Source organism: Biomphalaria glabrata, chromosome 13 (genome assembly GCF_947242115.1).
Source record: "Biomphalaria glabrata chromosome 13, xgBioGlab47.1, whole genome shotgun sequence".
NCBI lineage: Eukaryota > Metazoa > Mollusca > Gastropoda > Planorbidae > Biomphalaria > Biomphalaria glabrata.
Genome location: NC_074723.1, coordinates 35260458 through 35404636, shown reverse-complemented (window position 1 = coordinate 35404636; position 144179 = coordinate 35260458). Strand labels below are relative to the sequence as shown.

The window sequence follows — 144179 nt, the reverse complement described above, 5'->3', positions numbered from 1 at the left end:
TTACTTTAGGATACATAAAACAAAATGAAACTTTATTTACATACACAAATAAATCAATAATAAAATATAACATATAGAGCTACACTAACACTACAACTGAACTCAGCAACTAACTAAAACCCTCTAAATCTACAAACACTAACAGACTAACCAAACCAACTATCTAACTACATCACGACAATTACCACCCTAGACCTAAGCTTAAAATTAATAAAATATAACAAAAAAAGGTACAAGGAGGCGATGGCAGACTAATGGCAGTAGACTAACAACAGCCTACAGGCAGTAGACTAACAACAGCAGACTTAACGACAGCAGGAATTATAGCCTGCAATTACAAATACAAACAATATTCAGATAAGAAAAATAAAATAATAATGAACTACTTGAATTAGACTGGTCTAGACCTAGTCTAGCGCATACTCCCAATACAAGCATGAGGTAATTTCAATTACCTACATGTAGCTAATAAAAGCAATACATGAGTTTCTAAGCCACAACCAACACAGGTCAGGCTAGACTACCATAAATAAGCTAGATTTGGCTCTACAAAAGCCGCCATGACAGCGATGCTTAGGGCGCAGCCATCTTCTACATTTAAAAAGTAGGACAAATTGCCAACTTAATAGAGCGGCTATCCTAACAATAAAATATTAATAAAAATACATAAGAAACATAAGATAATAAAATAATTACAAATAGACATAGTATAGAAAAACAATAAGGGGATTATTAGGGATAGCTGGGGGGGGGGGGAGGAAGGGGTGACGCTATCCAGCTTAATGGACCTTCCGGTTCCATCATAGACAATGGCTAACTAAGTAATTAGCCTGAGATGCACGGCACTAATCCGTTTACATCTAAACAATCTACAACAATCTAATAAAAGTCTACCAACAATCAATCCTAATCAAGTAAAAATAAAACAATTTCACAACTTACAGGCGGTCCCAGCTGAATACAAGCGCAACAATTAAATACTTATTTCTTCTACATGGTTGCACTGACCGACGGTCAACACCGGAAAAAAAGAAAGAACTGACCGCACCTGTTCTATTTATAGAGCCAGGTCATGACTCGTACAAACTAACTTCTAAAGTAAAAGAGCTGGCGGGAACCATGCACGCACTCAGCACTAGCCTAGATAGTTAAACTTAAAATACAGATAAAAATAGATAAAAATTAAATCTAGGATCGCCAGCTCACAATATCATAATTATCTATAAAAGAATACAGAACGCATTGGTACATTTGATAAGTATTAATAGATACATGGCTGGGTACATTTAACTAAAGAAAGTTGCTGACTTGTTTGGTCTTAAAGATGAAGAAAAGAAAGATGTTTTGACATAAATGGAAAGGAAAGAAAAGAAAGCTGAAATTGGCGAGAGCATAAAGAGAAGAGAGAAGTGCAACTAGAAATGCTGAAAGAAATAAAAAGGAAGCAAAACCAGACAAAGAATATGAAGTTAAAAAAAAAAGAAACTGAAAAAAAAAAACTGAGTCAAAACAAGGGAGACAAAACAGAAACTACCAAGCGTGAACATAAAAAGAATATTTATAGGCAAAAAATGAGGAACCTTAAAGAAACTGATGACAAACATAGTTATTTTCAGACTATCTGTAAAACTTGCAATTACAATGAAGATACTTGTTCTAATATATTCATCTGTAAACTAAGTGGCAAGACTTTGAGTGTTATTAACTCATTAATAGAAGAACAAAGAAAGAAATGCATCCTGTTAAAAGCAGTATTATTGGAATCTAGATCACCAAAGAGAAGTTTATTATCAACATCAAAGACAAGAATCTAATTCATGTACCAAGAAATAGATAAGGAATTGGAAATCAGAATAGGTAACAAAGTAATAATGTTAATACAAATGAAGTTCAAGCTACAGTATAGAATATTGAAGTAGAACTGGAATTTTTTCAAGCATATGTTAATGGTGTACTAGTAAAATATACCAGTGATTACAAATGATAAACATGTTTAACAAGATACTATGACAGGTAAAACTAAGAAAATATGAAAGGCTTAACTAAGATAATATGACAGGTAAAACTAAGAAAATATGACAGGTAAAACTAAGAACTTATGACAGGTAAAACTAAGAAAATATGACAAGTAAAACTAAGAACTTATGACAGGTAAAACTAAGAAAATATGACAGGTAAAAAACTAAGAAAATATGACAGGTAAAAAACTAAGAAAATATGACAGGCAAAACTAAGAAAATATGACAGGTAAAACTAAGAAAATATGACAGGTAAAACTAAGAAAATATGACAAGTAAAACTAAGAACTTATGACAGGTAAAACTAAGAAAATATGACAGGTAAAAAACTAAGAAAATATGACAGGCATAACTAAGAAAATATGACAAGGTAAAACTAAGAAAATATGACAGGTAAAACTAAGAACTTATGACAGGTAAAACTAAGAAAATATGACATGTAAAACTAAGAACTTATGACAGGTAAAACTAAGAAAATATGACATGTAAAACTAAGAAAATATGACATGTAAAACTAAGAAAATATGACATGTAAAACTAAGAAAATATGACAGGCATAACTAAGAAAATATGACAGGCTTAACTAAGAAAATATGACAGGCTTAACTAAGAAAATATGACAGGTAAAACTAAGAACTTTTGACAGGTAAAACTAAGAAAATATGACATGTAAAACTAAGAAAATATGACATGTAAAACTAAGAAAATATGACAGGCTTAACTAAGAAAATATGACAGGTAAAACTAAGAACTTATGATGGGTAAAAGTAAAAAAATTATGCTGGCAAAACAACAAGATATCATGTCCAATAGCATTTATTGACTGCCCATGGATAACAGAAAGAATCACAGCTATGGTGATGAAAAATGTTTGTCCCCTGATTATTGGAAATATTCACTGTTACCATGTTCATCTTTCAGCTCACCAAAAAAGACTGCTTTGGGCATACGTTCATCACCCATATGAAAATACGTGCCCTGCCCAGAATAACTGTCAGACAAAAAGAAGTCTCTCTATTTATAAGAAACAGAAGAGAGCACATGGTTGCATGCACCTTCAGAGTGAGAACACCAGAAATCACTTACAAAGGCAATGATTACTACTTAATTGATGATAGAACTACTCCTGGCTATTCTCCATTTGAATTGATAATTGGATGCAATCCAAAGAGTCCTTTAACAATATTTTTTTAAAAGTTAATTGGAGGCTATATGTTATTAAAGAATGAATTTGAATTTGTAAATAAAGTAAGAGAAAACAGTTATTTTACTTCTAAAGTAGAAAGAGCTAATTCAGATCAGCAATGAAGAAGACAAAGGAACATAAAAAGTTAACACTGAAACATGAGAAGGCTGAAAGAAGATTAAGTTTTTGTGTGGTTGGATTACTGAAAAAATTAAAAGATCTGAAATGGAACTTTATAAAAAAAAATATGAAATGGAACTTTATAATTATAAAAAAAAAAAGTCAATTATATGATCAATATTCATGTCGATGGAAATGTGGTTCAGTTTTAGGTTTAGTACTATTTTTAATGTACATAAATAATTTACCAAATTGCAAAAGTTCAGGAACAAAAGTCAGATTGTTTCCAGACAATTGAATAATATATAAAACAATAAAAACAACTCAAGATAAAGAAATTTTACAAAGAAAATTAGATGAATTACAAAAAAGGGAATCACATTGGAGCATGTCTTTACATCCAGAAAAATGTCAGTTATTTATAGTAACAAAAAAAACTAAAACATATTAATTTCACTTATCTCATTTATGGCAATAACTCAAGCTCAGATAGGAAAAACCTGCCAAGTGTGCAGCCAAACATTAAGGACTCACCACCCACAAAGGAAAAGTCCTAAGCTAATGACAGTAAATTTATCAATTAAATGTGTTTCTCCACAACTACTTAATTGCAAGTGCAAATGTTGATTAGTGTGCGTTGCATCACGAGCGGCGATATTTCCTTTGATGGACAGGTTCTTATGTTCCTTGAGTGTGACTTAATTATTATTACAAACCTTCCATCGGAATATAAATGAAGACGTCTAACACAGTTATACATCCTTATGAATTTCTTTTTTAAGCACTCAAAGAATGATTTCACTGGGAATCGCAAATACATTTTGATCACCACATTAAGTGCAGAGATGAAAAATCTGCGAATTATCACATATTTGTACACAAACGTTTGTAGATATCCTCATCACAATTAAATAGAGATGTTTCGAAACATCACTGGTTACATCGCTTCACAATGTCTCAGTGGATGAGAGATGAGCGTGATACAAACGACACAAATCCCAACTGTTCCTGCACAATCATATACATCTGATGGCTTCTATTTTCATCCTTTTTTTTTTAACATTTGTTTTGCAAACGTGCATCAGTTGAATAGCTGGAGCCCAATAAAAAGTTTCAGGCTTGCATTTTCGGCTGACTCCTGTTTTGAGCTTGTCGACCGACAACTTCATTTTGATGAACTGACTGTAACAATATTTGTGATGACGTCGTGTTCAAGCTATTGAAGGTGGTCTACAAGCATCCGGTTTGAGGGCTGAAGCAGCCTCACAAACTTCGCACTCAACTAATGTCGAGTGAGTTGAATCAGCCTCAAAGCTTGCACTCAACTAATTATGTCCCAACTATTATTCAACTGAACTGAAATAACCGGTTATTTCACAAACTCATTCTTCTATGATATTTTTATAATGCCTTTAAACATTCCAAGTTATGATGATGCTTTGTCCAAGGCATTGTAGCACGTGAAAAAAGCAAAACAAGAAAAAGGATGTGCACTGCTGGGTTGTCTACAAATGCACACAGACATAACCAACTATTTTGTCTTGGATCAACAACTCAATTGATGACTATTAATACATCTAGTCCTCAGCTAAAAATCCTCATGTTTAAAACATAATACAATATCCTTTCCTATAAGTACAAAGATGGCCACCGAGACCGATCTTCTTTGAAAAAGTCCTCAACTACATCCTTTTAACATGAAGATGGCTAAAGAGCCCAGTCTTCACTTTTAAAATTCCTACGTTAATCATTCCTATGAACACGAAGATGGCTAAGGAGTCCAGTCTTCGCTTTTAAAATTCCTCCATTAATCATTCCTATAAACACGAAGATGGCTAAGGAGTCCAGTCTTCGATTTTAAAAGTCCTCCATTAATCATTCCTATGAACACGAAGATGGCTAAAGAGTCCAGTCTTCGCTTTTGAAAAGTCCTAAGCTAAACATAGTAAAGTCATCAATTAAATGTGTTTTCTCCACAACTATTTAGTTGGTCTGCAAGTACAAATGTTGATTAGTGTGCGTTGCATCACGAGCGGCGATATTTCCTTTGATGGACAGGTTCTTATGTTCCTTGAGTGTGACTTAATTATTATTACAAACCTTCCATCGGAATATAAATGAAGACGTCTAACACAGTTATACATCCTTATGAATTTCTTTTTTAAGCACTCAAAGAATGATTTCACTGGGAATCGCAAATACATTTTGATCACCACATTAAGTGCAGAGATGAAAAATCTGCGAATTATCACATATTTGTACACAAACGTTTGTAGATATCCTCATCACAATTAAATAGAGATGTTTCGAAACATCACTGGTTACATCGCTTCACAATGTCTCAGTGGATGAGAGATGAGCGTGATACAAACGACACAAATCCCAACTGTTCCTGAACAATCATATACATCTGATGGCTTCTATTTTCATCCTTTTTTTTTTAACATTTGTTTTGCAAACGTGCATCAGTTGAATAGCTGGAGCCCAATAAAAAGTTTCAGGCTTGCATTTTCGGCTGACTCCTGTTTTGAGCTTGTCGACCGACAACTTCATTTTGATGAACTGACTGTAACAATATTTGTGATGACGTCGTGTTCAAGCTATTGAAGGTGGTCTACAAGCATCCGGTTTGAGGGCTGAAGCAGCCTCACAAACTTCGCACTCAACTAATGTCGAGTGAGTTGAATCAGCCTCAAAGCTTGCACTCAACTAATTATGTCCCAACTATTATTCAACTGAACTGAAATAACCGGTTATTTCACAAACTCATTCTTCTATGATATTTTTATAATGCCTTTAAACATTCCAAGTTATGATGATGCTTTGTCCAAGGCATTGTAGCACGTGAAAAAAGCAAAACAAGAAAAAGGATGTGCACTGCTGGGTTGTCTACAAATGCACACAGACATAACCAACTATTTTGTCTTGGATCAACAATTCAATTGATGACTATTAATACATCTAGTCCTCAGCTAAAAATCCTCATGTTTAAAACATAATACAATATCCTTTCCTATAAGTACAAAGATGGCCACCGAGACCGATCTTCTTTGAAAAAGTCCTCAACTACATCCTTTTAACATGAAGATGGCTAAAGAGCCCAGTCTTCACTTTTAAAATTCCTACGTTAATCATTCCTATGAACACGAAGATGGCTAAGGAGTCCAGTCTTCGCTTTTAAAATTCCTCCATTAATCATTCCTATAAACACGAAGATGGCTAAGGAGTCCAGTCTTCGATTTTAAAAGTCCTCCATTAATCATTCCTATGAACACGAAGATGGCTAAAGAGTCCAGTCTTCGCTTTTGAAAAGTCCTAAGCTAAACATAGTAAAGTCATCAATTAAATGTGTTTTCTCCACAACTATTTAGTTGGTCTGCAAGTACAAATGTTGATTAGTGTGCGTTGCATCACGAGCGGCGATATTTCCTTTGATGGACAGGTTCTTATGTTCCTTGAGTGTGACTTAATTATTATTACAAACCTTCCATCGGAATATAAATGAAGACGTCTAACACAGTTATACATCCTTATGAATTTCTTTTTTAAGCACTCAAAGAATGATTTCACTGGGAATCGCAAATACATTTTGATCACCACATTAAGTGCAGAGATGAAAAATCTGCGAATTATCACATATTTGTACACAAACGTTTGTAGATATCCTCATCACAATTAAATAGAGATGTTTCGAAACATCACTGGTTACATCGCTTCACAATGTCTCAGTGGATGAGAGATGAGCGTGATACAAACGACACAAATCCCAACTGTTCCTGCACAATCATATACATCTGATGGCTTCTATTTTCATCCTTTTTTTTTTAACATTTGTTTTGCAAACGTGCATCAGTTGAATAGCTGGAGCCCAATAAAAAGTTTCAGGCTTGCATTTTCGGCTGACTCCTGTTTTGAGCTTGTCGACCGACAACTTCATTTTGATGAACTGACTGTAACAATATTTGTGATGACGTCGTGTTCAAGCTATTGAAGGTGGTCTACAAGCATCCGGTTTGAGGGCTGAAGCAGCCTCACAAACTTCGCACTCAACTAATGTCGAGTGAGTTGAATCAGCCTCAAAGCTTGCACTCAACTAATTATGTCCCAACTATTATTCAACTGAACTGAAATAACCGGTTATTTCACAAACTCATTCTTCTATGATATTTTTATAATGCCTTTAAACATTCCAAGTTATGATGATGCTTTGTCCAAGGCATTGTAGCACGTGAAAAAAGCAAAACAAGAAAAAGGATGTGCACTGCTGGGTTGTCTACAAATGCACACAGACATAACCAACTATTTTGTCTTGGATCAACAATTCAATTGATGACTATTAATACATCTAGTCCTCAGCTAAAAATCCTCATGTTTAAAACATAATACAATATCCTTTCCTATAAGTACAAAGATGGCCACCGAGACCGATCTTCTTTGAAAAAGTCCTCAACTACATCCTTTTAACATGAAGATGGCTAAAGAGCCCAGTCTTCACTTTTAAAATTCCTACGTTAATCATTCCTATGAACACGAAGATGGCTAAGGAGTCCAGTCTTCGCTTTTAAAATTCCTCCATTAATCATTCCTATAAACACGAAGATGGCTAAGGAGTCCAGTCTTCGATTTTAAAAGTCCTCCATTAATCATTCCTATGAACACGAAGATGGCTAAAGAGTCCAGTCTTCGCTTTTGAAAAGTCCTAAGCTAAACATAGTAAAGTCATCAATTAAATGTGTTTTCTCCACAACTATTTAGTTGGTCTGCAAGTACAAATGTTGATTAGTGTGCGTTGCATCACGAGCGGCGATATTTCCTTTGATGGACAGGTTCTTATGTTCCTTGAGTGTGACTTAATTATTATTACAAACCTTCCATCGGAATATAAATGAAGACGTCTAACACAGTTATACATCCTTATGAATTTCTTTTTTAAGCACTCAAAGAATGATTTCACTGGGAATCGCAAATACATTTTGATCACCACATTAAGTGCAGAGATGAAAAATCTGCGAATTATCACATATTTGTACACAAACGTTTGTAGATATCCTCATCACAATTAAATAGAGATGTTTCGAAACATCACTGGTTACATCGCTTCACAATGTCTCAGTGGATGAGAGATGAGCGTGATACAAACGACACAAATCCCAACTGTTCCTGCACAATCATATACATCTGATGGCTTCTATTTTCATCCTTTTTTTTTTAACATTTGTTTTGCAAACGTGCATCAGTTGAATAGCTGGAGCCCAATAAAAAGTTTCAGGCTTGCATTTTCGGCTGACTCCTGTTTTGAGCTTGTCGACCGACAACTTCATTTTGATGAACTGACTGTAACAATATTTGTGATGACGTCGTGTTCAAGCTATTGAAGGTGGTCTACAAGCATCCGGTTTGAGGGCTGAAGCAGCCTCACAAACTTCGCACTCAACTAATGTCGAGTGAGTTGAATCAGCCTCAAAGCTTGCACTCAACTAATTATGTCCCAACTATTATTCAACTGAACTGAAATAACCGGTTATTTCACAAACTCATTCTTCTATGATATTTTTATAATGCCTTTAAACATTCCAAGTTATGATGATGCTTTGTCCAAGGCATTGTAGCACGTGAAAAAAGCAAAACAAGAAAAAGGATGTGCACTGCTGGGTTGTCTACAAATGCACACAGACATAACCAACTATTTTGTCTTGGATCAACAATTCAATTGATGACTATTAATACATCTAGTCCTCAGCTAAAAATCCTCATGTTTAAAACATAATACAATATCCTTTCCTATAAGTACAAAGATGGCCACCGAGACCGATCTTCTTTGAAAAAGTCCTCAACTACATCCTTTTAACATGAAGATGGCTAAAGAGCCCAGTCTTCACTTTTAAAATTCCTACGTTAATCATTCCTATGAACACGAAGATGGCTAAGGAGTCCAGTCTTCGCTTTTAAAATTCCTCCATTAATCATTCCTATAAACACGAAGATGGCTAAGGAGTCCAGTCTTCGATTTTAAAAGTCCTCCATTAATCATTCCTATGAACACGAAGATGGCTAAAGAGTCCAGTCTTCGCTTTTGAAAAGTCCTAAGCTAAACATAGTAAAGTCATCAATTAAATGTGTTTTCTCCACAACTATTTAGTTGGTCTGCAAGTACAAATGTTGATTAGTGTGCGTTGCATCACGAGCGGCGATATTTCCTTTGATGGACAGGTTCTTATGTTCCTTGAGTGTGACTTAATTATTATTACAAACCTTCCATCGGAATATAAATGAAGACGTCTAACACAGTTATACATCCTTATGAATTTCTTTTTTAAGCACTCAAAGAATGATTTCACTGGGAATCGCAAATACATTTTGATCACCACATTAAGTGCAGAGATGAAAAATCTGCGAATTATCACATATTTGTACACAAACGTTTGTAGATATCCTCATCACAATTAAATAGAGATGTTTCGAAACATCACTGGTTACATCGCTTCACAATGTCTCAGTGGATGAGAGATGAGCGTGATACAAACGACACAAATCCCAACTGTTCCTGCACAATCATATACATCTGATGGCTTCTATTTTCATCCTTTTTTTTTTAACATTTGTTTTGCAAACGTGCATCAGTTGAATAGCTGGAGCCCAATAAAAAGTTTCAGGCTTGCATTTTCGGCTGACTCCTGTTTTGAGCTTGTCGACCGACAACTTCATTTTGATGAACTGACTGTAACAATATTTGTGATGACGTCGTGTTCAAGCTATTGAAGGTGGTCTACAAGCATCCGGTTTGAGGGCTGAAGCAGCCTCACAAACTTCGCACTCAACTAATGTCGAGTGAGTTGAATCAGCCTCAAAGCTTGCACTCAACTAATTATGTCCCAACTATTATTCAACTGAACTGAAATAACCGGTTATTTCACAAACTCATTCTTCTATGATATTTTTATAATGCCTTTAAACATTCCAAGTTATGATGATGCTTTGTCCAAGGCATTGTAGCACGTGAAAAAAGCAAAACAAGAAAAAGGATGTGCACTGCTGGGTTGTCTACAAATGCACACAGACATAACCAACTATTTTGTCTTGGATCAACAATTCAATTGATGACTATTAATACATCTAGTCCTCAGCTAAAAATCCTCATGTTTAAAACATAATACAATATCCTTTCCTATAAGTACAAAGATGGCCACCGAGACCGATCTTCTTTGAAAAAGTCCTCAACTACATCCTTTTAACATGAAGATGGCTAAAGAGCCCAGTCTTCACTTTTAAAATTCCTACGTTAATCATTCCTATGAACACGAAGATGGCTAAGGAGTCCAGTCTTCGCTTTTAAAATTCCTCCATTAATCATTCCTATAAACACGAAGATGGCTAAGGAGTCCAGTCTTCGATTTTAAAAGTCCTCCATTAATCATTCCTATGAACACGAAGATGGCTAAAGAGTCCAGTCTTCGCTTTTGAAAAGTCCTAAGCTAAACATAGTAAAGTCATCAATTAAATGTGTTTTCTCCACAACTATTTAGTTGGTCTGCAAGTACAAATGTTGATTAGTGTGCGTTGCATCACGAGCGGCGATATTTCCTTTGATGGACAGGTTCTTATGTTCCTTGAGTGTGACTTAATTATTATTACAAACCTTCCATCGGAATATAAATGAAGACGTCTAACACAGTTATACATCCTTATGAATTTCTTTTTTAAGCACTCAAAGAATGATTTCACTGGGAATCGCAAATACATTTTGATCACCACATTAAGTGCAGAGATGAAAAATCTGCGAATTATCACATATTTGTACACAAACGTTTGTAGATATCCTCATCACAATTAAATAGAGATGTTTCGAAACATCACTGGTTACATCGCTTCACAATGTCTCAGTGGATGAGAGATGAGCGTGATACAAACGACACAAATCCCAACTGTTCCTGCACAATCATATACATCTGATGGCTTCTATTTTCATCCTTTTTTTTTTAACATTTGTTTTGCAAACGTGCATCAGTTGAATAGCTGGAGCCCAATAAAAAGTTTCAGGCTTGCATTTTCGGCTGACTCCTGTTTTGAGCTTGTCGACCGACAACTTCATTTTGATGAACTGACTGTAACAATATTTGTGATGACGTCGTGTTCAAGCTATTGAAGGTGGTCTACAAGCATCCGGTTTGAGGGCTGAAGCAGCCTCACAAACTTCGCACTCAACTAATGTCGAGTGAGTTGAATCAGCCTCAAAGCTTGCACTCAACTAATTATGTCCCAACTATTATTCAACTGAACTGAAATAACCGGTTATTTCACAAACTCATTCTTCTATGATATTTTTATAATGCCTTTAAACATTCCAAGTTATGATGATGCTTTGTCCAAGGCATTGTAGCACGTGAAAAAAGCAAAACAAGAAAAAGGATGTGCACTGCTGGGTTGTCTACAAATGCACACAGACATAACCAACTATTTTGTCTTGGATCAACAATTCAATTGATGACTATTAATACATCTAGTCCTCAGCTAAAAATCCTCATGTTTAAAACATAATACAATATCCTTTCCTATAAGTACAAAGATGGCCACCGAGACCGATCTTCTTTGAAAAAGTCCTCAACTACATCCTTTTAACATGAAGATGGCTAAAGAGCCCAGTCTTCACTTTTAAAATTCCTACGTTAATCATTCCTATGAACACGAAGATGGCTAAGGAGTCCAGTCTTCGCTTTTAAAATTCCTCCATTAATCATTCCTATAAACACGAAGATGGCTAAGGAGTCCAGTCTTCGATTTTAAAAGTCCTCCATTAATCATTCCTATGAACACGAAGATGGCTAAAGAGTCCAGTCTTCGCTTTTGAAAAGTCCTAAGCTAAACATAGTAAAGTCATCAATTAAATGTGTTTTCTCCACAACTATTTAGTTGGTCTGCAAGTACAAATGTTGATTAGTGTGCGTTGCATCACGAGCGGCGATATTTCCTTTGATGGACAGGTTCTTATGTTCCTTGAGTGTGACTTAATTATTATTACAAACCTTCCATCGGAATATAAATGAAGACGTCTAACACAGTTATACATCCTTATGAATTTCTTTTTTAAGCACTCAAAGAATGATTTCACTGGGAATCGCAAATACATTTTGATCACCACATTAAGTGCAGAGATGAAAAATCTGCGAATTATCACATATTTGTACACAAACGTTTGTAGATATCCTCATCACAATTAAATAGAGATGTTTCGAAACATCACTGGTTACATCGCTTCACAATGTCTCAGTGGATGAGAGATGAGCGTGATACAAACGACACAAATCCCAACTGTTCCTGCACAATCATATACATCTGATGGCTTCTATTTTCATCCTTTTTTTTTTAACATTTGTTTTGCAAACGTGCATCAGTTGAATAGCTGGAGCCCAATAAAAAGTTTCAGGCTTGCATTTTCGGCTGACTCCTGTTTTGAGCTTGTCGACCGACAACTTCATTTTGATGAACTGACTGTAACAATATTTGTGATGACGTCGTGTTCAAGCTATTGAAGGTGGTCTACAAGCATCCGGTTTGAGGGCTGAAGCAGCCTCACAAACTTCGCACTCAACTAATGTCGAGTGAGTTGAATCAGCCTCAAAGCTTGCACTCAACTAATTATGTCCCAACTATTATTCAACTGAACTGAAATAACCGGTTATTTCACAAACTCATTCTTCTATGATATTTTTATAATGCCTTTAAACATTCCAAGTTATGATGATGCTTTGTCCAAGGCATTGTAGCACGTGAAAAAAGCAAAACAAGAAAAAGGATGTGCACTGCTGGGTTGTCTACAAATGCACACAGACATAACCAACTATTTTGTCTTGGATCAACAATTCAATTGATGACTATTAATACATCTAGTCCTCAGCTAAAAATCCTCATGTTTAAAACATAATACAATATCCTTTCCTATAAGTACAAAGATGGCCACCGAGACCGATCTTCTTTGAAAAAGTCCTCAACTACATCCTTTTAACATGAAGATGGCTAAAGAGCCCAGTCTTCACTTTTAAAATTCCTACGTTAATCATTCCTATGAACACGAAGATGGCTAAGGAGTCCAGTCTTCGCTTTTAAAATTCCTCCATTAATCATTCCTATAAACACGAAGATGGCTAAGGAGTCCAGTCTTCGATTTTAAAAGTCCTCCATTAATCATTCCTATGAACACGAAGATGGCTAAAGAGTCCAGTCTTCGCTTTTGAAAAGTCCTAAGCTAAACATAGTAAAGTCATCAATTAAATGTGTTTTCTCCACAACTATTTAGTTGGTCTGCAAGTACAAATGTTGATTAGTGTGCGTTGCATCACGAGCGGCGATATTTCCTTTGATGGACAGGTTCTTATGTTCCTTGAGTGTGACTTAATTATTATTACAAACCTTCCATCGGAATATAAATGAAGACGTCTAACACAGTTATACATCCTTATGAATTTCTTTTTTAAGCACTCAAAGAATGATTTCACTGGGAATCGCAAATACATTTTGATCACCACATTAAGTGCAGAGATGAAAAATCTGCGAATTATCACATATTTGTACACAAACGTTTGTAGATATCCTCATCACAATTAAATAGAGATGTTTCGAAACATCACTGGTTACATCGCTTCACAATGTCTCAGTGGATGAGAGATGAGCGTGATACAAACGACACAAATCCCAACTGTTCCTGCACAATCATATACATCTGATGGCTTCTATTTTCATCCTTTTTTTTTTAACATTTGTTTTGCAAACGTGCATCAGTTGAATAGCTGGAGCCCAATAAAAAGTTTCAGGCTTGCATTTTCGGCTGACTCCTGTTTTGAGCTTGTCGACCGACAACTTCATTTTGATGAACTGACTGTAACAATATTTGTGATGACGTCGTGTTCAAGCTATTGAAGGTGGTCTACAAGCATCCGGTTTGAGGGCTGAAGCAGCCTCACAAACTTCGCACTCAACTGATGTTAAGTGAGTTGAATCAGCCTCAAAGCTTGCACTCAACTAATTATGTCCCAACTATTATTCAACTGAACTGAAATAACCGGTTATTTCACAAACTCATCCTTCTATGATAATTTTATAATGCCTGTAAACATTCCAAGTTATGATGATGCTTTGTCCAAGGCATTGTAGCACGTGAAAAAAGCAAAACAAGAAAAAGGATGTGCACTGCTGGGTTGTCTACAAATGCACACAGACATAACCAACTATTTTGTCTTGGATCAACAATTCAATTGATGACTATTAATACATCTAGTCCTCAGCTAAAAATCCTCATGTTTAAAACATAATACAATATCCTTTCCTATAAGTACAAAGATGGCCACCGAGACCGATCTTCTTTGAAAAAGTCCTCAACTACATCCTTTTAACATGAAGATGGCTAAAGAGCCCAGTCTTCACTTTTGAAATTCCTACGTTAATCATTCCTATGAACACGAAGATGGCTAAGGAGTCCAGTCTTCGCTTTTAAAATTCCTCCGTTAATCATTCCTATCAACACGAAGATGGCTAAGGAGTCCAGTCTTCGCTTTTAAAATTCCTCCATTAATCATTCCTATAAACACGAAGATGGCTAAGGAGTCCAGTCTTCGATTTTGAAAAGTCCTAAGCTAAACATAGTAAAGTCATCAATTAAATGTGTTTTCTCCGCAACTATTTAGTTGGTCTGCAAGTGCAAATGTTGATTAGTGTGCGTTGCATCACGAGTGGCGATATTTCCTTTGATGGACAGGTTCTTATGTTCCTTGAGTGTGACTTAATTATTGTTACAAACCTTCCATCGGAATATAAATGAAGACGTCTAACACAGTTATATATCCTTATGAATTTCTTTTTTAAGCACTCAAAGAATGATTTCACTGGGAATTGCAAATACATTTTGATCACCACATTAAGTGCAGAGGTCAAAGACCTGCTAATTATCACACATTTGTTGTTATATTTATTGTTACAAAGGTTCAATCGGAATATAAATGAAGACGTCTAACACAGTTATACATCCGTATGAATTTCTTTTTTAAGCACTCAAAGAATGATTTCACTGTGAATTGCAAATACATTTAGATCACCAGATTAAGCGTAGAGTCTCAATGAATGAGAGATGAGTGTGATACAAATGACAATCCCAAATGTTCCTGCACAATTATATACATGTAATGGATTAAATCTTTTTTTTATTACATTTGTTTTGCCAATGTGCATCAGTTGAATATCTGGAGCCAAATAAATATATGCATCATGAGCGGCAACATTTCATTTGGTGGAAACGTTCATACTGATTGTTCATTGAATGTGTTAGGGTTAGGATTTTTTGCATGCAATTGTATATCATATCACATGGAATAGTAGATTTTTTTTTTCACATTAACTCCCAACATGAAAATATAATGCACATTTTTCCACACCTTAGAAATGAAACAGTTTAAGAGTATTCAAGTCAACTTAATATGTCATTATATTGCACATAATCACAAGAAACCATGAATGTTTTTGTCACACTATCACACACTGAAGAATTGAAACAGTTTATTTAGTTAAAGATCTACATGAAGTCAAGTCTTTATGCAATAGTACATCATATCACTGTGAATTGTAGATCCTTTTTTTTTTTTTTGTCCAATTAAGTACTGGGGTGTAAAGACCATGCACATTAACACATAGTTGCTACAATAGTAACTTGAATCATCCCAATCTCCAGTAACTTGAATCATCCCAATCTCCAAGTGGCAAAGTGAAAGTTGATGGTGATTCACAACTTTTCATTTTTGTGTTTGAATTTCATATTTAGAATACATTACTATTGAATTAATCCAAATGACAAAGAATCCAATTCCATTATTTGTTGAAATATATTTACATTTATACAGTTGGAATTATTTCAGAGCAATTCAGTTTTTCTGAAAAATTTAATAGGAACATCCACATATTTTAACTGAAATTAAAATGGTATATCACTAAGTTTAACAAATGAAAATTCAGTTTACTTTCATAACTAGACACTACTAAAACAAATACAATACAAATTTCTTTAACTAGACAGGTGAACTTACACAAGTTGTGTGTGAAGTTGTTATGTGTTTGTGAAGTAATTACTGACATAATATACAAAACAAATACAAGAACCATGCAAACATATACAACATACAACTAATGCAGGATATTTAAAGTATCATGCACATACAACATACAACTAATGCAGGATATTTAAAGTAACATTCACAAACAACATACAACTAATGCAGGATCATCACTTTACAAAAAATAAATGCTGTGAAGTATAAGAATATTTCTTACCTTATTCTGACTATGGCTCCATTTGAAGAAATGGCAGATGAACTTTAGATAAAACATGTTGATCATTTGTAGATCGGTAGAATCTTTTCACAGTGAGAGAGATGTTTAATGTTCCTCCTGCAGCCTTGAAATGTTCATCCTTTTTCCTTGACCTCATGTTTAATAGACCATTTAGTCCCTAGTTGATTTGAGAAAAACTCACTGTTTAACAGATATATATCACATCTAAATGCATTACCATATAATGCAGTATTGATAAAATAGTGCAACTAAATATTTTTTTCAAATAATTAATTTAAAAAATTTAAATCTAATGCAAACAAATAAATAAAAAACTTGAAAAACATAGCTAGTTTAAAAATACTTCAAATATCTTTAGTATAAGTACAAGTTTTAAAAATACCTAATTTCCCAAGTTGGCTTTATAAGCTGCTATATCTGGACTTTTCTTTAAAAACATTTTCAGAAAAAAAAAAACACTATACAGATCTGGCTTTTGTTTTGTGCTTTCATTCTAAATGTCGCTACCTGGTTTTGGCTGTAGGCGTAGCGGCGTGGGTGTGTCCGTGTGTTGTAGGTACCTCTTCTGGTACGACTATAATGCTCCTCTTAACGATGTACTTTACTAGACGCACTAGATTTGCAAGTGCGCAACATTACTGATATACTCAAGTCTCCAATGACAACATTTATAATCACTAATGAACACACTGGTAGCAGACTTAACGTTTATTATATATAGGATAAATTACAGAAAATACTGGCGACTTCAGCCGTCACAAAATATACACCAATAAATACTGGCTGTCCATGCCATGTGGAATAAGTAATCACATCAATGAAGTGTTCAAAATATAAATCCAAAGAAAACTCTCAAGTTAACATTAAATCAAATTCATTAAGGTACATATTACAGACAGAGAAAATCGTACATCCACTCTCTGCTGGAGTTCTTCACTAACTAACTTTGACCCTTATTTTAGAGTCCTTTAACATATACACATAACCTCGTGCTTGCCCGCACGGAATGTTACAATAGGTGACTGAGTGTCACTTCATGTCACAGAGGTTCTAAAACTGGACTGTGACATACGCCCCACACTCCAAAAAGATTTTTGACCAAAAATCTTTGACAAATATATTTTACATTAATATCACTGTACAACTATATATGAGCTTAGTCCATTATTCTATCAAGTGCTGTAAGTTCACTCCAATTGCTCATATCATCTTATATAATCTTAGTAATTATGTATAACATCATATAAATTACTGAGTCCAAAAAAAATCATTAGTATACTTAATTCACTGAGAGCAAGATCACTGAAATATCATTAATTGTGATGAAAAGTACCTCCATCAAGTGTTAACAAACTTTATGCATACATTTGTACTGAAAAAATTTTGTACAAACAATCACATGCTACTCAATATAAAAAAGGAAAAAATATACAAGTTATTCCACATCCAATGTTTTACTATAATTGTAGATGCACAACATTATCAATGTGTATCATTTGACACACTGAGTAAATTTACTCAAGATTATTACAGAAAAAAAATTTCATATTTATTTACAACTGTGATGTGCTGTGTCAAAATATTATTCTAAGTTTTGCCATCATCAAGAAAAATAAAATAAAAAAAAATTTTCAGATACATGTCAATCCAGTTCAAGGTTGACCTTGCATAAGACTACTATAAATAGTCTGAGTGTAGTATTGAAGTACAATAGTAAACAGATTTCCATGTTTATAAACATTCATTGTAGTATTCAGGTGTGTAAAAAAATTTTAGACAATATTTACATCTGTGAGTTGTTATGAAAAAAAAATTCAGGTCAACAGTTCAAGTAGTTCACTGTTGTTTACATCTCATTGTTTACATTGCTGTGCACAATCAGTAATGAAATATAATATATACACACAAAATAAACACATCTGGCATTTGTCATATTACAAGTTGACAATGAAATACAATGAGCAAATGGATTATCTGTTATTGATCATAAGCATAAATGTCATCATGACCCAAAAGAAAAGTGTAACAATAAAGTGTCATGACCTATTTGCAAAATGGCAAGAAAAATGTCAGGTTGACCTGATTGAAAATGGTTGTTTCTAATTACATTGTGAAGTTAAACATTTTCATATTTCACATTAATATATCTTCCTCTGAATAACTTATTATTGAATGCTTTAATAATTCTGTAACAATCTTCTATTGTGTTTAAGTGTACAAATGCAATTTTATTTGATCTATCTTGAGTTCTTATATCTACCCATTTAACATGTGCTACATTGCTGAATTCTCCCATAATTGTTTGCCATCTAGTGTATCCTGATAAATTCTCTACTCTAATAATGTTATCATTGGTTAAGTGGTTTGTAGTAGGACTTGTATCTAGTTCACAAATTTCACCCTTTTTTGCTGCCCATTCTATGATTTCTTCTTTACTTAAATCATTTACACCATTAACATTACCAATTATTAAATCTTGTGCTGGTGTATCTAAAATAATAACATCTACTTCTCCAGTTATCCAAGGGGTATCTAGGTGTATTCTGGCTGTATTACAAATATCAAATTTCTTTTGATTGGCATATGTAAGTTTGATCTTTTCTGGCAGTTTTTGATCTGGTTTTACTAGTTTTGAATTTATTAATATGGCACTGCTTCCTGTATCTCTGAGGGCTTCTACTTTAATTCCATTTACGTATGAGGGGTATAGGTTCAATTTTGGCTTATTGTAATGCATGTAGGCTGTTAATTCTTCTCTATTGTCATGACTATTATTATTTCTGTGTAGATGGTTATTAGACTGATTGTTGTATGTGTCCCTCCTAGATTGTCTGTTTCTGTTATAGCTATTGTGTTGGTAACTGTCTGCAAAACTTTTTCTTTCATTGGGACTTGCACTCTGGTGTAGTCTATGTGGTCTATTATTGTAATTATTGTTGTTTTGTTTGTAGCTGTTTGGGTTGTAGAAACTAGTGTAACTTCTGTATCTGTAATTGTTATTGTAGTTTATAGGAGCTTTGCATTGGTTTTTTACATGACCTTTTCTCCCACAATTGAAACAAGTCTTGGTGTTGGACCATTTGAATTTGTCATTGTTGTTATTGTTGAATGTTGTTGCTGTGGCTACTAGTTGGTGTAGGTCTCTTTTGTCAATCGTGTGTCCAGGGTGACTGTCTTTAAATAGATTTAGATTCGTTATCAGTTCAGTCTCTGTCTTGATCTTCTTTTCCTTAAGGAAAGTAAATACTAAGTCTGTCACGTTGTTGAGGACATTGTCAATGAGTAGCATGTCTAGGATTTGTGTCGGGTCTTTGATGTCGCATTTTGCTAGCTCTAACCATTTTATCATGTTAGTCCTCATGTCGAATATTATCCTGTTGAAATCCCCATCTTTTTTCAATTTAGTGTCCCTGAACAGCTTACGATAAAAGTCTGAATTTTTTCCAAAGTGTTCTAATAATCTAGTCTTTACTGCTGCATAGTCTTTCTTTTGGTCTACAATTAGAGTGGAAATGATGTTGAGGGGTTCTCCGGACAAATTTGCTAGTAGGTGTTTGGCCATGTCCTCATTGTTAAGACTATAGGTTGAGGCTATATGCTCAAATTGGACTAAATAGTTTTCAAGTGTTTCATCTTTAGAATTGTATTTGTGGAATTTGGAGATGAATGGCTTTGTTGTAGACTGTTGGGTATTAATGTTGGAATTTGTTTTGGCAGCTTCTAGTTCTAGTTCTTTTTGTCTAGTTTCTAGTTCTTTTAATGTTTTCTGGTGAGCTCTTTCAGCAGCTCTTTCTTCCCTATCTCTAATTTGTTTCTTTTCTTCCCTTTCTTCCCTTTCTTTCCTTTCAGCCTTTTCTAATTCTTTTTTTATAAATTCCTTTTTCTCATCCCCTTCTAGTTCCATGACTTTCACTAGCTCTAAAATTTTGTCATAGGAAGACATGATTAATGCTTTGTGTAGTTAATTAAGTGAGAAAAGAAAAAATGTACTGTGTTATACTTGTCAATACAGTGTGTGTCAGTTATTTAACATGTGTATATTACACAATAATATAAAAAATTCACTCAATGGTTACAATGTAATGAAAGAATATAGTGATAATTGTAAAACAAATGTATAGATCTAGATCAAAATTTACTCAGTTGCTCAATTATAAACTATTCAAATTCAATATTCACAAATATCAATATATGTTATACATGTGTGCTGTTGTGCCAGAGTAAAATAGTAAAAAATGTAAATTAGTAGAAGAAACAAGAAAAATATATATACAGTATAAGTAAAAAGGACAAACACAGAAACAATATAGAGAACAAAACAGCCTGCTTTTAAAGAAATTAATAAAAAGTAGAAATGTGACAAGAGAGATACAGATATGTGTATACAGGACTTTTAAACAAACAACAATATAGATACAGATTAAGTACACTGACAGAAATACAAACAAGACTCAACAGCTAAATAAATATTTTCCCACTATATTCTATGACCTCCGTACCAACAAGGAGAGCCTCAAACGCATTGGGCCTTATAGAGGTTAGAGAACAAATAGGATAGACCCTAATAGATCCTATTGTTATGATAGTTCATACAATAGTCCCTCTCCAGCCACCCTTAAAAGAACACTTAGAAAAAATGAAATCAAAATATGGCTCCAAAAATGCCAAGAGTTATCAATTACTAACTCTACTAACAATCAAGTTTAATTACTGCTACATCAAGGCAAAATCCATGTACTTTATAATCATATGCATGTATTTAATTTGTTAATAGTGACTTACAGACTTTTTTCTTGTCGACTAGTGTAGTTTAATCCTCTTATAGCTTGGGTGGTTCGCTAGTAATCCATGTATAGGTAATCCAATTTAAGAATGATAATCCATGTCCATGTATACTATAATAAGTAATCCAATTTAAGAATACACGTTACTATGAGCATTAAAGTGGTAGAAGAAAAATAATCCAGTTCAATGCCATAAGATGGCTCAAATGCTCAAATGCTCTGTCAAGTAATCCAAAATAATAATCCACGATGATTGGCAAGATCACAAGTAGGTACGACCATATCAAGGTGCGAGTGTGCCAATGATGAATAGTGGCGAGCACTAGTGATGAAGCGGTGTATCTGTCATTAGTGTCATCAAGCGATGTCTTGAATGGTATGGCTCTTTCTTTCAGACGACATCTGTAGCTCTGGATAGGAATCGAGTCGTCTTCTGTTTCACACCGGACAGGTGTCAGAGGTAGATCTAGGAACAGGGTTGGCGTTGAATGGATCTCAGGATGCAGGTGTTACTTGAATGGATCTTGTGGGCAGGCTGGATTTCGTACTTGTTTAGTTAGCCGCCATCTTGAGAAAAAAAAGTACCGGTCTAACGTGTAGTCTTGCGCTGTTTACTATAGAGGCGATTGAGATCCTTTTAAGACTCCTTTACTGGTCACCAAAGGCCAAATGTTGTAGGTCCATACTGTTAGTTAACAGCCATACTGGCCGCCAAATGTCGCTACCTGGTTTTGGCTGTAGGCGTAGCGGCGTGGGTGTGTCCGTGTGTTGTAGGTACCTCTTCTGGTACGACTATAATGCTCCTCTTAACGATGTACTTTACTAGACGCACTAGATTTGCAAGTGCGCAACATTACTGATATACTCAAGTCTCCAATGACAACATTTATAATCACTAATGAACACACTGGTAGCAGACTTAACGTTTATTATATATAGGATAAATTACAGAAAATACTGGCGACTTCAGCCGTCACAAAATATACACCAATAAATACTGGCTGTCCATGCCATGTGGAATAAGTAATCACATCAATGAAGTGTTCAAAATATAAATCCAAAGAAAACTCTCAAGTTAACATTAAATCAAATTCATTAAGGTACATATTACAGACAGAGAAAATCGTACATCCACTCTCTGCTGGAGTTCTTCACTAACTAACTTTGACCCTTATTTTAGAGTCCTTTAACATATACACATAACCTCGTGCTTGCCCGCACGGAATGTTACAATAGGTGACTGAGTGTCACTTCATGTCACAGAGGTTCTAAAACTGGACTGTGACACTAAACTAGCTCTGATTGTCTGAAAGTTTAAGAAACTATTGCTAGGGTCCTAAAACATACAACAGAATTAGGCGCATAGTGTAAAAACAATGTATCCTAAAGAAGAAGCTCTTGGGTTATAGAGTAGAAAAATATTTATTACCTTGATCTGTAGATCAGTAGATAAACTTATGGCAATCAAGGCATCAATGGAGAATCAGTGCACAATGATTGAGCCACTAACCCACAGATCAGCAACATGTAGTGTCTGTCTTTAAAAAAAAAACAACTGAAATGTTGAAGCAAATTTACTAATTGAAAGAAAAATGTCAATAATATATTTAAAAAAAAAGGAAACAGTAATTGCCCTTGCCCATGTGTATAAATTTTTCTCCGGAATTATTTTCCACATTCTGACAGAATTGTTAATGCTTCAATTCCACGCTGTTATGATTAAACTTCAATAACATTTTTGTTTGTAATCAGAAAACGTTACATTTTGGTATAGAATTATAGGACAATGCATGCTCTTTTTATATAATACTGTATACTTTCTAAAAACAAAAATATATATATAATAAATTGTCAACCTTACAAATCAGAGGGTAAGTTATTATGAAAATGTATGCACTATTCAAACATTCTTACAGTAAATGTGAAGCAGCTCTTGCGTGATTAAGTACACCACTTTATAAAAGTATACATTTTGGTCCTAATTGATTCCCTTTAGAAGAAAATGTATCTTATAAACCTAATACTAGAGCAATATCTGAAAATTTGCTGGCCAAACAACCCATGGTTAACCAATGACCATCTTACTTAGGCTTTGAAAGCTTTAATTCATACAAATGCCAAAGAGAAAACTGTAATCATCTGATAGCAGATTACTGAGAATTATTAGTTGCTTGGATAGGATGACAAATGGGTACTGTTGGCAACAGAATGTTTGCTTGTTAAGCTTCTGAAATATGGAAACAAAATACTGAATTAGAATATCTCTTAAAATACACTATGTCATGAAATTAAAATAACATTGTTACATAATAATAGTAAAATAATATATTTAATGTGCCTTCCATAATTTTTTTTGTAAAATGTGTGTTTTGAATTAAATTAAAACTTTGTACTCACAGTGTTGTTATCTTCATAGTGTTAAGAGATGAACCAGACAGACCATCAAACATTTGTTGATATGTAGTACAGGAATATGCTAAACTAATCTGAAGCTTGACCAAAACACAGAAAAATGTATAAAAAGTTATTTATTGTTTTTAACATGCAATGATAAATTATTTTAGAATTAGCAATTAAAGAAAAGAAAAAAATTAAGTCTTACTTTGGCCTTGAAAGCTTTAATTCATAAAAATGCTAAAGAGAAAACTGTCATCTGATAGCAGATTACCAAGGAATATTTGTTGCTTGGATGACTAATTGGTACTGTTGGCAGCAGAGAATGTGCGCTTGTTAAGCTGATGAAATATGGAAACTTGAATTAGAATGTCTTAAATACACTATCTCATGATATTTAAAATAACATTGTTTCTATGAAAACAATAGTTAAGCCTATAAGTATAGCATGGTTTGACTATGTTCAATAAGATATGAAAGAAAAATACTTGCCCTATAATTAGACTTCCCATGATGTTAGCTTCTAGTTTCAATTCTTCATTCATATATTTACCTGACCTGTCTGTTTACAGCTTTGGCTTTTATCTCCCAGGCTAGTAGTTGATTAGTTATCAATACTCAACATCTTGAGCTGATTAAAAAAAACAACTACAAGCTAAATAAATAATTTTATAATTACACATTAAGAGGCAATTATTATCATTTAAATTCAACCAGATATCAAGAAGCTGAGCATTTAAAAAAATAAATGGCATCTAATAAAAAAATAGCTTAAAAGTATCCACTATACTTGTAAGGCAATATCTGTTGTTTCATAGTTTGGAAATATTTGTGCTTCAAGAAGGATGTTCTATTGAGAATAAACTTGGCCTTGACCTCAGAAAAAAAAGGGAAAAAAAGTACAAAAATATATATAATTATACATATTGAAAATATTAAATAAAATATACAAGATAATAGAATCAGAAAAAAAGGAAGGATTCTACTAACAGGTGTTGCCTTGTTTTAAGTCTACTAGTTCTGCTGTTCATATTTACTACTCAGAGATGCTTTACAAATCTGTATGGCACTCCATTTCTTGAATAAGATCTATTCAACATCTTTATCTGAAAAATGTGAAAATATAATTTTATTTAACTTGTTACAATAATCATGACTATATGTACCTAAATGACAGAAATGATTTTTATGTAAAAAATTTCAAAGCAATTACCAAAAGCCAAGAGGACAAAGAATATTCAAAATTTTATCTAATATTGAGCCCAAGAATATCCATGATGAAAAAGCTTAGTTAAAAGCACAAATGCTGAGGTTCCTAAAAAAAAAAAAAAATTATGTTAACATTGATATTCACCAATGCAAGCACTAACACAAAAGATAGAATTCAAATAAACATTTAAAAATTAGAATATTCATAATTTGCCTGTTGCTTTAGTATACATTAAAAAATAAACAATGACATTATATTAAAAGAAAAAGGTAAAAAATTGAGATGAACTACTTGCCTTATAAGCTCAATAAACAGATAAATGGAAAAGTATGTTGAAACAGGTCCGGAATTCTCGATGGCTACAGAACCACAGGAAGGGAATAGGCTTAACTAGAAACTTTTGGATATGCTTGCTTGCTGTTCCCATAACTTGTAATTTTTTCAGCACCTACATCTCAGGAGAACTAAGCTACAATCAGCATCTTAACCTGAAAGTTGTAATATAAAATGTGTACAGGCCAATAAATCAAATACAAGTCTTAGTGAAGATTCTGGGATTTTTGTCTAAACTTAATGGGATAATCATCAAATGTTAAAGTGAAGAAAACAAGTTTTATCATACAATTGAAGTAATTACCATAAGGCTAAGAGATAACAGAAAACATGTATTCTTAAATTGTTAGGAAAATATTTAAAACATTTTCAATTAGGATGCAATAAAAAAAAGCAAAAAAAAAATGCAATTAAAATATACAAATACAAAGAAAAAAATATACTTGCTTTGATGAATCTGTAGTAAGAAACTGGTTCTTATTTAACATACATGAAAAGAAATGAATTAAATTAAAGTAGTTAAATGTAACATTGGAAAGGACCGCTTGCCTTACGAAAAATTTGGTACAAGCTTGCTACAATTCTGATTACATGTGCTTTTTTTTTTTCTCAGATGTCACTTATTCATAGTTCTCACAATCAGTATTCGTGTTCTATTTCTGGATCACTCGGCTGTAAACTGCATTTGGAACTGAAAATGTTAAAAAAAAAAAGGTTAGAATGTGGAGAGAATGTTACAGCTGAAAAGAGAAAGAGTTTATTTTGAAGATACTGACTTTATTATCAAATTAGTAAGGCTAAACCTGAGTTTACCTATCTCAATGAATGATACATGAATCATAATGAGGCCTTACTAATATGCATATATTTAAAACTAGTTACCAAAAACAATGATAACAAAAGTATCTAGTGTTATGTTAATATTGAAAACGGGTTTAAGCAGCATGCAGTAATAATACTAATACAAAGTAAAAAAAAACTATACAATTGAAAGCTTACTTACTGTGCTGCTCTATATCTATATATACCAATTGCCTGCCTATTCTTTACTAAGCAAGCATCAAAAGAAACTAAATTATAAAAATAGTAGCATTTGAAGAAATACCTGTCTTAGAAAAAAGAAATGATCATTTAATCTTGACTACTTTCCATCACAGCACCCTCACCTGTTCCTTAGTCTGTTGGACTGTTGGGGCAACACACATGATCTATTGACTGTCCTCCTTCACTTCACTCACAAGTCTGTACACAATCTTGTTCTGAACATTTTTAATGTGATATGAAGCTTGTGTTGAAGCTTTGGCCGCTAACAAAAAAAAAAAAAGTGTTATTTCATTATTTTGAGATGCTGTTAAACTTTATACTATAATACTCCTAAATCTATCTAGCACATCAAGCATAATGAAGTCAACCATTGTTATGCATATATTTTTAATTACAAAATGTTCTATGAAATCAGAAAATTATTCTTTAATTGTTATATTAACATTGAAAATATATTTTCAAATTGCATGCAAAAACAAAAAAAGAACAAAACTAAAACATAGCATTGCTAGATCAGTAGTTCCACAGCTTTTTTCCTGTTCTTAATTAGCATACATCAAAAGAAACAATGAAATTAAATTTAAAGTGCCTAAATTATATTGAATAGATTACTTGCCTTAAATAAAACTGTCGCATAGCACTTTACACATTTTAACTTCTGACCAGTTCCTCACAAGTGATGGTTCTAATCATCTGATCACTAGACATTGATCTGAAAATGTTCCAAAGTTTAATTATGATAATGAATACATAAAACATTTGTCTATGAAATCAGAGTTGCTGAGTTTAAGTCTTTTTGAAGATAAAATTTCAACTTAACTAATAAAACCTTTTTTTTTTAAACTAGATCTATAAAAACTATATGAAGCAAAAGGAGTAATTAACATAATTATTTTTAAAATAATTTTAATTAAAAACATGCTCAATTTGCATGCAATAACACAAAAGGTAAAGCAACAAACAAACAAAAAGAATGAAACTTATAAAGATACTTGCTTTGCTGGATCAGTTGTTTTCAATGCTTGCCCTTGCTTATTAAGAAAATTTTATGACACAATGACATTAAATTCAAAAAAAGTTAAATTCTAGCTTTGTGAATGACTACTTGCCTTAAAGAATGCTGGCATCCTTGATACACCAATTGTTATTTCTTGTCTGTTTCTCAAATGTAATAATTTCTAGCAATCTGTATGATGTTCCCATCCATTTTATATTATAAAGAAGAGATCTGTGCTTTGATCTAAAAAAAAAAATCTGCAAGGTTAAAAACTATTTCTTACAACACTTCTGTTTAAAATATAATTGGTTGCTACATTTTTTTAAGCACTAGATTTAAGTTAAATTTCTAAAATAACAAGGCATCATCTTTAATATAAAGGTTATGGATGAGTGACATCATATTTAATACAAAGGCTATGGTTGAGTGACACCATCTTTAATCTGATGGTTATGGATAAGTGACACCATCTTTAATACAAAGGCTATGGATGAGTGACACCATCTTTAATACAAAGGCTATGGATGAGTGACACCATCTTTAATACGTAGCTTATGGATGAGTGACACCATCTTTAATACGTAGCTTATGGATGAGTGACACCATCTTTAATACGTAGGTTATGGATGAGTGACACCATCTTTAATACAAATGGTATGGACGTGTAGGCTTGCAGTATTTCACATGACTATGCAGACCAAGTTGTGCGATGCATATTTCACCACAAATGAACAACTTCAGATTTAAAATCTAAACTAAGTAAATAAACTAATAAGGCTTGTCTTCGAGTCTGAAAATTAATGAGGAATGCAGTATTTCCCATGGCTATGCAGCCCCAGCTGTGACCTACATATTTGCCACATCACAGGCACATCCAGGGCAAGCATAGCCATTGTAAACTAGTAACTACTTAAGGCAGCATTTTATTTTCTTAATAGTAAGGATTTACATTATCTTTTTTTTGTGTTTTTACACATTTATCATTTAGATCTAGACTCTAGAATGTTGTAAGATCTAATCTAGATCTACAAGTAACAAGCCAATGAGCCTTACAAGTACAAGGCTTACAAACAAACAAAAAATATTTTCCAAGCTTTGCATTTATAATCTCTGAGCTGGTTTAAGCACAAAAGCTGATTATTTAAACAGTAACAAAGCCTTCAGAGGATTATAATTTGATAAGTTTGTGCCACATCTAGATCTAGAGTTAGTCTTGATGATTGATAATGATAGATCTAGATCTATAAATATTATTCTACAATTTTAGTATTATATTTATATAAGTATAAGCTAGATATAGAGACCATTTACTAGCTTTACTATTAACTAAGACTTAGCTCTAGTTCATAATAACAATTAAAATGTTTATTATAAACTGATAAAGTAACCAGCGCATCGGTAGAGGGAAGTGAAGTGTAGATTTTGGATCTACATAGACTAGATTTAGATAGATCTAGACCTAGAAGTAGATGTGACATGATGTGTAGACGTAGATCAATTCTTATCTAGATTCTAGACTAGGACTAGAATCTAGATCTATCATGTTGTATATTATAAGTAGATCTATATAAGCTTTAATCAATTTAATGAATCTTTGAGTGCTTTGAGTTTGACATAAAAAGAAGGCCGCCAGCTAGCTAAAACATGATCATACCAAAAATAAAATAGATCTATTCTAGATCTAAATGCCAAAGGCGGGTAAAGCAAATAAATATTGACTAGATTCTAGATAAGATTATAAAGATAGATCTATGGACGTAGACTATCAATACTTAGAATACTATCACTCGGTAATACTCGTATGGTAATTAATAGAATTATTAGATCTAGATCTAGATCTATCTAGAAATAGATCTTAGACTTAGAAGACACTACAAACTTACCGAAGATTTCAAGATAGCACGGGATGACACTGCAAGGGACATAGCGAGATAGATAATGGGAGCGTCGCGTTTGAATTCTTATTCTAGCGACACATTTGATTGAGTTCTGTTCACGAATGCTAAGCCTAAGATCTGTGTCGACTGTGTTAGTGTGTAAGTGTTCATTGTAGATCTCACTTCTCAGTCGCAGTTTATCATTATCAGAGGTTTAACTAGAGTCTATTTGTTTTAGTTGAAACTATTTTAAAATGTATCTCTAGATTCTCCTGTTATTAACAAATTATAGTTTCGAGCTAATGAGTAAATTCAAACCACTAAATATTGACTTAATTTTAAAACGCTCCAGATTCCCACTACAAACTAACGAAATCACGTGACTCGGGGGAAAAGGAACTACCTCTGGTGTGTGCCAAAACTTGATCGTCATCTAAAAGACCACGCGATTGGTTAGTTAATCTGAGGAGACGTGAAATTGCTTATGCCTATCATGTAACATTCAGAACTAGAGTAGACCTGTGCCTAGTAATAAATTTAAAAATCTTTATCTAAATGTTTATCTAAAGTGTTTAGAATTTTTTTTTCACACAAAACAAAAATCTAAATTCTACAAAAAAAAAAAAAAAAAAAGGGGGGGGGTGTAGGCCTACACACTTTGACGTTTAGTTGCTATGAAACAATAGATCTTTTAAATTACGCTGACCCGTGACCCCTTAAGACACACACATACACACAATCTACAAAACCATTGGTCTGTAAACTCGCCATCCAAAAGTGAGAAATATAAACAGTACAAAATTGAAGTTAAATCAAAGTTTTAGTAGCCCTAGAGCAGGATCGGTCCTACAGATTGCGGGGCCCTTTGCGAAACGGATTGCGCGGGGCCTATTTGGGGTTTTGATAAGGATAATAAGTGAAAATTAAGATTTTTTATTAGAAAATAAATTCGTCTTTGCATTTTATTCCTACTATACTAAATACATAATCACTGGCAAATTAACTTTACGAGCCATCTACAGCGACACAGAAGACGATAAACATTAAAGACCAACTGAAGAGGTTTTGGGGTCAGACGCGGAAACCGGTACATGTAATACTTTTTTTGTTAGTTTCATAATGCTTAAAAAACAAAAAACATACATACGAAATATTAGACATATATTCTTTGTAATTATTTAGATATAAGCAATTTAATGTGCGTTTTAGGGACTATTAGGCCTAAATTTCACAATCTCAAAGCCTTTCGAGATCAGTATCTCCCAGACAACCAAGCTAGGTCACTATTAAATAAATAAAGTATAGTATGGAAACTTCCGATTAAAGTGAAAATTTAACCTGATTATTACATTTTATTACATGAAAGCTGGCTATGCGCGTCGGATTAGCGTTTTCCGGAATGAATGACACCCACAAATGACAATTTTGTCTATTTTTCAGGAGATTCTTTAAGATTTACTATCGACAAGCAAAATATCGCTTTTTTTTTAAAGAGGTCGAGATAGATTTAGATGTATATTTGTATGCCAGTGACTATTAAAGTAAATTAAGAATTTGAACTTCTTGTTTTGGTAAAAAGTCGCCTTATTATTACATTTTCTTTAAATGAAAGCTGCCAATGCCTTTTTTTTTCATTACTAGTTGGATTGGCGTTTTCCGTATTGTATGACACCCAGAAATTTGTCTGTTTTTAAGGAGATTTTCGTCAGTTTTCTGAAGATTTTAATAATTTCAAGACATTTTCATGACTTTTTCGTAAAGCCTATTTTACTATTTCAGGAGAATTCCAGAAACCCTTTATTATTAAGTTAAAATGGTTTATTTTAATAAGTTAAACCTAGAATTCGCGCGAGGCCTATGAAAGAGTGGGGCCCACTGCGGCCGAATAGGTTGCAGTGGCCTTAGACCGGCCCTGCCCTAGAGACATTTTTATTTGAAATAATTAGGATTTCAAAGTACAATCTCGCGCCTACCGGTAGCTTTGCTTAGGTTGAGGGCCTACATCAAATTAAACTTAGTATCACATATACCAGGGCAGGATCCACCTATTGGCAACACAAAAAATAACCTCGAGCCCCAAAACATTTTTAGCACTGCTGACATATATTAGGACTTGTAAATGGCCGATATCTGAAATATAGCTTGGCCGGCTAGGGTTTAATTTGTATTGTTTTATTCTCTGCGCACTAAGCGGCACACCCGAGCAACAGAAAGTCTTAATGCCTGTGTGCTGTTGTCAAAGACGGTGTTTACGTCATCTCTTAGCGTCCTTGGCTACCGATAGACGATTGTTCAGCATGGCACAGAGACTGTGTGTGGTTTCTTGCTATTTGTGGTAGTGTACCTTTGTTGCCCCTTTCAACTAGGAACGAGATCTACCTTTAAGGTGTGAGCTAGAGATTCGACCAGGGCTAGGTCCTATATTTTACTGAGTGATTCGCCAGGATGAAGCCGCTAGATCTTGCCAAGGAGTGTTGAATCCCCACTTTCCCCCATACATTGATTTCTGCACAAGAAAGTCAACAGTAAGCAATAAGCAATAAAAAAAAACTTATGGCTGCCTGGTCGTGCGGTTTGCGCGCTGGACTGTCGTTCAGATTTATCGATGGTCCAGGGTTCAAACCCTGCCCGCTCCCATCCCGCGTCGTCCTGCGGGAGGTTTGGACTAGGAAGTAATTATCTTCAACTCTGAAGGAACATCCGAAACATGTAAAACATTTTTAAAAAAATTTTGTATAACGATAATGTAAATGAAATTAACAATAGGTCCCTGGTCGCGTGGTATGTGTTTTGAACTGTAGTCTCGGTAGTCCCTGGTTCGAACCCTGCATGCTGCCATCCCGCGCTGCCATGGGAGGTTTGGTTTCTCATCTTGTAATGAAATGTAATGTTTCAACAGGGCCCTATGCGAAACATTTTGCGCGGGGCCTAATTTGGGTTGTGATAAGGATAATAAGTGAAAATTAAGATTTTGTATTAGAAAATAAATTCATCTTTGCATTTTATTCATTCTTTAGTGAGTAGGCCTACAAAATTACTGTCAAATTAACTTTACGAGCCATCTACAGTAGATTGTAGTTTTCCAACAAAAAGCCGATAAACATTCAGATCTGCCTTTTAGATTTACTATCGACTCGCAAAATATCGCTTTTGTTTTTTATATAAGAGGTCAAGATAGATTTAGATTAATATTTGTATGCTAGTGACTATTAAAGTAAATTAAGTATTTGAAGTTCTTGTTTTGGTTAAAATTCGGCTTATTTTATTAAATGAAAGCTGACAATGCCTTTTTTTTTTAATCGCAAGTAGGATTGGTGTTTTCCATATATTGAAATGACAATTTTATCTGTTTTAAGATTTGCACCAGTTTTCGGAAGATTTTAATAATCTCAGGACATTTTCATGACTTTTTCTTACATTTTATAATTTCAGGAGAATTCCAGGAACCCTTTAATAATAAGTTAAAATGGTTTAATTTAATAATTTACACCTAGAATTCGCATTGCGCGGGGCCTATGAAAGTGCGGGGCCCACTGCGGCCGCATAGGTTGCAGTGGCCTAAGACCGGCCTGTGTTTCAATACCCAATTTGGCGCCCTCTACGAACTTTCGCCTGCCCCATACACCCTCCCCTCAGCACGCCACTGTTTGTAATGGGCTATTAATCTGTTCTATTTGCATAATAGTTGCTTGTGTACTTATTAATTGTTTGAGTAATGCTGAAGGCGATCTTAATGGAGAATGACGTAACAGAGATCGCCCGCCCCTCCCCGAGGCGCTATAAAGATCAAATGAAACAAATGAAGGAAGACATTTGATAAGAGTAGCGCTATGAGCACACTCACTAAATTTAGGGTCCCTCAGGACAGAAGGCTAAAAAGTAAAGTAGCAATAACAGGCCTACATAACACTAGCTGTACCATAATCTACAAACACGAAAGGTCATCTGACGTCATCGAGAAGTCCATATAGATTATTTATAGAAGTTTAACTAGTAAAGCGCTGATTGTAAATGTGTATGTGTTTCGTGTGTGAATGTTGTTCGTATTAGCATCTATATTGTTATTGTTACAGTCGTTACGCTGAGATGGTCCATGCTAGTGAAATAATTTCCATTGTATTGGACCAATACTTATTATCTTATCTGAAAACAAAACAAAATAAAAGAACTAAGGTTAAAGCACATTCCTTGTTCTATCTAGAACCAACTTGTACAAAGGACCCTTCTTCCCTAGAGCTATTAGAGCATGGAATGGATTGCCCGAATCAGCCAGGAAAACAAATGGCTTGTCAGATACTAAATGACTGATTAACTAGCATAACTAGATTCTCACAGGCCGTAATTATATTTTCTTTTGAAGTAGCATCTGTAGTTCTTTAGAGACTTGCGTGGCCACGGTAAATGCGGCGTTCATCCTTAGTCACATAATCTTCGGAATCAAAGGCAAACGGATGGGTATGTATGAAGCTACTATGAAGCAAGCAGCTCGTGATCTCGTATGATGTAACCTTTTGTCACTGCTCGCTGCTGCAACACATCTGACCAGAGATTGACGTGCTGTTAATGAACAGAAGACCACTGTTGCAATAGGCCTACTTATCCATACTCGCCCCATCTCTTCATTTGTGTCTGGGGAAAAAAAAAAGGAGGGTTGCGGGTCTGCACCTACGAAATAGAGAGGACGTCGGTCTGCATGACTGGCTAAGTCCCCGAGATTGCGGGCGCCTAGCTGGATCTCAGAGAGTTCAAGGTCAGGTCAAAACTTCGTTTTCTCTATCTGTGAATGCATCTGTCAGCATAGCAGAGAACATGATACTGAACAGTGTAGTTGTGTGGCAACTAAGCGAAGGAAAGCGCTCGTAAGGTGGTCAAAGAAAGCGCTTCAGAGACACCCTCAAAGCTTCTCTGAAAGCGTTCAGCATAGACCCAGCCACCTGGGAGACAGAGGCACGTGACAGAGCATCATGGCGTCGCGCTGTGAAAACTGGCGCACAGGTTGCTGAGGAAAAGAGAACCACGTTAGCAGAAGAAAAACGCCAGAGAAGAAAAGCAAGGCCCTCGACAATAGCTCCTGCTGGAATAACCTACCCAGTGTGACGATCACACTTGCCGGGGATTATATTATCAAACTTGACAATTCAATGAAATGAAGAAAGAAACATCTCTCTGTATTTTCTTAAAACTTCTTTAATAATACTTCTTCAACTTTCATATCAAATTAACTTCTCAATTCAATAACAACTTGACACTTCATAAATAAAACTTAAAGATACATGAAACTTCACTTAGTATAACTTCAACTTCAACTATTATAATAAAACTTTAATTAATGGACCCGCTAATATCACACAACTTATAACCATTACTAATCGAGGACTAAGCGAGGACCCCGTCTGACTTTCCCTTAATTTATACCTTTCTTAATCGTACATTCCAGAATCACGGAAACTTCTCCCCTAATTATTTTAGTAACTTTGACCCTCTAGAAGCTGACGTGTGCTATTTTCCCCTTAACCTCTTTCTTTGATTGGATACCTAAAATTAACTTAATTACGCTGGACACTTGCACTGGTTTGACCTCGAGCTTCTAGCAACTGGTCGAAATAGGTCACAGACTCGACTCGTGACACCCATTCCGGGCTCACATAGGTCACACCAGCCATATGAGGAGGCATACAATCCCAGTGCAAAGCCCTCAGCCCCCTGGATGACAAAGTGGTCATCATCGAACCACGATGGACTGGGAAAAGAAAGGGGAAAAACAACAAAAGAAAAACATTTAAAAAAAAGATTGGAAGCATAACTAGACTTAAAAAAAACAACAACTGAATTTGTGGAACTACTCAATGTTAGCCAACATGCCTTAACATGTATTAAAAAAAATAAGTATTCATTTCAGACTTCCCTTTTATATGTCAGATCAGGGGTGGGCAAATTACGGCCCGCCGGCCACATGCGGCCCGCTGAAGTGTTTTATGCAGCCCGCGAATACCTACAGAAATCATGTGTACCCACAGTATATACATATAAAAATGCTAATCTTTTAAAAATAATTCAAAATTTCCCTACAAATTATTGAAACTCTCTCATTATATAAAGTATAAGACACAATCTCAGGCCAGTATTTCTTCAATGCTTTGAAGAACTGTGTTGAATGTTGGGTATGATTGGAACAAAATGGCAAGTGTAACAACTGATGGAGCTCGATCTTTGACTGAGGAAAACTTTTTTTTTTAAAGAATATCCCAACCATAAACTCTAAACAGAAAAGTTTGTACAAAGCTGCATGAATTCTCATCATATTATGCCAAAGAAGATACATTAATAAAAACATCAGACTTACGGTCATAACCACAGGCAGTATAGAAAAGTAGGCCTACTTGTAGATATATAAACTAAATATTCCGATGCATCCGCTGGCTTAGCATGGGCAAGGTAATGAGAAGAATATAAATTCTCAAAGTAGAAATGTCCATATTCTTAGAAGGATATTGACTGTGACTTTGAAACCAATATTTCTAATGAAGAGTGGAAGATATTTTATGTTTTTCATGGTAGCTATTGCAATGGGCTGCTTGCTTATGTAATGCATGTTAAATTTTTCAAACAAGGCTTTCCAATTTCTCCAGGCCAGCAGTGGAAAATATGTTTTGTCATTTTCCTTTGTTGAAAGGTGAAAATATTTCTAGTGAAATGGTTATTTGGATTCCTTAATTATGAAATTTATGAAGGCAAATTTTAAGACGTCAAGAACCAGTTTTCAATACCATCAGCTCACCATTTAGTGCAGAAGCTGATTCAGCTCCAGAGAACATAACGCCATGCAAATTATAACCTGTAAGAGAAGTTCAAGTCAGTACTTCCACTGTAGCTTAATGGGTGCCAGAAGCTATATTTCCACACTTTAAAAAAACTTTGCAGCTAAGTTTTAACATTATTTTGGTACACATAAATATGTGAACAAGTATTTTTCTTGTGGAAAATAAACAAGTGTAATCACAGGTCGATAGTGAATGACTATAATTTGACAGCAATCACAAGTATAACAACTAGAAAGCTAGCTCCACAATTCAGGAACATTACGCACGAGTGTAAATAGTTAAATTCCTCACATTAAGTACAACTGTACATTTGTGGTGAAATGTAATATGAAAAGACAATAACAAATTTAAAAAATGTTAAATTGGTTTCAGAAATTGCTAACTCTAGTAATTCCTCAATTTGGAATGTGAAAAAAAGGAAAAGTGAATGTACGATACAGTATAAATATGAATTAAAAGACATTATACAGTTAACTAGCGTATTTTTCTAAGTTGTAAGTACACACACACACATACACACACACACACATATATATATATATATATATATATATATATATATATATATGCGGCCCCCATTCCCAAAATTTTGTCAATGCGGCCCTCGATACAAAAAGGTTGCCCACCCCTGTGTCAGATGATGTAAATGCCATCTGTTTTCAGGGCCTGATTTAAGGGAGGTCAGAAGGGGCTACAGCCACCTCCACACAACACATACAAATATAAAAAAATATATAACTGAATTCTGACGAGTCAGTAACTTTCAATTATTTTTTTTGTCCAACATTTTGTTCGCATTTTTACCACCTAGACTTTAAATCTTTCGTCTGATGGCAACATTGTCGTGATTAGGAAGTGCCCGCTTCAGTCATAAATAATAACAATATTTACATGTAGCTCCGGATTTACGGCATTGCGACTACCAAAAGCCTTACTATCCACAAACTCACGACAATAGGCCTACAACACTTTTTAAAACTAAAATATATAGTTCAAAAATTTTTTTTTAGATTAATAGTAAAAGTAGGCCAACTATTTTTTATTCTAAAATATGGCATCCTTTTGGATATAAGTACCGGTATTGTTATTCATAATAATCATAAGTGGATCTTTTGAGGCCTGATGGAAGTGGATGGAAGACAGTATCTTATTACTGTTGATTATTACTCGAATGTTATTGAGTATGATTATGTCAACAACAACATCCCAAGATGTGATTAGAAAATTGAAAGGACAATTTGCTCGTTTTGGTGCTCCAAAAAATGTTAATAACAGATGGCGGTCCACAATTTAGTTCAAATGAGTTTTTGAGACTCACAAGGCGATGGAAAATCACTCACATCAAATTAGATCCTGGTTATCCGAGAACAAATGGGAATGTTGAAGCTGCTGTAAAGATAATGAAGAATTTAATACTGAAAAACTAAAGGTAATGGTGATGATTGATGATCCTTATGAAGCTTTACTGAAACTCAGAAACACACCTCGGCAATGTACTGGATTTAGCCCAGCTGAAATGTGCCTCAAAAGAAGTCCTCGGACATTGATTCCCAGCACTTCAAAGTGTTTAAGTGAACATGTTGTAGCTGAGAAGAAAGAGAATTACAAACGACAAGTAAAAAGACAATATGATAAGCAAGCTCGGGATTTACCAAAACTCCATCTAGGTCAAACTATTTATTACCAAAACCCTGGTCAAACAGGATGGTATCCTGGAATAATCAGGGACAACCATCTCCAAGATCTTATAAGATCAAGGGAGATAATGGAGGATTCTACATACGCAACAGATTTCATATTAGGCCAAGGAAAACTATTTTGAATATATATAGCTTATACATAGAGTTTTGTTATTATTCGTTCATGATAATCAACAGGCCAACTATTTCTTTATTCTAAAATATGGCAGCCTTTTGGATATAAGTACCGGTATTATTATTCATAATAATTATAAGTGGATATTTTTAAAGCTTTTCGAAAAAGTGTAGGGGCCTCCACATATTTTAATCCGGCCATGTCTGTCTTGAATAGCCGACAATTAACTACCAACCGCCTTTACTTTACCACATTAATGCCAGGTACTCATTAGAGTTGGGCAGACACAGTGCCATCATAAAGATCACAAAATTAAAAATACCAGTGTTCAGAGATTCTAACCTGAGAAACCTTGGTCTGGTTCGGAAGCCAAGTGCTTTACCACACAAGTGCTAATCCCCTTTGGAGTTTTTAGAGCAAATAAAACAAAATGGAGCTGGGGGGTGGTGGTAGGTCAAAGCGCACCCACCCGGCTTCCCCTGCGTCGTCGAGCAACCTTCAGTGAAGTCCAGTAGGGAATCGGCGCCTACGTGGGCGCCATTATCCCGTTGGTTGTTAGAAAGGCTTTTATCCAACAACCAGGCCTGGACAAGGGATTCCCCATCCCGAGTCCTGGCTGACGACTCCCAGCGGTAGACAGCCATGTTGGTTGAATGGGCTAAAACCGGGCCATGCCGAGTACACAGCGCACCGTCCCCATGTCGAGCAACAGACATTTATCCTGTTACGTAGTGTCCAGTTCGGTTCGAACAGTTCCGTCTTAGTCTTACATTTCATCCCGCTCCACAGACCTCTGCCGGTCTACCATTTCGACTGTCTATGACGTAATCTCCTCGTCTGCTTTAGATTTTTTTTTTTTGGTAGCGCTGACATGGCACATGGGGCATGGTGGGGGAAGGAAGGGTAAGTCACGGATCCTTCGCGATCAGAGCAGTAGTCGGCTCAGTGCAAAACTTCATCGTGATGTAACGTAGACCACAACGACTCGCAATCAGAGGGGTCTCATATAATAAGTGAATGGTCTTAGCCTATCACCCCTTTCCCAAAATAAACTATTCCAGATCAAATCTTGGCCTTTTTTTTTATCAAACAAAACTAATAGTTTATTGCCTACTATAACTGATAACTGATTGACAATACTACCTACAATCATGGATCATGAACGTGTTAAACAGCCCAGAAGTGCTTCTACACAGCCATCGCGTGTGTCCATTAGCGCACAGTTTCTCGACAAAATAATGTCAACATTGGCAGACTGCACTGGGTCGGAAATAACGAAAGTAATTCAAGACTATTATTATCCTTCTGACCACTTTAACAAAAAATTACATAAATTTTTTAAAAATATGACAGTACCAAAATGTCCTCAGTACTTGCAATGTCCTTCCTTCAAGTAACAGTACCAGGAAAAAGAGGCAGAGAAACGATTACATAACAACATTGTTACGTGCGCATCTTAGTGTAAGTGTGGAATGGTGTGAACGCGTGTTGAAAGGGAGAGAAGATGGAATCCGAAAATGAAGGAATGTAATCAAAGTTATTGTTGACACATTATTAAGTGTACCTTAAGATTAAAGTCATCATAATCTACCATATATGAGTCTATTATATATTGTATCATTAAAAGTCTCATCTGTACGTAACAAACATTAAAAAGCCTGTTTTTCATTCAAAGCGAAGAACAGAGAGGGATGGAGGAAGACGGACTAACAGACCAAGGGAGGTCAATAAAGGCGCCACGACAAATGGTGCACAGACAGTTGGTTCAATGACATCGAGTTCATTCCAGATCCCCCCTGGCCTTAAGGTGGCGCCTCGGTAGAAATGTTAATGGAAGCAGATAGGCTAATAGCGGGTAGCGAACCTTAAGGTGGCGCCTCGGTAGAAATGTTAGTGGAAGCAGATAGGCTAATAGCGGGTAGCGAACCTTAAGGTGGCGCCTCGGTAGAAATGTTAGTGGAAGCAGATAGGCTAATAGCGGGTAGCGAACCTCACTCCTGTCCTTTTATCTAAGTTGTGTTTTTTTTGTTTTCAAAATGTTTTTTTACATGTTTTTTTTTTTTACTCTCCAGGTTGATAATGAGGTACACCTGACACCCCCTTCCCCGTCCCAGTCTAAAAAGTCCGACACGCCGTTCGACAAAGGGGGGCCGTCATCAGAGACCCATGGCTGGAGTGGTGGTCCTTTATGACTGTTACAGAACTAGAATAGGAAGATATTCCCCGTGGTCTGTAGCTTGTAGCTAGTGGGGGTCTGTGCAACTTATTTGGAGCTCCAGGGTCACACCTGTCGGTCAACTAATTGACTATTGTTAACTTTGAGGAAGATTCACTGACACAACCATAATTAGTTCACCGGACAAGGAGTTAATCGACAAACGGCTCACGTGGCAAGTGTCGCGAAAAGTATACCAGGTCATGACAACGACGAGAGAGAGAAAGAGAGAGAGTGGGAAAGAGAGAGACAGTGGGAACGAGAGAGGAAAAGAGAAAGAGAGAATGGCTCAAATGACAAATGGACCTAAAAAGCTTACCAGGTGATGACAACGACGAGAGAAAGAGATAGCAGGAAAGAGAGATGGAGAAAGTGAGAGTGGGAAAAGAGATAGAGAGAATAAGAAAGAGATTAAGACTTGGAAAAAGAGAAAGTGAAAAAAAGAAAAATAGAGAGGGAAAGGCCTCCTTGAAAATTCCTTTAATTGTAAAATATATATACGAAAAAGTCCTAGAAATCTAAAATCATTGAAATCTCCTGAAAACTCATTAAAAAATCTGAAAAATCATAAAAAATCTGTAAAATTGACAAAATTGTCATTTCGAAGTTCCAATCCTATGCGCGATATTTAAAAAAAAAAAACGTCTATGTTTCCTTTAATAAAAATTGTATTTAGTGTTAAAGTATTGCTAATTTGGAAAAAAAAAATCTATTTTACAAAAAAGATACTATAAATAAATCTTAGTGCTTTCTTACTAGCAGTTTATCTATAATTTTCATACCGCATCATGATATTGCTAAAATTTGATAATAATTTCTAGTAGAATTTGGTCCAATGAAAAAAAAAAATCAACCCGTAGCTCTTATATGTGTGTTTCTACAGAATCTTCTTTTGCCTGTTTTTTTTTTCCTGCAGCCAATATTGCACTAATTTAGGACTTTTAATCCAGCCTTGGCGTGTCAGGTGTAGGCTACTGTCCAATAAAAACTGAAATTTAAAAAAAACTTGTTTCACTTGCTGTAGGATTTGATTTCGTAATCGTCCAAAATTACAATAAACTCGTTTTGTATTTGTGGGGACATTTACGCATTCGGTATGGAACTAAGCTTGGTTCGAAGCACATGTTATGTCAGGAGTGGTTTGTTCTTGGATAATGGTTTCACCAAATCCAAGAAATTGCTTTCATTTTTGATCCTCCACTACTTCTTTAACTTAGCGATGTCCACGGAGTGCCAGATTTTGCTTTGAGAGAAAACGAATGATGTCCAAAGTTCTCTTTCGATAATCTCTGTAGCCTACTCTTTCCCTATTCTTTAATTAAATCTTGCGCTGTCAATAGAGTTCCCTACTCGCAGACAACTAAAAGTTCCTTCCCAGCGATTGCTGAATGTGAGCTCTGTTGGTCTCATTTATAGTTTTTCATTTTCATTTTCATAGATAACCTCCATTACTCATTGAATCTGTCGTTGGATTTAAATGTAGATGTAGTACTTTACCTTGTTGAGAAGAGTAAGCAGGGGTAGCAAAACTTTGGCATTAGGTGGAAGAAAGAGACTTTCCAAAGCTTTCTGGCCTGTCCTATTGCTGAGTTTGTGTTTACATTTCAACATTACAATGATCTCGAGATGAAACAAAATATGCGCCGAAAATAAAAGTAAAAATGTAAAATATGGGCATTAAAATTAGAAGAAGTAGTGAATTCTTTCCAGAATGTGACTCTGAAGAAAGTGTAAAAGTGCGTTGGCTTCAGAGCTTTAAACAAATGTGATTAAATTGATTCAAGATAATCAGCAGCTTAAATGTATTGTAAGGAAGCATAAAGGAGAAGAACAAAGCAGCGAAATAAATACATTTGTTAGTGTTTCTTCCTTTGTTAAACAAATATGTAGTTTTTACTGACAAAGTTTATCCTTTTCAAGATAAAAAGGGCCTATATCTGTGGCATTTTACGTCTCAAGAGACGATCTTTTCCCTTTGCAACTTCTTGTGTGACTAAAGTAGGCCAATATCCTTGATACACAGCTGCGATCGCAGGTTGGGCATATATAATCACCAGGCGCCGTTGCATTTTCATCCTTCTTTCTGCTTCTGTTGTGTATGACATCGCAATCCGTGACCCTTCCTTTATGCTCTCTCCATGTGGATCTGTCCAGGGCCTAAATATTTAGGCTATATAAAGAGGCTTAATAGCTATGTTAAGGATTTAAGCTATTAAATGTACATTGACAATATCGATTATATGTAATCATGGGCGTAGCCAGGATTTTTTTTCGGGGAGGGTTTTGGGGGGGGGGGATTCCCCCCCTTGACCTCCCCCCCCCACGAAAAAAAATTATATATATATATATATATATGTGTGTGTGTGTGTGTGTACATAATTAATCTTTATTACATTCTGACCCTTTCGGAAGACGTTTATTGTTTATTGTAGACTCCCCGCCCTTGCTAGCAAGGGGGTCTGGGGGAGTTCGCAGTGCTCCCCCAGCGCGGGGCGAAGCCCCGCCGCCGAGCACTATTTCTGGTATTGAAAGCCAACAAAATGCATATTCTGAGGTATCTACAGTGCATTATCTTGCTATTAAAAAGTTTTATTTCACAAACCTAATGTGCTATTCTTACTGAGACCCTCTCGCGCCGTTCGGCGCATTTTCCGGCAAGCTGTTTCCGCAACTCTTATTTTGCGTAATTCATTTTGTCGGAAAACATGTCCCGCAAAACCTCATGCGACGCTCTGTCACAACCTTACTAAGGATTCGACTCCCAGTTCGGCATATGATTTCTTTGATTTAGACCCGATCTCTATGACTGACTCCTAAAATCTGTCTTAGCCATCTTTGTTGAGACACATTTAATGATTTTCAATTTCGGCAGAAGACTATTCACACTTAATTAATGGAGCCCAAGCCACTGGTAGAAATTTGTAACATCTCTTGATTACGCTCTTGGAATTACATACCTGTATTTCGCTTTAGATTTTATATCGAAAAGGAAAGTTTTTTCGTCAAATCATCTGTTGAGGGGTTTTAAACTAAAAAATCTCTGGGTTTTTTGTTTGTTTTGTTTTTAATTTAAAACCCCATTTAGCTACAATCATAGAATTTGGCGACTGTAGTTTGCTTTAAAATAATATTGAAGAGAGAGGTTTTCAACTCTAAACGCTCTGTAGGGGAATTTTAAACTCAAAACCATCTGGAGGGGTTTTAAACTTTAAAGAAAAAGCCATCTGGAGGAGGGGATTTAAACTCAAAACCCCTTTGGCTACGCTCATAGATTTTATAGTGTGTAATTTTCTTTTTTTTTATTGAAGAGGTACTTTTTAGCTTCAAACCCCAACTGGAAGGGGGAGGGGGGTTAAACTCAAAACCCCTTTGGCTACGCTCATAGAATTTTGAGTGTGTAATTTGCTTTTTTGATATTGAAGATGGGGTTATCGTAAATTTTGGATGGGGTTTTAAAATCAAAATCTTTCTCAACTGTGCTGTTGGAATTTGGGATTGTTGTTTGCATTTTTTTTTGTTTTATAGAAGAGGGGGATTTAACTGCAAAAACCTCTGGTAGGGGGTTTAAAATTCAAAACCCCCTGTAGGGGGGTTTAAACTCAAAGCCCCCTGGTAGAGGGATTTGTATCTCAAAACCCCCTGATAGGGGTTTTTAAAATCTCAAAACCCCCTGATAGGGGTTTTTAAAATCTCAAAACCCCATGGTAGGGGGATTTAAACTCAAAACCCGCTGGTAGAGGGTTTTTAACTCAAAACTGCATCGGCTGTGCTGTGGTAAGTGATGATTTAGTATTAAAATCTCACCTAAAATAAACAAAATGAAAGCAAAAATCAGTCACTTAATTCCGTCCCCCCCCCTGTGGGGGGGGGGATTTCATTTCGGGGGGGGTTTGAACCCCAAGAACCCCCCCCTGGCTACGCCCATGTATGTAATCATACTCTATGTTTTAGTATGTGCGACTACCATGGCAAAGATAGAGCAAGCTGATCCATAGTTGTTGGCCCCCTTCCGTCGTAGATTGACTAGATCTATATAGACTAGTTCATCATGTAAAGCGCTTTGTGTTTAGAGCCAATTTAGAATGTACGGATTTCTATAATTCAGCGTTGGCAGCAAAATCTCTAACTGCAACATTGCATACAAACGAAAATGGCGAGTAAAAGGTCAGAGGATGTTTATGGACAAAAGGTCGATCGTTGTATGTATAATGCTCTAATTAAACTTGGTGAGTTTACTGTTAGTTGAAGAATGATAGATCTAGACTCTTAATATGTAATCTACATCCTAGATCTAATCATCTCTACTTTTCTATATCTAGACATCTAACTAATCATAATGATCTAGAATATTCTAGAAGTAGAAGTACTAATGACTAATGATGATAGTCTAATCTCACTGTAATCTTTCACGATTCATGACTATGACATGATGAGTTAGTTAGTGAGTCTTAGACTAACTTAGAGTCTATGTTAACTTACTTATGTATGACTAGTCTAGATCTAGAATGACTAGATTAGTCTTTTAACTTTTAGTCTAATTCTAATGTACGGCAGCGCCAGTAGCCTAGGGCCTAGAGGGAATCAAGTAAAGAAGAATCAGACTAGGGTAGCATTTCTCAAAGTAAGACTGACAGAGTGGTCAGTGACTGTGTGGTGATCTATTTTAATTTTTCTATGACTGAAGTCTGACAGTGACAGTGAATCATAATTTATTTATTTAGTCTCTAGAGTCTAATTACACTAATTTAGATCTAGATCTAGTGACTTAGTCTTAGTGTGTGTTAGACTAGACTTAGTAATATTTCTAAGACTATTAGTAATACTATTGATTAGTAGTTATAAAGTAATATTTCTAAGACTATTAGTATTGATTAGTATAAAAAAAGTATAGAGTTTAGATCTAGACTCTAGACAGTAGTACTAGTAGTAGGCTAGATTTGACTATGTTTGGGCCCCCTTAACTCAAGAAAACATTAAGAAACTGAAACAGACACAAAATAGACTCTAATTCTAATAGAGTTCAGTGAGATTCATAACAAACAAATATTCACATTTGACTAAAGTAACACCTTTAGTAAAATCACTAAATTTAGAAAGCCTTCAGGATAGAAGACTTAAAAGTAAAGTAGCAATTATACATAAAACACTGAACCATAATCTTCAAATACAAAAACAATTTAATAAAATACTCAGAGACACAAAGATAATGGCACATTCCTCGTTCCATATGCTAGGACAAATTTGTACAAATGCTCCTTCTTCCTGCTATTAGAGCATGGAATGGGTTGGCTGAGCTAGCCAGGAAAACCAGTGACTTAGAAGAATTCAGGTCACTGGTTACGCATAGGACGTAATCATCTTCTTTTTTGAAGTAATGTCTGTATTATATAAGTTAAGATTTAGATCTAGTAGTCGTATAACTCATAGATATGTCACAGTATATAGATTTAGAGTCTAGAGACTTTTTCCTGAGTATTCTAGATCTGAGATCTGATGAATCAATCTAGGCTAGACCTATAGATCTATATTTCACAAGTGCGTTCACATTGACTCAGAGATAGTTGAAAACTGAAACTTGAAAGTGTTAGAATCTAGAGATTAGAATTAGATTAGAACTAGATTAGATATATCTAGATGTAGTATGGATTAGATGTAATATATACAATAGATAGCCTGAGATTGTTTTAGTAAAAATGGCTACTTAATACATCAACACATTAGCAATGTAATACATCTAAAGCAGAATGTTTGGCGTATGTATGTATGTATGTCCCCGTTTAGAAATAAAAACCGCTTGACCAATCTTGATAACACTTGGCAGAAATGTTCCTTGGGTACCAACTTAGACCGTAGTGTATGTATTGTAGTCTAATTTTAAGAACTAAACTTTGAACTTATAGTTTTTTACATTAATTAATTATTTATAACTGCGAATTTAGATATCCTGATGCACATTCTTTCATTAGACATTACCAAATGGTTACACATTAACACATCCCTCTACTGAGTCTATTCCTAGGTCTAAAACTCTTATTAAACTCTAAGATGATAAAACTTCTTTTCGCAAAGATAGTTTTATGCTTTAACACATGAACATACTAAATATAGTCCATTCATTTCATATTTTAATCAAATTAACATTCAAATTTGTTTTTCTAAAGCATTTTTAATACATTCGTTCACTGTTCGCTAAAGCTGCGTAGCCGTGTTGAGATAGGCCTATATTCATTCATGAAAAAAGGTCACGCATGCGCAGAGCAAAGCCTTTCATGCAGTACAGAATGAACTCTATAAAAGCCAATTTTTAACTCTAGATTAGTCTAGATCTAGATCTATGTCTACCTCAAGATCTACTTTATACTTTAACACATGAACATACAAAATTAAGTCTATTCATTTCAAATTTTAATCAAATATATGTAGGCCTACAAGCAAATGTTTTAATTAGAAAAAAATGGATTTAAGCTGATTAGCTATTTTGATTTGATAGCTTCATTCATACTATTTTTACATTTACACATTCGCTTTACTTATTACATTATTATTTCGTTTAAATGTTTTAAAAACACTCTCAGTGACTATATCGACAATAATACGCAAATAAAGACCCTCAGGTCGCAGGTAAAATATGTCTAGTATAATATAAATATTACTTTGTACAGAAAGTATTTTTGTTTGTTTTTGTTTTGGTCACAATTTCACATCAAAGCTGATGTTTTTTTTTTGTTTTGAACATTGCAGTTAGCGGTGTTGGTATCGGCATTGTTGTCTCTGCATTTCTTTTCAAACGTAAGTATCTAAGTTTGAGTTGTATCAACATTTTAGTTTATCCCCAGAAAACAGCTTTAGCCTAGTCTTCCACTGCACAATATAAAAAAAATAAATGGTGGTACAGTCATACTAAAAGCCTGATCAACTAAATCATGCATTTCTATATTTTTTACTGATGCAATAACATATCACCAACCTTCTTTTTTAATTGTAATTAAAAAAAAAAAACAGCACATATTCTCTGAAACAATTAAAATATTTATTTTTAGAATGTCGACTACCTACTAAAAAATATTCTCAGAGATCCTGCTTGGAGCCAGTCTCATCTCCTGTAGACAGCCTGTGGTGCACAACCAAAGAGTTTGCATTTCTCTTATATAGGGTTATTTATACCCTTCCTCCCCCCCCCCCCTCCCCCCGCCAAAAATAAAAAGGAAGGCTATAAGTTTAAAAAATTGTTTTAGTTTACATTTTACATTCTGATTTAAAGCAGACTATCTTAGATCAATCTGTGTTTGTTTTGACATGATTAGAAAAATAATATAGCTCCTCCTTGGTGGTTTAAGATGAACTGTGAACTCCAAGATGGCTATGAAGTCCAATTTTTGCTTTGAAAAGCTGATTGCACTCAAGGCATGGTTAGGTTGGGTTTGTTGCAATCTTTCCATCTTTCGCTCTTAACTTTTTGACTTCTACTAGTTCTTGCCCTTGTAGCATAAAGAAACAAAGATTCACAGCTACATGTGGTAAGGAGCAATCAAGGGCTAGCATTTCCCAATTATGAGTGTCAAATTTCACATTCCTTGATGGAGCTCTTGAAAGCATTTTTTTTTTTATCTCTTGTATTGCCGCCCCCCCCCCCCCCCCCCACTTTGAGAATGCTTTGCAATGCACAGCTCCCAGTAAAGAAGTTGCTTGGTGGGGTGATTGTTAAGCATCATAGTTCGGACCTTTTTGTTGTGGTATGCATACTGTTCAGAAGGTATGTGGTTAAACCAATTCACCTGGTGATTTTTTTCTGAGCAAAGGTGGAAGGAGTTCAGCCTTTTGATTTGGGATGCGAAGGAACATTAGGTCCAGGACTCTTTTGCTGAATTATGTTAAAATGAGGGAAGGCATACATCACTGTAGACATTCACTTTTGTAGATGTGCTTGTTCATGAAGTCTGCCAAAAACGGCACTGGCTTGTGAAACAAAGACGTTGACTGTATCATCTATTTTAACAAAACTGTTGCATCCCCTATTTAATAGTCAAAAAATTGCTTTACGAAAAAAATGTCATTGCAAGTTATTTTTTTAAATTAAAAATGTTATCACAGTGAGAATCAAATGTTCTCAACTAGTCTTGTTTATTTGTTAGCATTTTAAAAAATAGTTTTAGTTCTGGTATAAAAATAATTTATTTTAAAATTAAGTAATTTTTTTTTTAAATTGCAGGCAAGCCTTGGCCAGTCATTCTTGGAGCTGGCTTAGGAACTGGAATGGGAATCTCTGACTGTAACCATGAGTTCAAAGGTCATGTCCCAGTGAAGCCAGTGCCAGTAGAAGTAATGTCTAAACAAATTTCTATTATTTTTAAAAAATGTATACTTCAGAGATGAAGCTTAAAAAAATATATAAAAATTATATATATAAGAATGCTATTCAAGGATGAAATGGTGGGGTTGTCTAAATTAGAAAAAAAATCTTAGTAGAGTTAAGAACTCAAACTACAGCCACCGGGCTGCCTGTGACCTTTGACACATTGCTATTAGGCCTCTCAAAACTTCAGCCCACTCATATTAAAATAGCAGAGAGGCTCATTTTGATTGGACTAGATTTATTGCATGGATGCAGTACATAGCCTGTGTGTCAGAAACCAAATAGTCCCCAGGCTGAACAAATTGGGCATAACTGATTTATAAGTTAAGGTGATTGGTAAATGTGCTAGCCACATAGTTTTCATTAGCCGCAGTTAATTTAAACAATAATTAGGGTAAAATTCTTCTTAACAACTAAAGATTCTCCATTACCAGTAAAATCTTTGCTAATCTGACTAGCAGACAAAGCTATAATTTTTAAGAAGAATTAGTCAAAGTGTTAGTGTTGGTTCCACCATAACTTGCCTGAAACCTTTCAATTTGTGTCGGAGCTTTATTAAGACCATCTTTGAGATTTTATATTCTTAAAGACTACAATGTTGAAGCAAACATTGAACTATTTTGACAGATCCAAAGAAGAAAATAAAAAGGAATACAACTATGTATAACCTACGCTGTTTCACTAATTTAAATCTGCAGCTCGAATCAAGGCTGTATATGTATGACATTTAACTGGATGTTCACATTTATTTAATAAGCCGTTGATTTTATAAAGATAGTGGGTTTTCTTTTATAAAAATTTGGGCTCGACATATATGTTTCGTTCTTGAATATTACTTTAGCCTAAAGTGATCTTCCATAAGAAAATACCTTTGGTGACTACCTTGGAAAACAAAGCTTCCCCTGTCAAAGAACTGCTAACCAAGAAGCCCAAATTTATTCACCGACCCAAAACTGATGTTGAGAAACATAGTGGGAAAAAATTTATGTACAGGGAAATAGATGACGATGATGATGATGATGATGAAGAGGAGGATGATGATTGAACTGCTATTGTGCATGACAATTAGGTTTTAAAAGTCAACCTTTTGTTATACTTTCTGAAGTGTTGAATTTTTTGTCTTTTTCTAATTTCAATTTTTGTCTGAAGGTTACATTTTTCATTAAATGAATTGTATTCGTTGTTAACATTGATTTGTGAGTTAATTTTTTTTGCCGTTTCCTTAAAATGTAATTACCATAACTTAAAAGATGATTTTGTTTACTTTGCATGGCATCAGTTTGAAAATTTTAGATGATTATTTTCCTTTTTTTATGATCATCGACAAAAAGACATGTTTTATTGTTACTCGGCATAGCTGTTATTTATAGTATATAAAAACATTTAGAATTTCTTCTACTTAAGTATAGATAAATAATTATAATTATTTTACTACCATTAAAGCTTTTAAAATGACTGTGCCATTTCAAACTGCTTTTCACTAGCAAATTAATATTACAAGATCATTTTTTTGTTTACTTCACAGGTAACATCTGAGACATCATGATTGACAACTGAGTGAATTTATTAACATTGATTGTGTCATGCTGTACTATTTTGAACTGTCTTCAATGTGTATTGATTGAGAACATTGCAAGATGTAATGTCTGTCTGTTGTCTTGGAATAAGACAAAAGTTTAGTAGAATTTCTTTTATTTATTGCTTTGATAGAATGAGTTGTGTACGGTATTTGGCATTGTGCTTATTTTTTTCGTATTTTTCAATGCAATATGTTGACTCAAGAAAACTATAAAAAAAAAATTAAAAAGTATACAAAATGTACTTTGTTATTTATTAATTCTGTTGTTACTTTCATAATATTCTTCACAAAAAAAAACATTAAATAACATCTTAATAACAGGAAACATATTCATGAGATGATTAGTTTTTATATGCCGGTAATTCAATCAGAATTTATTCAAAGTCACGCCATACTATATAAAACACATGTTTAAAAAACATCAACAAAGAACGAGAACTTTGTCGATAATTAACTCCAGATAATAAAAAAAAATTTATAAAAAGGCTTAATTTTAGTTTTCATTAATCAGTAACTAAATACATTTTAGAACCAAAACTTCCTTGCCAACAGAGTAGGATGATTGCTGCAAAGCAGTTCCTTGACAAGAGTACACATTCATACAACAAGTTCTATTGTTAATATAGTTCATTACACTGTAAACATTTTTACATTTTTAAATAAAACAATAATAACAAACTGTTTATTAATCAATCTACTTTTCACAATCCCCCACTTAATACTCAAAAATACCTTGATATGGTTTTAGGCTTAATAATGACTCAACCAAAGAATGAATAAAAAAAAAGTAAATCAATAAATAAAATCATTTGGGTAATTAAATGAAATAACTAAAGATACGCTAGATAACATTCACACACTACTTACAAACGCATTGGCAAGTAAATCTTGCAAACAGTTGAAAAGAAATTTAGACCTAAATTATAACTACAGAAAAGGAAAGGGACATAACTATTCTGACACTATTGAAAGAGCAATGCTGTTTTTTTTTTTACATTATAAATTGACAGTAGTTCTCATCAATGTTTAAGACTTCAGAACATATTCCAAAAAACATAATGGACAATGAGGACATTTGACAGTTTACACATTCAACCCTGCCTCCCAGTATGTACACAGACTTGAACACTTCAATACTGAAAACTTCTTTTTGTTTTGATGTCATCTAAGATCTGTTGCAGTTCCTCATCTTCAAATCTACCTTCCAAGCTTTAAAAAAAAAAAGATATTGATTAAACTGTTGATATTCTTTGTAAAAAAATGTACATACTGGTATATACTAGAACCAAAAAGCCAAATCATGATAAAAAAATAAGTTTCAAAGGTAGCTGGTTTGTACATCGTCTCAACTTTTGCATCACACGATAATTATTCCAGCACTCAACAAGTGATTTACCATCTTGCTAAACCAAGGTTGGAGGCGCGGTCGCTGAGCGGTAAAGCGCTTGGCTTCCGAACCGGGGTTCGAATCCTGGTGAAGACCGGGATTTTTAATTTCGGGATCTTGGGCGCCTCTTTGAGTTCACCCAGCTCTAATGGGTACCTGACATTAGTTAGGGAAAAGTAAAGGTGGTTGGTCGTTATGCTGGCCACATGACACCCGTGTTAACCGTAGGCCACAGAAACAGATGACCTTTACATCATCTGCCCTAAAGATCACAAGGTCTGAAAGGGGAACTTTTTTTTTTACTTTGAAACCAAGGTTTACCTTCAATTTAGACCATTACCCGAAAAGGTACCATACTAATGGCAAATCATCATATTTCATCACAATGCCAGCAATACCCATATTACAGACTACACAAGTTTTTAAAATTACATTCCAACAAAATAAAATAAACAGAAATTAGCAGAAGACAAATCATCAGCAACACATTGTTCTTACCTTGGTATTAAGCACTTGGCTTCCTCTGCTGTTTCTGGACAAAGATTGGCCAAGGCAGCCAATTCATACTTATGCAACTTCTTTTGCATTAAAGAACTGAAAAACAAAAATTGCACTGAATAAGATATGGAACAAAAAAACAACAACAACAAACAAAAATATTTCGGCATTAATGGTCCACTGCATCAGTGGATTAAAGATTTTCTGATAGGGAGAGAACAAACTGTAATAATAAATGGCTCTAAATCAACACAGATAACAGTAAACTCAGGTGTACCTCAAGGAACAGTCTTGGGTCCACTACTATTTTTAATTTACATAAATGATTTACCAAATTGCATTACTTCAGGAACAAAAGTCAGATTATTTGCAGACGATTGCATAATATATAGAACAATAAAAACAACACAAGACACAGATATTTTACAAAGAGAATTAGATGAATTACAGAAATGGGAATCAAATTGGAGCATGTCTTTCCACCCAGAAAAATGTCAGTTGTTAAGAGTAACAAAAAAACTAAAACAAATTAATTCCACTTATCTTATTCATGGCAAACCAGTAACACAGACTAAAAACGCAAAATACCTAGGTGTTATAATAAATGAAAAACTGTCATGGAATCCACATATTGATGAAACTATTAAAAAATCAAACAAAGCATTAGGATTTATTAAAAGAAATTTCTATAAATCAAATAAGAACATAAAACTAAAATGTTATTTAACCTTGGTTAGGCCAATAATAGAATATGCATCCTCCCGTTTGGGACCCCTCAACTCAAGAAAACACTAAGAAACTGGAACAGACACAAAATAGAGCAGTGAGATTCATAACAAACGAATATTCACATTTGACTAGAGTAACACCTTTAGTAAAATCACTAAATTTAGAAAGCCTTCAGGACAGAAGACTCAAAAGTAAAGTAGCAATTATACATAAAACACTGAACCATAATACAAAAACAGAATTTAATAAAATACTCTGAAAGACACAAAGATAAAGGCACATTCCTCATCCCATATGCAAGGACAAATTTGTACAAATACTCCTTCTTCCCTAGTGCTATTAGAGCATGGAATGGGTTGCCTGAGCTAGCCAGGAAAACCAGTGACTTGGCAGAGTTTAAGTCATTGGTTAATATGCATGACTAAATGCATGACGCGTAGGACGTAATCATCTTCTTTTTTGAAGTAACGTCTGTATTATATAAGATAAGAAGATAAACAGGCAGCCTGGAAATAATAATAAATAATAATCTTTATTGTCTGTAAGGAAATTTGTCTTACAATTTGTGCATTACACCAAATGTCAGTAGTAAACAATTCTGATGCAGTACCAGACCTGAACTCTATAGTATATGAACAAAAACTCTTTACACGTAGGTTGAGAGCAACTTGTAAAACTTGATGTCTTACTAGTTAATTGTTGCAGGCTTCATTGTATGTTTTGTTTCATTAAAATCATTTTTGTTTTTAATTTTTCTTCTTTGATATTAATACTGATTTAATTTTCAGTGTTTTTTTTTCTTGCATACTCTTCTGTGCAAGGAGATTAAAGAAAGGGAAATTGCAATTGATACACTGAACTAATTAAAAAATAGCAGAGGAGAAAACATTCAACTTGTTATGGGTATTGGAATAAAAATAGCCTCAAAATAGAGATGAAAGAATACCCCTTTGCAAAGTACCAAATGCTGGCTTTAAAAAGATATATTGTCCTAGGCATAAATAACTGTAACATCAAACAGCATTATCAAACTCTTAACAGGTGAAAACTGCATTGAATCTGGAACATGTGCAGGGGTTTTGAAAACAGCCCTAATGATTTTACCAGAAATGTAACAGTTTATGTATATCTTAAGTGAAACATTACTAGCACTATTAAAAATATGGTTTTAATTTTTTTTTCTCCAAATTATAATAATCTTAAAATTAAATTTTGCCTTTTGGAAGACTCTCAGTGGGTATTACCACACTCGACTCAAATGTTTCTTTGTAACCAGTAAAGAGCCGAATAAAATAAATAGATGTTCATGAACATTTTATGTAGCGATGAGCTGGACTGTAATAGGACAACTTGATTGTGCAAGCTCAATGGAAAGACCACTTGCCATATTGAAGCATCACAAGAAATAAATAGAATCAGAAATTATAGTAGACCACCATCAGTTTCATAAAGAAAAAATTTGGTGTAAGCTTTTATTTCAGTTTGTAAGCTAAAGACTAATGGGTAGAGTGAAAATCAATGAACACCCAAGCCAATGCTTTAAAAGTAGTAGTAATTTCATATATCATACAGATGATCATCGTGTTTAATCATTATGAAGTCTGTAGACACAACAAAATATGTTAAAGGTCTTTTATAGAATTAAAACCTAAAATCAAGAAATCCATTAGTCAAAGTGCTTTCAAAATTGTGAATGGCAATGTCTTTGATTCCGAAGATTAAGGATTAGTGCAGGACTAAACATAACCTTACAAACCCAGTTGTGACCTGCATATTTTATCCCATCTATTGCAGAAAAAGTTGCTGTCCACCAGGGGTCTATTTAATATTTCTTTTTGTCTTTTGCACCTGTCTTCTTTGGGCATCAAATGTATCCTGCCACCTTCATAAGAGCTATCCAGCTGAGTCATAAGAGCTATCCAGCTGACTCTAAGAGGCAATATGCTGCTATCTACTTTCCTCTATGTCAGTGAGGGAAAAATGGCACCCAAATTGATCTTTACAACGCTTCCAGGGGCACATTCACTACCCCTACTCCTTTTAAGCGTGCCTAAAAAGATTGCCATTGTCATGTGGGATAAGTGTCATACCCAGCACAGCTGTCAAATGGTAAATAGTGTTTTTATACTGTCCACACCAGCCTCTAGCAGAACAAGGTTATATGTCAGGTAGTCTTGCCAGCATATGCCCATAAAGGAGCATGTGCACCTTTGATTGAAGCAATATAATAAATACTTGCATTGTCAGTAGCTAATTTAAAAGTATGACAGAAATTTCTTTAACAATGGCAATTTCTAGATAAAAAAAACAACAACACAAGTTAACCCTCTTTGACTAATACTTTGTAGAACTAGTGTTATCAATACATTTAAACCTAAATGCCCAACATGTATGAACAACTCAGAATTGGTATGTCACATTTTTAAAGGCATTGAGATATCAACTGTGTACTATATCAGGTCAAATGTATAATGATTGTGATTTGAGAAATTCTTGAAAAGCAGTTTTTATTTCCTATACATTTTTAAATGTATTTTTAAGCAAATTTTAAAAATATTTTCTTGGATGAGTGAAACAATGATTATTTAAAATCTATGTTAAACCATTTCACTCCTACTTTTTATGCACTTCTTGCTAATTTTACCTCAAGAAAATTTCAAAATATGCTTAGCTTCAGAGTATATAAGAATTAGCAGAATGAATTTCACTGTCTGCTTAAATAAGGTGATGGCCCTCCAAGCTAGTAAAGGGTTAAGGATAGTCAAAAGCTGATGGAAAAAAAAAATTAAAAAATCTTAAAACTCAATAATTATTTTGCATGCGTCAGACCTTCTAAGTTTAACGCTGTAGTATTTACCTTCTAACTGCGGCAATGGTTTCTCTGTTTTTAAATTTACTGAACCGTTCACAGTAGTTTAATGTCTTCATGAACACTTCTGACTGCTCCTGTTCCTCTTCAGCACTTTCATTTTGCTGCTTCCTGTCAAAGAGATGAAACATTTTTTTTTTTAAATAAATAAAACAAAAAGAAAAATTAAAGTGTTGATTTGAAACTAGAAGTAAGAAGAATATTTAAATAAAATAACTTTCTTTTTAAGCAAGTAAAAAATCTATTCATATGTAGGACTACAATTCTTATTTCTAGTTATTGAGACTAATACCCTTTACAAATGTAAAAAATTTAGTCAGTGTATGGATAACACATTCGCCCTTATAATGCATCTTCAAGTCCATCAAGGTATTAACTAACCATCCTATTCACCCTTACCTGTGATCTAGAAGCATTTGTACTTCAGATATGAGTAATGTTTCAGCATTTTCAAACTCTGGATATAAAGGAAAAAAAAATTAAAACTTAAAAAAACACAAAACAACAAAGCTGATATTAAGTGGAATTGTATCAATTAGTTTTTATTATGTGTATGATTGACCTAGACATATAAATCTGTGCAATAGAAATATTTTTACCAATTGTTTTTGATAAGCTTTTAGTTTTATCAATATGCTATGATCCTATCACTTGCCCGAACCAGTTGAGAAAGAGTGAGGGAAGAAGAGGGTATTTTAGTGAGATCATCGTTTTTTAAATGCATAAAAAAAAATGTTCACTCAGGACTCAAGATTCATCAAGAATCAAAGGGGGCTAATTCAACTGATACCACCACATCTGTCAATAATGAGTTCTTTCTCTTGTTCAAGATACCAATAAAATAATTAACTACCAATAGCTGATTTAACTAATTGGTTTTAAATTTATTTAAATTGATTCTTGTGTTGTCAGGTAAAAGAAATAATTGTGCAAAATTTCAGCTTAATCCGACATTGGGTTTGGGGGAAATAGCATTTAAACTTTTTACCATGACAGCTTTGTAAAAAAAGGTCTGCCAATTTAATAAAAACATCTACTGCCCTATTGATATTCATAATTCAACATAATTCAACCTGGGCATGAACAGAAAACCTTTATGTGTAGGTTAAGATTAAAAATACTATTTGTAATATGATAAATATCTGATGTCTTTCCTTTGCAACCTCTCCTGAAGAATTTAGAATTGGGGTTAGGCTAGGGCAGTCTACAGTTTTTGCTTGAATAAACATTAGTCATCATTAGACTATTTATACAGATGAGATACAGTACATACGGTATGAGTAACTTAGTAAGTTGGTAACAAAACTAGGGAGACCATGACACATGTTCCATTTTTGTACTTTTAGTCAAAATTCAACATTGCCTCTGGTTCAAATTTAAGTAGATTCTAGATCAACCAAGTTTTGAAGTTACCAAAGCCAAGAAGGTGCAAGCCAAACATGAAACAACTTTAATGTCTTTAACTAAACAAGTCAGTAACTGAGTCTAACTCTCGTAACTTAACTAGTCACTAGAATGGAGATCTAACTCACTTACTCAGTTACACTCAGTAGTAAGTTACTAGACTCTAAGTACTAATAGTCTAAGTACTAAGTAAGTTAAGTAACACTTAGGTGACTTAGTAGTAATTGTAAGTTGACTAACTTACTCACTAAGTCTAAGTCGGACTAAGTTGAAGTTGGACAAAAAACTAGATCTAACTCTAAGCCTTAAACTTTAAAAGGAGGATCATAGATTTAGACTAGTCTAGATATGCCTGATATTTTGGTTTAAAATTAAATAATTGCATTGTGTTGGACGAATTTTACCTTTTGGAAACTGTAACTCAGACGCATCTTCTTCTTGTGTTTCACTTGAAGTAGATTGTTGCGGTGCCTGCGCGGCCATCTTTAAACTAAGTTTTGTAAAAAATTGGAATAGTTCATTTCTTTCTATCACTGAACTAGATAAACTAATTGTCTAAAAATAACATGGTTATCACATTAGAGCCACGTGATATAAATACTTGTACAAAATGGCCACAAATAAGACGCCCATATACACAATACCAATACTAACAAAAGATCAATCAAATATTTCACTGAAATCAAAGGAGTTTTTAGAAACTGAAAGTGCGAATGTAAAGAAAAATGGTAAAAGAGAAAAGGTACAGAAAGGGAAAAATGAATATGACTCATTCATATTCTAGATCTAAAATTAGATTAGACTGATTAGTCATTTAATTACTAAATTAATTAAAATTAGTCTTACTTAGTACTTAGAGACTTAGATTTAGATTTTAAGTCTGTGACAGTCTGTCTAATTGAACTTATTCACTTGAGACTTGAGTCTTTTGACTTATTATTATTATTTTTTTTATTTTAGTTATATTAGTTATAACGTATAAGTTATTCAGTTATTAAAGTTATTCAAAATTCAGACAAATTTTTAATCATGCTCATCTCAGTCTCATGATGATTATACTTATAGTATATACTACTATACTAGTTATACATTATACTACTTATGATTTATCTATAATCTACTATTACTTATTACTAATCTAATAAGACTAATAATACTAAGTCTAGTTCCTGAATTAAGGCTGGCTAAGGCCAGGGCACTAAGGCTAAGGTGCCTAAGGAATAGATCTACGGAATATGTTGGCAGGGGTGGACTGATGCATACAGTATATGGGCATTCTTCAGGCAAATGCTTGGTGGGCCTGTACCCAATTTGGCTGGTAGGGTCAACGAAAGAGCCATGACATGAATGTCAAAAAATTATTGTAAGATTTTATAATATTCTCTTTAAAAAAAGTAAGGCTTTTTATTTTTATAGAGATCGACGTTAGTGTGAATATTTTTGGATGAATCTATAAAGGGACCAATAACAATATTCCAAATCCTATAGATGACATATCCAGTCATATAAGAATTCTTATTGGTTTGGTGGAGTTGTCACATGATCTCGAATTGGCCCGCTACAAAGTCCTTCATAAATCACAATTATTATCTTGAACAGTGTAGCAATATGTTGATTGGAATCAAAATAATCAAAAATGAAGTAGCAGAAAATAAGTAAGATAAAAAGCAGCTTTTGCTGGAATCCTGTGCAAAAAAATGTATTATTAATGTTTTTCACAAGCACTAGATATTCGCCAACCTTATGATGACACTAATACCAAGACAACAAAGATATCGACTTAAGTCAAATACCTTCAAACAAGTAAACTTAATGTTCTTTTGTGTGTGTATTCATCTCTAAGATGCAGACAGTTAAACTAGGTTCCAAGTTATAAAGAAAGCAGTCAGTATATGACCTTGTGTGTAAAGTTTCCCTTTCAGAGCTTGAACTCTACAGAGCTATTATGTTTCTTTGGCCAATGGTTAACAAGCAGGGTATCATGTGGCCAGCACAACGCCCAAAGTCAGGTACCCATTAGAGTTGGGTGGACTCAGTGGCACCCTAAATTTCCTGAAATTAAAAAATTCCAGTCTTCATCAAGATTTGAACATAAGACCCTAGGTTTGAATGCCTAGCGCCTAACAGCTAGGCCACCGCACCCTCATGACCTTATAAGATTGGCAGTCAAATAATGGAGGATGAAGAGTTGTATTCATAAATTGTCCATTTTCCTGAGGAGATGTCGAGTAGTGAAACTGAATCATAAACATGTTCATTGATGGAGGATCTTTATGTACATGTATTTGTTAATGTCCATGGTAGCAAGAACTTGTTCACATTAAGAGATTCACCATTCCATGTGTAATGCTTTATTTATTGATTAGTGGCACTTATTCAATAGTTTTAAAATCATCTAGTAAATATTCATATAGCTAACTACTTAAACTTTACACAATGCTCCTGAGTAAAGGTATAATAACACTAGTAAAAAAGGAGCATTTGTACACATTTATCCAAGCATATGTGCCTTTATCTTTGTCTCTTTCAGAGTATTTTATTAGTTTTTGTATTTGAAGATTATGGTTTAGTGTATTTATATGTAATTGCTACTTTACTTTTGAGTCTTCTATCCTGAAAGGTTTCTAAATTTAGTGATTTTACTATAGGTTTACTGTAATCAAATGTGAATATTCGCTCTATTTTGTAAAGACAGCAAAACAAAACAAAGTCTATTAAAACTATTTTGTCATCCTAAACAATTTAGAAACCATTTTAAGTTTACTTTATTTATGTGTCATCATTTGTAAGTATTTTTTACAAAGCTTATATCAACTTACTCTGTCTTGTAAAAACTTGGCACAATTATCCATTGACATAGAGAAGACATGATAACAATTAAAAAAAAAACAATTAGACAATTAATAACTGGTAATTAATTATTTTGTTTAATAGCTGCAAGGGAAACTAATACTTCAGTATTCACAGATATGGCTAAGTTGGGTTTAGTCTCCTTAAATAATTGTTACCTCTATTTCTCCCACATGCATTCTCCGATCAAGTTGATACGTTAAACAATTATTTATCGTACCTAACAATACATGAAACAATTAACAAAAATACTCAATATGTCAATTATTTTGTTTGATATTGAATAAGGAAAATAAGTTGTACATTATTGGTATATATAGCTTTAAGGACAGAGTTCTTTCGCATTAGATAAGCTTTGTTTGTTTTTTTAAAGGATTTATTATATTTTGCTTATTGAATTATTGTATCTCTTTGCAGGCATCAAAATCTCATTTGGCTTTGGCAGTTTTAGCTTGTGTACTTGGAAGTCCTTTACAAATTGGTCTGAATACTGCAATCTTGAATGCACCTCAAGAGGTGAGCTAAGTTTAACAGGTTATCAATATTTTAAATTATTGTCTTTTTTTTTAAATTTCACCTTCTGAGTAAAGAAACATACAATGAGTACCAGTTTTATAGATTCCCCTGTGTAACTCTTAAACAAATCGTTTGATTTTGACATCACAATGGAGAACCTACAAGTAGCATCCATTGCAGTCATTTGTTTGGCAGTTTAAAGACCTCAGGGTTGATTTGAACCCACAGGAAATGCTTTCTCTCTTTCCCTGATTTTTCTCTCTTTTCTATTTCTCTCTGACTCTCCTTTTTTGGTACTAAAACTTTTCTCTCTTTTTCTTTCTAAGAGTTGTTTTTGTTTTAAATGGTTTGAGGGAGGGGGGTGGGGGGTGGCTGGCAGGATTTAAACCTATTACCATCATGTTGACAGTCCAGAGATAGTCAATGCTACCAAATAAAATATGTTTAAAATATTTTTATTTATTGTTTATTTAGAAGATTACAAGTAAATGATTAATTTTTTGGATTCTTTACACACACAAAAATGAAATTAATCCAGCTAAGCATTTAAACTAGTAAACAAAACTTTATGACTATGCTGCGATCAGTTTCATTCTTCTTAAATAATGTTTAGCATATTATTGTAACGTTTCTCACTATCCAGGTTTTCTGCAAACTGCACAACACGACACAACCAATTCAAAGGTTATGACAACTTAGGGCTCCAAAGTAATGTAACAGTTTAATGTCAAATAAATTACAGCCAATACTGTACCATTGGCAACAACCTAACACTGACTGTACAAAAACTTCGCCTCTTCCTTGCCTTGTACTCAATTCTCTCTTCCGGATCGACTTCACACCGTGCTGGTTATGTCTGACTTTGCCTCATACTTGTGAAATAGCGAGATAATGTTAAATGACTTTTTGACTCTGACACATTCGCTTTTATATAGGCCTCTTATAAGCCTTCTAGAACTGGATGGAACATCGTTTGACTATTCTGGTTGATTATATGACTACATTCGACGTGACTTGCCTGATTCCTATTCATAACTGGCGTGTAATGTAACTCATCTCAGCGCTGGCCTGGGGCAATGTGCGTCAACTAAAAACACACACACAGCACTACCCCCATCTGTGTCACCACCAGGTTTGTAAGATTATTGTGCACTGGGTTTTCAAAGCCGACTCTTCTTCAACTTTTTGCTGCTGAGCTGTAAGATCTTATGCGGTCTATGCCAAGGAAAAAAAAGCATGCTGAAAAAAAAAAGACAGTGAGTTGGCTATACTGATTTGTTGCGATAATAGGGTTTGTCTAGTGAAATAAATTAGGAAATTCAAAGAGGATATGATTGACAGTTTTATAAGGGTGGTTGCAATATCCACAGACTGGTTATAGTGTGGGACTTATTCTCTTAATGTGAAAATTTAAAGATATGTCTCCTGTTTTTAGTTGAAATGTCATAGATTTGCTCTTTGCAGGGGAGAAATAGATAGTGTCCAGTTTGCTTGACATAGTCGTTTCTCTATACATAGCTCAACTTACTATGCAGAAACAAGTATCTTCTACATTTACTAACAAAAAATGTGTTTATTCTTAGCTACTGGTTGTGTGATATGCCTTTTTGGGCCAAGTTTAAACACTGCCAGCTTCCATCCCTTGGTTTCCTAGATTTGAGCCATGAGATAGTAATCTTTTGTTTTTGAAGGAATATCTGAAACTATACTCTGTTTCTGCATGTTTCTATATAATTTATTTTTTCCTCTACAGGTGATCAAAGATTTTTTCAATGAAACCTACTTTGATAGGTATGATGAAGTCATGTCAGACTCACTGCTTACAATGCTCTGGGCAATGACTGTGGCCCTTTTTTGTGTTGGGGGCATGATGGGAGGAGTTTCTGCTGCATATTTTGCCGGGAAGTTTGGAAGGTGAGGATAAGTGAAATAAGGAATGAAAGAAAAATTTGAAACAGAACTCTTTTTTTTAAGCTCTTTAACTTACAGGGGACTGTCACCAGCTGTTTTCACCTTTACCTATCTCTTAGTCTGTTGAATCCTTGGGCACCAAAGAAGATCTGTTGACAGTCTATCTCTATTCCTCTCTTTCAAACAGGACTGTCCATTCTTTTATGTTGCCTTTCCATTGCTTTCTCTGTCTACCTCTTCTTGCTTTTTTTCTTTTTCTGTTCCCTGTAGGAAGGTCTTTGACTGTTTCCTTCCATTTTTTTGTTTTTAACTTTCCATTTACTCAGCCATCCCAAAGTTTCGGTCTGTATGAAAACCATCTATTAGTAAAGCCATATTATTTAACTTAGTTTTTAAAAAAATTGTTTGAAACACTGTTGATATCAAACAAGCAGTTTAATTATTAGGAGATTATGTAGCCAAATTTAATACATAATAATGTGGAAAAGTAAACTAGTTAAATGTTTCAGGATAAGAGAATTGAAGAACAAATTGTACTACCTAATTATATATATATATATATTTATCTTTGAGGACCCGAAAAGGGTTATACTTATTTATATCAGAAAGTAAATAGAAAGGTTTTTGCGCAGTAATTAAGTTTTGTTTGATTGCAATGATTGACAGAAATTTGAACTGTGGTTAATCATCATCATCATTGAACATCATTAGACTGAGGGCTTGAAAGACTCAAATCCTGTCTTGCAAAAGCCACGGAAGAAATCCTTCTGTTGTGTGTAATGTACGTATGACATCATACAGGTCAAGAGCTTGTAGTTTCCCAGACCTTTGGAGGTAAAGATCAGCAAGTCTAGGGAAGTTCAAAAGAATATCAGTTTCTTATTCTTCCCTGCAGCAGGGGCACAGTGAGTGAAAGTTAAGCCTGAACTATGTGAAATATGAGCGAATGGAACAGTGGCCCATCACGCACTGTGGTGTATGTTAGACACCTTATTTATATAGGTTAGTTATTTAGCGACGCACCATAGAAGACGCATTTTGAACGGGACTAGTGACGTTTGGGATATGTTGGGTTAGAGACTGAAAAAATCAGTTAGCGATAGAACATTCCAGGGTAACGACGTGTTTAGTGACAGAGACTTCTACTGTGGCCTTTTATCATAATAAACCCATGTACAAGTGTTCATCAGTGTTGACTACATCTCTTCACTAGTTATAATCGATGTGCCAGTTCTTGTTGGACTTGTTGGTCAACTGCACGTAATACACCCGAACAATTACACCCAAACGATTGCAGAGTAATTGGTTGACTTCAAGACAGCCTGAACTAGCAACATCACAGTGGCGACCCCGAACCTCGAAGCCGGACCCCTGATGAAGCCGAACATCGAACCGGACCTCGAAGCAGAACGTTTACTCAGGTGAGGGTCGTGCACTCGAAGATATAAGATTTCATCGGAGTACGGCTGAACACAGCATCAGCGCAGAGTGACTTTGTTCTAGATCTACATTTTCTTGATCGTACGTTCAACGAGCCGTTAACTCAGGGTGACCTTCGTCAGGACAGTAATCATCGTAACGTCTGGTCTACTTAACCAGTATAGTATCAAAGCCTGATCTTCAGATGCTGAATCGACCTACAACCAGAGAAACCGTTCATTCATAACGGGTGAGAGATCGTTAGTGAACCTGTTGGACATATTTTTTTCTTCGTCATAGGAGCCACATTGAGTATCAAGTTTTACCTCGTCAGTTTCGAGAAGGACAGTTTGCCCGCTGTCAGAAGTATTGTGAGTACTACAAGTTTGGTAGCTAACTAAATCGAAATCGCTCTGTCGTCTTACCCTGGGAGAGATTCTTGTGGAGCAGTTTGCTCATTGAACCGGTTGCTTGCCACGTTTATAACGGTCACTGTGTTTAACCTTTGGAAGGTTAGTAAAATCGTATTTGCTGAACATTGATATATTTAGTATTCGTCGGTCTAGACCATATCTAGACTTGTTAGCAGTGAAGTTGTGGAAACAGCTACATCCACTTAATTTCGTTGAAAACCGTTAATCGTCTAACGGAACGTCGTCGGAGGTGACCTTGGTCTCACCTAGTCTACATTGGACAGTTTGGTCTAGTGAAGCAGAGTACAACAGCAAACTTTGTCGTACTACCAGAGTAGCAGCAGAAGCAGTGAACTATTTTAGAGAACCGTTATTCGTCAGCCCAGATCAAGTCATCGTCAAGAAAGTCGTTATTCGTCAGCCCAGATCAAGTCATCGTCAAGAAAGCCGTTATTCGTCAGCCCAGATCAAGTCATCGTCAAGAAATTCGTTATTCGTCAGTCGTCCAGATCAAGTTGCCGTCAAGAGACTGTTATTTGTCAGTAGTCGTCTACACAAATCAAGTCATCGCCAGAAGAACCGTTAACCTATTCGTCAGTAACTGTGTACACAAAGTCGTCGGAACTACACATACAGTCATCAACAGTTGTCGAAGGAACTGAAACATTTTGCTGTGGCATATCAAGACATCTGTGGCATTACGTGGGATACTGGTAGCACCGGAGAACAGAGTCAGAACTGGAAGAGAGGCAGTGGAATTTGTTGTGATCTAACATATTCGGGAGTCTGAACAAAGGGATCTTTCTTATCAAAAGCTAAGTGCCATTTTTCTTATTAGTATATGTTTAGATTGCCCTTAGAAATAGATTTTGTCTAAATTTGGTACGTTAGCCTGAGTAAAATCAGGTGGTGCGCCTTAAAACCCGTCGGGGTAGAAGACGTAATTTAGATGAAAAGCTATATTATACGTTTAGAGTTGTAATTTGTTTTGTTTGTGTAAACGTCATATCCGTTGTTGCCTGGTTACTTCGTGACGTTATCATTGTGTGCCATATTGTCACATCCCAACCCATAGTGATAGTCTCATTTTAATTATTTCATTTGTTTATATTATTTTAAATTATTTATTTTTATTAATTTAATTAGATCTGTATTTTTTTTTCACTTAATGATAGAAAGTGCGGGTAGGATTCTTTTACTGTGAATCAGACTAAAATAATTTTAGTTTGAGCGGTTAAAATCAAATATGATTTTGCCATGAGAATAATGCCGAAACTGGCTATGTAGTCAAACACTATCGTCTGGCTAAATTTAGATCTGCAAATTGTTGTACATCTATTTGGTACAATTAAATCATCTAGACTCTAATTTGAAATATTATTAATTGAAAGATGAATGAAGGTAGTACATTCTAGATATATATATCTTGTTGAAGATATATTTGACATTGTATAAACATATCTGTTTTATATGGTTAAATAGAACCATAATTTACTCTAGATCTAGACTCTAGACAGTCTTTGAATTTACTCTAAACACTTCACTGTGACTTCAGTCATACCAGGTTTTAAAATTGATCATAGTTATTCATACTAGATCTAAAAGTCATAGTGCTCTTGATAACTATAGATCTAAATAGTATTATTATATATACTATAATATACTAGATTTAAATTTGTGTGATACTAGACCTAATATACAGATTTGAATATAACCATAATAACTCAGACTAGATTTACACATTTACTAAATCTAAAGATAGAGACATAACACTTAAAACTGGTATAAAAGTGTGTAAAAACCTAAATATAAAATAAATTTAAAGTATAGCCATAACCAATATAGGCTAAGTAAAAATATATATATAAAATATAAAACACAATGGCTACATCATCATATGTGGACCTTAAGGAGGTTAAGGAAGCAGCTATGCAGGATGGAAAGGCCATGGAGTTAAAAGGAAAGGACTTAGCAGCTTATGTACAGCAAGTTGTGAAGGAAGAAATGGAGAGACAAAAAGAAGAAAAAAGACAAGAAATGGAGAGACAAAAAGAAGAAAAAAGACAAGAGATGGAGAGACAAAAAGAAGAAAAAAGACAAGAGATGGAGAGACAGAAAGAAGAAAAAAGACAAGAGATAGAAAGACAAGAAAGGATCAGAAAGGAAGAATATGAGAAGCAAAAAGAGGAACAAGAAAGGCAAGACAAAGAGAGAGAAAAAATTAGAGAGCATGAAGCTAAAATGGAAAAGATGAGATTGGATGCAGCACAAGCCAGAACTCAAACTGAACAAGGAAATAACACAAATAACTCAAATAATATTACCACACAAAGAGACAACCCTAATTCGCAAACATGGCTAAAGAGAAAGATACAAAGTTTTGATGAACAGAAGGATGACATTGGTGATTTTTTGAAAAGATATGAGGCAAAAATGTCTACATTTAATATGCCAGAAGAAGAGTGGTCTGAAATACTGATAGACTTTGTTCATGGTCAAGCTCTAACAATATGCCAAAATCATGACCATCATATTGATGATAGCTATCAGGTTTTAAAAAGAGAGTTATTGAATGCCTATGGTCATAATGCTACAACTTTTAGAAAGAAATATTTTAACAATATACCATCATTAGAAATAGAACCCCAAACTACCATTAATATGGAAAAGGATTTTTTCAATAAGTGGGTAAAATTAGAAAAAGTAAATAACTCTTATGAGGGATTAAAAAATTTTATTCTAGTGGACAACTTTGTAAATAAATGTGATCCTCAATTACAATCTTTTATTAGAGAAAGAAACCCAAAAACTATAGATGAAATAACAGAAATAATGAGAGTATACAAAAATGCCTATCCAAATAAACCATTTTCTGATAGGGATAAGAGCAAAGTAGATTTAATAGGATACACTAAAGAAAATGTTGATAGAAGTAGAAATAGAAACAGATCAAATAGTGGAAATAGAAAATATAATGAAATAACCTGTTTTAAATGTCAAGGAAAAGGTCATATAGCAGCTAACTGTAGAAGAGGGAATAGTAGGTCTGGAAGTAGAAATAGATACAATGAACAAAATAACAGTAGATATAGGAGTAGAGATAGGAATGACAGGGGAAATTATAGAAATAGGAGTTACAGTAGGGAATACAAAAATAAAGGTACAGATAGGGTATATTTCATGGAAGGAAATAGGAACAATTTTGCAGTGTACCCAGGGTTTGTAGATAGAATTCCGGTGGAATTAATCAGGGATTCAGGTTGTAACACTTTGGCAGTAAAAACTAAATTTGTCAAACCTCATTGGTATAAAGGGTTTACTAAGAAAGTAGAATTAGCAGATGGCACCGTAAGGGAATTTAAAGCTATAAGGGTATACATTGAAACTCCATTTTTCACTGGTTATTGTGATGGCATTGCAATACCAGAAATGAGATATGATATGTTAGTAGGAAACATAAAAGGAGTTAAAGAATGTTCAAGAAAAGAATTAGAAGACTGGCAAAACAAATACAAGAACATAAGACAAAATCATGAAAACATAGAAACACAAAATATAACAAGTATGATAATAACAAGATCAATGGATAAACAAGATAAGAAACAGGAAAATACAATAAATGTAATAAGTAATGATAAAGAAAAAGAAACCAGTAATATAATACAAATAGAAAATACAGATGTTAAGGAAAGAGAGATAGAAAATGAAACACAAAATAGTCTTGAAACACAAATATCTCAAAGTGAAAAAGAAACAATACCCACATTTGCATTAGAACAAATGAATGACAATATTATTGGGAAAATATATTCAAGAATATCAGATAAAAACAATAATAATCCAATGGAGAAATTTTGTATAGAGAATAAAATATTATTTAGACAAACAAGTAATGATAACAAGAAAATAAAACAACTTGTCTTACCACAGAAATATTGGAAAGATGTTTTAATCATGACACATGATAATAATTTAGCAGCACATAGGGGAGTAAAGAAATGTTATAGGAATTTGTCAAAACAAGTATTTTGGCCCAAAATGAAAGCAACAATAAACAAATACATAAACTCATGTGACATATGTCAAAAGAGATCTAACAAAAGCCTAGTGAATAAAGCACCTATTCAAGAAATGGACGAACCTACAGAACCATTTCAGAAAGTATCTATTGATTTAATAGGTCCTTTAATTCAAACTGAAAATAATAACAAATACATTCTAACAGTAATAGACATGTTCAGTAGATATCCAGAGGCAATCCCATTATCAAATACAAGTGCAGAAAATATCATTAATGCCATAACTCAAAAAGTAATTACAAGACATGGTATACCTAAAATTATATTGAGTGATCAGGGATCTCAGTTTAAGTCAGAACAATTTAAGAAATGGACTAAACAATATAATATACAACACATATACTCTTCGGTTTACCACCCGGAGAGTAACGGTTTATGTGAACGATATGGTGGTTCATTAAAAAGATCACTAACAAAGATAATTCAGAATAATCAGAACAAGTGGGATCATTACATTAACTATGTACTATTTGCTCATAGAAACAACATCCATGAAGCAACACAATTCTCACCATATGAAATAATACATGGAAGAAAACCCAGAGATGAATTAGATGTTTTTAAAGAAAATCTAATAGACAATGAGAATAAATTAAATAATGACAGTAAAACAACAATCACAACAGAATTGAAAGAAATATGGATTCAAGCATATAACAACAATAAGAAGTACAAACAAAGTGCTCATGAGAATTTAAATAAGAAAAGACAATTGAAAACACTAGAAGTAGGAAACAATGTATTAATATTAATAAATGACCTGAAAAATAAAATTGGTAAACAATGGAAAGGTCCATTTAAGGTGATAAAACAAATTAGTGATGTGAATTATCAAATTGAAATAAATGGGAAAGTTAAAACATATCACATAAATAATTTGAAACTATATCATGATAGAGAAGATGAGTTGATACAAAACATTCAGGAGGAAATAGAAAATACATTTTCAGAAAGAGAAGAATGCTTGATGATAATAACAAATGAAAATCACAATGAAAATGATATTAAGGAAATACCTGTAATAGAAACAAAAGAGAATCAAACTTGGCAAAAGATTAATCTTAATAATCTAACTAAGGAAAAGTCAAAAGACATAACTAAAATAATACAGGAATACAAAGAAATTTTTTCCAGCATACCAGGAAAAACTAATATTATTAAACATGACATTAAAGTAACAGATCCAAAACCTATCAAGCTTAAGCCATATAGAATACCGCTACATTTACAAGACAAAGTAAAGAAAGAAATAGACAATTTACTAGAATCAGGTATAATTGAGCCATCAACATCTCCTTATGCTTCACCAATTGTGATAGCCAAAAAGAAGAATGGAGATATACGGTTATGTATTGATTATAGGAAACTTAACAACATCACAGAATTTGACCCATATCCAATGCCAAATATAGAGGATATTTTACATAAATTAAATGGAGCAAAATTTTTTACTAAATTGGATTTAACTAAAGGTTATTGGCAAATACCTTTAACAGAAAATGCAAAACCTTACACAGCATTTGTAACACCATATGGTATTTTTCAATGGAATTATATGAGTTTTGGATTAGTAAATGCACTTGCCACATTTAATAGAATGATGAACATGATAATTGGAAACAAAGAAAATGTTATTTGCTATTTGGATGACATATGTATTTTTAATAATAGTTGGGAGGAACATTTGGTAGATGTGAAAGAAGTGTTCAAAATAATAAAAGAAAGTGGACTTACAATTCAAGCAGAAAAAGTAGAAATAGGATTGGAGGAAATAATTTTCTTAGGACATAAAGTAAATAACAACATGATTAGCCCTATTGAAGATAACATAAAGAAAGTACTTAATATTGAAATACCTACAACAAAAAGACAAATTAAAAGCATATTAGGAATAGTAAATTATTACAGAAAGTTTATAAAGAACTTAGCAGAAATAGTGAATCCACTAAATGACTTACTTAAAAAAGGAAAACCTCAAAAAGTAGTTTGTAATGAGGAATGTGTGAAAGCTATTGACAGAATTAAAGATGTTTTTAGTCATGAACTAATATTAAGACTACCTGATAAAGACAAAATATTTTATGTCACAACTGATGCATCTGGTAATGCTATTGGTGGTTGTTTAATGCAGAACTATGATAACTTACATCCTATATTATATGTAAGTAGAAAATTGTCAGAGGCAGAAAAAAAATATAGTGTCATTGAAAGAGAAGCCTTAGCTGTAATATGGGTAATTACTAAGCTAGAGAGCTATTTAATAGGAAGGAAATTCATATTATTAACTGATCATAAACCTATTCAGTATATACAGCAAAAGAGCATGAAAAACAGTCGTGTTTATAGATGGTTCTTAGCACTACAGGAATATAAATTTGAAGTGAAAGCTATTAGTGGATCTGTGAATATTGTAGCTGATCTATTGTCTAGAATGACATTGAAATGAAATAAGTTTGTAAATAAACTATGATTATATTGATTATGTAATATATATTAATATATTGACACCATTTATATGTTATGAAAAAGGGAGATAAGTAAAGTTGATGTTAAGCATTTAAAAGTAAGTATGGATATTTTTTTTTTGTGTGAATCACTTCATATATCATTGACGAAAGTTAGTTCTATGGAAAAGGGTGAGTATAAAAGAAAAATGGACAAAAGCGTATAAAAGGGTGGTAAGAAAAAAAATTTATTGAATGTGTAAATAAAGTTTATAATTGTTTTTTTTAAAATATTGTATTTTATCAGATTACTACCAGTAAAGAACATTTGAGATGTGTAGGACGTACCCATAAGATGCCACATTTTCCTCCATGATGAACTATGTACCAATGAAGATGATTCTGGGATGTTATGAACTGTTATGAACATTGACATGAATATGAGGAACTGTCAAGATGAAGATGTCAAGATGAATAGATCAAGATTTTATGTTTGTGGTCTTCCCCTTAAATTGAAAATGCCCTTGTAAGACTTGACAGTAGTGGAAAAATATTGACATATTTTTTTTCAAGGGGGGGAGGAATCTGTTAGACACCTTATTTATATAGGTTAGTTATTTAGCGACGCACCATAGAAGACGCATTTTGAACGGGACTAGTGACGTTTGGGATATGTTGGGTTAGAGACTGAAAAAATCAGTTAGCGATAGAACATTCCAGGGTAACGACGTGTTTAGTGACAGAGACTTCTACTGTGGCCTTTTATCATAATAAACCCATGTACAAGTGTTCATCAGTGTTGACTACATCTCTTCACTAGTTATAATCGATGTGCCAGTTCTTGTTGGACTTGTTGGTCAACTGCACGTAATACACCCGAACAATTACACCCAAACGATTGCAGAGTAATTGGTTGACTTCAAGACAGCCTGAACTAGCAACATCACATGTAATAGCTTGTTCAGGCCTTGGCAACCTCCACCATGGGGGGAGGCGTGATCAGGGTGCCTGGTGTGCTTCCAGACTTTATGGAAATTTTGGTACTTGTGTCGACACTGAAACTATTTTTCAATTTCTATTTTTTGGATTTATGCCAGGACATGATGGAAACTCACAGCCTGCTTGGTAGGTGGTGTTAACTCTCCAGGGTGGGCTAAGGAGTCTACAACAGTGTTGCCAGTCACAGACTGTGATTAATAGCTTTTAGTTTTAGAACATTATGTCTTATCAATTGCAAACCTTCCTTCAGATAAATAATTCATTAAGAATATGATTTATTTTTTTTTTAGTTATTGTTTTGCTTACACCGAGGTGTAGTGACTGAGCGGTAAAGTGCTTGGCTTCAGAACCGGGGGTCCTAGGTTTGAATCCTGGTGAAGACTGGGATTTTGTTTTTGGGATCTTTGGGCGTCTCTGAGTCCACCCAGCTCTAATGGGTACCTGTCATTAGGTGCGGTAAAGTAACGGCGGTTGGTCATTGTGCTGGCCACATGACATCCTTGTTAACCATAGGCCACAGAAATAGATGACCTTTACATCATTAGCCCTATAGACCTTAAGGTTTGAAATGGGAACTTTTTATTTTACACCATTGTGGTTTACAACGACTTTGTCTTCTTTCATTTAGGAAAGGTACTCTACTCTTGAATAACGCTGTTGCCTTTACCTGTGCTGCTCTACAAGGCTGCAGCAAAGTCTCCAAGTCTTTTGAGGTGTTGATAGCTGGACGCGTTGTGGCTGGCATTTGTTGTGGTGAGAACCACATTTAACTATTTGTTTCTGGTGATATTGTTGATGCTTGTTTCTGTTTCTGTAACATTGTTAGAATGTGTTCACGGCAATGATGAAGTGAGTAGCTGTAATAGTGATAATCATCTTATATTATCCATGAGAAAATTGGTCTTACAAATTGTGCATAAATAAAAATACATTAAAACACATTAGTAACAGAGTTGAAAAGGATTATAAAATCTAAATCTATTTACAAAATGTTATTATTGAGGAAACAGTTAAAAAGGGCTTATTTTAAAGTGATGTAACAAAAGAAAGTAATAGTAAGAAATATTTGTTGTACATGTTTCAGATGTTTCTTCAGAGTTGAAGATAATTTACTTCCTAGTCCAAACTTCCTCCAGAACGACGGGGGATGGTAGCGGGTAGGGCATGACAACCCAACGACAGTCTAGCGCGCATACTGCAACACCATGCAGCCATGCCCTTTAAATTAATTAGTTCTTTAAATTAATATCCTTTTTTTTTTTTGTTGTTTTGTACAAGGTAAGGCTTGCAAATAAAAAAAAGACATAAGAGAGTTTTGTTCTTGTTTGTTTACTGAAAGTGTTAAGTTTTATGTCTATGCTATTCAAACATCTTTTATACTTAACACTGTGTATAAGTAGCAGTCAGCAGAATCTATTCTATACACTAAGGAAAAGCAATGTTCTCTTAATCCCATATCCTGTGGTTTATATAAATACATGGTAGACATTGTCTTTATTTCCAAACATTATGGTTCAGGAAGATATTATATGTCAAACTCAATTAACATGTGTTTTCCAAATTGATGTCCAGCGTGCTTGTAAAATGTTTTTTTTTTTGTTTGTTTTACATGTTTTGGATGTTCCTTCAGAGTTGAAGATAGTTTACTTCCTAGTGCAAACCTCCCGTAGGACGACGGGGGATGGGAGCGGGCAGGGTTTGAACCCGGGACCATCGATAAATCCAAATGACAGACCAGCGCGCAAACCGCACGACCAGGCAACCATCCTTGTTTGCTTGAGGACTGGGGAGCTTTCCATGAAATCGGAATGAACTTAAAATAATAATCCCAAGAATTCAATTTAGGGGTGCTAGCAGGGCGGTCTATTAGTCCCTAATTGATGCAAGTGTCAGAGTCTAAAAAATGTTTACTTATTGTTACCTTTTGTAAAAAAAATGCTTAAAAATATATAAATTTTATAACTATGGTTTGTATTTTGCTCCAATGAAAGGTTTAAACTCTGCTGTTGCTCCATTGTATCTTGCCGAAATAGCACCAATTTCTCTGCGAGGTTTTTGTGGGACTTGCAACCAGTTGTCAATCACTTTTGGAGTTCTCATCGGGGGAATTCTGGGAATGAAACTTGTACTCGGCACTGAAACCCTTTGGCCAATACTAGTTGGTAAGTTTTGCTGTTATGACTTACACTTTAATAATTGCCCTGAATACAATTAACTGTAACTTTGTTTTGTATAAACTGAATAGGGGGAAGATTTTTATTCCTATTTGTAGCTGACAATAAAAGCTAAGGCTTACACAAATGAAATCCAACTTGAGAGAAAAAGGAAGTTAAAGCTATGTCATTAATGTTTAAGCTTCTGAAGAAAAGTTTACTGTGAAAGCCAAGCTGCGCAATAAATGTCAAAAGTATGGGAGAGTATGCATCACACCACAATGTTTATCATTGTTATTGTTCCTTTTATACACTTATATCCTGATCTAGTGCAAGGTCGATATTGGGATCAATTTATATTTTATACTGGATAGAACTACGGTGCACAAAACATATTGAGCATTAAATATTGCAGCCTTTGTGATATGGTATTAATTTGTATCTATATCACATTTTGTGCTAGGGGTTTGTAAAGGCACCAAACTTAGGTGTATCACTTGTCTAGCAAGTTTCTTTGCATGACTGACTTGAAGGTCGTGTGGGCCATTTAATGCCAAGCATTTTTCTTCTGTTGCCAGTTTCTTGTACAGATTTGTTTTGAGGGCTGTGACATCATTACATTGATGACCTGTTTAATACCTCTCTGTTGTATTTCAAGCCGAATAGGCCAGTGGACCCATAACAGTAAGACAAATTAATAGCCTTGAGATTTTATTATGTTTTTAACCACAATATTGGTATTACTTCATCATTTTGTAATTTAATCTGATCCCAGGTATACTAGGCCTTTTTATAACTGACCTTATGTACTGAAAGTTACTCACCTAAAAAATATTTAAATTAGTTTATTGCCAGCTTGGCTGGTAACTTTTCAAATTAATTTTCTCAAAGCTCATTTCACTATCCTATCATGGCATCACTGGTTTAGTTGTATGAACTATATATTTTTGGTCCTTTTAAGAAATAAGAGAAAAAAAAATTGAATTCATCATCTTTAAAACTGTAGTATGAAACCAAGTTTAAAAACAAAAAAAAAGATATTAAAAAGAACTTGTCTTCCCTAAAAATAAACACTTTTAAAGAAGTGCACCATGTGGCGATTACTGCTCAAACTTTCAAGCTGAAATTGAGGCAATTACCATAGCACTACAGACAGTGGAAAACAAATTATATGAAGGAGTGCAATCACCATCAGATATTGTTGTCTTTAGAGACTCCCAATCCACTCTGCAAGCACTTAACAGCACACCTCAAACAGCCCAAGAGAGTTGACAACACTAATTGTGATAATCCATCAGATGATATCAAAATTAAATATCAATATCACACTACAGTGGATCCCTGGACACATTGGCATCATGGGAAATGAAAAGGCAGATAAGCTATCAAAGGCAGGTTCATCTATGGAACAACCAGACAGACCTGTAAGGTCAATGTTAGTCAACAATCACAAAGAGGAGTGGCTCAACCAATGGGCATCAGGAAACACAGGCAGAGCCATGCACAAAGAAATGACTACGCCTAACAAACTGGACAGCATTAACTTCCTCCCCCGCAAAAAACAATCTACAATCTTTCAACTAAGAACAGGACACACACCTCTATTAAATTACCATCTGAACAAAATAAACTCCACGCAACTCCCCCTTTGCAGACACTGTGCCCACCCCTTTGAAACCGTAAACCAAATCCTCTTTGAATGCCCCTCCCTAATCCACCTTAGGCAGACCCTACTTCCACTACAGCCCAACATAACCAACACCCTGTACGGCAGTGCTGAACAAGTGAAGAAAACAGCAGACTTTTTTTCCTTGGCAAAGTCTGCAAAAGAGCTCACAGCTCAGCAGCAATAAAGCTGGCTAGAGAAGAAGAAGAAGGTCCTTTTAAGAAATAAGAGAAAAATTGAATTCATCATCTTTAAAACTGTAGTATGAAACCAAGTTTAAAAACAAAAAAAAAAGATATTAAAAGAACTTGTGAACTAACAGTTCTGTTGTAACTATATCTTATAACATTCAAACAAAATATACTCAACATGTTGTTTTACATATTCCTTAGCAAATAAAAATTTCAATACATTTTCATTGATATGCGCATTAATACTAGGCCAACAGATTGTTTAAAATTTACATAATTTATGTACATATATTTTTAACCTCCATTACAGCTAGTCCAATTATTCCTGCAATATACAGTCTTGTAACCTTGACCTTTTGCCCAGAGTCTCCAAAATATCTGCTGGTGAATAAAAGAGATGATGATGCGGCTGAAGCAGGTGAGGTTTTTAAAGTTTTACTTTGTCATTGAGTTGATTATGGACATTGTTATTTCTATCAACTTTTTTTTTTCTAGTGATCTAGTAGTGCTCAAGTATTTTTTTTATCAAGTTGGGGTTTGATGCACATTTCTGAGCACTTGAAACCTGTAAATCATGATAAATTCTGTTGTCTTATCCTTTGTTTACGCAGCTCTGATTTGGTTAAGAAAAACAAGCGATGTGTCTGAAGAGATGGAGGCCATGAAGAAAGAACGACAGGACCTCAGCAACTCACCAAAGGTAATTTTTTTTATATTGCATTAACTCTAGTACAATGCCTAAATGTCAGTTTAATAATTACTACTATTTAAGGTGTGAAAGTAGTGTTTTCACTGTGCTTTAATTTGTTCACCCACTTGCAAGACAGCAACTTAAATGAAGCAATGCTACGCATTTTTAAGCAACTTACAGCTACTAATAATAAAACTAAAGCCTTTATCCAACAATGCTATCAACAACTAATTAGTGCAGCCATACTGTATCATAAAGGATCTCCATTACAGGTCACTAAGGTCAGAAGTGTACACACACTTGTATGTCTGTCGGCAATACATCAAGTGCATAAAGGCCAGCAACTCCTTGTGTATCTCATATTAAAACTTATTTTGTTTATCTTTCTACATGTACATCATCTGCCCTATACATCGCAAGGTCTGAAATGGGTACTTTACTTTTTAATTTTTTTTAGGGTTTACTAGAGTTGACAAAACTACCCAGAGATATCAAAGTGAAATAAATTAATTTGTTTAATCAATTGAACATGGAACATAAAGTCTTAGTAAAAACATGCCGCTCTCCAGTTTTTTTGCTAGTTTTTTAATGGATTCCCAGCTCTTTCTGTCCGCTCAGCTTCATCTAGTGCACTGCGTGGCCACGTTCTTTTTGGTCTTCCTCTACGTCTTGTGCCTTTGGGGTTCCACTCTAGGCCTGTGTAGCTCTGTTGTTCGTATCTTTTCTAAGGCTGTGACCAATCCATCTCCACTTCCTCTCTAAGATCTGCACCTCTTATTTTTCTGTCCACCCATCCCTTGCAATGTCATGTTTTCTATTTTGTCATACAAGTGTTCAAGTGTTGGGACATGGGTAGAATTTAAAGATTTAATTAATGAGAAATGGACAAGCTCTCATCTGAATCACAAGAAAGATGATGCCTATTACAAGCTATCCCAACAAGATCTGCGTCAAATCTTTCGACTCAGGACCGGACACAACAGAATGAGACAACATATGTACCTTAAGCTTAAAATTGGAACCAGTGAAATCTGCCCATGTGGAGTGTCACCAGAGTGCTGACCATGCTCTTCAAAACTGTTCTCTTTACCAACTGGCCCGTACAAGACACTGACCCCAAAACACCCCAATAGAAAGAAAACTATAAGGAGAGCTCCCTGATTTGGAAACCACTGTGCAGTTCATCTCATATATTGGTCTAGTCATCTGAAGGCTCCAAGATAACAATGAGAATGAGGAAGAAGAAGAAAGATTTTTTTAAAGCATTGTCTGTAGATGTTAAGAAGAAACACTGTTGTAGACATTTAATCATGGAATGGATTCACTCTCTACTTGAAGTCTTTCTTTAGTTTTCACTTAGAAAATAAAAAAACAAAACAAAAAATCATGGAATGGATTCTCTCCCTACTTGAAGTCTTTCTTTAGTTTTCACTTAGAAAATAAAAAAACAAAACAAAAAATCATGGAATGGATTCTCTCCGTACTTGAAGTCTTTCTTTAGTTTTCACTTAGAAAATAAAAAAACAAAACAAAAAATCATGGAATGGATTCTCTCCGTACTTGAAGTCTTTCTTTAGTTTTCACTTAGAAAATAAAAAAACAAAACAAAAAATCATGGAATGGATTCTCTCCCTACTTGAAGTCTTTCTTTAGTTTTCACTTAGAAAATTAAAAAAAAAAAAAATCTACTTATAACTTTTTTTTTCATCTTCTAGTTTAGTGTGCTTGATTTGATGAGGACCAGTGAGTTGCGATGGCCACTAATTATATGCATAGTACTACAAATGTCTCAACAGTTTTCTGGCATTAATGCTGTGAGTTTAATATAGTTATAGTCAATACAGTCGATAACCTATTTATTTACAATTGATACTGATACATTGCTATGATAGCTTTGCTTCCTTTAATAAACCTAGATGGGACTTGGGTTGCTGGTTTGAGTTCATGTCCTAGATCATTGGTTTTTATGTGATGCAGTGAGAGATTTCAGTTCAAGATGTTCTCTCATTGGTAAAATACCTAGATGGTATTAAATGGTAGGTTTCCATTTGAAGATATTGAGTTGTAATCCTTTTGGGTTGGTTGATTTTTCATTCGAGATTCAATTTGAGCAGACATGTGTTCCTTAAGTGCTTAGCAGTAAAACTTTAAAAAAATATCCCTCCATCTGAAATATTTACAATTTGGATCAGCAATCCCACCTATAAACACTTTTCCCATTACGGATATTATAAACTAATCATTAAAAAAAATACACCCAATTATTGAAATTTTTTTTTAAAATACTTTTTTGTTCTTATAAATTAAGCTACATCACTGTAGGGCCAGTTTTTATCCAAACCAGAAGTCCACAGGCTAAGGTTTAGATTTCAGAGTGAAACACATCACTATTTTGGTTAAAAAGAAAAGACTTTTTAAAAAAAAAGTTCAGCCTGTAAATGATGAAACAAATAATTCTATACTATTCAACCTCAGGTGGTCTACTACTCTACAAGTATTTTTATCTCAGCTGGTCTGAGCAAGGAGACTTCTCAGTACGCCACGGTGGCCACGGGTGTTGTAAAAGTCATGATGACCTTCATATCTGCCCTGATCATGGACCGGGCAGGCAGAAGAACTCTGCACATGATTGGCCTTGTGGGCATGTGTATCTCCTCAGTAGTACTAGTTGTTTGCCTTTCACTGCAGGTATGTATAGATTACTTACTTAGAATCTACCACATCATTCGGTGCATTGGGCAGCAAGCTGTTTCCATAAAAATCAATCTTTATGTATAGATGGCATTCCTTTTTTTTTAAAAATTATTTTTGTTTATAAAAAACTACAGGGCTACTGTTCCTTCACCTATCCCTTAGTCTGTTGGACAGTTGGGGCACCTCGCAAAATCTGTCAACCATCTTTCTCCATTCCTCTCTGTCCATTCTTTTATGTTGTCTTCCCATTGTTTTCTCTGTCTGCCTCTTCTTCTTTTTCCTGGTACTGTTCCCTGAAGGAAGGTTTTTGCAAGTCCTAAAGACCTTGTAATATGGCCATAGAGTTTTAGTTTGCTACTATTACAATTTCTTAAAATCCTTTAAACTTTAGCTGACAATTTTTTTATATTTTTTTTTCAGAAAACATTGCCCTGGCTATCGTACATAAGCATTGTGGCTGTCATCATCTACACCTGTCTCTTTGCTACTGGACCAGGTGGGTTTAGTTTGAAGGCAATTAATTCAAAGCAGTTCATAAAAAAAGATTTTAATGTCTACCTGATCATGTGGAATGCATTTTGAACCCTGGACCTCTGCATACCTGCGGTCTATTGGGAGGTTTGGGCTAGGACGTAATAATCTTCATTTCTGAATTCATCTTATTTAGGAATATATAAAATTGTTTGTCATATGATGCCATTCTAGCTGGTTCCAGTTGTGATGGAGTTTTTTTAATTTTTAGCTGAGTCTTTCATCTCTAGGGGTTTCTTACCCTGAACTGTCTTGCAATTGATTTTGGTGTCTTCTTCATGACCCTAATTATTGACTGATTCATTTTTAGTAGATAATTTATAATGCTTATAAAAAACTTAAATGAATGGATTAAGATGAAAAACATGCAATTCAGCATCACACCCACATTTGTTCATTATCTTATATGATTGTTTTCCAAACTAATTTTTTATTGATTCATGATTAGTTAGGTGCAATAAATAATTATTTAAAGTTTCGACTTGATCTGAGAGTGGGTGTGTGAGAAGAAAAAAAATTATCTAAGGGGACCACACTCTACATATTCTTTTATATCTGTGAATACTGTGGGATTACTTTCCCTTGTTGATATCGAAAAGATAATCACCATTAATTAATAAACTAATTGGTTACATTTTTTTCATTGATTCATGTCTTTGTCTATGTCAATGAATAATTGTGCAAAGTTTCAACTTGATTCGAGAAAGGGTGTGGGAGAAATAACCTGTACAAACATTTTACTAGACAGACAGTGAGTTGAGATAAGCTTTTTAAAAAGCTAACTATGTATAGTTTTATTTGCCATAGGTGAGCATCTCTAATAGATGACTGGTGACTCCTTAATAAGGTCCTTAATATCTTTGAACTTATAAGAAAGACCCATGTGGAAATGAGTCTAGAAACAACAGCTTAGGCTTCTAAATCTCTTATGATTTATGATTGATGTTTCAGGACCAATACCTTGGTTCATGGTGACTGAGATGTTTGCACAGGGTCCCAGGTCAGCCGCTGTCAGTGTTTCCGTGGTGATCAACTGGCTGTGCAACTTTGCTGTTGGCTTGGTGTTTCCTATTTTACAGGTAAGAACATTTTAAGGGGATCTAAGTAAACAAGTAAAGTACCCTTTCAGGCTTTGGGATGTATAGGACAAATGATGTCATCTGTTTCTATGGTTGACAGGGTGTCTTGTGGCCAGCACAATGACCAACGGCTTTTCTTTCCCTAACTATAGTTATTAGAATTGGGTGGACTCAAGGGCGTCCTTAAGATCCGAAATAAAAAATCCCAGTCTTCACTAAGTTTCGTAAGGCAAGCGCTTTAACACTCAGATCTATATCTACTTAATCTACTCCTCATGCTGTGCTGCTTTTTTTTTGCTAAATGTTCTATGATTACATAATGACATGCTGTAAAAATAAATTGTCTGTTATATAAAGACAATTGCAGTTTAGTCATTGAAGTAAAGCATTACTTTTTTCTCTATTGTAATCTAATTACTCAGTTAATAGAACTAACTAATCCTTTTTTTTTTCAACATTCTTCACCTTCACCTATACAAAAACAACATAATCTATTCTGCATACATCCCAGATATTGACAACTATGATTTGACTACAATTATTACAATAAACATCATCAAAGTGTCCATTATTTGTATGTAGACAAAGTGATTTAAATTAGTTCAAAATTAGATCATTTTATACCTTATTAAATACTAAGTGATATAACTTTAAGATAAAATAAACTCTACTAATGTAGATAAAGTTTTAATAGGTCTAAAACATCTTCGATGTTTGACTATTATTGTCTTCTTGTTTGGATGTAATTATTATAAGCATAATATTTATCTAGTGCAGCGGTTCTCAATCTATTAAGCTTGGCGACCCCTTTTTACAATCCCCCACTCTGCCGCGACTCCCACCCACCCTCATACATACAGCAATAGAAGAGTAGACAATAACTTTCCACCATTTTGATGGTCTTAGGCGACCCCTGGTAAATCGTCAATCGACCCCCAAAAGGGTCCCGACCCACAGGTTGAGAACCCCTGATCTAGTGGGTAGCTAGGATGGGGCCAGGGGAGTCCAAATTTTAAAATCCCCCCAGACCCCTACTTGAGGGGTCATCCAAATGAGTGTCTGAATTTTTTTGTGCATTAAATATTAAACCAATGACATTTTATCTTGCTATTCATGTTGTTATGTAAATTATTTACCTTCTTGCATGTATTCCACACATTAGACTTATCTATTTATTAAGTACATTATCACATGTCATGATGTCAAATGTCAACACAAAGGGACCCCCTTAAAAGGCCAAGCCCCTAGGACCCCTAAATCCCTTGCTACGCGACTGTATTTATCAGAGATGATTTTTCATGATTAAAAATTGAATTATTACTAAACTACTTATTTAATTTTTTTTCCTTACAGAAGTCACTAGAAACATATTCCTTTTTGCCTTTCTCCGTCATGCTGTTGTTATTCTTCATCTTCACCTACATGTTTGTCCCAGAGACCAAAGGCAAAAGTATTTCTGAGATTACCCAGCTGTTTAAATCTCCCACTATGGATAGATCAGGATCCAGAAATTCCTACAAAAGCTCAAAGAACAGATACAGCACCCAAGTCTTGATAATTGATCCACCTCTCTCAGAAACAGGGACGGAATATTATATCGAGTCCAGCTACTTATGAGAATTTCAGGTCGCTGAACAATTTTGGCTGGTTTTATTTTTTGAAATGTTAGTCTTTTGATTGTATTTATGTTGTTGAATAAATTTGTTATTTATAACATTTTATTATAATATATACAGGGCTTTCATTATTATATTAATGCAAATACAACTAACCATTTTTTTAAAATATATTCATCATTTTAAATGACAACTTTTGTTATATTGATATGTTTCTAAATATATATGATTATGTATCAACATACCTCAATAGAATTGTGATAACACACCACAACAGTTGTTTATGAGATACCATTTAATACATTTAAAGGAGGCCAGAGACTTTCTTCCAATAAAGTGATTTAAAACTATGTACCCCTTCAGTATTTTATATTATATTTATAAAACTAATTAAAGCAGCTTTACTCTGGCTGACAATGTCTGTGCTGGATGTGGCAAAATATGTAAGTTGCAGCTGGGGCTAGGTAGCCATAGGAAATACTTCTCTCGTTAAATCTTCAGACTTGAAGACAAGCCTTATTTATATTAATCTAGTCAGTGATTTCAGTGCAATATGAACACTACTGTTTTGTGTTACTATTTTTCAATAAGATTGTTTTCTATTAAAAATATTTTTATTACAAGTTTCGACTTTTATTAGCATTGATTACTTGAATGAGATTGTGAGATTCTGTTTTCAGTTTTTTAATATTGATATTTTTCATGTCAATGTTTTGTTTAGGATGTTCCTTTGTAATTGAAGATTATTATATCCTAGCCCAAACTTCCTGCAGGACAGGGTTTGAGCCCAGGAAATTTGAGATGACAGTCCAGAGCGTATACCACATCACCAGTCAAGCCAAAGGCCCAATATTGGTCCTGTATGAGCATCTTAAATATATACTGGTGACTTGAAAACAAAGTAGAACTTTTTTCTATTTAGTTTTTAGGAAAAATAAAATAATCAAAAGCTATTCCAGTAAGTAAAGTACCCTTTCATACCTTGGGGCAGATGATGTTAATGCCATCTGTTTCTGTGGCTTATGGTTAATGAGGGTGTCATGTGACCAGCACAACAACCAACCACCTTTACTTTTTCTCGACTAGTGTCAGGCACCCATTAGAGTTGGCAGACTCGGGTGCCCTATATATCCCTAAATAAAAAATCCCAGTCCAGATTGGAACCTGGGATCTCTCAGTTCTACACCCAAGCTGGGACCCAATGGTTCTGCAGCCAAGTGCTTTACCACTCAGCCACTGCGTCTCCTAAAAGGTATCCAATCTTACATTAAGCTGCGTAAAACTAAATGCTCCTGAGCCACTCAGACCATTGAAAAATATAAGCATTTTTTTTTTAGTAGATTTCAACAAACAGTTAACCAGAAATTAAACACTAAATTATGTAGCAACTTCTCCGTCATGGTCAAAGAATAGCACAATCTCATTTCTCATGAACTTGAAGATGCCTTTTATTTTGGTTTACTTTTAAATTGCTGTTGTGTAGTGCAACTTTTATGCTTGTAATATGCTCAGGGCACTAAGGCCCAATCTCTTTTGGACCAGTGGGGGGGAAGTGAAGATCGGGGTGAAGGTTTCCATACTGTCATTAGGCACTCGGCTAACACAACATAGCTTGAGTAGGATTTGAACCTGAGCCCCCTTGATATGTAGCCAACTGGTTTATTCCTTTTAGCCATGGAGACAGATGTCAACTCAACCTACACAACTATAGTCTCCAACATCTTACAAGCAGCAAAAAAACACATTCCTCGAGACCAAGTTAAGAAATACAAACCTTTTTGGACACCTGAATTAGATAAATTAGTAAAAGAAAGAAACATGGCCTGGAAGACTATAGAAAAAAAACCCTACTAGAGAGAACAAGACAACGTACAACAAATTGACAGGTCTTATAAGATACAAAATTAAAACAGAAAAAAAGAAAAGGTGGACCACAACATGCGAAAAACTAGATCCAAACAAAGATGGTCGAAAGGTCTGGACCCTTCCCCACCGGCTAGCAGGAAAGAAACAAATAACAAACCCCCAACCTATAAAAGGCACTGACGACATAATAACAGAAAACCTTAAAAAGGCTGAAACCTTCAATAAATATTTCGCCAGCATTAACAAGTCAAAGCCAAGAAAACAAATGGACCAGGCCTTCAGTAATATCTTAAAGAAAGAAGAAAAAGCTCCAACAGTCAACTGTCAGATCTTTGACACTCCCTTCACTCTACATGAGCTCAATACTGCCCTAAAAAGTCTCAAGTCAAGAAAATTCACTGGACCAGATAAAATAACAAATGAAATGATTCGGGGACTAGGACCACAGGCCCAAAACTGTATACTTAACTTTATCAACCATACATGGAAAACTGGAGACATACCACAGGAATGGAGAACCACAAACATAATACCCATTTTAAAGAAGAAAAAAACCACCTGGAGACCCAAAAAGTTATAGACCAATATCTCTAACATCCAACATTGGCAAAATGGCAGAAAAAATGATCAATAACCGACTTTATTGGTGGCTAGAAAGTACTTGCTCACTCCATAATGCACAAGCTGGCTTCAGGAAATCAAGTAGAACAGAAGACCACCTCTTTCGTTTTATCCAGGACACAGTAGAAGGGTTTCATGAAAACAAGCACACTGCAGCAGTATTTATAGATTTGCAGCAAGCCTATGATAGAGTGTGGAGAAAAGGTATATTTTTGAAGATGACAAAAATGGGCATTCAATGGAAAAGTGTACAGCTGGATCAGGGCATTCTTAAAAAACAGAACCATCCAAACTCGATTTCAAGGTGCCATCTCTAGTAAAAAAAGGTTGGAAGAATGACTACCACAAGGTTCAGCCCTTAGCTGCACACTCTCTCTAATCTTCATGAATGACCTCCCGGACCTCATTTCGGTCAATAAGGCACTTTATGCAGACGACCTTTTAATTTGGACTACAGAGAAATATCCAGTACTGACTAGATCCAAACTAAATAGAGCCCTCACAACTATCTCCACGTATTCAAAATTATGGAAAATGGAAATAAACAAAGAAAAGTCAGTTTATTCAATCTTTAGCCACAGCAACAAAACAGCAAAAAGAAACTACATCCTAAAAATAGACTCTTCAGCCAATAAATAAAGAAGAAAATCCAACATATCTTGGTGTAAAACTAGACCAACGCCTGTCTCTAATTCACGTTTTTGACAGATTTAAAAGAAAAGGCATCACAAAGATTAAACATAATAAAACACCTAGCAGGAACATCCTGGGGAGCTGAAAAGAAAACCTTAAGACAGTTATACACTGGATACGTCAGATCTGTAATGGATAACTGTCTCTCCATACAAGTAGCTGCCAACAAAACCTATCAATCATCATTAGATACAATCCAAAACCAAGCCTTGTGGCTAATTAGTGGAGGTATGAGAACTACTCCCACAGCAGCCTGTGAAATAGACTCCAATATTGAACCTCTTAAGTTAACCCAACAGAGCAGCATTAGAAGCTATTGAGAGATACAGAAGGTTAGAGGACGATCATCCTTATAAATTACTAACACAGAAAAATAGGAAAAACAACCAAAAAAAAAAGCAAAGGACTCTGATCCAACTTACTGACGAACTAGCCCTAAAACACCACCTACCCAATAACAGAGAAAAAATTACCAGATTTTCAAACATTACGCCCGGACTAAACTACAAACAACCAACCATCAAAACACATTTACTAAATAACACCTTAACAAAAGAATCAAATCCACTGGAGCTCAAAGTAGGCATGCTTGAAACAATTGACCTAAAAATAAACACTTTGAGATAAGCGCACCCTGTGGCGATTACTGCTCAAACTTCCAAGCCGAAATTGAGGCAATTACCATAGCACTACAGACAGTGGAGAACAAATTATATGAAGGAGTGCAACCACCATCAGATATTGTTGTCTTTACAGACTCCCAATCTACTCTGCAAGCACTTAACAGCAGCACCTCAAACAGCCCAAGAGAGTGGACAAAACTAATTGTGATAATCCATCAGATGATATCAAATTTTAATATCAATATCACACAACAGTGGATCCCTGGACACATTGGCATCATGGGAAATGAAAAGGCAGATAAGCTATCAAAGGCAGGTTCATCTATAGAACAACCAGACAGACCTGTAAGCTACCTCACCCTAAGGTCAATGTTAGTCAACAATCACAAAGAGGAGTGGCTCAACTAATGGGCATCGGGAAACACAGGCACAGTCTGCAAAAGAGCTCACAGCTCAGCAGCAATAAAGCTGGCTAGAAGAAGAAGAAGGTCCTTTTAAGAAATAAGAGAAAAATTGAATTCATCATCTTTAAAACTATAGTATGAAACCAAGTTTAAAACAAAAAAAAAAAAGATATTAAAAAGAACTTGTGAACTAACAGTTGACGCATTAGTCATAAGAAAGAAAAAGAATACCTTTCAGCCACATATACTATTAATAGATAAAATTTAAAAAATTATACCATTAATAGATAAAAATTATTTGGTCAGCACCATCATCACCGCTTGGCTGTTTACCAAAGTAAAGGGATTGTTAAAGAGTTTGATTAATTAAATCTATTAATCAATGATTCACTTGATGTCCACCAGTTATTTGTTTTATGAGAAGGTAATGATTTCCCTTTGTTTATAAGCTTTCTAGGCAGCATGTAGTTATTCCTTGACAATTAGAACTGCAAAACTGCATGTGGGTATATGCTATGTGGTACTGATTGTCATCACAAGGGTCCTATGGTCCTGAAATCCCACCTGTTGCTGTGCCTTAAGAATTTGGCCCACAAAAGAAGTTGTAAGGTGAAAAGGTCATCTCTTTTGTTGATATTACCTTAGACCAGTGATGCCCAGCCTAATTCGACCTGCGGGCCTTTTTAATTTCCGACACTCGTGTCGCGGGCCACATGACCGAAAAGGTACAAAAACGTAATGAAACGGAACTGAAACTATCCCGTGGATCTAGCACTTACATTAATTAGTGAGATGTTTGAAGTGTGTCTTCTTTTCTACCCTTCGGAACAATGGCTTCAATTCTCTACTTACAATGTGAGCGACATTCTATCTAGCTTAACCACCGACTCATTTTCTTATCTCTTTTGGCAACTATTCAATCCTTCAATCTCTAGGCGTAGTTTAACAATATTTTATTCGAGGCTCAAATCAAGAATGCTTCCATATTTTTTTTATTTTTTTTTTAAACAGCCATACTTTCTTTACATATTAAATACATTGGCTTATTATCATGCCCCACAACAAAGTAAAGATCCGTTCACTTTTCCTGTTAGATTATACATCTAGTCCCATTTCATAAACACAATGTTAAAGATCATGGTACCAATCCATCAGAGAAAAAGTTAGGGTAACGTAGGTAAAAATAACTTTATCTACCTTTTTGAAGAGGGGATTTTCTACACTTTGTGCCGTCGTTTCGCCGGGCCGGATGGAACCACTTCGCGGGCCGGATCTGGCCTGCTGGCCGTATTTTGGGCATCACTGCCTGAGAAAACTTATTACGACATAAACACAGTCGTGTGTTTTTGTGTTGACAGTGAGAACAGGTTAGCTATGCAGTGTGAAGGATGCAGGATAAGTGGCTTTGTTGTTAGCGGTCTTAGGTAGGGGAGACAGCTTTAAGGAATACCAGATTGAAAAGACACGTTATTGTAGGGAGTTAGTTGGAGTTTAATGTCCTGAGGATATGGGGTTGGCAAAACACTAGGAATGAAGCCAAACATCCTAGGAATGTAGGGTTGCAAAGACGCCGTGAATGGCGCCAAATGTCTTGAGGATGTAGGGTTGGAAAGACGTCTCACCAGCAGACTTGTACAGTTAGACTTCAATTTGTTTCTTCACTATCTCTGTATTCTCTGATGGTAGCACTGATGTTGACTTGGTCAAGTGTAAATCGTCATCTTTCTGTTGGTGTTGTAGGCATGTTCCAGGAATGCAGTCTCAATTGCTCAGGTTTCCAAAAAATGTCTTCCCACATAAAGAAAATCAAATAGGCCTATCGTGGGGGTTACGATTCTGGAGTTTTGGGAAACAAACTGTTGACAATGCTTTGTAATCTGCCATGAGTTGTAGTGTTTCTCTCACACTCAGTGTGCACCACATAAACCCAGGAGTGACTCAAGGGTGACATGTGACATAAAGTTGCGTCAGACGATAAGAAAACAAAATAAAAAGTCTCTATTCACAGCAAACTTGTGACCAGATCAAATAAATACACATCGTTTCCTTCTGGTCGCTAGATCAAAAGTCAAGTAGTAGGCCTACAAACTTTTCTGCCAAAGTGTTCAACACAGGTATGTCCACTTCGTTGATCACTCTCACAGGTCAACGACAGTTCTACATATTGCGGATGTTCCTTTAGAGTTGAAGAGAATCTATTTCCTAGTCCAAACCTCCCACAGGACGAATGTATGGCAGCGAGCAGGGTTGAACCCGGGACCATCGAGACTACCGAACCACAGTCCAGCGCGCATACTGCACGGCCAGGCAAGCCTTTCAAAATATGCTTTATAACTCTCTCCTGGACCTTTAGAAAGTAGTGTCCTAACTATACTAGCAGCTTTACACATGTGTAGTTTTAAAATTCATGCAGCATCTAAAAGCAGGTCATAACTTCTCCCTCGTCAACAAACATATTCGTCGTTGCGTTTCCATTCAAGTCTTTCCACAAGCTATCTTATATAATACAGACGTTACTTCAAAAAAGAGGATTAGCTATACTAGACTTCCAGATGCGGCGCAGTTAAAAGCCTCAAAACTTAGTTGTACATCTTTCTCTCTGCGGTCTCTAGTAAACAGACAAGTTTCCCCTCCCTCCTCCAAGTCTCTAAGAAGGTGCGACGCCATGTTTTGAGGCCTAAATCGACCACCTTGATTTCGTCTTCCTTTTTTCGGCTTCCTACGTCTTGCCTACGAATAGGCCTATGCCCCGTGAACCTAGCACGACGTTCGGTCACCACCATTTCCCTTTTTTTTTTACAATAAATTTTCAATGTCCAGTAGCCTACAAATAAAAACTAAAATTAACATCATTAAGTCGTGTAAATCTTTTTTGGCTCAGACGATCAAGAACACATTACATAACACGAGAAATATCCTTTCTGCCGAGAGACCAAAACTATTAGCCGATTGTCCGGACAGTTTTGTCGAGTCTTTGTGTGTGTAATATTATCATTTCGAATAAACTGGCTTTTAGCGAAGAAACTATTTTGTGTACATTTTTCACCTTTCGTCTGACCTCGTACTGGCGTCTCGCGACTTCATTGAATAAATTAATTTTTTTTTTCACGTTGGGAACAATGCGTTTTTTTTTTTAAATTAATACTCATATATGGATTTAAAAGTAGCCTAGTGTTGAAGCAAGGGAAAATTATTAAATTGCATTTTTGTAGTGTTTCTCAAGTTGGGGACCGCCGTCTCCCCTCCCCCCCCCCCCCCCCCAAACCGGGACCCATATGGGCAGATTCATTTCAATTTCTTTGACCAGACAATACCTGAGAACCTACAGGTTCGGACTGGCTATATAGGCATTCGGCGAATGCCCGGTGGGCGGTGTCCATTTGGGCCGGTAGGGCCAGTGAAAGGGCCACAACGGTGTCACTAAGACGTATTAATTTGTAAAAAAGATTTAATAATATTCTTATATAAAAGGAGCACTCAAAGCGTCGTGAAATACAGTGTATTAGGGCTGCTAATTTAACGCATTTTTCGAAATAATGTAATAGCCTACATCCGTATACAGTGCTTCTAGTAGGCTTCATCCTTCATGGGGGCATACACAAGATATTCAACAACAAAAAAAGAACAATTCTGTCAGAACGTGGAAAAATAATTACGGAGATAAAGAGTTAAGCCGAAGTACAAAGAGACTTTGCTAAAATATGAAGCAATCTTGACACTATTTGTTGTTCAGAAAGATATTAACTCTTTCTCTCCGTAATTATTTACCACATTCTGGTGGAATCAACGCTGATATCGTCAGTTAGGAGAGAAAGAGTTAAATTACCTTTAAACAAATGAACGTGATGCTCTGGGCTCAGATAGCCTAAAATTGTGTGTGTTGCCAACTCTAAGATGTAGACACTCGAACAGGATATACAGGTTAGTGAAAAAGCAGCAGACGACTTTGTGAGGGGGCCAGACAAAAGAATTGAGGATGAAGAGTTGGATTTGTCCATTTAGTTCCATATGCCCCAGAACATGGATAGGAGTTAGGAGTGAAACTGAATCCGATGAGAACACGCAACAGATGATGCGATAAATATAGAATTTTAAAGATGTAAAGTTTATTGACAGGGGTGTATCTTTCGTACGAACGAACCAGGTCACTGAATATTAAATATATATTAAATATTTAAAAAAAAAATAGGCTGAAAAGCATCATGAAGAGACAGAAAGTTTCATGGTGATGGCTGTAGTGTCTCTCTCACACTCAGTGGACATTCTGCGAGTAATCTATTTGAACACACTCGAATAGCTCATTGATGGGGGATCTTAACGAGCCTTGTATGTGAATATGTAGGCCTATATGATAGAAGTATTTATTTTTTCACGTTATAAAAAAAATCTCATTTCAAGTGTTATTTAGTATCAAATAGTTTTAAAAATCATGAAAGAAATTATTCATATAGCAAACCAAGCAGGTGATGTGGCTAACCGAGGTCCCGTGTTCGAATCCTGGTGAAGACTGGGATTTTTAACGACATTAGTTGGGGAAAAGTAAAGGCGGTTGGTCATTATGCTGGTCATTTGGCACCCTCGTTAACCGTGGGCCACAGAAACAGATGACATTTGCATCATCTGCCCCATAGATCTCAAGGTCTGAAAGGGGAACTTTACTTTTTTTTTTTTTTTAAAACCATGCAGGCTACCTACTATTAGAAATGCATTATGATACATAAACCCAGTTTTCGTCACAATATCAAACTTAACATAATGAGTTTAAGGATATGTATAATTCGATACCCCTCAACCCCTCAAATGGCACGTAATATGGTGGCCGGATTGCATAGAAATGCCTGGCCCTGTCAAGTTGATACTTTAAACAATTATTTATTGTACCTAACAAAACATGAATCAATAAACGACAATATCCAATTAATTGTTGGGAATTAATTATTTTGTTTGATATAGAATAAGGGAAATAACTAGTACATTATTGGTAGATATAGTTTTAAGGACGGAGTTCTCCCCCCCCCTTTAAAAAAAAAAAGAATTTTAAAAATAATTTGCGTGTTATTGGTCCTACCACAAATGTCCTGGAACGTAACGATTTACAACAGTCACATGACACCAGGTATGCAGAATCACGTTAGCGGGGACGTTCTGAAATGTCCTCAAAACGTTTTCAGTAGCAAATGATGCAGACTCATCTCTCGAAAATAGCAGGCCTATACATTTCAAAAAGTGCTACTTTAACCCCAGAAATTGTTAATAGTTCATTTGGTTGTCCTATTTTCCGGCTGTAGATACATGTCCTCACACGCCAAACGAAGATACAGGGATTCTTCCGAAGGCAGCCGTCTCCAGTTTCCATGGAAGCCTGGGAGCCAAGAAAAAAATCCTAAAACACAATCCGAATTATTTTTGTTGGTGCGTTTACCAGCTGACTGATCAGTACGAATTCCTCTTGTTCTAATGTTTTTAAGTCCAACACTATATACTTATAACTGGGCTAATTAAAAGAATCATACACTTTTTGTGTGCAAACATATGATAGGGTTTATGCAAGAAATTCAATTTGTGGCTTGAAATTTGGTTTTGTATTAGGTCACAGATGCAGAATCGGTGAAATGGATAGTTCATCTATAACAATTGCTTCCCTTTTCTTGTAGAACCAAAATCTTCTTTAGTTTAAGAAGAATAAGGACATAACCTATATTTGTTATTATATTTAAGGTAAAAGAGGCCATGTGTTTTCTTCTATTCCAAACAAATTTGTTCACACTTTGATTCGAAACACCAAAGTTTATTCCAATCAGTCTCTATATTTTGGCGTCAATAAACTCAGATTTTAATTCTATATTAATATTAACTAAATTCTAAGATCCCCAAATTTGAAATCCTGTTTTCTTACATAAAAAGACAGCTAAATGGAATAAAATGGGATCAGAATTATTGGGAAATGGACACGCACATTATACAGCGCGCTAGTTTCATATCAAATATCAAAATAAAGATGTAATGACCACAAAAAACAGCGAGTTGTTCGGATTCATGTAATGTCCAAAATAAATAAATTACTCTAAAAGGCGTGGGGGGAGGGGGGGGGGGAGAAATCTCCATTCAAAAACTAACGGAAAAGGGGAAACGTTTTGTCTATAATATTAATTCGCGGTAATCTGTAAGTAATACCAAAAAGATTACAAAACATTTAATAAAATATTCATTTTAAACTATACTATTTACAATTAATAGTTTTCAGGCTACATAGGCCTACATCAGACCTGCCTACCAAAAAAAGTCCAAATGCGTAACGCTGATGGTCAAAATGCGTATTTTGGCACCAGAATGCGTAATGCGATACATTATTTTGTCATATATATATATATATATATATATAATATTAGATCTAGATGTCATGATTAGATCTACAATCTACATCTAGATCAATACGACAATAGAGATTATATCTAGACTAGAATGAATGTAATCTACTCTAGATCTGGGCTTTTTTTGTTACTGATGTCGTGGATCCGCTACAAACGTAGATCTAGGTCTACTCCAAAGTTGTCCAAACTTTCGTAGGCCTACCTCCATCCTTGATCTATTCTATACTAAGAATCTAGTCTAGATCTAGACTAGATGGTAGTAGATGTTATCGATTTAGATCTAGATCTAGTCATCTAAATCATACTACAACAGTACAACTAAATTGGATCTAGATTGTAGAGTAATGTAGAGAATCATGACATAATGTAATGACTAGCAAGACTCTAGCTAGATCTATTCCTGTATAACAAGTTATCTAGATTCTAGATCTAGAATCCAGATCTAGATCTAGACTAGATATCTACAATGTCACTCAATGTGTTTTGAATCGATAGCACTTCGATATTTTTTTTCTATACAATGAATACGGGAATCAGGGATTCAACATTTAATAATTAATTTCCACTAATGAACTTACAAAAAAAAAAAAAAAAAGTCACGTTGGTGTATCAGCTAACTGACGGTACCAACCCGCCACTCCCTCACTCTCGCGTTCTTCACTTCTAGACTAAATCTAATTGCCTTTAAGAACCAATCAACGTATAGATCTGGACACAATGTGTTCCCCCACCTTTTCTGTCCTCCCCCCCCCCCCAACAGGACGGCTTAGCGTGACCTCCGTGACCGCTCGTAAGCTAGCCAAGAGAGGGGGGAAAAAAGGATACGAAATGCGTAACGCGACGGGTTAAATGCGTATTTGCGTACTGACTGTCATTTTTGGGAGATTTTGCGTAACGAATACGCATTTTGCGTAACGGTAGGCAGGTCTGCTACATGTAGGGCATTGTAGGCTATTAATAAAATACCTCACGTAATCCTAACCAAGCATATAGCCTATCCAGTTTTTAATGCGATATCAAACTATTTATAAAATTTTGAAGAGAATGCTATTTGTGGACCGAATTATATTCGGTAATTCTCGATTTTTATTCCCAGTCCGACCCTGCTATTGTATGGTCTAGGTCTAGTATTGGCCGATTTTTATCGCTTAGAATAAAAATCTTATAAGCCTACTAGATCTATCATTTACAATGAAAAAAAATGATAGCAATTTAATCTAAACCTGCATAAAAGTAAATGATTTGTTTTACAAATAAATAACTAAATCTAATTTTGTGTCATTGGAAAAAAAACAACTACTTCGCGCCCCTCCCCTTTGTCAAGCCAACGCCCCCTAACACAACAGTGAGGCGGGTTCCAAAACATTGGCGTATTTACAAAGCTTTATGGTGTGTTGTTCATCCGGGAGGTGTGTGACAGACTAACCAATCACACCTTTTACTTTCAAGCTCCGTAGAAGTAGGCCTACATGTGTTGGGACTGTTGGTCACTAGCTATTACAATTTAGTGAGCAGTGCTCATTACTTCAAATCACTACCTTAGAAGAAAACATGGGTAATTTCTAGAATAATCTAGATCTAATACTAGACTATATAGCCACTATTAGGTAATATATCCAGAATAGTCCAGATATCTAAACTAGTCATCTTTTGTGTGTCATCTGAGGCTCGTCTGAGCTCGATTTCTTAATTGACTTAATCTTTGTAAACTTTGTTTAATTCATTTAAATCTAGAAAGTAAATCTAGATCTAGTCTATGCCGTAAGTAGTAAAACGTAGTCGACATACTCACGTAGGTAGTCTAGGTATAATAGTTCTTACTAGATTAAGTCTAAAGGCTTACAAATCCACGGTAGGAACAAGCCAAAATGACGAATCATCGAATGTCATCGTCGTGATCGTGATTAGATTCTACTCAATATAGACTCTAGAATTGATTAAACCTTAATCAGCCAGGAAAACCAACCAGTTAGCAGAGTTTAAGTCATGCATGACTCTAGATCGACACACGAAATGCATAGGATGTAGACTCTAGATCAAGAATCAATAAAATTATCTTATTTTTTGAAGTAGGCCCTTACCAGATAGGTTGATCTACATTTGAAGCTTTTAACGTCAAAACTTATGAGCATATTATCATAATGCACATTGCATTTATCATTTATAGAGCCTGAATAATTCAGGAAAATCTAGAAATAGTAAAAATTCCAATTTCTCAAGATAGCCTTAAACTCAACATCTTTGGTATGGCATCACAACACTCCATTTATTACATTCTATATTTTGTAGATGGTGATGCATTCTATTGCTCTAGAAATAGAATAGATGAATAAAACCAGTACCTTTGGGCTGGGCTTGAAAACTACATAAAAAAAAGTGCAGCAAGTGTATCTCTAAAGATATTTGTATGAGGTAAGTTTTTCTTCTAAATGCTTTAGTTATTTTTAAATTTACTTCATTGCTTCCTTTGATGTATGTATAATAGAGTACAGGCAAACTATAACACTACAGATAATCCTCAGAGAAGCAAGTATTTTTTTAAATTTTTAAACTAATATTTTAAGCATGTTAATTGAGAATTTCAGTTTCAATGTTTCAATAATATTTTAATAATTTTCTTAGTTCTCTCAATGTTTAGTAATTATTTTTTACTTTTATATAAATTTGATATTTTGTTCTTTTTTTGTATTTAGAGAGAGGATTAGTTCAAGTGTGTCCAAACTAGTTTATTATATATTTCAGTATCCATACAGAGATTTAAACTCAATTTGTTTGGTTAAGTGCTCTATTCACTTATCATATCTTTTTCAGGTCAAGTTGTGGAGTACATCCTAGCACTCTTGGACTAAAAGAGCATTCAGATTAATGGGAAAATCTCCTTTGAGTAACAGGCAAGACTTATCAAGAACTGTGCAGTAAGCATGTCCAAATTTTATTCTTTTGACTCAAAATGTGCTTCTAAATTTAATAATTTAGTTATTTTAAAATGAGCTTCATTATGTATACACAAGTCTAGGTATAAAACTACAGATAAACCTCAGAAAAGCAAGTAATTTTTTTAAATCTGTTGTTTATTGCATGCTAAAAATATGTTTGTTTTGAATGTTTAAATTACCTTTTAACATTTAAGAATAATTTTGTGAGTTAGTTCTCTCAGTATTTTTTTCTTGTTAGTATAATTTTGATATTAGTTCTTTTCACTTGGTATTAGTAATTTTTATATGACTTAGTTCTTTTGACTTAGTATTAATAGAGCTAGATTAATTCAAGTGACCAAACTAGTTTAGTACATATTCATTATCTCTACTAAAACTTAAACTCATTATCTTTGATATTTTTCAGATCAAATTGCAGATCACATCAGATTGCTATTCCATACAACGTACAGATGAATGGACCCATTATCTACTTGGAACAGTCAAATTATAGAAGCTACTTGTCCACAAGTTTGTTTTTTTTCTTTAAGGCAAGTAGTCTTTTCAATTAATATAATTTATCTATTATAAGCAAAATTTAATTTTTTCTTTGATACATGCATAGTTAAGAACGGGCAAGCTATGAAAATGATTATACAATAGAGCAAAGCAAGTATTATAATTTTACTTTTCTTGTTGCTGTTGTTGTTGATTTGTTGTTTTACGCATGCTAATTGAGAATGCTTTTTTTTCCCAATAACATTTGAAGAATAACAATTTCATTTAGCTACAATAATTTAGGAGTAATTAACAAGCTTAGTAAAAACTCCATCATCTTCAGCAAGATTTAGACTTAAGACACATCTTTGGATAGACTACTTAATGTTTTATCCATTTATCATTACTATCATTACAATCATAACATTTTGAATTTTGCAGTGTCAGAGTACATTCTAGCGCTGTAAAGCAGCATTCAGATGAATAAAACCACCATCTACCTGGGGCAGGCAAAATATATAAGAAGAGATATCATGTTAAGAATTGCAGCAAAGATGTCCAAAAGATTTTCTTCCTGAAGGCGAGTAATCTTCTAAAGTACTATAATTTAGCTATAAAAATTAATTTATTTTCTTTTGACCAATGCATAGTACAGAACAGAGGAAATTAAGTTATTGATAAAACTCAGCACAGCAAGTAACATACTTTATTTTTTGTTTAGATTTATGCATGCTAATTTGAGAATATGTATTATGTTCCAATAACATTTTAAGAATATTTCTACTAATGCTTTGGTAATTTATTTTCCACAATTGCATAAGTTTGATATAAGTTCATCTCCTGACATAGCATTTTTAGAGCACAATTAATTCCTCAGTAAACAACTACTTTAGTTCAAATTCATATCAACTAAGACTTAAACACACATTTGGTTAGACAGCCCAATGCTCTTTTAATTTGTTTGATAATATTCCTCAGATCAAGTTGCAGAGATCTAAATGCTACATGCATAAATCAAGAAAAAAAAAAGCAGCATTCATATTAATGGAACCATCATCTAATAGACACAAGCAAAATATAAAAACTCAAGCAAGGAAGTGTTGTTATAAATGGTAATCAGTATTTTAAAATGCTATGTTTTAGCTGTATACACTTTTTTTTTTATGTATGCATTTTATATGAAAACTCTGAGATTCCACATAAACATCAGCAAAGCAAGTAATGTTTTGTTTTTCAAATTTTTTTTTTTCGCATGCATGTTGAGAATATTTTATTGTTCAAATAACATAAAGAATAATTTTTCAGAACGGCCAACATATTTTTATATTTCGTTTTCTTACTTGGTCTAACTCACATAACATAGAGCTAGAATAATTCAGTAGTTTAGTACATTTCAGTATCACCAAGACTTTCAACTCATTCTCTTTTATTTGGCTGCCAAATTCTCTATTTTGTTCATTTTTCAGTTGGAGATCAACAGTACATCACATTGCTCTAGAAATAGAGTATCATAAAGACTACTGAAGCCATCTCCTATGAGTAACAGGTAGAGCTTGAAAGCTACATATAAAGAGCTGTACAGCAAGATGTCTTATAGTTGCTTAGTTCAAGTTAAATTGTACAGAGACTTAAAATACTTCGATTTAGCTTATTTAAAATTAAATTATTTTCTTCTTTTGATATATATGCATAATATGGAATAGACCAGCTATGAAACTACAGGTAAACCAGCAAAGCATGTAATCTAATTATGTTTGCTTTTTTTAATTTTCAAGTTTTATGCATGCCAATTAATGTGTTTCCAGTGTTCAAGTGAATTAAAATAACTATTTTAATGATTAGTTTTGTATGTTGGTAAAAAAAAAACTTTGATAAAACTCCCATAGATTAACAGAGCATATACAGAACTATTTCAATAATAATACTAAATACTAGCTTAGTACAAATTCCAGTCACTAATATATAATCTTTTCTCTTTTATTAGGAAGACCATTTATTATCACAATTCATATTTACTAGTGATATAAAGTTAGAACCACACACATACAGATAAAATCATCATCTACTACGATCAGGCCAAATAATAAAAACTACATATCAAGAATTGCAGCGAGTGTCGACATTTTTTTCCCTTAAGGCAAGTAGTTTTTGAAAGTCTTATCATTAAGCAAATTTAAAAAATTAACTCAGAAGCTTCAGATGAGAAAAGCAAGTAATGTCAGTACTGTTGAACAATTAAATTGAAGTTTTAGTATCAGAAGGGGCCACAGTTGAGTCTGTCGCCTCAAAAGTCCAAATGCCAACTGATTCAAATAATTAACAAACTCTTAACCTTACATTTCGTGAAGTCATTACATATTGCATTTAAAGTTCATCAAATACAGCGCATCACTAAGTTAAATAAGTATATATAGGGAGGCTTGGTAGCTGACTAGTAAAGCGATTGGCTTCCCAACAGAGGTCCCAAATTTGAATCCAAATGAAGACTTATTTTTAATTTTGGGATTTTAGGGTGCTCTAATAGGTACCTGACATAAGTTTCGGAAAAGTAAAGGTCTTTAACAACAGCACCCTTGGGGCACAGAAACATTATCTATACATCATCTGACTAATATATATAGAGCTAGTTCAAAGAATATTTTTCCCAAATTGACTTGGTAAAAATTTCATTATCTCTTCTAAAAACTAGAATGTTTTGAAACATCTGTTTAGTCTACTTAACACTATTCATTATCATACTTTATAATAATTGTCAGATCAAGATATGGAGTACATCATATTGTTTTTAGACGTAAAATAACCTACAGATCATTTGGACCTTCATTAATGAGCAACAGTCTAGACCTAAAAACTACATATAAAAAGCAATGTAGCAAGATTTTCTGATTTTTTTTTTTCTTTTCAGGCAAGTGTCCTTCCAAAGTATTTTCATTTAGCAATCTTTCAATTAAATTCTTTGTTTTCTTTAATATATACAACTAATGAAGCTAGATTAGCACAGAAATTCCAATAGGTGTTCAAATTGTTATATAATTTACATTTTTAATAGTTAATATATGTTGTATTAATTTACAGACCACGATAAAGTACAAGCTGCTGATTTAGAGACCAAGATAAAGTACATGCTGCAAATTTACATACACTTGATAGGCACTTGTAACTGAGAAGTGACTTCAGATGTTAGCCAATATGATGATTTAAGGTAGTGACATTGTTGATATATTATTTTTTGTCCCATTTTTAAACAATTTTTTTTGTAACTTGTTCACTATACATGTTAATTATTAATTAGATTAAAATATAACTTGAACTATCTAGACTAGATCTTTTGTTTTTTTGTTTAGTAGTAATTACAACAGGATAAATTGGATTTTAAGTAAAGTATTTTGTGAATATATGATTTCAATTAAATTTTTTTTTCGAATAAATGAAAAATCATTTTAGTTGATTCACAGACCAAGATAGAGAACATCCTGCTGATTCACAGACCAAGATAAAGTTCCTCCTGCTGATTTACAGACACTTGTATGGGCTGCTACTTGTGATTAAGGATTTACTTCAAATGATAGCAAGAGGATGATTTAAGGTATTGACATTGTTTAATACATTACATTTTTTGTATCATTTTTTTTTACAATGATATCAAAAGATAACATTAAATATCTAGACTAGATTTTTGTATAGTAATTACAGTATTTTATAATAGCTTTACATTTTTAAGTAAACTATTTGTTTTTTTTTCTATTTCAAATGCTGAGCATACATAACTAAACTGCAAGAACAGATGAAGTCCAAAACGCTAAAGCAACAGACAACCCAGGTAAATACATATCATAATAGTATAGCAAAGATTTTAAGGCAAGAATTTTGAAAATAAATGTTTTAGATTAAAGAAAAATATTTTGATAAAATTTTTTAAATTTTAGTTGATATATTCAATTGTATTGATTTTCAGATCAAGATAAAGTAGGCTACATCCTGTTGGTCAGACCGAGATAAAGTACATCTTGCTGATTCACAGACCAAGATAAAGTACATCCTGCTGATTCACAGACCAAGATAGAGAACATCCTGCTGATTCACATACCAAGATAGAGAACATCCTGCTGATTCACAGACCAAGATAGAGAACATCCTGCTGATGCACAGACCAAGATAAAGTTCCTCCTGCTGATCTACAGACACTTGTATGGGCTGCTACTTGTGATTAAGAACTGACTTCAAATGATAGCAAGAGGATGATTTAAGGTATTGACATTGTTTTATACATTACATTTTTTGTATCATTTTTTTTTTTTTTTTTTACAATGATATCGAAAGATAACATTAAATATCTAGACTAGATTTTTGTATAGTAATTACAGTATTTTATAATAGCTTTACATTTTTAAGTAAACTATTTGTTTTTGTCAGACAGAGATAAAGTACATCTTTCTTATTCACATACCAAGATACAATAAACTACATAGATAAAGTAGGCTACATCCTGTTGGTCAGACCGAGACAAAGTACATCCTGCTGATTCACAGACCAAGATAGAGAACATCCTGCTGATTCACAGACCAAGATAAAGTTCCTCCTGCTGATTTACAGACCAAGATAAAGTTTCTCCTGCTGATTTACAAACACTTGTATGGGCTGCTACTTGTGATTAAGAACTGACTTCAAATGATAGCAAGAGGATGATTTAAGGTATTGACTTTGTTTAATACGTAACATCTTTTGTATCATTTTTTTTTTTTTACAATGATATCGAAAGATAACATTAAATATCTAGACTAGATTTTTGTATAGTAATTACAGTATTTTATAATAGCCTTACATTTTTAAGTAAACTATGTTTTTTTTTTCTATTTCAAATGCTGAGCATACATAACTAAACTGGAAGAACATATGAAGTCCAAAATGCTAAAACAACAGACAACCCAGGTAAATACATATCATAACAGTATAGCAAAGATATGAAGGCAAGAATTTTGAAAATAAATGTTTTAGATTAAAGAAAAGTATTTTGATAAAAAAAAAATTATATTAGTTAATATATTCAATTTTTTTTTATTTTCAGATCAAGATAAAGTAGGCTACATCCTGTTGGTCAGATCTTGCTGATTCACAGACCAAGATAGAGAACATCCTGCTGATTCACAGACCAAGATAGAGAACATCCTGCTGAATCACAGACCAAGATAGAGAACATCCTGCTGATTCACAGTCCAAGATAAAGTTCCTTCTGCTGATTTACAGACACTTGTATGGGCTGCTACTTGTGATTAAGAACTAAACTGGAAGAACAGATGAAGTCCAAAACGCTAAAGCAACAGACAACCCAGGTAAATACTTAATCACAACAGGATAAAAGGATTTTTAGGAAAGAGTTTTGTGAATAATTTTTTTAATTAAAAAGAATATTTTTATTAAGTAAATAAAAACAATGTCTAAAGATAAGCCTTTTTTTTTTTTTTTGCTTTATTTCTCTTCAATCATTGTAATAAAATTGTAACATATTTAAATCATTTCAGATTCAGATACAAATTGTTGCTGTTCCAGAAGTAGTGCATTTGCCAACATAGTAGAGTCATTGGAGTCATTAACTTGTAATTATATATTTTTATATATAGCTCATAAGATATCCTATCTCATGTCCTATAGCTTCCATTTTGGTGAATCATGAGTGCTGTCTACTTTCAAAATGATCTGAATAACCTCAGTAATAACTATAGTTATTCATGAAATAGAAAATTTAATTTAAAAATAAGAATAACCTCAGTAAATCCTAAGTTACATGCAATCCAAGGAAGTTAGCAGTTTAGGCTTGTCCAAATCAAAATGACCATAGAATCAAAAATGCTATAAGCATGAAAGTAGCGCTATATAAAAATTATTATTTATTTTATTTATTTAGTAGGTAAAATGAAACTTACATCACAGTACTGAAGAAAAAAAAATGCAAACATTACAGCACAGTAAATATTACTTGTAAGAGTCATTAGTGAAACTTGTTCTGTTACTGAGGAGTTAGAACCCATGCAATTCTTAAAAAGAGCAACAAAAAGGTCAAATATTTTTTTTTAATGCGTGTGTGAAAAGTTTTTCTAAAAGTAGGCCTACCTAGATCAAGAATATATATTAAGATAGATAGGGGGTTAAACTCCAAATATGATAGGATTGGAAATTTTCAATCAAAACTATCCACGAACAATGAACATGATTTTGGACAAGTTGGTGAATTGGAAAGTAGTTTAGTGGTATTGAAAAAGATTTAGATATTTTCAGTGGATTGAGAAGAAAATTGAACTGCTATTTAATAATAATCTCAAACATTTCTAAATGTTCAGAATCAGATATCTTCAGGGGCTTGTTAAAAAATTTCCCAAATGGAATATCTCAAGCTCAATATCCAATATTTATAACAAAATATAGGCCTATTTGTATGCAGCTTACAACAAGCTATGTCAGAAGTCTAGAATTCTAGATTTATTGGAAAACTACTTCAGAGAGGAGTAGTAGGCTTGTAATTATATATATTTATATATAGATCATAAGATCTAACCAAGCACTAAATCTTTATCAGCAATGAAATTTTCTAACTTTATAATAGCAAAAAAAACTCCTTAAAAAACAAAGATTCACTGCTGCAGGGGGTAAACAACTATATAGAAAATATGAAAAACATGCATATATGTAACCCTGCCGGGTGTTTTTGTCATTGCATTGTTGTATAGCAGTGACGAGGAGATCGGTGGTGCCCCTATGATGTGTGTTATTAAAATGGATAGAGATGGGCTTAGTTGCAAAGTTACGAATGTCTCCAAGGTGTTCTTGGAGTCGTGTTTTTAAGGTCCTGCCTGTGTTTCCAATATAGATCATCTGACACCTTGAGCATATTATAGCTACATGACTCCTCTACTATTACAGTTAAATTTGTCACTGATCTTGATGGTCATTTTAGGACAGGTGGTGGTGGGGGTGGCAAGCGTGTGTTTGCAGTCTGACAGTTACGTCGCTTACATGCCCAAGTGCCAGGTTCACTTGTAATGTTGTGGACCAGGAAGTAGATGTAATTTCTGATTACCCATATTAAAAGAGTAAAGTTTCCCCTTTCAGACCTTGCGATCTATGGGGCAGATGATGTTATGGTTATCATTTCCTTAGGCCAACGGTTAACGAGCAGGGTGTTATGTGGCAAGCACAACAACCAACTGCCTTTACTTTCCCTAACTAAAGTCAGGTATCCATTAGAGTTGAGTGGACTCAGGGTCACCCTAAAATCCCGAAACTCAAAATCCCAGTCTTCACCAGGATTCGAACCCAGGACCTCAGGTTCGGAAGCCAAGCGCTTAACCACTTGACCATCACGTCCCCTATTACCCATATATGTTTAGTTAAAAAATGTGCATTATTCTGAGACATATTTAGTCTCTTGACACAGCATTTATAGAGCCTGAACAATTCTTAAGAATCTAGAAATAGCGGTAAAAATTCCAATTTCTCTTTAACTCAACATCTTAGGTATGGCAGCCTAACACTCTATTTATCCTATTTTTTATTTTTCAGATGAAGATAGAGAGTAAGCTACATCCTATTACTCTAGAAAAGAACAGTCTACAGACGAATGGAACTAGCTCCTTTGGGCTTGAAAACTCCATACCGGTATATCAAAAAATATGCAGCAAGTCAGTCTCAAGTTATTTGAATAGGTAAGTTTTTCTTCTTAATACTTTGATTATTTTGAAATTAAAACTTCATTGCTTCTTTTGATGTGTAGGCCTATATACAGAACAGGCAAACTAAAACATGACAGGTAATGTTCAGAAAAGCAAGTAATTTTTTTTGTTTTTTAACTAATATTTTAAGCATGTTAATTGAGTATGTCAGTTTCAATGTTCCAATAACATTTAAGAATAATTTTCTTAGTTCTCTCAATGTTTTTAGTAATAATTTTTGTTTCTTTTTGTATAAATTTGATATATAGTTCTTATTTTATATTAAGAAAGAGATTAGTTAAGTGTCAAAACTAGTTTAGTAAATATTTCATTAGCCAGAGATTTAAATTCAAATTATTTGGTTAAGTAGTCTCATCACATATTTTTCAGATCAAGTAGTGAAGCATACAGATGGAGTAACAGGCAAGAAGTAGCGATATCAAGAACTGTGCAGTAAGTATATCCAAACCTTTATTCTTTTGGCTCAAAAATGAAAGCTATGAAAATGATTATACAATAGAGCAAAGCAAGTAATTTTCCATTTTTTGTTGTTGCTGTTGATCTGTTGTTATGCATGCTAATTGAGAATGCTTTTCTTTCCAATAACATTTGAAGAATAACAATTTCATTCAGTCCCATAACATTTTTTTAAGCTAGAACAATTTAGAAGTAATCAACAAGCTTAGTAAAAATGTCATTATCTTCAGCAAGATTGAAACATATCTTTATCACATTTTTAATTTTGCAGTTCAGGTGTCTGAGTACATTCTAGCACTATAAAGCAGCATACAGACAAATAAAACCATCACAATACCAGGGACAGGCAAAATAAATAAAAATAACATGTTAAGAATCGCAGCAAAGATGTCCAAAAGATTTGTTTCCTTAAGGCAAGTAATTTTCTAAAGTACTATAATTTAGGTATATGAGATTAAATTTTGTTTCATTTGACCAATGCATAGTACAGAACAGCGGAATTGAAATTTCAACAAAGCAAGTAAAATCTTTTTTTTTTGTTTAGATTTATGCATGCTAATTTGAGAAATATGTATTATGTTTCAATAACATTCTAAGAATATTTCTACTAATGCTTTTGAAATTTATTTTCCACTTTTGCATAAGTTTGATATAAGTTCATCTCCCGGCATAGAATTTATAGAGCACAATCCTGAGTATGCAACTATCTAAGTTCATTTAAACACATTATTGGTTAGACAGCCCTATGCTCTTTTCATTCATTTAATAATATTCTTCAGATCAAGCTACAGAGATCTAAATGTTTCATGCAAAAAGAAAGAAAGAAAAAAAAAGAAGCATGCAGAGAAATGGAACCATCATCTGATAGGGACATGCAAAATATAAAAATCACAACAAGGAATTTTGATTCTATATGGTAAGTAGTCTTTTAAAATACTATGTATTAGCTGTATAAACTTAACTGTTTCTTTCGATGTATGCATTGTATATGAATGCTAGGAAACTCCAGATAAATTCCAGCAAAAGCAAGTAATCTTTTTTTTTTCTTATTTTGTCTATTTTTTTTGCATGCAAGTTGAAAATATTTTAGTGTTAAACTAAACATAACGAATAATTTTTAAAAGTTGTCAACATGTTTTTATAATTAATTTTTTAAAAGTTGGTCTAACTTCTCCTCACATAACATGAGCTAGAATAATTTAATAGTTCAGTACAACTTTTCAGTATCACTAAGACTTTCAACTCATTCTCTTTGATTTGCTGCCAAATGTTCTATTTTTTCATTTTTTAGTTGGAGATCCAGAGTACATCCTATTGCTTCAAATAGAGCAGCATACTACAGTCAAATGATGCCATCTCCTAGGAGAAACAGGTAAGGCTTGAAAGCTACATTATAAAGAGATGTACAGCAAGATGTCTAATAGTTGCTTAGTTGAAGTCACATTTTTCTGAAACTTCAAAATACTTTTCTATAGCTTATTTAAAATGATTCTTTTGATATATATGCATAATTTGGAACAGATTAGCTAAGAAACTACAGGTCAACATCAGCAAAACATGTAATTTAATTATTTTTTATTTAATCTTAAAGTTTTATGCATGCCAGTTAATGTGTTTTCAGTGTTCTAATAAATTAAACTAATTTTATTTTAATGATTAGTTTTGTATGTTGGTAAAAAAAACTTTGATAAAACTCCCATAGATAAACAGAGTAAATACAGAACTTTTTAAATTCAATAATATAAATACTATCGTAGTACAATTTCCAGCATCTCCATTTTTAAGTTTACTAGTTTGTTTTTTTCTATTTCAAATGCTGAGCATACACAACTAAATTGGAAGAACAGATGGTGGAAGAAGAGATGAAGTCCAAAACTTGAAAGCAACAGACAAACCAGGTAAAAACATATTACAACAGAATAGCAAGGATTTTGAGACAAGTATTTTTCTTTAAAAAAATATTTTAAGATAATATATTCAGTTCTTTTGATTGACAGACCAAGATAAAGTTAATCCTGCTCATTTACAGACACTAGTATGGGCTTACTTGTGACTTAGGATGACAGCCAAGATTATGATTTAAGGTGTTGACATTGTTCTCTCTCTATATTTTTTTTTCTTTTGTCATATCTGTACTGTCTTGAACAGTAATTATCACATTATTGTTTAATTACGGCTGTACATTAGAAAGTTAACAAGTTGTTTTTTTTTCTATTTAAATGCTCAGCATACATAAGTAAACAAGAAGGACAGATAAAGTCCAAAATTCAAAGCAACAGACAACCCAGGTAAATACATGTCATAACAGTATAGCAAAGATTTTGAGGTGTTTAATGAAAATAGTTATAAATTACATAGAAACTTTGTATGGAAAAAAAATATTTTTGGGTAATTTATTCAGTTGTTTTGATTTACAGACCAAGAAAAAAGTACATCCTGCTGACTTAGACCACAATAAAGTACATCCTGCTGATTTACAGAACAAAAAGTACATTCTGCTGATTTACAGACAATTCTATGGGCTATAGTAATAAAAAGTGTCTTTAGATGATATCCAAAATGAAACTTTGTGAAATTATTTATTAGCATAGACAAGACATGAATAAATAAAAATGTCTGCTAATTAATTATTCTGTTTGATACCAACAAGGGAAACAAATCCTTCAGTATTCACAGATATAGATGAATTTGTTGAAACATATTTCTCTCTCACACATTTTCAGATTAATTTGATACTTTAAATAATTATTTACTCTACCTAACAAAGCATGCTGGGCCCATAACCCAGAGGTCTGTGGATCGGAACTTTGCTCTGCTACCACTTAATAAACTAGAAACACTACACTTGATAACCATAAACAACGACAATGCTATAATGCCAGATTCATGAGTGAATTTATTTACAGACTTCGTTAACACATATGACACAAAACAATACAACATTCAATTCCTTGGTCAAGGGGAATCATTACAGATACTCATATAAACAATGTCAACAACATGAATCAATTTAAGAAATACAGAACTAATTATCAAATTAAGGAAATACATTGAACATAATTTTTTTTAAAAGGAATTTTATTTTGCTTGATTGAAAATCTACTTTTAGAGTGAAGCCGTAGGTGGGTCTTAACTGTAGTTATAATGGTGGTCTAAAAAAAACAACTAAAGATGATGAAAAGGTCATTTGTTTTGTAGTCCAATTATCAAGGGTGTCATGTGGGCAGCACATTGACCAACCAATTTTACTTTTCCCCAACTATGCCAAGTACCCAATTGGTATAATGGCAGTGAAAGATTCACACTTTATAATAGCAGAAAAACATTAAAACTGTATCAATAACAGTAAAGCATTACATTTTATAATAGCAATAAAACATTAAAACTTTATAATATGTTAGACACCTTATTTATATAGGTTAGTTATTTAGCGACGCACCATAGAAGACGCATATTGAACGGGACTAGTGACGTTTGGGATATGTTGGGTTAGAGACCGGAAAATCAGTTAGCGATAGAATACTCCAGGGTAACGACGTGTTTAGTGACAGAGACTTCTACTGTGGCCTTTTATTAGAATAAATCCATGTGAAATTGTTCATCAGTGTTGACTACATCTCTTCACTCGTTAAAACGGATGTTAATTGTTCCTGTCTGTATTGTTGTTCAACTACACGGAATACACCCGAACATCTACACCCAAACGCTTGCAGAGTAATTGGTTGAAATCCAACAGTCATCCATAGTTGACTTCAAGACAGCCTGAATAAGCAACATCACAAATAGCAGTGAAAAAATTAAAACTTTATAACAACAATAAAACATTTAAACTCTATATTACCAGTAACTTTCAAACTTAATAACAGCAGTAAATTTAGTGCTTTACCACTAGACTAGATCTAGACAAAAATAAGTAGACTATATTTTCTATGTAAATTCTAGTGTAAATTAAGATTTATTTCTATACTTAAGAATTGTAGAATTTGTGAACATTTACTTCTAGAGTGAAGTAGTGAGTGAGGCTTAACTCTAGTTATAATGATGGACAAAAGTAAAAAAAAGCACCCAATCTATATGGCAGATGATATAAAGGTCATTTGTGTCTGTAGCCTACAGTAAACATTAAAACTTTATTATTGCAGTAAAACATTTAATTTTTATAATAGCAGTGAAACTTTAAAATAGCATTAAAACTTTTAAACTTAATAACAGTAAAAGCATTACAACTTCATAATAGCAGTAAAACATTAAAAGCTTTTGGTCATTACGCTTGCCACACGACACCCTGCTTCTTTTTGATTCTTTAAATAGCACTTACATTGGAAGCTTAGAAATTGTTCATATTTCCCTTGACAACTCATAAGGAGTTTAGAACTTTTTTTTATGTTTAATTGGGAGTTTATAAATTGTTTAGTTTCTTAGAGAGGACATTAGTAGTTTAGTACTTTATATTTCCTTTTACAGCTCATTAGGAGTTTGGAATTTAAAATAATAATAATAATTAATTATAACAATTAAAAATAATAATAAAATAATTAATAATTATTATCTATTAATAAAAATAATAAAAAATGTATAAATATTGTTCTGCCCATAAGTTACTAGCAAAGGAACAATAAGGCTGCATTGAAGAATTGATGGGCTGTACATTACAGCTAACTATAGATGGTATTATTTGCACCAACCTAATAGAAGAAAAAGTAACTTAACATGTTACATCAACTATAAAAAAGCATTTGATTCAGTTCCGCCAGAGTCTGTATGGATATTTGGAAGATAAATCTACACCTGAATGGTGATAAACTATATATATAATAGGCTTTGTCCACTTAAGAAGGGGTATATGCCATGGTGACTCCACTCTGGTTCTGCCTAGCAATTGACCCACTATCTAAATTACTCCAAGGCACTACATACGGATGATAAGGTAGACACTAAATTTAGAAAAAAAGTATGTCTCGCCTATTATACATGGATTTTAAGCTAAATGCGGAAAGCGAGCAAAGTTACACACCTTATGAAAACGTTAAACGCTTTAGTGAGGATATCTGTCTTTTGGCCTGGATAAGTAGACCCTATGGTATAAGCATTAAAAAATAGCAAGGCAGCCAAAACTAACATTGCATTTGAAAGCATCAAGAAATTGAACTCTGCCTCTTTTTATAAATATCTTGGAATAATCTTGAGATTAAGCGTTTATGGAAATTTTCTAAAACAACAATGTACCCCATTGTTATATCAACCGAAGGGATAATATAAATGACCTCACAGATACTTTCAAGACCCTTGGCATTCCTAGGAAGATTCTTGTTGCCTGTCAGAGGGCGGTACTGCTGCAGACCTGCCACATCTCCAGAAAATTTCTCAGTGGAAACTGTTAAAGGGACTACTATGAATTTTCTTTCCCTTTAACAAAACTCGACCCTGGTAGTGCCAGAGAATGAATAGGCCTACTCGTTCTTTTCTAACATGATATTAATAATAATAATAAATAATAAATTAAAAATAATAATAAATAATTAATAATAATAAATAATTATTAATAATAATAATAAATAAATAATAATAGGTAATAATAATTAATTAATAAAAAAAAGTAAGCTATATCATATGAGAATCTTGCTACAGCCACAGTTGTCTACTTTGGCAAAAGTGCAATTTTATTTTTCTTGTGTATTGGAGAGATCTACTCCTCCAGATGGGTATCACCTTGTGCGAGCCGGACCGTGACCTCCGAGTCGAAGGTGCCGCCCGGACCCGCACCCCCATTGTGACGCCACTGGATATAACGCTGATGAAAAGCTCTGGGAAAAGATAAATAGCACTGAACTATATAAAACATTGATTACACTATCATTTTTAGACTAAAGTCATGTGACACAATACTTTGAAAAAATGGCCGACGACACTACGCCTTTATTGACAGAGCAACTAAATTCAAATGTTTCATTAAGATCTCAGACTAGTAGCAAAGAATTTTCAGGATCAGAAAACATCGATTACCGAAGGATTAAACCTAATGAGAAGGTGCGATAACAAATGCAAGCCTAGATAATATAGATACCATATCTATTTAGCTTAGCAGAGTTTTTAATTTTTAATCACATTGACTTTGACAGTTCATTGACTGTCTCAGACTGTCTGACATTGAATGATTTGATTGATTTGAGTGATTATTTTGATATCATTCAATGATTAATTCATTGATTCAATAAAAATATATTTTTTTTAATATATATTATATAGATCTATATAACACTAGGGAGTAGTCACAATCTGCTTTTATTTGATCTATAATCTATAATAGTATAATCTATATTTATCTTTCTTTTAATCTACTACACTACTACTACTAGATCTATTACTATTTTACTAAGACTTACTAGTGAAATCTATTTTCTAGTCTTATCTGTATAATATAGGCCTAGAATATATATCAGGCTTTTCATTTTTTAAAATTTATTTCTTAACATTATCTTGGCCTCCTTCAGTTGTAGAACGACTATGGTTCGTCTCCAACACTTTTTCATGTGAGTATGGAGCCCTATTTTGGAGAGAAACTCCTGTCCACATGTATCGTAGGTTAAGGTGGCTTTCGCTTTGGTGGTAGAGTCGGGTGGACTCAGAGGTGCCCCAAAGATTCAGGAATAAAAAAAATCCCAGTCTTCACCAGGACTTGAACCTGTAACCCTCAGTTTGAAACCCAAGCGCCTAACCACTCAGCCACTGCCCCTCCCAGACATTAATAAACCCTAAAGTCTACTTTAATAGAATGCAAACCATGACACCAATAGATGTTCATTGAAATCCCATATATAGAGTTATCTTCTTCAATGTAGATACAAACTTAGCTGCTTGCCTTATTGACACAAAAGGAGAATGTAAATGCTATAACATTATTTTCTAAGTAATAATATAGACCAGAGCTTCTCAGCTGTTTTTCATTAAGTGTTTGTTAAATAAAAATAATTTCCTTTAGTATTGCAAATCAAAACTCTACTGGGGATTTACTTGCTGATAAAGATCTGGACCAAATCCCTTGTTAACCCAGATGTATAACCGTGTCATTAGGTGCTTACAACAGAGGTTCTCAAACTTTTTTGACCCAAGGACCCCCTAAGGAAAAAGCTACATTGATGCCTAATGTGACAAATGTAAAAAAAAACAAAACAAAAAAGTATTTTTTTTTCAGAGTAGTGTTTATTAACATTATTGAAATTATAAGTTTCCCTATCGGACCTTGTGATCTATAGAGCAGATGATGTTAAGTACATCTGTTTCTATAGCCAAAGGGTGTCATGTGGCCAGCACAATGACCAACAGCCTTTACTTTCCTGACTGGAGTCAGGTACCCATTAGAGTTGGATGGACCTCAGTCTTCACCAACATTCAAACCCAGGACCCTAGGTTTAACCACTCAGCCACAGTGCCTTCCTATTGAAATTATTATTTAAAAAAAAAATGAAATTAAAAAAAATTAATGACTTGGATGAAATTTTATGAGTGTATTATGCTCTGCTCTTTTAATTGTGAGGAGGCTCATTAAGGCAATGAATTCATGTTGTACCAAATAAGAAGACGGGAAAACTGTCAGAAACTTCTTTGCAATGACCCATAATGCAGGATATAAAATTGTAATGTTTCTCTAACCTGAACTAGTTCAAACATTGGTTTAAGTTCCTGTTTGTGAATATTTCAATAAGCTGCTCTTGCATTAGTATGGATTCATCTGTGTTTGGTATCTGAGCTTGTTTTTGAGCAAAAGGGCTTAATACCCAGTTGGGAAATATCCAAGTGGAAAATGTTTTCAGTCTTTGATTCAGGTTATCACAAAATAGTACATAATAGACTTATTAAACAGTGGTTAGGGGTGTGTTGATTATGTTAAATAAACTGATCATATAAAGTAGCATTTAGGGAAGAAGTTATTTTAATTGTATATAATATTTTCATCTTTTTTGGAACCCCCTTTGATCATCCCAGGGTTCTGCGGACCACAGTTTGATCACCACTGGCTTACAAAACACTGAGATTTGAATTTGAGCAAAATCAGCTGTAGCTCTAGGTGTAAAAAATAAATTTTATTGCATAACTTTTTATGTTACTTCAGTTTGTAAATGTTAATAATTGTTATTTTGTTTTTGCAGTCATCAAAATCTCATTTAGCACTTGCAATTATAGCTTGCATTCTGGGAAGTCCTTTACAAATCGGTCTAAATACTGCCATACTGAATGCACCAGAAGAGGTAAGACAATTTTTAATATTTAGGTAGACAAGTTTTCATGTTTAATAAGGTGGTTGAAATCTGCATATAAATTTTCATTCAAAAAACAAGTATTCATTCAATTTTCTCAGGTTATCAAAGAGTTCTACAATGAAACCTACTTTGATAGGTACAATGATTTCATGTCAGACTCGCTGCTTACCATGCTGTGGGCAATAACAGTGGCCTTTTTTTGTGTGGGTGGCATGCTTGGGGGAGTTTCTGCAGCATACTTTGCAGGGAAGTATGGAAGGTGAGGATAAATGATAGGCTATTACTTTCTGTTACATTTATGTTTGTAATTATGTGTACATTCAGAACTCCAGACTGAGGATGCTATTGGTTTTGTTTTCTTCCTGTAGTCTCCCTTGTTCTATTGATCAGTGTGTTCACATAATTATCTTCTCTTTTGAAGTAATGTCTGTAATTTATAAGAAGTTTCTCAAGTTTGTTCTTATAGTCTTGTGTCAGTCTTCAATTAATACTACTGATTAGTCTTCTTATAAAGTTGTATTTGGAACCTCTGTGATTGGGATTTAAATCATTAGTGATAATAGAACAGTTTTCAATGTATTAAAGATAACCCTTTCAGACCTTATGATCCATGGGGGCAGATAATGTAAAAATCATTTTGTTTTGTATGGGTTATTGTTAAGGAGGATGTCTTGTGGCCAGCACAATGACCAACAGCCTTTACTTACAACATATTTCAGGTACTCATTAAAGTTGGTTAAGCATTTGTTATGTCTTAAAGTTCTAAATGCCTAGAATCAATGGAGTTTGAACTCAAGACTTCTTGGTTCAGAAGCGAAGAGCTGTAACACAGATACCAGGCCCCACTTTATATTAGGATTGATATTTATATTATGTTGTCTCAGATTCATAATATTGAGAAGCTTGTTGTCTCTGATCCATAGTATTTAAAATCTTGTCTCTAAATGATAATTCGCATGTAATATAAAATATGTTGGCCTGTATTTGCTAGTTAAGGCCATGGGTTGTCAATGCAACATGTACATGTATTAAAACAGGATTTCAGCCTTCCTTCAGTACCAGGAAAAGGGAGAAGAGGCAGGCAGAGAAAGGGATGGGAATACAATATAAAAAAATGTCTGGGCCTGTCATTGAAAGAGATTCTATTAAAGCAGCGGTTCTCAACCTTTTAAGCTCGGTGACCCCTTTTTTTACAATCCCCCACTCTGTCATGACCCCCACCCACCCACACACACAGTAATAGAAGAGTAGACAAAAGCAATCCAAATTTTTGATGGTCTTCGGCGACCCCTGGCCAATACTCAATCGACTCCCCAAGGGGGTCGAGACCCACAGGTTGAGAACCCCTGTATTAAAGGCAAAAGACAGGAATGGAGAAAGATGGTTAACAGATCTTGTGTGGTGCCCCATTTGTACATCAGTCTAGGGGATAGGTGAAGTCCACCTTCTCTTATACCTTTTGTTTTTGCCTTGCAGCTTTGGTAAACAAGGTTTTTAGTGATCTTTAACAAATGGCATTTCTTTCAGAGCTGTGAAAACTGTAAATACTGATTACCTTCCCGAAACCTGTGACGCTTCATCACAATTTAATTAGGAAAACCATTAGCATTTTACCATCCCAGTGGCTTTTAACTATAATATTATTTTGTAGGCAAATATTGACTAATCATGCTTGTAATGTTGTGTTACTTCTTCCTTAGATAGCGCCTGACAAAAAATACTTTCTAACTACTTCATGACCTCTCTTGCTGATATCTTCTTCTTCATCTAGCCAGAATTTTGGCTGCTGAATTGTAAGCTCTTTGCAGTCTATGCTATAGAAAAGTATTACGCTGATTCTTCTCATCCACACTGAGTGTTGATTATGCTGGGTTGTTGTGGTCATCATCATCATCAAACTCCATTTGAGTGAGGGCCTGAGAGGCTCAAATCCTCCCTTGCAAAAGCCCTGGACAGAAAACCTGCTGTTTTGCGTAGTGCGTACACGTCACAATACAGGTCGAGAATTTTTGGTTTCCCAGACCTGTCAAGACAGAGATCCACAAGTCTAGGCAGTCAAAAAAGAACATGAGATGGTTTCCTCTTCTTCACAACAGCGGAGGCACAGTGAGTCGAAATTTGGCCATAGCCATGAGAAATCTGATCCAACAGGACAATGGCCTCCTGTCCTACACTGTGCTATAATAGCTTGCTCAGGCCTGGACAACCTCCACCACGGGGAAGTGCGGTCAGGGCGCTTCATGCGCTCCCAGGCTCCATGGTTTATTTGGGACTTGTGGTAGTTGAATCTGGATCTGCTTTAAGTGGATTAAATTGGGGCATTCAAACAGAGTATGGTTAACAGTTTTCGTAAGTGTGGGTACAGAGTGTTCAGTGGGTTGGTGATTATTTCTCTGTACTTCCTGATGCCAATTGGTTAAGTCATTCTTCTTTATGATTGCTGGCTATGACTTGACAGTGTTGTAATATTCTGACCATCAGATTGTACCTTTCATTGTCCATCCGCCTTTTTATTTCTCAACATGTCTATTTGCCAAGGGATCCATAGTAATGTGATTGTGATGTTAGCATTTGATGATAAATGGTGGATCATCCTGATTAAAGTTGTGCTGATTGATAAAATTTGTCTTGAAAAAAATCACCACATTGTTAAAGTGAAACATTAAGTGAACACACATTGGTTTGTTTAATAGAAGAAGGAATGTACTTTGGTCTTAAACAAAAGATTGATAGAATGGCAAGTATCTTTTACATTTATAATCTATGGTTTTATATCTAATTCTTTTGTCTTTCTCTAGAAAAAGTACTCTACTCTTGAATAATGCTGTTGCCTTTACCTGTGCTGCTCTACAAGGCTGCAGCAAAGTCTCCAAGTCTTTTGAGATGTTGATTGCTGGACGTGTTGTGGCTGGCATTTGTTGTGGTAAATGTTTTTTTGTTTTATATATCCTCATGAAAAATGATTGCGTTTTTCATCGGCATCATTCTCTGTTCTAAGACTTTTATTAAAAAACTTTATTATTAGCTCATTTGTTAATTTTTTTTTTTTGCTTCATAATTTAAATGATATAATTTATTAAAAAAATTAACAAAAATTAAACTAGATCTAATAAAAATTTATCTTGCATTTTGATCATTTTAGCTTTTTCATTCCCTTGAAGTCCTAATTATTGTGAACATATCAATAATATATATTACCCAATAGACTTTAATGCATATATTTAACTATAGAATCTGTAGTGTAGCAACCATGACCAATAGGGTCCACAGAGGCCAGTGCAAACGAAAAGCGAACAAAAATGTTGACATTCTATTTTTAATTGTATCAAAATCTAGCTTAATTTTACTAAGTATTAATGGAGCAGACCTGCCTACCGTTACGCAAAATGCGTATTCATTACGCAAAATCTCCCAAAAATGACAGCCAGTACGCAAATACGCATTTAACCCGTCGCGTTACGCATTTCGTATGCTTTTTTGTTCTCCTCTCTAGACTAGCTTACAAGCGGTCACGGAGGTCACGCTAAGCCCACCTGTGGGGAGAGGGGCGAAACAGAAAAGGTGGGGTGAACACAATGTGCCCAGATCTATATGTTGATTGGTACTTAATAGCAATTAGATGTCTAGAAATGAAGAACGCGAGAGTGAGGGAGTGGCGGGCTGGTACCAGTTTGGTACCGTCAGTTAGCTGATACACCAACGTGACTTTTTTTTGTGTGTAAGTTCATGAGTAGAAATTAATTATGTTGGTGCATTCCTGATTCTCGTATTCATTTGTATAGAAAAAAAATCGAAGAGCTATCGATTAAAAACACATTGAGTGACATTGTAGATATCTAGTCTAGATCTAGATTCTAGATCTAGAATCTAGATAACTTGTTATACAGGAATAGATCTAGATCTAGCTCGAGTCTAGCTAGTCATTACGTTATGATTCTCTACATTACCCTACAAACTAGTTATAGTATGATTTAGAATTTAGATTGACTAGATCTAGATCGATAACATCTACTACCATCTAGTCTAGATCTAGACTAGATTCTTAGTCTTAGCATAGAATAGATCAAGTATGAAGGTAGGCCTACGAAAGTTTGGATCTAGCGGATCCACGGCATCGGTAACACTTTTGAGCCCAGATCTAGAGTAGATTATATTCATTATATAGACACAGATCCAGATCTAGTCTAGATATCATCTCTATTGATCTAGATTTAGATTGTAGATCTAATCATGACATCTAATATTATATATATATATATATATATATATATATATATATATATATATATATATATATATATATATATATATATATATATATATGACAAAATAGAGGATCACGTAAGTGTTACGCATTCTGGTGCCAAAATACGCATTTTGACCGTTAGTGTTACGCATTTGGACTTTTTTTGGTAGGCAGGTCTGATGGAGTATTTATCATTAGTAAATTATATTTATCATTATTTTTTTATCTACAATAACATGCAGTCCATAAACAAAATTATTGTTGAAGTATTGCAACTATAATTTCTAATTCAATTTCTGTTTCAAGATAAAAACTTGTATATTTAATGTATTATATATATATATATATATATATAAAAGAGAGAGAGAGGGGCATTGTGGCTGAGTGATAAAACACTTGGCTTCCAAACCAGGGGTCCTTGGGTTTAAATCCCCCTGAAGACTGGGATTTTTAATTTCTGGATCATTGGGTGCCTCTCTGAGTCCACTCAGCTCTAATTAATCTATAAATGACAGAAGTTTGGGGAAAAGTAGAGGTGGTTGTGCTGACCATATGACACCCTTGTTAACCAATAGGCCTCTGAAAGGGGAAAATTTTTTTAAAGACTTTTCTAAGATAGCATAGTTTTATTAGAATTTCTCACTAGGCTCCTGTGCACAGTTTGATCAGAATTTTTTACCAAGCCCAACTCAAGTCAGGTACCCATCTAACTATCCAAATGTGCATAGGAGTCTAATAACACATTTTGACAATACTTTGAATTTTGCATAAAAGTCTAATGAAACATTCTGATCAACCTTTGTTAAGTGCCACCCAGGCAGGCTTCAATATTTACCACTTTACATATAGAAGTCTAGTGAAACATTCTTATCAAACTATGCTTGAACTTGAATATCATTGTAGGTTTGAATTCTGCTGTGGCTCCTTTGTATTTAGCTGAGATCTCACCCGTCTCTCTTCGAGGCTTTTGCGGAACTTGCAATCAGCTGTCTATTACACTCGGTGTTCTTATAGGAGAAGTAATAGGAATGAAACAGCTGCTCGGAACTGAGGCGTTCTGGCCAATATTAGTTGGTAGGTACCCAGTGTTTTTGATTGAAGCAATAGCCTTAATATTTTGACACAGTTGTCAATGACATCTATATTGCTTAACATTCATGGCTGCCTGGTAATGAAGTATGTGCTTCAGATTTTCACTATGATTTTCTTTTATGTATATAAAATATTGATTACCTCCTACGATTGCCTGCAACGTGGCCGAATCCAAACTATATTGGCACTTGCCATGCCTTTGGATACATCAGCTGTGTGGAGAGGCAGGAACTGCTTTGTATAGCGTATAAAATGTTAATTATAAATAAATTTTTTTTTTACAGCTAGTCCAGCCATTCCTGCAATCTACAGCCTTGCAACCTTGACCTTTTGTCCAGAATCTCCTAAATATCTGCTTGTGAATAAAGGCGATGATGATGCAGCCGAAGCAGGTACATTTTTGTAGTTATTATTTTAGTTGTCATCCTTGAATTATTTATATCATTAAACAAAAACATCTAAATTAAATTTTAATTGATTTCATTTGGAGTGTTAAAAAGAATAATAAATAAATGGAGAGCGCCTTGCAGTATATGTAAAGTAATCTGATAGATTGAAGTTGTATGAAAAAAAAAAAGATGCTGGCAGTGCCCAGTTCAATAAACACTTAACATTATTTTCTATTCCTTTCTAAAAATTAGATTACGATTTTAATAACATTTTTATGTAAGTCTTAAATGAAATTAAAAGCAGTAATTTTTTGTTTTATTCTCTAAGTCTGGTTCTAAATTGTTAATCATATTGATAAATGACAAAATTAAATAATAACAAACTAAACATCTTACATTTTTTAAAGGAGGGTGGCTGAATGGTTAAATGCTTCGCTTCCAAACATGGGGTCATGGGTTCGAATCTCGAATACTGGAATTTTGAATTTCAGCATTTTTAGGGTGCTCCTGAGTTCACCCAACTCTAATGGGTACGTGACTTTAGATAGGGAAAACAAAGGCGGTTGGTCATTATGCAGGCCACATGAAACCCTGCTCTTTAGCAGGGGGTAAAGAAGCAGGTGATCTTAACATCATCTACCATATAGATTGCAGGGTCTGAAAGAGGAACTTTACTTTTTATACATTTTTAAAGGAAGAAACATTTAAATTTACATTTACTTTGCACTAATCATTAGCACCCTGGTAAAAAAATAATATAATAACATTGAGTAAGACTAGCAAATGAGTCAAATTAAATAATTCACCTTGAAAAAAAACAACAACTGACCTATGAATTTTCGATAACCATTTAACTTTTTTTTTTTTGGCAATATACAAGTGAGACCATCGACTTGCATCATGATCTGTTGTAATGATTTCGTTACCATAAGATTTCATTGGGGTTGGTTGTTCATTTAGGCAAACTCCAAGAGCAATGTTCTCCTTGAGTTTTTGCAAGAAAAAAATTAAAGCATTTAAGAATTTGTCCTTTTCCTGCAGATACTGGGTTTGTTTCATCTCGATTTTTTTATTTCTTTGGTACCTATATTTGATGACAAATCAAGGGGATATCAGCAAGTATAGAAAAATGTTGCTAAAAATTTCTCAAAAAAAAAAAGGTAAAACAATATTCAAACACAGAATATTATTACAGAGAAAAACAAAAAAAAGATTTTGACAGACTGTACTTTTCAGATCGCTTCAATGTTAATTTTATATGAAAGACAATCTTATATGAATTTGTTATTTGATCAACTCCCTTGTTTCTGCAGCTTTGATTTGGTTAAGAAAAACCCAAGATGTGTCTGAAGAGATGGAGGCCATGAGGAAAGAACGTGTGGAACTCAGGAACTCACCAAAAGTAAGTTTTCTTCACATTATGTTTCAGTTTTGGATCATAACTACTTAAGATTGTTTCTTAGATTGTGTCTTGAATTAGTTCTTTAGATTGTGTCTTGGTTTAGTTCTTAAGATTGTGTCTTGGTTTAGCTCTCTCGATTGTGTCTTGACTTAGTTTTTTAGATTGTGTCTTAGTTTAGTTCTTTAGATTGTGTCTTGACTTGACTCTTTAGGTTGTGTCTTGACTTTGTGTTCCAATTTAGAAAATTAAAAAAAACAAAATGCTGAGAAAGCTTGAAAAAAATTAGCTACATTTTAATGATTTTTTTTTTTCACTTTTTGTGACTAGAATTCTAAATATTTTGGGATTGGTGGCAAAACAGAGGAGCAGTAATTTGCCTTCTGAGAGTTATGAATTAAAATCTTGGTCTAGGACAGCGGTTCTCAACCTTTTATGCTCGGCGACCCCTTTTTACAATCCCCCACTCTGCCGCGACCCCCCCCCCCCCACACACACACATACAGCAAAAGAAGAATAGACAATAACCATCCATATTTTCGATGGTCTTAGACGACCCCTGGCAAATCATCAATCGACCCCGAAGGGGGTCGCGACCCACAGGTTGGGAACCCCTAGTCTAGGATGTAAATATCTTCGTTTCTGAATAAACATCTACAGCTTTCAAGTCAAGTCAATACAAACTTTTGAGTTCTTGCTAGACTGAATTGTTTCTGCAGCAGCTTTGTTCTGAATTGAATTATGATTCATTTCAAGACACAACATTTTTCATTGAATAATTTTTATTAATTCTAATTACGCACAAAAAAATGTTTCAATATTTTTTAAACTAATTCTTATACTTAAGTTCAGTGTTATGGACCTTTGGAGGACCAGTGAGTTACGGTGGCCACTGATCATCTGTATAGTACTACAAATGTCTCAGCAGTTCTCTGGCATCAACGCTGTGAGTTTCACTTTCTAAAATAGTTTAATTTTCTAAATAAGTTTAACTTTCTAAATTAGTTTAACTTTCTTAATTAGTTATCATTTGTTTTTAATTTTCAGCGGGTAATTATTTTATGGTCATTATAAAACTAACTTACTCTGAAATCATTGGTATGTGATTATCATTAAGGGGGGGGGGGGGGCTTGAAGGCAAAGCATAGTTCTTTTATTTAAATTAACATTTGTATTCATTCGAATGGTAAGCATGGTTAGTCTTAAAAAAGAAACATTCGTTAGGCTGTTACTTACATTTTTATGTAGAATAAGTATTTCTCTGACTCAGGGGGCGCCGTGGCTGCGTGGTTAAGGGCTCAGCTTCCGAACCTGGGGTCCTGGATTCGAATCTCTGTGAAGACTGGGATTTTGAATTTCAGGATTTTTAGGGCGCCCCTGAGTCCACCCAACTCTAATGGGTACCTGAATTAAGTTGGGGGAAAGTAAAGGCGGTTGGTCGTTGTGCGGGCCACATAACACCCTGCTTGTTAACCATTGGCCATAGAAACAGATGACCTTAACATCATCTGCCCCATAGATCGCAAGGTCTGAAAGGGAAACTTTACTTATTTCTCTAACTCAGGGCTAGTGTTGGTACATGACAGGAATACAAGTTAAACATCCTCGTGGGACATGGCCTCTAGCCTAGCCATTGTAGTAGGAACTGGGTAATGTCTCCATGTAACATGGCTGAGATTAAAGGATCATATTTATAGTAGGGAAACTTGGGACAAAGTGGTTGATAAAGAGCCAATGTCTGATTCATGGCCATTGGAAGAAATCCTTCCCAGTGGTCAAAAGTTTCAAGGCCTTAGGTTCAACTTGTTTAAAGACTTTTTTTGTTTATCTGATACCTGATAAAAAAAAGACATTTTGACTTATTTCTTAGGTGATTTATTACTCGACTAGTATCTTCGGTTCCGCTGGACTCAGTAAAGAATCTTCACAGTATGCAACAGTCGGTACAGGAGCGGTCAATGTCATGATGACCTTTGTCTCTGCTCTGATCATGGACCGAGCAGGCAGGAGAACTCTACACATGATTGGTCTAGGGGGCATGTGCATTTTTTCAATTGTATTAGTTGTCTGCCTTTCGTTACAGGTAATGGCAGATTTTTTCTTCATATATTTTTTGTTTTTAGCCAATAAATATATCTGTTTAACTTTCATCAGTGTTATTATTGAACTAGTAACACCATTTATAGAAGAACAGAGGAAACAAAAGAAAACACTATTCTACATGAAAGTGGAAGGTGCAGTGGCTGAGCGGTAAAGCGTTTGGATTCCAAACCGGGGGTCTTGGGTTTGAATTCTGGTGAATGCTGGGATTTTTAGTTTTAGGATCTTTAGGGTGCCTGTGATGAGTCCACCCAGCTCTAATGTGTACCTGACATTAGTTGGGAAAAGAAGTAAAGGCGGTTGGTTGTTGTGCTGGCCACATGACACCCTTGTTAACCATGCACCATAGAAACAGATTATCTTAACATCATTTGTCCCATAGATCACTTGGGAATTTGAGGTTTTGTATTTCATTATAGACATTTTTCTTTTTAAAACTTAATATTATTCCATTGCTTTTTTTTTTCTTTTAATACTTTTTATAAAATAAATAGTGGATAACTATAGACCAGAAGGAGCATTTATTTGTAAAAGTCTGAATGATTTTAATTTTCACCCTTAGAATCATAATTTATTGTCATTAGCATTTCTTTGAAGGAAAAAAAAAAGTTTCGACTTTTTGTTTATTCTTGTACAAAGAAATGACTACGCCTAACAAACTGGACAGTATTAACTACCTCCCCCACAAAGAACAATCTACAATCTTCCAACTAAGAACAGGACACTCACCACTATTAAATTACCACCTGAACAAAATAAACTCCACACAACTCCCCCTTTGTAGACACTGCGCCCACCCCTTTGAAACCGTAAACCATATCCTCTTTTAATGCCTCTCCCAAATCCACCTTAGGCAGACCCTACTTCCACTACAGCCCAACATAACCAACATCCTGTAAGGCAGTGCTGAACAACTGAAGAAAACAGCTCACTTTTTTTCCTTGGCACAGTCTGCAAAAGAGCTGACAGCTCAGCAGCAACAAAGCTGTCTAGAAGAGGAAGAAGAAGAAGTACATAAATTTCATAATGTAATTTTTTTTTCTTCCACAGTCCACACTGCCCTGGCTTTCTTATATAAGCATTGTTGCTGTTATCATCTACATTATTTTCTTCGCCACTGGACCAGGTGGGTTTAATAACAATGTACAGTTCTCTTAAGTGTATTTCGAACATATGTTGGTGTTTGACATTGTGTATGTACTGAAACGTTGTTCTGTGTCTGAAAAGAACATGCTGGCTAGGGGTAAATTGTTTAGTGGGTATATGAGTCTCGAGTTCAAAGTCCAATACCGGTATCAAGAAATTTTGTTAGATTTTAGGAGGTTCTAAATTTTTAAAATCTTATCTTATAAAATACAGACGTTACTTCAAAAAAAAAATGATTACGTCCTATGCATGTTCCTAGGTCAATATAACAATGTAAAGACAGTGCCACATTGCAGTTTTGTTAAAATTGGCTATAAATACACTTTTGTTAACATTGGCTATAAATACACTTTTTGTTAACATTGGCTATAAAAATGAGTAAACTCCTAAATCACCTGCTATAATCTATGGCCTCCGTTCAATTGCAAAACGGATACAGATCATCTCATAGAAATTAGATAAATGGATAAGCATTAGCTATGGTCAGGACTATGATGAACACTTAGCTATTCCCCATTTGCATGCAGCTGCTAGATAGACTTTAAGATATCAGTCAGAAACTTTGTGTCATAATCTGGGAGTAATGCCGTCCCATTCTATCCTCAGTTTTCTTCTACCCACTCTTTTTATTGATGTTTTTGAACTTGAGATTTAAAGCCTTTATTTTCTTTTCAACTCTGTGAGCACTTTGTGCACCTGTGTTAATTAGCTCCCCTAATCGATTTGCTATATTTAATGTAAGAATGCTACTGTTAGTAGATTTTGCCATAGTTCAAGAGTCATGGATACCTTTAAACTGCTTCCTTTCTTTTCTAGTGCTTTTTTTTAGCATGGAATGGGTTGCCTGTGACAGCCAGGAAAACGAGTGACCTGGCAGAATTAAAGTCATTGTTTAACATGCATGATGCTTAGGACGTAATCATCTTCTTTTTTTGAAGAAACGTCTGTATTTTATAAGATAAGATGATATTTTAGTTGTTCAACCACTTACATACATTTTTAAAACTTGACTTCTAGTGGAACATAGAGCTACAACACTTTGCCGTCAGACTTATTTCTGGGCAATTTCTCTCAGGTCCATGTCCATCCTGCCGTCTTTGCTTCTTGGTCTACCGATCTCCATGTTTGCCTTGAACATCCTTTCTCTTCCCTTTTGAGTTCAGTCCAGAGTTTGCTTTGAAATATTTTCCCTTGTTTCCCACATTGTGTGCCAGTGCATCTTTTCATTTCTTGCTCAATTGGTGTTTTATGTTTTTTCCCCCCACAGTCTGTAGTTAGAGATTTTGTTTTGTCATTTAAAAAGAATAGACTTATTAAAATTTTTTAGCCTTATTTTTTTTTTTAGTATTTTAGTATTGTAATGAAGTCCATGTTTATTGAGATTTTGTATAAAAAAAAAAAGATCTAATACATAGTCAACTGCTAAAGGTGTTGATCAACTGACCATATTAGTAATAAAAATAGGATTTCAAATACTGACATGAATACATGTACAAACAGCGCACAAAAGTTCAGAGGTCACATTTCAAGTTTCCTGTTCATCATTTTGTATTTTTCATCTTCCAGGGGCCATACCGTGGTTCATGGTTGCGGAGATGTTTGCCCAGAGTCCGAGAACAGCTGCAGTCGGTGTTTCTGTGGTGGTCAATTGGCTGTGTAACTTTACTGTCGGCATAGTGTTTCCTGTTCTACAGGTTTGTGCAGATTAGAAGTTGTTAAGCCTCAACACACCTAACAGCACTCTTAAGATAACTCTCACAGCAGAAATAAGTCACAGTTGTAAAAATCTATGTACAGCTAAATAGTTCTTTTTGGATGGCATCATTCTAAGACAGTGTTTCCCAATGCTCGGTACGTGTTACCTCCAGGGGTTACGGAAAAGAGTTTGGAGGGGGTACGCGTTGCACCTCATTACCTACACTTATTTTTTTTTTCATCATTAATAAATTAAAATAAATTATGAATAAGTTTTAATTCACATTCTTTACTATTATTTTATATTTATACAATCTACCAGCGTTATTTTACTTTAAAAAAAATAAATTGAACAAGGATCAAATAATGAATAAGGATGTTTCTTCAGACAATTATTCAATTAACCTCAGAACTGCACAAAATAAGCCCACTAATTGAATACTTAATTGCTTCAGAGTCTTAAAAATAAAAATAAGGCATGTACTTTAACCCCTTTCTGGTTACTAATGCAACAACATGTGTATCCAGCTTTAACAGAAAAAGTTTTGAAATATATCTTGCCTTTTCCAACTTTTTATTTCAGTAAAGTTTTTTTTTTAATTATTTGTAGACATTAAGTCAAAAATAAGGAACAGACTGTAAGACCTGGAACAGTATCTCAGATTAAAATTAACAACCAGGGAACCAAAATCAAATGATCAGTCATTTCAACACAAACATTTTTTTTTTCTTCTCATGCACGTGCATTCGGGGGAAGGGGGGAAGGGTACTCATTCCAAAATACTAAAAGGGGTACACCTATGACAAAAGTTTGGGAAATACTGCTCATATTGCATTCTGAAGTACAGTTCTGCAGTGTTTTAAGCCATGACATTCTAATAATGTTATATTGTATTCAAATGTCTTGCTTGACCATGCACATGGCAGCTAACCAACAAAGCGTATAAGAAGTGACTGATAGTTTGTTTGGCTTTGTTTTCTAAAAAGACTTTTCTGTTGTGTTACACATAACTCTTAGCCTTTTCCTCTTCTTCTTCTAGCCAGCTTTATTGCTGCTGAGCTGTGAGCTCTTTTGCAGACTGTGCCAAGGAAAAAAAGTGTGCTGTTTTCTTCAGTTGTTCAGCACTGCCGTACAGGGTGTTGGTTGTGTGAGGCTGTAGTGAAAGTAGGGTCTGCCTAAGGTGGATTAGGGAGGGGCATTAAAAGAGGATATGGTTTACGGTTTCAACGGGGTGGGCGCAGTGTCTGCAGCCTTTTCCTCAAACTTCTGTCTTTTACCCTCACTGCCTACACGCTAACAAAAATATCTACTCATGGCCGTCTAGGTATTTTTGTTATGTTGTACTAGCACCATGAGTCTACACTATGTTTATTAAAATGTAAATTAAAGTTCCCCTTTCAGACCTTGTGGTTTATAGGGCAGATGATGTAAAGGTCATCTGTTTCTGTGGACCAAGGTTTACGAGGGTGTCATGTGGCCAGCACAACGACCAACCGCCTTTACTTTTCCCCAACTAATGTTAGGTACTCATTAGAGCTGGGTGGACTCAGAGGCACCCGAAGATCCTGAAGTTAAAAATCCCTGTCTTCACCAGGATTCGAACCCTGGACCCCGGTTCGGTAACCAAGCGCTCAGCCACCACGCCTCCCTTGTTAAAATGTAAATTAAAGTAAAGTTCCCCTTTCAGACCTTGTGATCTATAGGTCATCTGTTTCTGTGGCCACTGTTAACGGGGGTGTCATGTGGCCAGCACAACAACCAACCGCCTTTACTTTTCCTCAACTAATGTCAGTTTCAGTTACCCATTAGAACTGGTTGGACTCAACTCAGAGGTGCCCAAAGATCCCAGAATTAAAAAACCCAGTCTCCAACAGGATTCGAACCCAGTACCTCCAGTTTGGAAGCCAATCACTTTACTGCTCAGCCATCGCATTTGTTAACAGCATTATAAAAATTAAACTTCCATTAAAATTCCTCTTATTAGTTTGCAAACTCTTAATGGGTGGAAACTTGAACCCCGAAATTTGAGGAGTATTTCTAAATCAGCTCTATCAATTTTCCTACAAATTGGAGAGTTTTTTGTATATCTGAGAAAAATTGACCAGCTAATTGGCCAAACAGTGAAAACTGTGGATTGACTTTTATAATTTTTCAAACTACAATCATCTTAAAATTAAGTTTGGCTATTTTGAACACACAGCACTCGACTCAAATGGTTATTTTTATTCAGTTAAGAGTTTAATAAATAAATGGCCATTTTGTACACTGTTTTATGTAGAAGTATTATTATAGCGTTTATATAGCTTTTATATGGCGCTATTTTCATGCTTATAGCATGCTCAGAGCGCTTTTGGTCCAATCTCATTTGTGGACCAGTGGGGGGGAGGGGGTATCTAGGAGTTGGTTTTCCGTGCTGCCTTTAGGTGCTCAGTAAACACAACTCTGCCCGAGTCGGGTGTCAAACCTTGAGCCCCCTTCTAGGTAGCCAAGCCAAGCCAAGTTCAAGCGCACTTGGCCTCTCGACCATGATTGTAAGCAAGATTGTAATGGAAAAATTTGATTGTGCAAGGTTACTGAAATACAATTAGAAATAAATAGAATATGAAATGATAGACCATAATTAGCTTCATAAAGGAATTAATTAAAATGTTTTTTTTTTTTTAAATATTACTTGTTGTTATTATTACAATCTTTCAAAATCATTCACTTTATTCTGTTTTTTTTTTTCCTTACAGAAAGCAATAGAAACATATTCCTTTCTGCCTTTCTCCGTCATGCTGTTGTTGTTCTTCATCTTCACCTACATGTTTGTCCCAGAGACCAAAGGCAAAAGTATTTCTGAGATTACCCGGCTGTTTAAATCCCCCACGGTTGGCAGCTCTGTTAATGATCTTCCAGAGTCTGACATTTCTTATGAGAGTCTCAAGAACAGGTACAGTACCCAAGTCTTGATCATCGACCCACCTGGCATAGACGAGACTCCTGAGTATTCTATCCAGACAAGTGGTAGGTCAGAAAAAGTGGAATTCCAGTAGATCGGTATGCAGTGCGATCCAGTTCAAACTGGTATTGCCTTTAAGTATTTTGTAATTAGCTCAGATTTTATGATACAAAGTAATTTTTGTGTGCAACTTAATTTAACCACAGGGCTTTCTCAATAATTCTTCAAGTAATATAATTCTCTTGTATGTAAATATTTGTACAATGTAACGGTATGATTTATATATTCAGCATCACCACAGATGCACTACAGAAATGTACATTATTTATAATAATGTGATGTTACTGCATCCTTCAGGTTGTGATGCCAATTAAGGTGATTTATTATTTACGTAATTGGAATTATTCGGCAATATTTGCTTAAAGCTAGAATAAGCCTTTCTTGTATTAGTGTAACAAATTGAATATGAACAGGCTTTTAATCTTAACTTCTAATTACCTGATGTTAAAAAAAGTTCATGGCGATTCATAGTCATTTATTTTTTCCAGTTAATGGTTTCAATTCTACCATGTCAAAGATTTTCTTAAATGATTCAAATAATCCTTAAACCTTGACATCATCTTCATTGAACCAAATTTTATCTTTTTACACAGGACTTATTTGTCTTGCTCAATATATCAGCTATTTGACATGATACATATCTTGAAGCAATAGAACTCAGGTGATGGTACATACTTTTTCCAAACGGTTGTATTAGTGTAAATGGATTAATTGTTGTTGTTTAATTTTTGTCTGTAATTGAAGCCAACTATTTTATAGCCAGCTTTGATGTGAAGTCGCCATAGCTAAGTTTATTATCCAACTTACAATTCAATTACTTCCTAGACTCAAAAGCTTAGATTATATAATAAGCAGCCAGTATCCTGGTGATATTTCTTGTACATAGCAACATAAGGATCCCCTTTATGATTGAACTCGAGTGCCAAATTGAAGGACCTAGATCAAAAAGGTGGTCAAGTCGCAAGTTGGTCAACTTGAGAAAAATGGCAAAAACACTATTTTGTTTTTGTTTCTCTTGATATTTGGTTCTTGTGGGCTATGAACTAAAATTTAGTGTTTCTATGCTTAATAGACAATTTTCCACTGTGCTATCTTAGGGATCTGGGGCAAAGCTATATAATTGACATTTCTGTCAATCTAAGTAGGGGAAGTTATTAGGAATTGACCATCCTTTATTGAAAGACAAAAAAAAAAACATGCTCATGATTATTCTATACTTGAGTCTATTCTGAGCTAAACTATTGTAACATGCTATTTTATGATATTATGTTAAAAGTCTCAAACCAATGCAACAGTTTGACAGGTAAATTGACAGGTAACTTATATTCCTTTTGTTAACACTACTCAGTGCAACATAGTGTTCATGTCCATGCAGTTTCATGCATAAAGTGGCTACAGATGGACCTAGCCCCCACCTGTACATTAGACATAGCCTACCTCTGTTTTCAATGGCACTTTGTACACATATCTACACTTCAACACATGGGAAGCCTTCTCAGAAAGTGCGCAGAGCATCGTGGTGACTAAATTTGTCACTAATTCAATTTTTATAAAAATGGGGCATAACCTCCTTCTTGCACTAGTGCCTTCAATTATAAATATGGTTTTAAAATATATTATTATTATTATTATAGCTTTTATATAGCGCTACGTTCATGCTTATAGCATGCTCAGAGCGCTTTTTGTCCAATCTCAATTGTGGACCAGTGGGGTATCTAGGAGTTGGTTTTCCGTGCTGCCTAAACACAGCTCTGCCCAAGTCGGGTGTCGAACCTCGAGCCCCCTTCTAGGTAGCCAAGCCAAGCCAAGTTCGAGTATACTTGGCCTCTCGACCACGCTTCCCAATTAATTATAGGGCAAATCTCTTTGTTTGTTATTCTATTTCATTTCAATTGATTGTATCAATATGGAAAAAGTCTCTTTTGCACTATATAATGTTTAGACTTCTTTTTGTTTTCATTTAGGCCAGTAAAGTTTAACTCTTCCACATTGTGTATGTTTGTTTCGATATATCTCCCACACTTTTTGATTGGCTCATTATTCATTATAAACAAGCTCCACAGGAATATATTTCTAGAGGCATTGAAACCGAGCCTAAATTATTTTGATAGTAACATATCTTTACATTATTTTATCACTAGAGGTGGTTGAATTTTTTAATTTTTTTTTACACTTGTGGTGTTTTTGGTTACAAGCCATGTCCAATAATTTTGTGTGACCAAAAAAATCTTCATAATGCTAAGCTGAAGTTCCCTTTCATTTTCATGTCTATGTTTTTGGATGTCCCTTCAGAAGTGAAGGTGATTACATCCTAGCTCAAACCTGGCGTAGGACATCAGGGGCTTACAGCAGGCAGTATTTAAACTCTGGTCCATCGTAATGACAGTTCTAAGTGCATAATACACCACCATGCAGCCATCTTTTTTCTAAGGCTTTTCTTTTGTTACTAATTTTTTTTAAATTTATTGAAAGTGTAGATTTTCTTGTTTAAAATAGACATAGTGTTGATTTGTTTTTGAAATAAACTTTTGAAAATTAAAAATAAAACGTAACCATTTCATTTACTCAGAATTTCTATTCAAGCAAGCAGTTTTTAGAAGTAGTCAAATATCCATAGCTATGTGGCTGCTTATCTGGTTGTAAACTGATGACCACATTTATTTTACTGTAAGAAATATTTTTTTTATTTACATTAACCCATGGGTGACAAACACCACATTTAGGTCTGGTGACTCTCATTTATGTTGATAAAGCCAATGTCCTTGACTTACACACAATGGCACTAAGATTGTGAAATAGAAAGTCTTTAATGTCTTAAATTAAAAATATTCTTTTGTTATATATGACATTAACTAAAATTTTTAGCGAAGTACTAAGTTTGTTTTGACCCGCAAAGTACTAAGTTTGTTATGAGCTGCAAAGTACTTAGTTTGTTTAACTCTTTCTCTCCTAACTGACGATACCAGCGTTGATTTCACCAGAATGTGGTAAATAATTACGGAGAGAAAAGAGTTAAGTTTGCAATTGACTTTAGATTTAAATGGATGATGTGCACCTATAATGGTTAAGTTTATTTTAAAAACATCTTCTCATCAATTTGAATGCTATTTTTATTTTTTGCAAGAGAGTTTAAGGGGACATAACAAAATATTTCACTGTTTAAAGAAATATAGATTTCAGATGTTATAAAGTTTGAATTTTTTCTTTCTTCTATGACATGTAAACAGGGTTACCATTAATAAATTATAATCTTATCATATGAATATTTTATGAGCACCTTACAACTTACAAGTATATAGTGAAAACTTACAAAGTTATTAGCAGCAAATCAATTTACAGTATAATGCAATATTGACTGGTTCTATATTATTATACTGGTGATTGCTTTATAATAGAAAGGTTGTACTTTAACTCTTTCTCTCCTAATTGACGATACCATCGTTGTTTTGATCTCATTAAATCAAATCAACGTTTAAATTGTATAAACTTGACTTTGTGTTATAAAAGAAGATCATGCTTTCCCCTTTAACTCTAGACCAAATAAAACATTTTCTGGTAACAAACAACAAAGCTATTGAAGCTTAATCATAACAGGATAGGGAAATTGCAATTAGAGAAATGAAGAATTTCATCAGAACGTGGAAAAATAATTACGGAGAGAAAGAGTTAAGGGCTAGTTCTGTGCAATAATTTTTACTCACCAAATGTAAAATGTCATTTTTAACAGATTTATTTTTAGCACAAATTATTTTCATATTTTAATCAATTTAAAATTTATTTTTTTTTAATTGAGAAGTTTTCTGTCACTATTAATTGTCTCTTGTTAAATTAATGTTATATTACATGGCTTGTATGAAGACTTCTATGGAAGGCTTTGTTTAGAGCAGTGTTTCTCAAACTTTTTCTCTAATGGAACACTTCGCCCATTCTGAGTATTTAGCGGAACACCCTCCTTATTTTTTAGAGAGATTGTTCAATGTGATGGCCTACTAGTTAATTATTCCAGTAGTTCGTGGATCACCTTATTCAGGCCTCGCAGAACACTAGGGGCTCAGCGGAACACAGTTTGGGAAACACTGACTTGTTTATTAAAATGGGTTAGGGTGCAGAGTATTTGGAAATGTGATGAAATAACTTTGGGACATTGTAATATAATAATCGTGAAAACAGCGGAGCTCAATTCAACAGCAATGACATTTTCTCAGGGTCTGAAATGACTCTGCTTAGAGTCAGATTTCAGCTTTTTATCTTTTAAGACAACAGTGAGTTTTAGTTATCAGGGAATCGTATATATTTATACATGTGTGGTGTTTATTTATATATTGATATTTCCATGTGTGTTTTGATTAATTATAATTCTTGTTAATAGTATTTGATTTGTGTTGTTAAGTTTCTCACTCCATTTTTTTTTTATTGGTTGGAATGTGATGCTATATTAGGCTGAACAAAAAGCTTGATACAGTTTTAAATAGTTTCACATGACTTTTTGATCAAACAGTTTTTCTTGACTGAACGAATGGTTTTATATAATCATGACTGAACCAGTGCTTTGATTTAGTTTCACTGAACCAGTACTTCCATCTATTTTTGACTGATTTAGTGCATTGATCTAATCTTGATTGAACCAGTACTTTGACCAAACAAGTGCACTAAAACAAACCAGTACTTTGATCAACCAGTTGCACTGGAACAAACCAGTGCTTTGACCAAGCAAGTGCACTGGTACAAACCAGTATTTTAGTATTTTAACCAATTCAGTGCACTGGAGCAAACCAGTATTTTAACCAATTCAGTGCACTGGAGCAAACCAGTATTTTAACCAATTCAGTGCACTGGTACAAACCAGTATTTTAACCAATTAAGTGCACTGGAGCAAACCAGTATTTTAACCAATTAAGTGCACTGGAGCAAACCAGTATTTTAACCAATTCAGTGCACTGGTACTAACCAGTATTTTAACCAATTCAGTGCACTGGAGCAAACCAGTATTTTAACCAATTCAGTGCACTGAAGCAAAGCAGATTTTTAACCAATTAAGTGCACTGGAACAAAGCAGATTTTAACCAATTAAGTGCACTGGAACAAAGCAGATTTTTAACCAATTAAGAGCACTGGAACAAAGCAGTACATAATAAATTTTTAAAAACATAAAATACAAACGTGAACTGAAGAAGTGATAGTACAATTATATTAAATCTCTTCTTGATAACAAGCATGTTTTATAATGTATAGCAACCCATTACATATACTCTGGATGACACCTACGCTCTTCTAAGGGTCTAACAATTTTTGTAAAATTTACTTCAAGTTAGCAGCAAATTTTAACGAACTCATAAACTTAAGAAATAAACAACCGACTTGTAATATTTTGCGATTTAAACTATAGAATGAAAAGTATTTAATCTAAAAACAAAATGAGAATATTTCTTAATTAAATAATATTTCAAAATGTAATGTTATAAAATGATTCTCCAGCAAAATAAATGTTCAAAGCAGCAGTTGTTAATAACTACGTGGAAATCCAGACGTTTAGTTTGAGGGCCCAAAACAATATAAACTATGCGGAGATGTCCTATCTTATTTATTCGAATGGTTCATCAATCTGCACAGAAACATTGTCCAAATGTTCACAAATTCTTTTCGTTGCTTTTTTGCCCCCTCCCCCTTCCATATTAGATGAATCGGTTGGCAAGAAAATGTTCAACCGATATTCATGTAACTATTGAGCACTTGATCAAATATGATCATTATTGATCACTTATTTGCCCTTATGTCTCCTTCGTAAGCAATAGACTTTTTGGAAAAGCAGCATTTAGTAGGAATGTACTCTGGCGTTCTATAACCTCCACACTTTTCACACCATCAATTATCTGAGTCTCCCATTTCCTGGTCATCTGAGGATCGATGTTACTGACTGCAATAATGAGATTATCTTTGAATGTAACTGCAGCACAGAGGGTCAAAGGTCTATCAAAAAGCTTGCCCTTGTTCTCAAACTGAACCTTATTTTTGTCACAAGGTGTCAACTTAAAGACTTCTCCACTTGAATGTAAAATGTAAGAGCCGTTGTAAACGTGAAAAGGCTTTGAATTCTTAATTTGGTCAGGGAGTTGGTCAGTGTAAACAGTACAGGTGAAGGTCAGTGTATCAAAAAGCTGAACCTTGAACTGACGAGAGCTTGTGTCCATTCCAAAAATGACAATGTTAGTTCCGCAAGCTGTTAACGTTACGTCGGTAACAGGAATCAGAATATTGCCCACGCTCTCCCAAACATAAGTGTATTCCATCATTTGTAATCTGTAGATAGTGCTGCTAACTGCATAAAGATGACGATCAAGCCCAATTAAGACGTGTGTACCGAGAGTGGCAAAACCATGAAGTGTTTTCCATTGTTTCTGTACAGTGCAATATGAGTATAAATTTGCGCTATTTGCAGGCCCAGTTGAGTAAATTGTTTGTCCATATAAAATAGGACTTGCAAGTATGTATTGTAGAGTAGCGACCAGATACCACGTTCCGTCTAATGTTCTACAGGACATGTGACATGCTGGATTAGAATAATTGAAGCTTACAATAACATTCTCCAATTTACTGTTTGCCCTGTGAATGGCTTGTGGTGGACAATGGTAGCCACGCCTATCCGGTTGCACGTGGTATTGTAATGCTTTACAGATGACTGGAAAACATTGTTTGTTCTCAGCAATGACCTTGACGTCCAACAGGCTCTGTAGACAACTTCCGCTTACCAGACAAAGTCTGCTCGCCTTGAGCATATCCACTATATAATTCTTTCTTTTCTTGATGGAATTGTTGCAGTTTTCTTTGTGCATTTCTTTTTCACGACTTTTGTAATCCATTTGACTGTTATCATCAGTACCTTTACAATCACTGATCTCAGGAGAGTGCTGCACCCATCTCACTATGGCGTTAACCACGTAATCCTCGCTGTCTATAGCTAGGTCTTCACTGTTAATTATCTGAAGCATGTCCTCTGCATCCAGCAAAACGACATCCTGTCTCCTAGAAATGTCTTTAAATTCTTTTATAATCATATTCCAGGCAGCTTCCTTTAACTTCTTGGACTTAAAAGTTTTAGCTTGATTGGCCATTTCGACACAATTTTCTTTGGTCACACGAGATGTCTGGTAAAGTTCACAGGCCTGGTATAAAAAGTCTATCTCTAAATAAACAGCAGCATGCCAGATTTCAACTAAGTTGGCAGCAGTCAGAACATCTTTACCTCCATAGATGCAGTCCAGAACGAGACTAAAAGTTTCAGGGATGATATTTTTCAAAACAATTGGTGCACTTGAAGTTCGATCACGTTCCGTGGTGAAGATGTTTTTAAAATACTTTGAGTTGGCACTTAAAATGAACTTGTGGCTTTTGAATTCTGTGTTTTGGACACTGATTATCACATCGTGAAATGTGCTGTGTTCCAACTCTTCTTGGAGGTTTTGAAAGATGGATCTTGAAAGGATGTCAGATATTGCCATTTTGTCTGTTGATAAGCAAAGAGACAATGAAATAAATAGGTATTTTTTAAAATGAAATTCTAATTAGTGTAGTTTTTAAGTATGAACTTCACGAGCTATAGTGTTAGTCAAACACTGTACTATATTGGTATTGTATGTGCATTTGCACACTGGCGCGTCAGTGCAACACCGATTGTGTTTACGTAATAGTCTTTAAGCATAGACTACACAAGCTATAGCTTAAGTCAAACACTGTTTTGGGTATCAAAAATATTGTCCCTAAGAATTTGTTATGAATAGCCTATTAATAATTTTAAGATAAAGATGTACTTTTACACTATATGAGTCTATAAACTTATTTTTTCATTCTAAATCTCTTTGACTTATTCGGTAATCAAAATCACTTGGGACTGATATATTTATTAAGTAATAAGAAATTATAAATTAGTTGTAGCACATACACACACATTGAAATCCAAATTACATTTTTAATATCTAGACAACTTAATAAATTATAAATGAAATAATTAAAGTCCTGACACTAGTTTCTTAATGTTTTCTTGATTTCTTATCTTATATAATACAGACGTTACTTCAAAAAAGAAGATGATTACGTCCTACGCGTCATGCATTTAGTCATGCATATTAACCAATGACTTAAACTCTGCCAAGTCACTGGTTTTCCTGGCTTTAGGTGTATGAGCAATGAAAAACAGAATTATCTTTTTCACGTCATGAGATAAATAGATGTAGACTAGACTATTTAGCGTTTACCTTTATCCTAAGTGTACAAACAGTTCGAGCCGTTGCCAGTACTTGACAGCAAACTTTTTTTCCCTTTCAGGTGTGGCGGTATAAAAAACAAACAATCTATTTCATTCTGAAACTGTTAAAACTGACCCTGTAAGATTTAATTTGTGTTACCTCCAGCCAGGTTATATCGGGAATTGCGTAAATTGCTTCACAAATTTGTTTTCGGTTTTGATCTGCAGGCCGCGGCAAATGTCATGCACGAGTGAATTTTAAAATTTTAAAGTGCCAAAATTTGACAGTTATTTACCTGAACGGTACGTTGAATTGCAGAAATTTGCAGCCAGAATTCTTACTATGTTTCCAAGCACTTCTCTGTGAGAACTTCTTTTCCATAATAAATCCTACAAAAAAAAAAACAAAAAAACTCACCGTTCGAGATTATCTGATCAAAATGTTTCATCAGTGCCTGGTTGAGGCCTTCACTCACAATAATTTAAATAATTGCAGGCTTTCTGAAACGTTTTCCAAGATAGCCCATCTTTATGTGCGATCGATCGAAAATTTTAAGCGTTAACTTATCGAATCATCCGCCTCTCTCTCTCTCTCCCTCCCTCCCTCCCTCTCTCTTTCTCTTCTCTCTCTCTCTCTCTCGCTCGCTCGCTCTTTGAGATACACGGCAGAATTTTCGTAAAATATTTACGTTTCTCCCTGATCACTTTTTCTAGCCAACTCGCGTCATCCAAACAGGAAGTCGCAAACGTCATCCAAACAGGAAGTCGCAAACGTCATCCAAACAGGAAGTCGCAAACGTCATCCAAACAGGAAGTCGCAAACGTACTCCTTTGGAGAGGAACCTTTTCAAGTCTTCTTTTCGTGCATTTCGGAATCAATTCGTCAACGGAAGAAGATACCTCAAAAAGACTTGACATCCTGTCCCTCAATAAACAAAACAGTTGCATGAAATATTGATGTTGTGTACAAAATGCAGCCACAATTCGGCGCATGGTTTTTCAAAGGAGATTTTGAATATGGTGGGACACCTCTTGCGAAAAGAAATATGATTTCAAAGCAGAATATAATTTAATTAGTCTTTCCACCCAGTCTTCACACAGCCTAAAATTCTGTTATATTTTAAGTGGATGAATTTGATTTAAAAAAAAATTTCCAGCGAAAGGTGGCACAAACAATTGTATCTAAAGAGTAAACAATTTCTTTTTATTGTTGTCTCGTGAACGCTGTCAAAAACTTGGCGTCACTAAAGTAATTTTTTACAATGTTCATTATATAGGGGCCAACCCTTTAGAAACAATTTCCTCACTTTTGATTCTTGCACAGGTGTGTTTTTTTTAGGTCATACATTTTGAATCCATTTCAAAGTGTAGACTATTGATTGAAAACTGTTATTATGGAAAACTGTATGATAGGCAAAATTTTTTAAAGTAGCCTACCTTTAGCAAATGCGAATGGAACTATATAATACACATTTAAATGCTGGAGAAGTACCTTAATGGAGCTTCAATTTGAAAATTACTATTTGAATTAAGAAAATTTGATTAATCCACATGTGCAACAGAAAATCTGTGATCGACATCTCTAGCATCGTACTCCACTCTGTAAATTTTTCTTGACCTCTTTATAAAATTGAACTCTGCCTGTAGGTCTCTATGAACTTCAATGTTCCTTCTGTCTCAGAACTTTCTTATCATTTCATCGACTTGAACTGTACTTTAACGGAAAGGAAAGCGAGAGCGAAGAAATGCATGCTGGTCTTGATTAACAGAAAAGAAAAATACGAAACGCCAAAAGTCAAAAGACAACGTGCTGACGTCAGTTCCGGAGAAGAAGGCAAGACGCTGCTTAGTAAAAACACTACCCATGCCTCTAACACTGGAGTCTGCTAAGCTGCGAGCATGAAATAAGTAAACGCCGTAAGACGGTACTTGTAATTTATTAGTCAAAAGATTTTTAAAATTTAAAAAAGATGCGTTACATTGATCAACTTTTTTTTTGAAAGCGTGACAGTCCAAAGCGGGACTTTCATTTCAAAACTTGGAATTCTGGTCACCTTACTTTTACCAAATTTTGACCGCGCGGTTATTTCACCAGACAAATACCCTGACCATACCAGTACTTTGACCTAATAACTTCTCTTAACTAAACCATTTCTTTAATTAAACAAGCTTTGTTAACCAAATCAGTACTTTTATCAAACCAGTACTTTGACCTAACAAGTTCTCTTGATCAAAACAATTTTTAGATAGCATGAAACATTAACCTAACAAGTAAGAAAAAAATTAAACACTCATTAACTCAGCAATGCGTTCAATTCTTGTTGCTAATGGAAATAATAAAATTATATTATGTGCATATAAAGCAACTAGATAATATCCTCTAGAAAACATTTCAACAAAGGGCCCAACGAATGCCAAACTAGACTGTAGCTGAGGATTATAAATAACTATAAAAGCTCTATTTTACAACAGTCAAAGATAACAAGAAACAATAATCAAACAAAAACACACCGTTCAACACAAAGGAATAGACGACAAAATTGATTGGAAGGAAGGACTGTTTTAGAGTCTGAGCTGTCTGGGACTAAGAGCCGTCCTTCGGGCTAACCGTGAACTGTATTGAGGACCTGGAGAGACACTGGGAAGTGTCTTTGTGGTCTGTACTAATGTTTAGGTAGAAAAGGACTTGTAGAACTTAAAAGACAAGACCCCTTGTGACTTGATAGCTGAAGTCCATTTCTCACTGCCTATTTTATAACTGTAAATAGATAAAACGCTGATTGTTACCTCCTTTCGTTGAGTGCTTACCTAAGATTTACCACATTATGATTCTAGGTATTTAACAGAAAACCACAATCATTATATTTGTATTTAACCAACAAAAACTCTTTGGCAAGCAAGTCAACAACAAAGAGAAAGCAATGGCAGGTTTAATGGCAAATGAAATATACAAATGATTCATTGTTTGCTCTACAAAGCTTCATTCGCAGCGGCCTTACTTAAGCAGAATTAAAGTCTGTCTCTAAACACTCCATGTGCATCACGCACTGAATAGTGCACTGGTGCACACCGTTGCAGGGGGGACATTATAACAATACTATTTCAAATGAATAATAAAACAAAGGATGATTTTTTCAACAAATTGATCAAAACAGCTCTTCTAAATAAATGCACGGAGATCCAAGTATCGAGCTGATGCAGCTTTCACCCCAAAAGAAAAAAATATCGGAGAGGTCCTAACAATTTCCTACTCATGACTCGTCAACCTGCCCAGTAGCCTTCGTCCAATCCTCACTATTTTATTTGTGTATATCCTGTTTTGTCGTTATATTTTTACTGAATCAGCCCTTTTGGATGAGTATAGTGTTCAACTTGAGACTATCCATACATAAGCCACGTTCTGTGTTATTTTATGTCTCGAGAGGAGATCTTTTTCCTTTGCAACTTTTTGTGTGACTAAAGAACCCAATTTTCGATACAAAGCTGCGAACACAGGTATGTAATCACCAGGCACCGTTGCAGTTTCCCCCTTCTTTCTACTTCTGTTGTGTATGAATCTGCAATCCGGGACCCTTCCTTTATGCTCTCTCTCCATGTGGATCTATCCAGTGCCACCTCTTCCCAGCTTCTAGTGTCGATTTTGAAGAGCTTCATGTCTCGTGCGTGATCTTATTTCATTATTGCTGAATACTCACATTTGTATTTAGGTCTCGTTAGTAAGCAAAAGGCTTTTAAGACTGGTAGTGCTAAGTAGGAATACACTTTGGTGCTCAATAATCTTTATGGTTTTCACACCATGGATCCTCTGTGTTTCCCATTTCCTGGTTATCTGAGGATCGATTTTACTGACTGTGTGATGAGTTTGTCTTCGAATGTAATTGCTGCACAAAAGGGGGGGGGGGTATCAATATTGTTTTAAAAATCTTCTTATTTTCGCAACCTGAGCTTTAATATTTTCACATCCAACTATAACCATGCTATAACTTTGGTCTCGATTTTGATTTTGTTACACACTAGCTGAAACCCGTATTTCGCTACATTGAAATTGTTTATACATTTGTATTTGGAGCGAAACATTTCTTTTAATCATTGAATGAAACAGCTCTAGTATAAGCCCACTTTTTACAAACTCAATCTGTCTGTCTGTCTGGTAAAACTTGTGTACATGTTTTTTCCCCAACACCCAATCTCAACTTGCTATTTGACAAGTATTTAGGCTCAATAAGTTTTAGAAACCATAAAATACAAACGTCATTATCAAGAAGTCATAACAATATTAAATTTATTACTCAGCAATGACAAACGCTGTGTTATCAGCGGCAGACTCCTTGGCTGGCTTGGTCAAGTTCATAGAACGCCATCAGGTCGACTTCCACAAGACATTCAGTTCTGTATGGTGATCTAACAGAAGGCAGGAGAGCCGCTGGTCGCCCACTTTTAAGGTATACGGATGTTTGTAAACACAACATGAAGCTCTTCAAAATCGACACTAGCAGCTGGGAAAAAGTGGCACTGGATAGATCCACATGGAGAGAGAGCATAAAGGAAGGGTCTCGAATTGCAGATGTCATACACAACAGCAACAGAAAGAAGGGTGAAAATGCAACCTCCGAAGGTATTCTCTCCACCATGGGTCTAATGATTATTAGATTTGATTTGAAGCATACAAAAATTCACTTGCACAATATTCGATAACAGTGAAGATTAAAGATGAGTCCAGTTATCACATATTTATTTTTAAAATATTAATTATTTAATTAATAGAGTAGAAAGAATATTATTTAATGGGAAAACAAGAAAAACATTTAAAAAATCCTTTAAAAAATAACAACAAAATAAAATAAAAAATACAAACAACTGTATATACCTTGTTTAAGGGAAAGAAATCCGCACTTCCAACTATAGTTCTATAATAATAAAGATTAGATGCATGAAGCGTAGGACGTAATTATCTTCTCTTTTGAAGTAACGTCTGTATTATATAAGACTAGTCAACCAACGGCGTAGCATACGCCGCTCTTTTGCAGGGCCAGCCTTAGGGCACTGCAATCTATGCCACCGCAGTAGGGCCTGCACTTCCATAGGCCTCAAGCTAATTCTATGAGTAAATCATTAAATTAAACCATTTTATAACTTATAACAGATTTTCCACGGGCTCCTGATGTACCAGCTCCTGGAAATCTGTCTGAATTTGCAAAGTATAAGAAAAAGTCTTTCCTGTACTATATAATGTTTAGACTTTTTTTTTTTTTTCGTTTAGGCCAGTAAAGTTGATCTGTTCCACAACATGCATGTTTGTTTCGATATATGTCCCACACTTTTTAATTGGTTCATTGTTCATTATAGACAAGCTCCACAGGTATATATTTCTAGAGGCATTGTATCCAAGCCTTAATTATTTTGATAGTTACTTATCTCTATATTATCCCACCACCTGATGTGGTTGAATTTTTAAATAATTTTTTGTATATTGTGGTTTTTTTTTTTTTTTTTTTGGTTACACTTACAAGCCGTGTCCATAATTTTGTATGACCAAAAAAATCTTCATAATGCTAAGCTTAAATTCCCTTTCATTTTCATGTCTATGTTTTTGGATGTCCCTTCAGAAGTGATACTGATTACATCCTAGCTCAGACCTACTGTAGGACATAAGGGGTTGACAGCAGGCTGTATGTGATGCTATTAGACTGAACAAAGAGCTTGATGCAGTTTCAAATAGTTTCACACGACTTTTCGATCGAAAAGGGTTTTGACGAGTGAGTCACTACAACGGAATAAACCAGTACTTTGTTCAATCAATTTTTAAAAGCATAAAAATACAAACATAAACTCAAGAAGTGATAGTAAAATTATATTAAATACTCAGCAATGGGATATATTCTTCTTGAGAATAAGAATAAGGATGTTTCGTAATATATAGCAACCCATTACATATACTCTGGAGGACACCTACTCTCCACTAATGGTCAAAAATGTTTTGTAAAAGTTACTTCAAGTTTACAGCAAATTTTGAAAAAAAAAAAACACTTTCTCTTATACTACAAAGACAGCAAGAAATAACAATTGAAGTTTTTTTTTTCTAATATTAGCGATTTAAAACATAGGATTAAAAGAAAAGTATTTAATCTAAAAAATAAAATAAGAATATTTCTTAATTATATAGTATTTCAATGGGGTTAGAGTTATACAATGATTCTCAAACAAAATGTTCAAAGCAGCGATCGTAAATAATTGCTTGGACATTCCTGGCATTTAGTTAGAGTCAAAAACAATACAAATTATGCGATGTTCTATCTTATTCATTCCAACAGCTATTCAAAACGCATAGTCACATTTGTCCAATATTTTGCAAGCTCTTTTCGTTTATACAATTATTTGCCCACTTCTTGGATGAATACATTTTAATTCATGCGATTGTTATCGTCGTTGATAAAATATAACACTTGATATGTCTTTTTACACTTATGTCTCCTTTGTAAGCAATAAGCTTTTTGGAACGGCAGCGTTGAGTAGGAATGTACATTGACGTTCTACAATCTCTACAGTTTTCACGCTATCGAGCAACTGCGTCTTCCATTTCCTGGTCATCTGAGGATCGATGTTAGTGGCTGCGATGAGGAGATGGTCTTTGACTGTAACTGCTGCACAGATGTTCAAATGCCTATCAATAAGCTTCCCTTTGTTCTCAAAGTGAACTTTATTCTTCTCACTAGTTGTCAACTCCAAGACTTCGCCGCTTGGAAGCAAAATGTAGGAGCCGTTACAAGTATGAAAAGGCTTAGGAATTGAAGTCCTCATTTGGTCAGGCAGTTGCTCTGTGTAAACAGCGAAGGTCAAGGTCAGTGTATCGAAAATCTGAACCTTGTTCTGGCTATTATTGACGTCAAATCCAAAAATTACAATGCAACTCCCGCAAGTTGTTAGCGTAACTTGATTAACAGAAATAAGAAGATTACCCACAGTCTCCCAGTCTTCAGAGTTCTCCAAGTTTAATCTGTAGACTGTATTGCTTACCGCATAGAGATAACAGTCCAGTGTAATTATAGCGTACGTGTAGATGTTGGCAAAGCCAGGAAGAGATTTCCACTGTCCTTTGGCAGTGCAATATTTGTACAGGGTCGTTGTGCAACTGTTATCGTACATATTGCGTTGCTGATTTTGATACCCAACGGAGTATATGTTTTGTCTGTACGAAGTAGCCGAAGCTGGAGCGTGTGTTGGGACACCGAGCTGATACCACGCTCCGTCTAAGGTTCTACAGGACAAGTAAAATCCTGGATTAAAGGCTATAAAAACATTTTGCAATTTACTACTTGCCCTGTGAATGGCTTGTGGTGGACAATGATAGCCACACTTATATGGTTGCAGGTGGTACTGTAATGCTTCACGCATGACTGATAAGCACTTTTTGTTCTCGGCAACGACCTTGATGTCCAGTAAACTCTTAAGACATCTTCCACTTGCCAGACAAAGTCTGCTCGCCTTGAGCATATCAACTAAATCATTCTTTCTTTTCTTGAGGGAACTGTTACAATTCTCTTTTTGCCATTCTTTTTCACGAATTTTGTAATCCAATTCACTGTCATCATATATTTTCCGATCACTGGTCTCAGGAGAGTGCTGTACCCATTTTAATATTGCGTTAACCACATAATCTTCAGAGTCTGTGGCTAGGTCTTCGCTGTTAATGATCTGAAGCAGGTCCTCTGACTCCAGCAAAACGAAATCCTCTCTCCTAGAGATATCTTTAAATTCTTTTACAATCATATTCCAGGCAGCTTCCTTTAACTTCTTGGACTTAAAAGTTGTAGCTTGATTGGTCATTTCGACACAATTCTCTTTCGTCAGTCGAGATGTCTGGTAAAGTTCACAGGCCTGGTATAAAAAGTCGATCTCTAAATAAACAGCTGCATGCCAGATTTCAGCTAAGTTGGCAGCAGTCAGAACATCTTTACCTCCATAGATACAATCCAGAACGAGTCTAAATGTTTCAGGGGTGATATTTTTAAAAAAAATTGGTGCACTTGAAGTTCGATCACGTTCCGAGGTGAAGATGTTTTTAAAATATTTCGAGTTGGCACTTAAAATGAACTTGTGGCCTTTGAATTCTGAGTTGTTGACACTAATTATGACGTCATGGAATGCACTGGATCCGAATTCTTCTTTTAGGTTTTGAACAATGGATTTAGCTAGACTGTCAGATATAGCCATTGTATTATGTGTGCCTG

At 34.5% G+C, this 144179-nt stretch overlaps 6 protein-coding genes and 5 long non-coding RNA genes across 17 annotated transcripts in view; 7 read left to right on the top strand and 4 right to left on the bottom strand.

The window, feature by feature from the left end:
• Positions 1-23526: 23526 nt before the first annotated feature.
• LOC129922244 (uncharacterized) lies at positions 23527-24922 on the bottom strand. Its single transcript, XR_008774181.1, has 3 exons — positions 24622-24922; positions 23835-24462; positions 23527-23664 (listed from the first exon to the last, which is right to left on the bottom strand). It is a non-coding gene; the product is annotated as an uncharacterized LOC129922244 (long non-coding RNA).
• Positions 24923-44176: 19254 nt separating this feature from the next.
• On the top strand, positions 44177-50317 carry LOC106073307 (MICOS complex subunit Mic10-like). Of its 2 annotated transcripts, XM_056008004.1 has the most exons (5): positions 44177-44369; positions 46885-46932; positions 48353-48462; positions 49338-49565; positions 50022-50317. In XM_056008004.1, exons 1-4 carry the CDS (start codon positions 44294-44296, stop codon positions 49539-49541), a joined length of 438 nt encoding a protein of 145 aa, XP_055863979.1. In that variant the 5' UTR covers positions 44177-44293; the 3' UTR covers positions 49542-49565; positions 50022-50317. The 2 variants fall into 2 exon arrangements, with proteins under 2 accessions (XP_055863979.1, XP_055863980.1); XM_056008005.1 differs by lacking the exon at positions 49338-49565 and having other exon boundaries at positions 44209-44369.
• Positions 50318-50365: 48 nt separating this feature from the next.
• LOC106073308 (DNA-directed RNA polymerase II subunit RPB4-like) lies at positions 50366-57502 on the bottom strand. The gene is made up of 5 exons (XM_013233841.2): positions 57367-57502; positions 55958-56015; positions 55547-55669; positions 51961-52056; positions 50366-51284 (listed from the first exon to the last, which is right to left on the bottom strand). Exons 1-5 carry the CDS (start codon positions 57443-57445, stop codon positions 51206-51208), a joined length of 435 nt encoding a protein of 144 aa, XP_013089295.1. The 5' UTR covers positions 57446-57502; the 3' UTR covers positions 50366-51205.
• Positions 57503-57563: 61 nt separating this feature from the next.
• Positions 57564-82840, top strand: LOC106073306 (solute carrier family 2, facilitated glucose transporter member 1-like). Its single transcript, XM_056008003.1, has 12 exons — positions 57564-57704; positions 60230-60328; positions 62082-62242; positions 72222-72346; positions 73585-73755; positions 75914-76021; positions 76215-76303; positions 78010-78108; positions 78770-78982; positions 79409-79484; positions 80471-80598; positions 81952-82840. The coding sequence occupies exons 1-12, from the start codon at positions 57573-57575 to the stop codon at positions 82213-82215; spliced, it is 1665 nt and encodes a 554-aa protein (XP_055863978.1). The 5' UTR covers positions 57564-57572; the 3' UTR covers positions 82216-82840.
• LOC129922344 (uncharacterized) lies at positions 63237-71385 on the top strand. The gene is made up of 2 exons (XR_008774347.1): positions 63237-65472; positions 70902-71385. It is a non-coding gene; the product is annotated as an uncharacterized LOC129922344 (long non-coding RNA).
• A 14347-nt stretch (positions 82841-97187) lies between the features above and the next one.
• On the top strand, positions 97188-98358 carry LOC129922493 (uncharacterized). Its single transcript, XR_008774493.1, has 3 exons — positions 97188-97317; positions 97672-97751; positions 98190-98358. It is a non-coding gene; the product is annotated as an uncharacterized LOC129922493 (long non-coding RNA).
• Positions 98359-100678: 2320 nt separating this feature from the next.
• On the top strand, positions 100679-104390 carry LOC106053052 (uncharacterized). 3 transcript variants are annotated; one of them, XR_008774437.1, is made up of 6 exons: positions 100679-100897; positions 101073-101134; positions 101271-101535; positions 101725-101799; positions 103760-103902; positions 104299-104390. It is a non-coding gene; the product is annotated as an uncharacterized LOC106053052 (long non-coding RNA). The 3 variants fall into 3 exon arrangements; XR_008774438.1 differs by lacking the exon at positions 101073-101134; XR_008774436.1 differs by lacking the exon at positions 100679-100897 and having other exon boundaries at positions 100928-101134.
• A 90-nt stretch (positions 104391-104480) lies between these two features.
• On the top strand, positions 104481-106938 carry LOC106064285 (uncharacterized). 3 transcript variants are annotated; one of them, XR_008774441.1, is made up of 6 exons: positions 104481-105301; positions 105677-105757; positions 106207-106283; positions 106383-106469; positions 106613-106673; positions 106803-106938. It is a non-coding gene; the product is annotated as an uncharacterized LOC106064285 (long non-coding RNA). The 3 variants fall into 3 exon arrangements; XR_008774440.1 differs by having other exon boundaries at positions 104482-105301; positions 106179-106283; XR_008774439.1 differs by lacking the exons at positions 104481-105301; positions 105677-105757 and having other exon boundaries at positions 105765-106283.
• A 3340-nt stretch (positions 106939-110278) lies between these two features.
• LOC106071819 (solute carrier family 2, facilitated glucose transporter member 1-like) lies at positions 110279-128116 on the top strand. The gene is made up of 12 exons (XM_056009022.1): positions 110279-110412; positions 112533-112631; positions 112742-112902; positions 115442-115566; positions 117793-117963; positions 118266-118373; positions 119684-119772; positions 120617-120715; positions 121640-121852; positions 122920-122995; positions 124582-124709; positions 127447-128116. Exons 1-12 carry the CDS (start codon positions 110281-110283, stop codon positions 127744-127746), a joined length of 1701 nt encoding a protein of 566 aa, XP_055864997.1. The 5' UTR covers positions 110279-110280; the 3' UTR covers positions 127747-128116.
• Positions 128117-132878: 4762 nt separating this feature from the next.
• Positions 132879-136121, bottom strand: LOC106071811 (kelch-like protein 24). The gene is made up of 2 exons (XM_013231994.2): positions 135962-136121; positions 132879-135213 (listed from the first exon to the last, which is right to left on the bottom strand). The coding sequence occupies exon 2, from the start codon at positions 135206-135208 to the stop codon at positions 133481-133483; it is 1728 nt and encodes a 575-aa protein (XP_013087448.2). The 5' UTR covers positions 135209-135213; positions 135962-136121; the 3' UTR covers positions 132879-133480.
• Positions 136122-140666: 4545 nt separating this feature from the next.
• Positions 140667-144179, bottom strand: part of LOC106063028 (kelch-like protein 24) — an 11709-nt gene continuing 8196 nt past the window's right edge. For both annotated transcript variants that reach the window (XM_056008694.1, XM_056008695.1), the window contains exon 2: positions 140667-144176. In XM_056008694.1, coding sequence (XP_055864669.1) covers positions 142414-144176 — 1763 coding nt within the window. In that variant the 3' untranslated portion in view covers positions 140667-142413. The remainder of the gene's footprint in view (positions 144177-144179) is intronic.

Coding starts and splice junctions, on each gene's coding strand:
- LOC106073307 (XM_056008004.1), top strand. CDS start 44,294: ATGGCGAGTAAAAGGTCAGAGGATGTTTATGGACAAAAGGTCGATCGT. Junction 44,370..46,884: donor TAATGCTCTAATTAAACTTG/GTGAGTTTACTG, acceptor TGAACATTGCAG/TTAGCGGTGTTGGTATCGGC. Junction 46,933..48,352: donor CTCTGCATTTCTTTTCAAAC/GTAAGTATCTAA, acceptor TTTAAATTGCAG/GCAAGCCTTGGCCAGTCATT.
- LOC106073308 (XM_013233841.2), bottom strand. CDS start 57,445: ATGGCCGCGCAGGCACCGCAACAATCTACTTCAAGTGAAACACAAGAA. Junction 52,057..55,546: donor ACCATTGCCGCAGTTAGAAG/GTAAATACTACA, acceptor TTTGTTTTTCAG/TTCTTTAATGCAAAAGAAGT. Junction 51,285..51,960: donor GCCAAGTGCTTAATACCAAG/GTAAGAACAATG, acceptor TTTTTTTTAAAG/CTTGGAAGGTAGATTTGAAG.
- LOC106073306 (XM_056008003.1), top strand. CDS start 57,573: ATGGCCACAAATAAGACGCCCATATACACAATACCAATACTAACAAAA. Junction 62,243..72,221: donor TTTGCCGGGAAGTTTGGAAG/GTGAGGATAAGT, acceptor TCTTTCATTTAG/GAAAGGTACTCTACTCTTGA. Junction 78,983..79,408: donor TTGTTTGCCTTTCACTGCAG/GTATGTATAGAT, acceptor TTTTTTTTTCAG/AAAACATTGCCCTGGCTATC.
- LOC106071819 (XM_056009022.1), top strand. CDS start 110,281: ATGGCCGACGACACTACGCCTTTATTGACAGAGCAACTAAATTCAAAT. Junction 115,567..117,792: donor TGTGGCTGGCATTTGTTGTG/GTAAATGTTTTT, acceptor ATATCATTGTAG/GTTTGAATTCTGCTGTGGCT. Junction 122,996..124,581: donor TTTCTTCGCCACTGGACCAG/GTGGGTTTAATA, acceptor TTCATCTTCCAG/GGGCCATACCGTGGTTCATG.
- LOC106071811 (XM_013231994.2), bottom strand. CDS start 135,208: ATGGCAATATCTGACATCCTTTCAAGATCCATCTTTCAAAACCTCCAA.